The sequence below is a fragment of the Plecotus auritus genome (genome assembly GCF_963455305.1).
Source record: "Plecotus auritus genome assembly, chromosome: 5".
Classification (NCBI taxonomy): domain Eukaryota; kingdom Metazoa; phylum Chordata; class Mammalia; order Chiroptera; family Vespertilionidae; genus Plecotus; species Plecotus auritus.
In genome coordinates this window covers 88,271,783-88,411,771 of record NC_137776.1, presented here as the reverse complement: position 1 = coordinate 88,411,771, position 139,989 = coordinate 88,271,783, and the positions used below count along the sequence as shown (strand labels likewise).

The 139,989-nt window shown below is 44.0% G+C and overlaps 1 protein-coding gene across 2 annotated transcripts; it reads left to right on the top strand.

Annotated features, from left to right (window-relative positions):
- Positions 1-29,757: 29,757 nt before the first annotated feature.
- Positions 29,758-128,993, top strand: CCDC93 (CCC complex scaffolding subunit CCDC93). 2 transcript variants are annotated; one of them, XM_080669242.1, is made up of 25 exons: positions 29,758-29,946; positions 35,580-35,693; positions 37,161-37,255; positions 41,900-42,011; positions 50,693-50,791; positions 51,562-51,618; positions 55,546-55,646; positions 56,273-56,290; positions 63,274-63,310; positions 65,770-65,862; positions 66,093-66,143; positions 67,010-67,096; positions 92,333-92,449; positions 99,749-99,811; positions 104,275-104,348; positions 105,479-105,560; positions 106,448-106,519; positions 107,791-107,844; positions 109,366-109,428; positions 112,454-112,562; positions 116,052-116,134; positions 118,203-118,240; positions 121,016-121,100; positions 122,853-122,966; positions 128,583-128,983. In XM_080669242.1, exons 1-25 carry the CDS (start codon positions 29,905-29,907, stop codon positions 128,634-128,636), a joined length of 1,914 nt encoding a protein of 637 aa, XP_080525368.1. In that variant the 5' UTR covers positions 29,758-29,904; the 3' UTR covers positions 128,637-128,983. The 2 variants fall into 2 exon arrangements, with proteins under 2 accessions (XP_080525368.1, XP_080525369.1); XM_080669243.1 differs by lacking the exon at positions 56,273-56,290 and having other exon boundaries at positions 128,583-128,993.
- The last annotated feature ends 10,996 nt before the right edge of the window (positions 128,994-139,989 follow it).

Genomic DNA, 139,989 nt, shown 5'->3' with positions numbered 1-139,989 from the left:
TGAGCTATTAAATATAATGTGTGCTCATATTTTTTCAATGGATACTTGGGTTACTGCTCATAAAGTATACACGCTAATCCTTTCCCCCGCCCCTTCAAACCATTTCCCTTTCTTTATTTTACTTAACCCCATCAAAAGCTAAACAGAATCACTTTGTGCCCTTAACAATCATAAGGTTTAATATTTGTTAGCCAATTAGAATTGTGATATATTCTATAGCTTTTTTCCTAAGCCAGGAACTGAATAATAGCATCATGCTTCACTGGCAGTGAAGTGAGCTGAGCCTTTACATTAGGAGAGAATCAGAATGGTATGACTGCAGTTCATTACCGAAATAGGTAACTGATGAACTGAAAAGACAAAGGGCATTGTTAAATGAAATGTCATTATTAGAGGTGCTCATGTTTAACAAATGTACTGTAAGTTAATTCAGTAGTGTTTTCTATAAAGTTCTTCACTGAATGTTCCCTGCTCGTTTTTACTGTCTCTGCATACCTAACATCCGCTTTAAAATGTTGTAGAGGAAGCCGTGTCAACTCCCAATCACAGGAGTAATTAAGCCTCGGCCAGAAGCATCTTCTCTGGCATCTCTTTCACTGGAGACGCTGACCAGATGCAACCGTGTGTCTGCTCCGAGATTTACATGGATGTAAATAATACCAGGAAAACAAACCCATAATCATTTTGCAGAGGACTTGAGAGAAATGTTTTCAGCTTAAGGAGGAAAAAAAAGCAATGAAACCCCTTTGGCATCTGTGCAAAACTGTTTGCTTGGCTCTGGAGGTGATAAAAATAATTTATGAAGCTCTGCATTTTCAGCAAGAGGAAATGACCTCAGCTTTTGGCAATTGGATGCAGTGGGTGAAGCCTCTCTCTACTACTTTATGGATTTCCTTGAGCTGCATATTCTGTGACCTGTGTTTCAGATTTATTGGCAGATACATAAGCCACATTAAGTAATATAAAATGCAGTGAATGCATCAAACAACTCAGCAGGGACCGACTGACAGCGGGCGAGAGGCTGCCTTTTGGAAGAAGTCACTCGGAATCGGATACCTGTTTATTCATTTGTTTAACCGGGCTCTGAATTTTTGTTTTAGATAAAGACATTATTTCAAAACAAAGAGTCTGCAGCTGAACACATAATATATTGGGTGGCAGGAAGAGGGTGTGTGGCCAACTTCAAAATCTAATCAAACCCTCAGGATTTTGAGAGTGAACACTCTGCTCCAGGTTGGGGAGGGGGGAGGGGGGACGCATGACTTTCAGTAGGAGAAAGGGGGCCTGAGCATACTGTATCTGTTTGTGAGCAAGACAACAGAGTATCATTTGATGAGGGAGATGCAGACTGGCCAATGATGTCTTTTGGTAACTACTTACTGCCCTGGGAGGAAATGTGTATTAAATGAGGCCATGCACTAAGCACCTGAAGTGGAGCTGGAAGAATTTCTCTATAAAACCTGTACCTCCATCCCTGACGCCATAAAAGGCAGGGGCCCAATGTGCCACCGTGAAAGAGACAGTGTGGCTGTCGGGGGGCTGATTTCTAGCTGGGCCATCTGTGTCGTCTTGAGCAACTCACACCCTCTCTCTGGAGCTTGCAAGGGGACTCATGGCAACCCTTTCAGCACACACACACACACAAAAATGCCTTGATTCTTTAAACAATGAGATCCAAATGACTGATGTAAGAGAAATGAGATTACAGGATGCAGGGGACACCTTGACTAGCAGTGAATTACTTAGGAAGATTCAGTCCCTAGCATAAACCCAAGCAGAAAAATGATGAACATGTGATTTCATATAGAACTTTTAATCACCTTTTTATGACTGTTACATTTTACCATTAACTATTACCATTTGAAGATAATTTTGGGTGGTGTTGGTGAGGATGTGGAAAAAAGGGAAGCCTTGTGCACTGTTGTTGGGAATGTAAGTGGTGCAGACACTATGGACAAAAGTATAGAGGTACCTCAAAAAATAAAAATAAAACTACCATATAATCCAGAAATTCTGGGTATCTATCTGAATAAAATAAAAGCACAAACTTGAAAAGACACATGCACGCATGTTCATTACAGCATTATACAATAGCCAAAATATGAAAACAACCTAAGTGTCCCTTAACAGATAAATGGATAAAGAACACACACACACATAATGGACTACTACTTAGATATAAAAAATAATAATTTCACTTACATGTGGAATCTAAAAACAAAACAGACAAATAAAACTAAACATAGCCTGATTTATAGGTACAGAGAATAGATTGGTGGTTGCCAGAGGGGGTGGGGAGTAGGATGGGATACAAAATTCAATATAGAAGATAAAGTCATGGGGATGTGATGTACAATAACTGTACATTAACTTAGTATGGTGACAGATGATAATTAGATGTATTGTGGTGATCATTCTGTAATGTATACATATATAAAATCACTATGTTGTACATCTGAAGCTAATGTAATATTACATGTCAATTATACTTCAATAATAAAATAAAATAAAGTGAAGATAGCCTTGTAAGACTCAGATAAAGGTACTCTCCTCCAAAAAACCTTGGAGTTGAATTGCACCCCACAGGATCTCTCCATTGTCCTAAAGTAGACTGCTGTTTGTTTGGACCACTTAATACTAACCACATGCACATGGAGACAGAACGGTTAAAGGCTCAGGTTCTAGGCCCGAGTCTAACTCCTTGTTCTACCACTCTTAGCTGTGTGACCTTGACCTTGGGCAAGTCTCCTAACCTCTCTGAGCCCCACTTTCCTTGCTTGTATAAGGAAGACAATAAGACTGTTTATTTAGTGGATTGTTATGATGATGCAATGAGATCCAGCATTTAGCACAAAGCTTGACACAGAGTAAAATTCTCAGTCTATATTAGGTATTATTATTACTCTTTTTCATGCCTTTTCTTAACAAGGGAACACGTCATTGAAGGCAGAGTCACAGTAGCACATGCCATCTGTATTCCCTACAGTGTTGGGCTCACATCTTTTCAGAAAATAAGAACTGATGGATAAAGTCCTGTGAAGGTGGAGAAAGGAGAATGAAGCATAATAGTAATATAATAAAAATACCTGCACCTGTTGCCCAGAGAGCAGTTCTAATAATGGTCACCTTTAAATACCCACCTCATGCCAGATACTTTACATGAGTTATTTCCAATCACTACTCTGCAAGATCTGTGTTATTATCTCTGTTTCACAGAAACAAAAATTGAAGTTCAGGGAAGTAAGGTATATTCACAAGGAACACATCATTGAAGAAAAAGAATGAGATTCAAATCCAGGTCCATCCAATGTCCGTATCTGTCATTCAGCCCTTTGGCCCACAAAAAAATACTGTCCAATCAGAGAGATACCCAATCTCTGAACATGCCATAGAGCTACCTCCTGCTGGTGAGGGTAGGAAGAAATTAGAGATGGGGTAACCACAGGAGCCTTCAATGCTGAGTCACAGAGCAAAACAGTGGCAAAAACCAAGTCAGTCTTCAAACATAGACAGTATGAAAAGAATTGAAAATCATAGTCATTTTGGGCTCGTGCCATACAATCACCATCACCAGGGTTCTCTTTGAGTCTTAACAATAACAGTGGCTTTCAGACAAAAGGTGCTAAATAATTAAAACACTGAATATGGATACTAAGTAACAATAATATGATGCTTTGTTACCTGGAGATAGCAGTCATGCCTTGTCTTACAAAGCTCTTCTACTTCCCGGAATGCCCATCAGCATTAAGTTCAAGGTAATAAAATGGGGGAATTCACATTGACTAAGTTGGGATATGGCCTGAGAAGAAGGATTAGGAGAGGCAGCCAAGACCAGCCATTAAATCCCTACTGGAAGTTCCAGTACAGGTTGTAGCTGGGACAGGAGCCAGTGGAAAAACACGTGGACATGTTGGAGGCCATATTGTTTGGAAGAACATGGTATTATGAATGTCTTTGTCTGATTGAAAATATATGGTCTCTCTAAGCAACCATTTCCAGATCTGAATGTTGTCTACCCTTCAGAAATATTTCATCCTAGACTTGCGTTATTCTCATTCTTTACTCAAGTGCTGGGTAGAAAGGCTTGAGATGATAAAACAGAGAGCACAGGAATACATTTGCCTTAGGCACATACTCTTAAAATGCTTCACAGCAAAGAAGCCTTAGAGGTCTGCCAGCAAATTTAATGAGAGAGTTGAGGCAAGCGCTACCTCTAATAATTCAATACTAAAATTAGACATTCAACTGAAAAATTCAGGTAACCCAAACAAAAACAAAGGGGACTTTATTTAAATTATGAGGTTAATTGAGTCAATTCTCCAATTCCCCTCACTCGGATAGACTTGGCTTGAGTGCATCAGTATCCATGATGACTCATCTAATAAGTAAACTGCATTAGCTCTGCCACTAGCAGAGAGGAAAGAAAAAGGTCTTGAAATCTATCTTCCGTGGCTTCCTTCCAGAGCAAGGGATTTCATTATATCCTGAAGACATGAGGCAGTTCAAAAAGATTTGAAATATGGAATGAGAAGGAGGAGGAGGAGAAGTTTGGGCTTATACACTTGCTTTTTTAGTTTTGTTTTTATATATGAGAATCAGACATGAGAAACTGAGACTCGAGGGGGAGGCTTTATTCCTCTGGTCCAGGATTTTGTTTGGGTTTGTTCTATGGTTGAGAGCATTCCAAAGAGTTTTCCCACATGAGGAAGCGTTCATGTTTATCCGTATGTCCATAATTTCAAATAAGTAAGCCGAGAGATCTTTTAAAAATACACATATATGATTTTATATTTCATGGCTGGAATGCAAGTAGATGGAACAAATGCATAATGATACCTGTTTAATAAATTCAGACAGTGTGGAATGATAATAGAAATCTTCCTAAAAGAGGCGCCACAATGTCCTTGCAACAGCAGAACAGTAACTTGCTTTGCATTTGCATCCATCCACTTTTGAAAACCATTTTATGATTACAAGCATGTAAGCTATTCTAATTATTACTGTAAATAATTAATCATTCCTTTTGCAATCATTTATTAATTAGCTGTCATAACACTGTTGTGAGTTAGGTGGAAGACAATGATTCAATATTCCGTTATTACCACCTAATTAAAATATCCATTGTTTTCCATATGTTGTTTACCAGTATAGCTTTGCTTCCTCACACTTGATCACAGAATTTCTCTAACAAGGAACAATGTTTCCATTTGCTTAGCGACATCGCCATCTGTTGTTAGCAAGTGGGAAAAAACCTTTTCTGGGTTCTTTATTCACAGGAACAATAGCTTAATCCTTACCTCTCAGCTTTTATTTGAATTTGGAAAAGTTTGATCCACAAAGTTCTCTTCTTAAAATCTTTTTCTTGACTTTACTTGTCCTGCCTAAACTCTTCTGCTGATATCATCTAAGTGGTCAACTAAGTGAGTCCATTAACAAATTACAGTGGAATATTCATATTAAACCTCCATAAGAAAGTACAAGATAGGAAACTAGCTAACTAATTTGGTTTACAATAAGTCATAATTGAGGGAAATTTAAGTTTGATTACCAGATCACCTATTGATTTACTTTATATGAACTCATCTTTATGATAAAAGCTCATGTTTGTTGAGTGATTGCTGAGTGCCGAGCACTGTTCATTCTTAAGACCATCCAATGATGCAGACACTTTTTGTGCCCATTTACAACTAAGAAAACCATGGCTCCTAGAGGTAAAGTAATTTGCTGATGCAGAGTTGTCTATTTAATTTACAGGGTCCAGTGAAAAATGGAAATATAGGGTCTCCTCTTCCAAACGCAGAAAAAAGTGCCATTAAAGGTACTACATCTATCTCTGAACTTGTTATGATTTTCGTATTTCCTATTTAATGTCAGTCTAAGCAAAAAATAATGATTTTAAGTTATTAATATGACATTTACCATTCATTTTTATATTGTACAATGTCAGTTTTAAATGCAAATATAAGAGCATTTAATTCTTTTACAAAAGAGCCAAAATAACACAGTTTGTTCTTTTGCAGCTTATAGAAATGTATTTTGCTCTTACCAGAACAGTGGAAAAACTAACTCATCTGTTTTTATTTCACTTGATATATGTACATTCTAGACACACTCTCTACCTTTGGCTTGCTGATGAGTCAAGAACTGAAAGAAAAAGGAATTATAAAATTATTTTCTTCTATGTCACTGTTTGCAGTGTAAGTGGGTGGCTAATATGGAGAAATGATATGAGAGAGGATTTGTGGAGCTCCCTGTCATTCGTGTTTCTTAGTATGCCCCTGCCTTCTTTCTGTGTTCAAAGCAAATTCTGGTTCATATGGAAAGTCAATCACAGACATAACATGCTTACCTTGTACGCACCTTGAGTCTCACTGACTCCACGTGTCATGGGCTCACCAGAACTCTGTGCTCAGGAGGCATTGCGAATGCTAAGGGAATGAGGTGACAGGCACAGTGGGCACCCATACTGAGCTCATCTTCTCTATTGACATGCTCTAACATCTTGTCAGACAGCACTTATAAAACATAAATTCAAAGATAAAACCATCAAGAATTTCAAGACAGAGACAGCAGAGCATTAAATCACGTGTGCAGCTCTCTGTGCATGGGATCCCTCGAGACTGCACAGGCCACACACCATGAAGCAGTTCTGAGAAGATGGACGTGCACCATACACAGGCGATCTGAATCCAGAGCTCATGCGCTTAAGCAGCAGGTTCTCCTGACCCTCTGATTGTGCCCAGAGACACTTTCAAAAGTTCTACTTTATCTGTCCATTATCTACAGAATTAAAATAAAGACTGTGGCAGCCTGAAGGCCTTATGAGTCCAGCCTCCTCTTTTTGCAGGCAAGGGAGAAGCAGCCTAAAGAGCCAGGATGAGAGCCCTGGTGCCCTGGATCCAGACCTCCTCAATCAAACTATTAACAGGAACGCAATATTTCCTTCCCTTCACCACCCCTTCCCAGCCCACCGAGCCTTTAGCTGTTCATTCTTCCTTTCCTGTGCCATTGCAATCCTGCTCACTCCCTGTGGTTCAGGTGAGGTGGACTCCCACCCTCCCCACCAGGGGCCAGAGAGGAGCCTTAGGCAGGCCTAGCAGAGCTGCAGGCTCTGCAAGGACCTCATCACAGCTGTGGGGACCTCACCTCCTCTGGAATCTTGAGGCTCTGGGGAGCGTGGAATCATGGAGCAACCCATGGCCAACTTGTTACCATGTAGAGAGGGACTGTCTGAGAACAAGGTCAATGTGGAGGAAAGTAGAGTTGAAAGATGTAGAGAGAACCCCTAAGAAAATACAGCTTTTCAGCACCTTGGTTGAATCACCAGTTACACAAATGAGCTAATAATTCCTCCTTTTAGTTTTAATCAAACTTAAATCAGGTTTTTGTTACTTGAAACAAGTAAGCCTGACCTAACACAAATGAAGATAGAGATTTATGAACTGTCATAGAAACATGGTAATTGAAGCCATAGTGAGAGTGTTGTGAAGAGAGGTCCAAAAGATGAGTTGAAAAGAGTGTACTGACCTGGCAGTTAGGAAGTCAGTGGAGGCTCAAAGCAGGAGTTCCTTGGGTGATGTTTCAGGTCTTGATTCTAATAAAAAGGATTAACACCAACAACAGTAACACACAAAAGTCAATTTTTCAACACAAAGTATGGTTCCTTCTCTTTGCCAGTCTCCTTACAAGGCCCAAGGACATTCCAGTCAATAACACAGACATATTCTTTGCAGCTTCATTGAAGTTTATAGTATAGACAGGAAGAGAGTCAAAAATATTCACAATAAATAAATTGTAGTACAGTCATACAGTGAAATGCTACAACAATCAAAATAAAATACTGCTACATACAATAATCTGGGTCCATCCCATAGTCAAAATGAGAGCATCTGTAAGAAGGCCAAAAACAGGAAAACTAGCTTATGGTGCCCAGCCGGCGTGTATCAGTGGTTGAGCATTGACCTATGAACCAAGAGGTCACAGTTTGATTCCTGGTCAGGGCACATGCCCAGTTCTGGGCTCAGTACCAGGTGTGGGTAGTGCAGGAGGCAGCCAATCAATGATTCTCTCTCATCATTGATGTTTCTTTCTCTCCCTCTCCCTCCCTCTCTGATATCAATAATATATATATATATATTTTAAACTAGCTTATGATGATAAAAGTTAGAAAAGGGAATCATTTACATGGGAAGGGTCACAGCCTTCTAGGATGTTAAAAACATCCTGTAGCTTGATCTGGGTAGTGGTTCCTTGGATTTACAAACATGTAAACATTCTTCAGGATCAGGTACTTTACTGGGTGTATTCTATATCCCAATAAATGTTAACAAATATCCCCACATATAATTAATAATTTGTAATAAATGCTACCAAGGAAAACTACAGTGTCCCACAAGAGGACCTGATCTGATCTGTGAACTACAGGACAACATCCCCAAAAATGTCAGAAGTGGCAATGAAGGGGTCACAGAGAAGAGCCTGTAGGAGGTGCTGAGGTGAGGAAAGCTTGACCCCTGGAATATCTGAAAGAATGTTAAAAGGTTGGGTCACAAAAAGTAACAGAGGGAACAGTGTGAGACAAGCATGAGGAGGTGGGCTTGGGCTGGGACCTACGAGGGGCCTTCAAGAAGGAAACACATTATAGATTACTTAGAAAAGAGTGGTTGTTCAGTTTTTCTGCTGGATGAGTTGACAACTGAGGGTCTCTCTGTGGCAATACTTTATTTTCCAATTTGCATTTAGGGGATCCTCACTTTTCTTGCCAATTCTGCCCCAAACAGCATTGCTACTGTGTCAGTTTCTAACATACACACAGGATCATGCATGTACTCCTCTCCCAGATATAACCCAGGGGATGGACTATGTCTAAGTGTACAGATCAAGACACATTTGCATAACCAGCCAGCATAGTCATCTAGTACACCACTGTTCAGACAGGCTTCCTTGGGAACAACAGTACTCCACAAAGTATCAAATGGTATTTATAATCAAATACCTTCTTGAAATACTTAGTCAAAGTTACACTTTTTCTACAGCAGGACTTCTCAAGGTGTTTCTTATGTTAATGTGCATTATAGTTTTCTAGGAGGTAGAAACATGTGCAGCATTTAATTGATATTTTTAGAACATTTCACCTCAAAGCAGCAAAATATACATCATTTTCAATCACACATGGAACATTTCCCAGGAGAAGCCACATGTTAGGCCACAAAACAAGACTCAATAAATTTAAGAAGGTTGAAATCATATCAAGCATCTTCTTTGATCCAATGGTATGAAACTAGAAATCAACTACAAGAAAAAAAGCTGAAAAATAGACAAACACGTGGAGGCTAAATAACATGCTATTATACAATAAATGGGTTAACAATGAGATTAAGGAAGAAATAAAAAGATAGCTGCAGACAAATGAAAATAGAAATCTATTACCCAAAATCTATGGGACACAGCCAAAGCAGTTCTAAAAGAGAAATTTAGGAAAGGGGTACAGAGGAGAAACCAAGATGGTGGCATAGGTAAACACCTAAACTGCTGCATCGCACAGCAATTTCAAAACTACAACTATAAGACAAAACAGACACCATCCAGAACCACAGGAAAGCTGGCTGAGTGAAAATTCTACAACTAGAAGGAAAGAGAAAAGCACATTGAGACTCAGAGGAGCTGCAAAGGGCTGAGGTACGAAGACGCACGCGCGGAAAGGACTGGCGGCTGAGTGTGTGGCTGGCTTTCTCAAGCAGGAGGGAGATGAAAGCTCCCAACTTCGCTGAACTCCAGTTCTGGGCGAGACCTTGGGGACCCAGACTCATACGGGGGAAACCTAGACTGTCAGGAAAAGAGAAAAGCGCACGGATACTCAGGGGAGCCGTGGAAGGCAGAGGTCTGGAGGCGCGCAAGCACAGAGAGGACTGACTGCTGAGTACGCGGCTGGCTTTCTCAAGTGGGAGGGAGAAGGAAGCTCCCAACTGTGCTGAACTCCAGTTCTGGGCGAGATTCTGGGAACCCAGACTCATTCGGGGAGAATCTGGACTGTCAGAAAAAGAGAAAAGCACACTGAGAATCAGGGGAGCTGCGGAAGGCAGAGGTCCGGAGGCATGCGTGTGCAGAGAGGACTGACTGCTGAGTGCGTGGCTGGCTTTCTCAAGTGGGAGGGAGACGGAAGCGCCCAACTGCGCTGAACACCAGTTCCAGGCAAGACTCTGGGAACCCAGACTCATTCGGGGAGAAACTGGACTGTCTGGCAGCGGGCAAAACTCGAGGGCGGCTTTCTCTCAGAGGTGCTTGCAGCGATTACTGAGGGACACTGAGACCCAGGGGCCTCATAGGGCAGGGCTGACAGGAAGCCAAGGCTGTCTGTTCCGCCCTGAGACACCGCCCCATCCAAGCTGAGCACAGAGGCTTTTGCAATTTTGCAAGTCTTGTCTCATAAGGCTGTCTCCAGCACAGAAGTTCTCCCAGCGTAGAAACAGCTGATCCTCATAGCCAGTTGGCCTGGAGGTCAATTCCTCCCAGTGATACCAACAACAATCAAGACTTAACTACAACAAGGCTGTGCACACAGTCCACAAAGGTGTGCACCAAGAGTGTCCACCTCAGGTAACTGGGGAGGCTGAGCCACTGGGCCCTATAGGACACCTAGCACACAAAGCTACTCTAACAACTCAGGGAAGCAGTGAAAATGTGGAGAGAAAGAAACAGATTACAAATGAACGAAATGGAGGAAAGCAAACAACTGGATATAGAGTTCAAAACCACGGTTATAAGGTTTTTCAAGAATTTTCTAGAAAAGGCCAATAAATTTAGCGAGAACCTCGAGGATATGTAAAAGGACCAACTAGAAATTAAACATACACTGACTGAAATAAAAAATATTGTACAGAGACCTAACAGCAGACTAGAGGACTGCAAGAATCAAGTCAAAGATTTGAAATACAAAGAAGCAAAAAACACTCAATTGGAAAAGCAAAAAGAAAAAGGAATTCAAAAATTTGAAGATAGTGTAAGGAGCCTCTGGGACAACCTCAAGCATAACAACATCCAAATTATGGGGGTGCCAGAAGAAGAGAGAGAGCAAGATACTGAAAACCTATTTGAAGAAATAATGACTGAAAATTTCCCCCACCTGGTGAAAGAAATCGACTTACAAGTCCAGGAAGCGCACCGAACCCCAAACAAAAGGAATCCAAAGAAGACCACACCAAGACACATCATAATTAAAATGCCAAGAGCAAAAGACAAAGAGAGAATATTAAAAGCAGCAAGAGAAAAACAGTTAATTACCTACAAGGGAGCACCCATACGATTGTCAGCTGATTTCTCAACAGAAACTATGCAGGCCAGACGGGAATGGCAAGAAATATTCAAAGTGATGAATAGCAAGAACCTACAACCAAGATTACTCTACCCAGCAAAGCTATCATTCAGAATTGAAGGGCAGATAAAGAGCTTCACAGATAAGAAAAAGCTAAAGGAGTTCATCAACACCAAACCAGTATTATATGAAATGCGGAAAGGTATTCTTTAAGAAGAGAAAGAAGGAAAAGGTAAAGATAAAAATTATGAACAACAAATACATATCTATCAACAAGTGAACCTAAAAATCAAGTGAATTAAAAACCTGAGGAACAGAATAATCTGGTGAATATAATAGAATCAGGTGCATAGAAAGGGAGTGGACTGATAATTCTCAGGGGGAAAGGGGTATGGGGGTGTTCAGGAAGAGACTGGACAAAAATCATACACCTATGGATGAGGACAGTGGGGGGGAGGTAAGGGCAGAAGGTGGGGTGGGAAAGGGGTGGAGGGGAGCTATGGGGGGAATAAGGAGAAACAATTGTAATAATCTGAATAAAGATTTATTTTAAAAAATAAAAAATAAAAATAAAAATAAATAAAAAAATAAATGGTGTTGGTGTTGAGAAAACTGGACAGATACATACAAAAAATGAAAATAGACCATTTTCTTATATCATATACAAGAATAAACTCAAAATGGATTACAGATTTAAATTTAAGGCCAAAACCATAAAACTCCTAAAAGAAAACATAGATAGTAAACTCTTTGACATCGCTCTTAGTAATACTTTTGGGAGTATGTCTCCTTGGGCAAAGGAAAAAAGAAAAAATAAATAAATGGGACTATATCAAACTAAAAATTTTTTCAGGGAGAAGGAAACCATTAACAAAATGAAAAGATAACCCACTGAATGGGAGAACATAGTCACAAATAATACATCTAATAAGGGGTTAATATCCAAAATACATAAAGAACTCATATAACTTAACACCAAAAAAAAACCCCAAATAATCTAATGAAAAATGGGCATAGTGAATAGACATTTCTCCAAAGAGGAAATATAGAAGACCAATACATAAAAGATGCTCAATGTCACTGATCATCAGACAAATGCAAAATGGTTATCATGATTAAATCAACAAACAAGTGTGGCAAAGGTGTGGAGAAAAGGGAAGGAACCCTCATGCACTGTTGGTTGGATTGCAAATTGGGGCAACCACTACAGAAAATAGGATGGAGGTTCCTAAAAATATTAAAAATATAAGTACCATAAATTCCACTTTTGGGTAGTTATCCAAAGAAATCCAAAACACTAATTTGAAAAGACATATGCATCCTTATGTTCATGGCAGCATTATTTACAATAGCCAAGATATGGAAGAAACCTAAGTGTCCACTGATAGACAAATGGAAGTGGTACGTACATAATGGAACATTACTAAGTCATAAAAAAAAATAAGATCTTACCATATGTGACAGCATGGATGGACCCAGAGGGTATTATGCTAAGCGAAATAAGTCAAACAGAGAAAGACAAATAAGCACCATATGATTTCACTTCTATGTGGAATCTAAAAAACAAAATAAATGAAAAAACAAAACAGAAACAGACTCAGAGATACAGAGAACAAACTGATGGTTGCCAGATAGAAAGTAGGTTCAGGGGCTGAGTGAAAAAGGTGAAGGGTTTAAGAAGTATAAGTTGGCATATACAAAATAATCATGAGTATGTAAAGTACAGCATAGGGAATATAGTCAATAATACTGTAATAACTATGTATGATGTCAGGTGGGTACCAGACTTATTGGGGGATCACCTCATAAGTTATATAAATGTCTAACCACTATGCTGAACACATGATATTAATATAAATAATTGACAATTTTTTTAATTTATAAAGAAAATAACTTTATTGAATTCTAACCCCTTTCAGAAATTCCCATAAAAGTAATTGAACCCAGATCCCCATCCTAACTCTGTGTTGACATGTAAAATAGTGTTTTTCATATCTCAAGTCTAAAATCATGTTATCTGTTGTAGACAGTTTTAGTGGAACAAACTGCAAAGAACCCTAGAAATGTTAATTCTGTTACATCTGACATATTGAGAATTTTTGGTATTCAACCCAAGCTTTGCATTTTCTTTGCAATTTTCAAAATGCACAGCCTCATGCTCTTTCAAAAGCTCTGGCATTATTCAGAAGCAATTACGAAGAAAAACGAAATTACCTTTCGTCATTCTATTTATTCAGGGCCTTAGAAATGCAGATTGACAATGAGCTGACAATTATTTTCAATCCACTTTCAGTTAATTTCACTATAAATTGAGCCTGAGGACTGGTGACAAATAAAATATATTATTCATCTGAAAACATTCTCTTTGGGGCTACAGATCTTCAATTTATTTCATTAGTGATCATGATCAAACTAAGTTGAAAATTGATTTATGCAATAGTTATCCCTCTGCAATAATTAATTAGAAAAATAATACTTTGATAGAGCTTTGAAAAGGAGGATTTTCTAAGGCTCTTTGATAAAATAGAAAACTTTAAAAATAATTATGAGGCAGTGTTCCTAAGGGAGTAGATATGCATTGCCCTTGCCTATTTCCATATGTCACTAGACTTAAATCACAGTCAGGAAAAGCTCCTTGAATCTCAATTCAGTTCATCTAATAATTTTTAGTATGTATACATGCCAGGCACTGTGTGCTAAGTCTGTGAGTATTACAGAAATGGAGCATCCTCAATGAGTTGAACATGGTCAAGTAACTATTCACTGTCTTAATAAATGCTGCAATAGACATAATAGCAAAATGTTTTTGTAGTCATAGAGGCTCCAGGGATCAACTCTGCTTGAATCACTGGGGAATGCTTCATAGGATAAAGTGGCATTAGAAATGCTTCTAGGACAATGAGCACATTTTCAATTGGCTGAAAGAAAGGGCTGTGGGCTGGACAATTCTAGGCTGCGAGAATAGTATGAACAATTACAAAGAACTAGAAAAAAATCCAGGTGGGTTTCAGCAGAAGTGAGAAATCTAGAATGGCTGTGAGAGGTTAGGAGAGGAAGATGTGTTGAGACTAGATTGTGAGGGAGAAACTTAAAGTCCACAGACTATTTTTAATAAGCTGTTTTTTAAGTCAGAAGCTGTGTTGTTCAGATGGAATAAATCTGGTGCTAGTGCATGGGACTGAAATTTTTCTGGTGAGAGGCAATAAAACATTGTAGGAGAAGAAAATAAGGATGCAAAAATGAACAGAAGTTGTGAATCATTTAGTCATCCCATGGGAAGTCAAGGCACATTGGGGTTAGAGGTTGGAAGGATCTATGGGTGTTGATGGTATGGAAGTTGCGAGCAAGAAATGGTAATGAAAATAAAGTATGATTTAAGTGCTAAAGTTTTAAAGAAGAGTGAGAGTGTCTTGGAAGGAGATAGAGGGGGAGGATAGTTTCTTCACTCTTTGTCAAATTTACTAGTACTTATTCAAAACCTACTCCACTGGGTACTGGGAAAACAGACACCAACAAGACACATTAAATCAACAGCTTTGATCAAAGGGGGAACATATTGTCTTCACTTAGGGGAAAGTTTCAAAGTTAGATAACACAACTAGAAGGTGGGAAGTCATGGAATTCAGAATAATGTATACAGGTAACAAGACCTTGTAAAGAAATGTGGGGAAATGCTGCTCCAGCTCCAGCTTCATGTCACTTTTCCAGGCAGGAACACAACAGAAAAGGGCAAACAATGTGTATGCTGTGTCTTACCAATTTTGAAGGATTTTTCCTAGAAAACATCCACTTACATTTTATTTCCAGAATTGGGTCACATGTCTATGGTAATCTGCATGGCAGGCTGAAAAATGGAGCATTTAACTGAGCACATTTTTAAGCCAAACAAGTTCTGCTAGAAAGAAAACAAGGAAGAATGAATGTTGTATAGACAACTAGAAAGTACATTTTACATGTTTAAATATATTTTTATTCTATCTCCTGGTTGATATAATTCTGGGTTAAAAATACTTTTTCTTTAGAATTTTGAATGCATTGATACACTGTGTTCTAGGTTCTGATATTACTCTTGAGAAATGCCATTCTGATTCTCATTTCTTTGTTATGTGACCTCATCTTTCTCTGTAAAATCTTATCCTCTCCCCTTCATCTCTAGTGTTCTAAAATGCCATTATAATGTGCTTTGGTGTGGCTCATTTTCCCATTCATTATGCTTGGTATTTAGAGGGTCCTTTCAGTTTGGACACCCCTTTATTAGTTCTTTGAAAAATCCTTCCCCTGTTGTATTCTATTGGATGCCTGACCTCCTGGATATTTCTTTGGCTCTATCTTCCAATTCTGCTATTGAATTTTTAATTTCAGTTATCATTTTTTAATTCCCAATAACTTTATTTTTTAATTCTAATTATTATCCTATATAATAAAAACCTAATATGCAAATTGACCAAACAGCAGAACGACCCTTCGCTATGATGCACACTGACCACCAGGAGGCAGACGCTAAATGCAGGAGCTTCCCCCTGGTGGTCAGTGCGCTCCCACAGGGGGAGTGCCACTCAGCCAGAAGCCGGGCTCACGGCTGGCACAGTGGCAGTGGCGGGAGCTCTCCCGCCTCCCCTGCAGGTGGACACTAAGGAGCAAGGGGTCCCAGACTGCAAGAGAGTGCAGGCCGGGCTGAGGGACCCCCCAACCCAGTGCACGAAATTTCATGCACCAGGCCTCTAGTTAATTATAATTAGTAATTATTTATAATTATATAATTAGAGTATACAAGGCTGTTAAGTGAGGTTTTAAAAATAAATTTGGAGTTTTGGCTGGGGCTCAAAGCCCAGAATGAAATGTAATCCCATATTTCAAAGGAAGAGACCATTCACACAGGACTCATTAAGAGACAATAAGACAAGTCCTGAGCCTTAGCCCACCTCCCATCTCTAGCCCATACATAAAGATAAATAAATACACAAACAAAGAAATAAACAGGCAAGAGACTCTTCAGAGTCTGTGGGGGGTTTTTAAGAGTTACACATAAGAGTGTGAATATTTAAAATAGATGTTACTTGCCTGGTCGGCATGGCTCAGTGGTTGACCTATGAATCAGGAGGTCAGGGCACATGCCTGGGTTGCAGGCTCGATCCCCAATGTGGGTTGTGCAGGGGGCAGTCTGTCAATGATTCTCTTTCATCATTGATGTTTCTATCTCTCTCCCTTCCTCTCTGAAATCAATAAAAATATATTTTTAAAAAATGAATAAATAAAGTGGATGCTAATCCCCACCACTTGGGCCAAACAAGGAGAGATTTCAAGACACAGTTAAAAACCCAGATTCACTGCTATGAGTGGAGACCAACATCTCAGCCCCAGGCTGCTTCTGCTAAGCTGCAGAAGCCTGTGGGCCTGATCTATGCTGCAACCTGGACAAAGTGTGGAGGGGCAGAGAGATTAGTGCCAGAAGCCAATTCCAGCATGTCAGCAGGGCTGAACCATCCGGGAATGGCTGAAGGCATTTCCTTAAACCTGAAAAGGATGCATAAAATGATTGCTTGCTGCCAGACAGCTAAGGGAATTTCAATCTACATGTTATTGCCTCCTCCTGGCCAAACACCTGAACAGCCAGAGGTAATTCTTCTAATCTGACAATGGATTCTGTATACTAAAACCCTGTCTTTGAAGTGTATATCTACCTTGCCTTAGGACAATTTGTGTTAATAATAGGCAAGGGGTCCTGAGACAAGGGAGAATTTAGTTCCTTTAGCTAAGTCTTCTCTGACTCCCCATGATGCCTTTCAAAATTATGTTTCGTCTCTGGACTCTTATTTGATTTACACACAGCACCTTCTCCATGTTCCTGAACCCCTCTAGACACCGGATCAAGATCACCGGCATTAGATTAGTGTCTTCTAATCACCTGGGGCTGTCTGGAGATGCCTGTGTAGAACAAAGAAGGGACTAGAGCGGAAATGGTCTGAACTTCCATCATTAGATTGCACAGAGATTCATGAGTCTTTTCAACAACTCTGGGAAACCAGCAAAGTGTAAGTGAGTTTGAAATGACTCCACCCAAGAGTTTTGCATTAGCAGAATGAGCTTGTATCAGGAGTAGTTGGAAGGAAAATTAAGGGAACATCATGAGACATCAGCTGCATGGTGCTCCCTGCAGTTAGTGTGGGGAGAAGAGTGCAGGCCCAGGAGTCCCACAAGACAGTGCACAAAAAAATATCCTCTAAAAGCACCTCCACTAGAAAGGGACAGCTTTGGCACATGGGCCACACAGAGGCCTCGGCGCTACACCCCAAAGCCGCTCAAATACAATTTTCCTCTTCTCTACTAATTCCAGTTTCCCTTGGCATGACACTGGGGGTGGGGCAAAAGCTTTAATCAGTAAATTAGGAAGAAGTGGGGTGATAGAAAAAAAAAATAGACATGAACCCTTATTTCCATTTTGCAAAATTCAAGGTCAGACCAAAGCAAGGAAGAGGAGAAGTTATGAATTGGATAAAATATTAAAGACTAGATTAGATTGAACTTCTTAATATATAAAAAGAAGGTTATTCTAATATGCAAAAGTGCCCAGAAAAGACTTAGAATTTGCACAAGATATAATCCAGGTGGGAAAGAAAGAAAATCTTTCAAAAGCAACTTTAAAGAAGATAGATAGGAAGAAAACTAGGTGGCTTCCTGCTTGTACCTTAGGGTTATAATTGGTTATAATGGCACTTTTGTGTTTTTTCTTCCATTCTCTTTGTCCTTGTAGAATCACAGTTTTCCATTATTTTATTTGGATTTCAGGATGGACATACATGTTCAGTCAACGAAACTTTTTTTTTTTTTTTTTGCACCAAGAGCTCCTTTTCCAGGAAAGACTAAGCTGAGCTAGTGATATTCAAAATGCAAAATTAGTAGATGACAGGATAGTCACAGTTTCCACTTAATACTGAGCATATTCCCCTCACATAAGCCTACTTAGGAGAGAACATAGAACTTGTAGCTACCATTTGAACTTCTCTGAAGATAATCATTGACTGTCACATCTGCCACCTTGTGGCCACTCTGATGCACACAGTGTTTGAATACTACCACCTTTTACACTTTTCACCCCTTTACCCATCCAGCCATCTATGCACCCATCCATCCATGGTGCACTTGTGCAAGGCAGGTTCCGAGCATGTAGATAAAACACACACAGTCCTTGTCCTTCCTTTTTTTTTTTAATATATATTTTATTGATTTTTTTTTTTTTTTTTACAGAGAGGAAGGGGAAGGGATAGAGAGTTAGAAACATTGATGAAAGAGAAACATTGATCAGCTGCCTCCTGCACACCCCCTACTGGGGATGTGCCTGCAACCAAGGTACATGCCTTTGACTGGAATCGAACCTGGGACCATTCAATCTGCAGGATGATGCTCTATCCACTGAGCCAAACCGGTTAGGGCCCTTGTCCTTTCTTGAGGAGCTATAGGGAAAAAACATATTTTGTTGTATATCCTATCTAATAAAAGGGTAATATGCAAATTAGCCATCACTCCATCACAAAGATGGCGGTGCCCAGTCCTCTCACCCCGCCAGAGTCCCCTAGTCCTGGGGGGGAAATGGGGCGGCTGCTGAGAGTAGGCAGCATGAGCAGCCTGGCAGAATGCTTGCTTCATCACCGTGCCCGGCTCGGGCCAGCCCCCCAGAGCTGGAGCGGACATGGACAGGGTCAGGGAGGGCCAGCCCACAGTCTCCATGGCTGAGTGCAGATCTGGAGAGGAGACAGCGGGCCCGCCTCCCACGGAAGCAGTGCGGGTCCCTCCCACCTCCCGCAGAATTGGCGGGGGTCCCTCCCGGCTCCTGTGGAAGCAGCACAGCTCCCAGCAGTGTGCTGTGGTTCCTGCCAGCTCATGCAGAAGCAGCGGGCAGCCTACTGCACATGATATGGCACGATGGGCTCTCTGTGGGGGCCCCTCTTCGCCACGGCCTGGGGCAAGCAGGGTCCTGCTGTCTACTCCCTGCAGGAGCCCTGTTCTCTGCTCTCTGTGGGGCCTGCTTGCCCTCACCGTGGCAAGGGCTAAAAGGACGACTCCAGCAGGGCTGAGGGGCTATGGGTGCCACCATTTTTGTGACGAAATGACAGTCGATTTGCATATTCCCTCTTTATTAGATAGGATATATATTTTTTATTGGTTTCAGAGAGAAAGGGAGAGATAGAAACGCCAATGTTGTGAGAGAATCATTGATCAGCTGCCTCCTGCATGCCCCCTACTGGGGATTGGGCCTGCAATCCTGGCATGTGCCCTGACTGGGAATCAAATGTGACTTCGTGGTTCATAGGTCCATGCTCAACCACTGAGCCACATTGGTAGGGCATGTTTTGTTTTCTTTTGTTTTTTGAGGGAGATTTGTAAGAACCACACTCTAAGGTTCAAGTCTGTATTTTCAATCTTTTTTTTTTTGTCCCTCAACTGGCTTCTATACAATAAATTAACTTTTAAAAAAATATTTAAGTCTTTGCCATCTTCAAAAAACACCAAAGGAAAAAGTTCTCCATCAATCATGCTGTTCCCAACCATCTTCTTTCTTTGATTCATAGTCAAACTCCTCTGTTCCTTCTTTCTTGCCTCTAATTCATTTTAGTAGTTGATTAATCTCATTTTCAACATACCTTTATTATAAACCAATTAAAATATGCAGAAAATAAAAATATAAATACTCATCTATGAATAATCCACCTTTACCAAATATGGCATAATAGCATAATTGCCTTAGATCGTCTTTCCCCAAGAAATGAAACATTACAGATAGAGTTACTACTATTGGTTCCTCCTTCCTGCTTCATCCCCAGAGAAAACCAGAATCTTGAGCATAATTCCCAGGCACACTTTCACACTACACATTTATGCATTCACTAGAGGCCCAATGCATGAAGATTCGTGCAAGAATAGGCCTTCCTTCCCCTGGCTGCCGGCACCCAGGACCCTTCCACCTTCACTCCTTCCTGGAACCGCCTTCCACCTCCGCAGGCTGCCCAGAGGCCCAGAGCGGTTGGGGCAGGGCGAATGCCTGCATCGTCACCATGGCAATGACACAAGAGTCCCGGCCCAGCTGCTACCATCTTTGTTGTGTCAATTTGCATATTCCCTCCTTATTGGCTGTGGGCACTTCCATCTTTGTCACAAAGTGATGGTCAATTTGCATATTCTGTCCTTATTAGATAGGATAAGCATTGAATGAAATTTTAGCAAATCATTATGAAAGTTGCTTTTCTTAAAAACTCAACTTTACATCCTATCTAATAAAGAGGGAATATGCTAATTGATGCTCACGCCACCCCAAAGATGGCAGTGCCCACAGTCAATAAGGAGGGAATACACTAATTGACTGCCCCGCCCTCAAAGATGGTGGCATCCACAGCCAATAAGGAGGGAATATGCTAATTGACTGTCCCACCCTCAAAGATGGCGGTACCCACAGTCAATAAGGAGGGAATATGCTAATTGACTGCCATGCCCTCAAAGATGGAGGTGCCCACAGCCACAAGATGGCAACGCCCAGTCTCCTCAGCCCCACCGGGGGGGCAGGCAGGTCTGGCTGCTCTGTGTGCCTGCCTCCAAAGTCCCCCAGTGCCCTCAGCCCCCCAGGAATGGCTCTAGGCTCAGGCAAGCCTCGGATGGCAGCTGCCCAGCTGCCCAGGGCCAGCCCGAGGTGCAGGCAAGCCTCGGATGGTGGCTGCCCAGCTTCCCAGGGCTGCCCGAGGCTCAGGTAACCAGGGCCGGCCGAGGCTTGCGCTGCCGGCAGTGGCAGCAGCAGAGGTGTGATGGGGCGTTGCTTTCCCCTTATCACTGGGTCACCTCCCACCCCTGAGGACTCCCAGACTGTGAGAGGGGACAGGCCAGGCTGAGGGACCTCCTCCCCCGTCCAGTGCATGAATTTTCATGCACCGGGCCTCTAGTTTTTTCATATTTATCCATTTTCAAACAAACATGTAACTCTAGTTCACTTTCACCACTGCATATTAATTCACTGTATAGCAATATCACAAATTATATGTCTATTCTTTTGATGACTATTTAGGTTATACTTATTATTTTTCTAACAATGCTTGCCATGAACAATTTCATGCATACCTCCTTGTCCACATGTGTAGTTCTTGAGAAGAGGACCCTCTGCCCTTCCTCCCATTCTGGAAAGTGAGGAAGAACCTCCCTACAAGTTCTCTCCACTTAGGATTTTTGCTGGCCCATCACATCTTCCACTGGCAACAAGAAGTGTGGCTACATCAAGTACTGGATTCACACAACCTTGGTCCACACAACCTGAAAACAGAGGGGATTCACCTTCCAAGTTGATTGCACCTTGCATTAAGTCCACTTCTGAAGATCCAGAACTACAACAAGATCATTTTCTCTTTCTCTATTAATGTAATTATGATTTATTTTTCTCTTACTTTTTACTGCTCTTAAAAGATGACACAATGATTCAACTAGATACTTTTAAGATAATAATTTTTAGGGTGATTTTTATAATTTTAGATTATTTAAATGCCAATCTCATAAATTAATGACTTCCATGTTATTATACTTGTTGGTAGAGTAATTGGAGTATTTTTGTTGATGTTAACATGTCTGATAAAATAATCCAGAAACATGGCAGTAATTTTTGTCTTTACTAAGAAATGGGAAGATAAAAAAATCTACAAATGTATGATTCTTATTAGTAAATTAATTTCATCATTTGATTTTGAACTGAAAGTATAATGTGTCTTCATTGCTATTTAAGAAGTCTCTCCTATGGATCATTTTGCAGTCCAAAGTAATTTTGGATTTTTTCTCATTCAGTTTCACATGGACACTTGATAAAACTGTAATTCCTAGGCTAATCTATACTAATAAAAGGATAATATGCTAATTGGACCGGATAGACCGGACGTCCTTCCGGACAAAGCCATGATGGTGGGGGCCAAGGCAGAGGTGGTTAGAGGACATCAGGCCGGCAGGGGAGAGCGGTTGGGGGTGATCAGGCTGGCAGGGGAGAGCAGTTACGGGCATCAGGCAGGCAGGCAGAGGTGGTTAGGGGCGATCAGGCAGGCAGGCAGGTGAGCAGTTAGGAGCCAGCAGTCCCGGATTGGAGAGGGTGCAGACTGGGCTGAGAGACCCTCCCCACCCCCAGTGCATGAATTTCATGCACCAGGCCTCTAGTCTTATCTAATAAAGAGGGAATATGCAAATTGACTGTCACGCCATCACAAAGATGCCGGCGCCCACAGTAGAGGCGGGGTTTCCATAACACAAGATGGCTGCACCCACAGCAGAGGCTGAGTTCTCATAACGAGCCTTAAGAAACAATCAGCAGGGACCTGATGCTGCCTGGCACTGGGCCAGGGCAGGGGACCTCAGGCCACGTCCCCTGCCCCAGTGCCAGGCCGGGGGACCTCAGGCAACGCCCCCCGCCCCAGCACCAGGCCAGGGGGCCTCAGGCCATGCCCCCAGCCTGGCGGGGCTTGACAGGGGACCTCAAGGTGTGCCCCCTGTTCCAGTGCTGGGCCAGGAGACCTGAGGCTTCACCCTCCCCCCAACCCAGTGGGGCTTGACAGGGGACCTGAGGCTGCGCCCCCCACCAGGCAGGGCTTGACGTGGGCCCTGAGGCTGTGCCCCCCCACCTGGCGAGGCTTGACAGGGGCCCTGAGGCTGTGTCCCCACCCGGCGCCAGGCCAGGGGACCTGAGGTGTGCCCCCCGCCAGGTGGGGCTTGACGGGGATGGGGCCTGCCATGTCTGTGTCTCACGCAATTTCAAGGCACGTGTGGGTGGGCAGAGACTTGGCTCTGGGTCCCACAGCGCACCCCAGACTCTGACAGGAGGAAGATTTTCATATACATTTTACTAATTTTCTTTCATCTCTGACACTTATATTATAGAGAAAGGGCAAATGGCAGTATTAAAATATTTCCTCTAATTAATTCCCTTTTAATGTAAATGAATTTCGTGCACCAGGCCACTAGACTATATATATATATATAAAGAAATAATATGCAAATTAGGCCCAGACGCCTTAACAGTCACGACCAGCTCAGGAGGAGGGGCCAGGTGCAGCCCCAAGCCTGAGAGAACAACATGCAGGAGTGGCCAGGACCCTGAGAGAACGGCACACAGGGGGGCGGCCCAGCCCGCAGCAGCCCCGTGGCCACGGCTCGGGTCTTCTGGGGGCCAGAGCGGAGACAGACACAAACACACAGGGGGGCCAGGCCCCAGCAGCCCTGGAGTGAAGGCAGGGGGTTGTGCCCAAGCCGCTGCCACTGCCTGGCCCCAGCAGTCCCAGATCAGCCTGCAGAGGGAGGCCAGACTGTGGCTTAGTCTGTCAGTAGGACATCCCCTGAGGGCTCCCAGATTGTGAGAGGGGGCAGGTTGGGCTATGGGGACCCCTCCCCCAGTGAATGAATTTCATGTACTGGGCCTCTAGTGTTATATAAATGGGGATTATTTCAAAGTGCATTTCCTGAGTCATTGCTTCCTTTCCCTCTATTTTCAGACAGTGGAAGGGTTGGATTCCAATTGTTGCTATTGACCAAGCCCTGTAATATGTACGGCAGTAGGAGTTGCACATGAGCAATCTTGTCACTGCAGACATTTGGAACTCAAATCCATTTCTACAGACCAAGGGCTGACTTGACTCCAGTTATAGCACAGCATGTTTGCCAAATAATGTTTCTTTAAGCCTTCTGATTGCTCTCACTGTGCCTAGGTGAAATCCAAGCCCCTCCCTATGGTCCCCAGGGTCCTGCCTGGACCCGGCCCCTCCACCTCTGCTCTCTGCACTCCAGCCCCCAGGCCCACCCACTCCTCCTGCTCTTCCCACACCGGTCCTTCAGCCTGAAATGCTTCCCCCACTCAGAGCCTCACTCTTCCTCGACCCCAGGTCTTATGTCCTTGTAGAAGCTGTCACTGACTTCCCATTCAAATTATTGCTCCTGCTCCTCTCTCATCCAGGTTTCAACTTGTCATTAATGGCATTTATTTCAACATAGAGTCATACAATTTTTGGTGTCGACTGTGCACATTCATCCACAGCTCCATTTTGTCCCTTTTCAGGCAGACGATTAAAGCATTTGGAGGAACAATTATTTCTTGTTCTGTGTATTAGTTAGGTTGTGCTGTAATGACAGTGCTTAGCAAACACTCTCCAAATCTCAGTGATCACAATAAACACTGATATCCCACTCATGAGTCTGACTTGGCTGGGTTTGGGCCTTTTCTCTCACATATGGTTCTCATTCAAGGGCCTCGGCAAGGTTGTAGTGGTTGCTTGGGTATGTTCTTGTGATGGATGGAAAGAACATAAGAGAGTGAAGGAAACACATAATAAAAGGCTCTTAACATCTCTGCCCCAAACTGGTATGATATCATATCTTCCCACATTCCTTTTGCCAGAGCAATTCTTATGACTCAAAGTCAATGTAGGACACTTGATATCCATAACAAATGTTGGGTGCTAGATGTTGGTAATACCTCCCAGTCATTCTGAAAACTCCAAATGCCCCTTGGGTGCTGCATCACTCCCCCTCCCCCAATGAGAACCCTTCTCAGTGCCTGGCACACAGTGGGGCCTCAATGAATATTTGCTGAAAAATTAACTTTGCCACTTTGCCTTCCAGAACCCTTGCAAAAATTTAATGACTAGGAGTGCTATGGTACTAATTCAATGTTCTTAAAACATTACTTCTTCCATGTAAAAAGGTACCTAATTTTAACTTTTTAACGTAAGGCTGAGAATCTGCGTTTTAAAAATATTTAGTGACAATTTCTTTTAGGTATTCTCTGTTCAAGTCTTTTATTCATTTTTCTATTAATTTTTTCCTCATTTGTAATAACTCTTGTCACAAATAATGAATATTTTTCCAGTTTGCCTATTAAATGTTTTAAATGACTTTTTGACAGGCAAACATTGCTAATATTTAGATAGCCTCATCTCTCATCCTTTTCTTTCACGGCCTGCTGCAGTGAATATTTTTACTGGTAACATACTATAATGTATTTAACTATTTCATTTTTATGGGCTATTTACATAGTTTCCAGGTTTTTCTCTCTTAGATAACATTGTGATGAAGATCTTTGTACATAAATACTAAAAGTGGAATTATCATACCCAGGGATAGCATTTAGGTTCTTGATACATTTAACCAAATCATGATTGAGATTCTTCTCTCCAGGCCCCATGGCCTAGATCTCTCTACCCCAGGAACCACACCTGGATCTTCACATCCTAGATGCCCACACTCCACACCCTGCTGACGAGGTCCTTCCTGGCCAGCCTTATATAGCAGCAGGCAGGGTGAGAGGGATGAGAGTGGATTTAGAGGGGCTGAGGGAAGACATCCGGACATCCTTCTGCCTGGAGTGCTTTTCTCTGAGACACTCCTGTGGCACCTTCTCGGGATTTAGGTCTCCCCTCAATCCTGAGAGTCTTTCATCTAAAGGAGCCTCTGATTTCAGCTATGCCCTATCACATTACACTGGTTTGTTTTTTTTCCTACAGAGCACTTATTTCTACCCAACATTATCTTATTAATTTTCATGTTTAATTTGTGTCAGTAATTATCTTGTCTGGTTCAGTGACTGCAGTATCTCCAGCACACAGAGGTGTGGTTCTCAAACTGGCTGCTCAGGGGAATCACCTGTGAAGTTTTAATATTCACTCCCTCTCAATAAAAGTGTGTCATAAACTTTTACTGTTTGAGAATGGATTGGCATACAATTAAGCATTTCCAGGAAGAATTCTTTTAACTTAAGGACTCTTAGTTTGTTTATGAATTTTAAATTTTGTGTGCCACTGTACTCTATAAGGAAACATTATAGTAATGAGGTTACTGTTCACTACTATGTTGTCCAGGGTATATGTCCCCCGTATTGGTTTACACACTGAGTGGCCAGATTATTACGATCTCTGAACGCATAATAATCTGGCCACTCAGTGTATATCCTATATAATAAAAGGCTAATATGCAAATTGTCCCCTCGACCAGGAGTTCTACCAGCAGGCAGGCTGGCCAATTGCCCACGTCCCCTCCCCATGGCCAGGCTGGCTGGACCCCACCCATGCACAAATTCATGCATTGGGCCTCTAATATATATATATATATATATATATATATATATATGTGTGTGTGTGTGTGTGTGTGTGTGTGTGTGTGTGTGTGTGTATACACACACACACACACACACACACACACTGAGTGGCCAGATTATTATGCGTTCAGAGATCATAATAATCTGGCCACTCAGTGTATATAAACAATACATATTGTCTTATGTATAAAACAATATATTTCAAAGAAAAAATAAATGTTATGTTCCTCCCCAGATCAATTAAATCAGAATCTCTTGGGGGTGGAACTCAGGCAATGGTAGCTTTTAAAGCTCCCCAGGTGATTCTAACATACAGCCAAGCTTGAGAGCCAATGATATAGAAGGATCTCAGAATACCTGTTGGATGAATGGATGGGTGGATGATAGATGAATAAAAGGACATTGTAAATCAGAAATGTGGGGCTCTAGTCCCAGCACTGCCACTAACATATGTAACCTAAACTATGTCACTCCGCTTTTCCAAACACCCATAATTGTACTACATGCCTCCTAAAGTCCTTTCCTGCTTCAAGACCTCATGATTCCCCTTCTTAGTCACAGCAAGAGCCCAGAATGAAAGGACCAAGAGTAACATGAGGAGAGAATGATTGAGACTATAGTAAACTTCCTCCAAGATAAAGGTGATCCTAACAGGAAGCTATGGCACCCTTTTACCCAGGAAGAAAAGTATCTGTGAGGTTCCTGAGAATCTTGCACTTAGAAGAACAACACATACCTCTGTGCTGGATGTGCAGAGGAGGGACAGGGGATCCCTCATCCCCAAATATCTCACCAGGGAGACGACATGTGTGTATGGATACCCAGAGCCAGGAGAGAAGGAGAGACATGCATTTATCTAAGAGAGTCCTCACAAACCTACATTGTCTCCAAGGTTGTGCGGGGTTTCTCTCTCAAAAGTGGGCTGCCCAAGCATTCTTAAGTTGTTTTGCTGGGATCTTAGGAAAAAAACAAAACATGCTGTCAACTCAAGTCTGCTACTGTGACCTTACACAGAAAGTTAACGTGGACAGTTTCTTATTGGGAAAGATAGCTGCTCATGTTTTTTTTTTAAACATTGCAGAGGCATTTACAATATGGAACTCCTGTGTAGCCTACCGAGTCCTATTATTCTTTAAGCTCTATTCCCTGAGCTGCTTTATATACAGCTATTTAGGCTTGCTTGCTATGTGAGATTTTGCTACCTGTCCCTAGGCATCAATACCTGTCTGGTCATCCAACAATGGCTACAAATTATCACCCTCCATTCTCCCTCATTCAATACCATCTCAAGTAAGGACAATTTTTTTAATGCATTTTATTGATTTTTTACAGAGAGGAAGGGAGAGGGATAGAGAGTTAGAAACATCAATGAGAGAAACATCAATCAGCTGCCTCCTGCACAGTCCCCACTGGGGATGTGCCCGCAACCAAGGTACATGCCCTTGACCGGAATCGAACCTGGGACCCTTCAGTCCGCAGGCCGATGCTCTATCCACTGAGCCAAATCGGTCAGGGCAGGACAATTTTAATATTACAAAAATAACACATTTGGGGAGTTATGAAAGTAGATGCCTTAGAAATTGAGTTTCATTGGCTTCACAATGGGTGAGAGCAAGAGGTCATTTCTATTTCATCATTTTGTTGTTGTTGTTAACCCTCACCTGAGGATATTTTTCCATTGACTCTTTTTTTAGAGAGTATGCAAGGGAGGGGGAGAGACAGAGAGAAACATCAATTGGTTGCCTCCCGCACATGCCCCAACCAGGGCTGGAGATCAAGCCTGCAGCTGAGGTATGGGCCCTGCACCGAATCAAACCCGGGCCAACGCTCCAACCACTGAGCAAAACTGGCTAGGGCTCATCATTTTTTAACACACAAAAACTAGCACAACAGAGTTCCCATTTCAACAGCTTAATCTGCATATTCAATTTTTATTTAATCCTTGGTGTCTGGTGGAGGTGGCACACAGTTTGGAGGGGGCGAGTATTGATTTGAGAGAGCGAGCAAGATATTGATCTGTTGTTCCACTTATTTATGCATTCATTGGATGATTCTTGTATGTGCCCTGACTGGGGATCCAACCTGAAACCTGTTATCAGGAGGACATTCTAACCCACTGAGCCACCCGGCCAGGGCTGGTGGCACAAAGTTTTGTCAGCAATATTTGCTAACTACATTTAAGAAGGAAATGGCCGTGCATAAGGTTCCAGAGACATCTCTGTTCTGTCAGGATAAACTCTAGGAGCACAAAAGGCATGAATTTCTTCAAGTACAAACATTTACCGAATAACCACTTGGAAAGCAGACAGGAAGCACACACACACACAAACCTTTTTGATCTCAAGAATCTCAGAGTCTCACACTCCTGCCCTTCCCCAAAGGCTCACAGGGAAGCATCCAAAGTTTTCACATGCAGCCGTGACCGGGTTGCTTGGAGCTCCTCCTGTACAACAAAAGGCCACGGGTTCAATTCCGGTCGGGTGGCATAAGGGAGGCAGCCAGTCGATGTTTCTCTCTCATCGATGTTTTTCCCCTCTCTTCCTAAAATCAATTTTTAAAAACGTTTTCAGATGCCATCGCTTTCTTCATCACTAAGAAGAAGAGGAAGAGGAGAAGGAAGAGAAGGAGGAGGAGGAGGAAGAGGAGTAAACGCTGGAGAAGCCATTATGGAGCAGGTGCAGTGGCTTGTGGCCAGGAAGACAACTCATTTACAAAGCTGCCATCCTCTGGGATACACAAGGGGTGCATCATATAAGTGATGTGGCAGCTAAAATGACCTCAACACTGGAGTCGCATTTTCGAGAAGACCTTCCCTTAAGGAAGACCAGAGCTGCGGTAGTGGGGAGTGGGATGGGGCACATTATCCCCGACGAGTTTTCTTAGGAAGCACGATGCACTGGCTCAGGCGTTAGGGAAGCAGCAGGCGTGAGGAAAGCGTTTTCGGGGGCTCGGTTCCTGGTCCGCATGTGAGAAGTTTGTCCAAGTGCGCGATTATGACGGGCAGCCGGTGCTGAGCTAGAGCCGGACTCTTCATGCTCAGACTCTGACCCCCAGCCAGGCGGCTCCCCAAGTCCGGTTGACGGAGTGAACCGAACCCGCTTGATTCATGCCCCTGAGAAGCAGAGAGGAGACCCAGGATGAAAAATGTCCCCAAGATGGGGGAATAGGCCCTTTTATAAAGCTTCTCGGAGGGCGGGCAGAACCCCGTTGAGATGTCAGCCTCAGGCTCTCGGGACTCAACTCCGCTGCCCCCAGTCCCGCCTCCACCAGGGCTGCATCGCGCAGGCGCAGTCGCAGCGCGCCGCGTTCGCGCCCCAGCGCGCATGCTCACCGGGCAAGGCGCTCCAGACCCGCGGCGGCGGAGGCGGCGGCGGCGGCGACGGCGGCGGAGGAAGTGGCCGCGTTGCACTCCACTCCGGTAGCGGCTTCGCGGCGGTCGACAGCCTCCTCCAGCCACTCCGCGGACTTTGGTGCCTCCACACATCAGTCCAGTCGGATTATGGGGCTGCCCAGGGGGCCGGAGGGCCAGGGTCTTCCAGAGGTAAGGAGTCCCTCTTCCTGACACGTCGGGTGCCCGAGAGAGGGCCAGGCCGCGCTAGGCGCCCCGCCCCCTCCCTCAGGTGCGCACCGCGGGGAGCGCCAGCCCGTCTGCGCGGCGCTGTCAGGTCCTCCCTCGGGGGCAGGCCCCGCCTCTCCCGCTCGGGGTAGTTACCGGACCCTCGACGCCGCAGGGCTCGCCCGGAGGCCGGGGCTGCTGCGCCATGAGTCACGAGATGTGCTTTGGGACGGTCCGGGCTCGGGTTGTGCAAAGGGCGGTGACCTTCTGGGGCCTGCCGCCGCCTTTCGGGAGCCGGGAGGCCAGCCCACCCGCCTGTGTCTGGGGGGATTCCCCCCCGCGGTAACCCCGCCCGGAGACATTTTGGGAGCTGTTCCCCCAGTAGGTCGTGTCCGTCGGGGTCTGCTGTGTGGCGGGGACCCGGCACCGCGGCAACGGTGCCGCTTCTCTGGAAGGTAACGGGTACCTTTCCTTCCAGAGGCGTTTGTTACTAAGCACTGACTGAGTCTGGGGGCAGGATAACCAGTGGTTTCCGGATTTCCACGTTGGCTGGGAATAAAGGGGAAGTGCATTTCCTTCGGGGTGCAAATATCACTTAGCTAGGTGGTTTACATCTGCCTTCTCTTCCAGTTGATTTATTCGAAAGCTAAGTTTATCACATTCTTGAGAGAAATGGAGTCTACGCCGCCCCCCTGTCCCCTCCTAAGGTTCTGAAGCAGGCCTTTGGCAGGAGACTGATTTCTGGACACAGGAGCGGTTCCTTCGCTCTTAGCTGCCCCCATTCTTGCTTCTCTGTTCCCCTGCCCCTAGCAGGGGTGGGCAAACTTTTTGACTCGAGGGCCACAGTGGGTTCTTAAACTGGACTGGAGGGCCGGAACAAAAGCATGGATGCAGTGTTTGTGTGAACTAATATAAATTCAAAGTAAAGGAGCGGAGGGGAGAGCAAGAGAACCCTCCGTTCTTTCGGCTCCACGGGCCAGATAGAACAGCCGAACAGGCCAGATCCGGCTGCTAGGCCCTTTCATATCACAAGTACCCACTAATTGCGCATAAAAGCTGGGGATATAGTGATGAAAGGATGGACTTAGCTGTCAGTGTGAGTTCCCAGAGTGCAAGTCCGTTTTGTTATCTTAGGAAATCCTAACAAGTGTAATATCAGAGCCCTTGTATCAGGTAAAACCTTCCATATAAGTTGCTTTGATGGAGCCAGGAATTTGTGAATATCGGGTTCTGTACTGTGATATTTTATTTGACATTTCTTTTTTGCCACTTCTTTATTCCAGGATGTCATCAAGTTTTTGCCTGGCCTTTGGCTACAGACTCCTGTCTTATCTCCCTGGTTCTATCTTAAATTCTTCAGATTCAGTGTCCCACTACCAGTGGGGATTTTTCTAAAATAAACTTCGTTTAACCCTGCCCTAACTGCAGGGTCTTATTTGTCACTTTTCCTAGAGACTAGGACAGTTCTTGGCAATTAGGAGGCAGACAGGGTGACTATATCAAGTTACCATTTAGTTCAAAGACTAGTGCATATACTCTGTGTGATTAAGCTGTTACTAGTCCTATTAATTCATTAACATCAGCTTTTTAAACCGTTTATGGTATGGAGCCGTGGTCGGCAAACTGCGGCTCGCGAGCCACATGCGGCTCTTTGGCCCCTTGAGTGGGGCTCTTTCACAAAATACCACGGCCTGGGCGAGTCTATTTTGAAGAAGTGGCATTAGAAGTTGTTTAAGTTTAAAAAATTTGGCTCTCAAAAGAAATTTCAATCGTTGTACTGTTGATATTTGGCTCTGTTGACTAATGAGTTTGCCGACCACTGGTATGGAGGCTATGCAGATAGGTGGACTTGGCCCTGCCCTCCAGCTTCCATGAACTGCAATACAAGGCAATTGGAAATTTAATGTGCCTGGTTGAGGAGCTCACAGTCATTCATCTTTACCAGAATTTTAAGTGTTTGTTTTTTTTAACAATTGGATGTATTAACCAATCTGGTGGCTTTTTATGGCTTCAGAGGGCATTCTTTCATGATCTTTTCTATTTTGTGTCAGTGTTAATCTCTGAAATGAATTTGAAGTCTTATTGGCATTATCCATTCAGTGTCTTGTGCCAAAAAGTTATTTCACAGGTTATATTGCAAAAGTACACTTCTCTGTTCTGGGGGTGAGTGGTTGGGAAGCATGGGCCATGCATCTTCTATTGGGTGCTCCTTAGGTAGCAGTTGAAGCAGGGATGATCATCCCATGATGTTCTGTCCTCTTCTTAGAAGTGTTTTTATTATAAATGATGACTGAACAAATGAAGGCTACCTGTCTTACATCCCAGGAGTTTGAAGAAAATACTTGTATGTATCATCCCATTTCCCCCCTACTCTACCTTTGTGAACCATAACTGCTCTTTACCTTCTCTTCTATTTGAGTTTCACCCATCACAGATCTGTTGCCAAGGAAGAGAAGGTGTGAATAATTAATATTACCTTATTTATATATGTCCACTAATAGCTGGTGAATTCTAATCTTCAAAATATTGGATAGGCTGGTTCAGGGTCATCTGAGAGTTAAGCTAAATGAGTACTAGTGTGTGGTTGTCACCTTCACCCCCATTTCAAGGGATTAACAGCCACTTTAATAATTCCTTGTTCAACTATATGCGTATGTTAATAAGTATACTCCCTTTCTTAGCAGTTTGTACTTCAAAATAAACTTGACTTTCCGTCATCAGTGTCATGACTATTAAAACATTTTGCTCATACATGAATGGCTTAGGTCAGTGGTTGGCAAACTCATTAGTCAACAGAGGGGCAAACTGCGGCTCGCGAGCCGCAGTTTGCTGACCACGGGCTTAGGTCATGCACTTTATGTAATGACTAGAGGCCCGGTGCACGAAATTCATGCACAGGGGGTGTGTCCCTCAGCCCAGCCTGCACCCTCTCTAATCTGGGACCCCTCGAGGGATGTCCGACTACCCATTTAGTCTGGTAGGATCGGGCCTAAACGGGCAGTTGGACATCCCTCTCACAATCCAGGACTGCTGGCTCCCAACTGCTTGCCTTCCTGCCTTCCTGATTGCCCCTAACTGCTTCTGCATGCCAGCCTGATCACCCCCTAACCACGCCCCTGCCAGCCTGATTGATGCCTAACTGCCCTCCCCTGCAGGCCTGGTCACCCCTAACTGCCCTCCCCTGCAGGCCTGGGTCCCCCCAACTGCCCTTTCCTGCAGGCCTGGTCGTCCCCAACTTCCCTCCTCTGCTGGCCTGGTCACCCCTAACTGCCCTCCCCTGCAGGCTTGATCACCCCCAACTGCCCTCCCTTGCAGGCCAGGTCCCTCCCAACTGCCCTCCCCTGCTGGCCATCTTGTGGCATCCATCTTTGACCACATGGGGGCAGCCATCTTGTGTGTTGGAGTGATGGTCAATTTGCATATTACTCTTTTATTAGATAGGATTGAGCATGTCATTCTATAATAAGTGTGTTTTTGAAGCCGAAATGCTGTTTCATAACAGGAGTAAACATGGGTGAATATTATATGGGTCCTTTTCTGAAATAGCTAATATAATAGTCTATTTGGAAAGATAGGCATGTTCATTAACACCAGGCATGTCACTCAAAAGAGGCTGTTACTTAATTGTATGAATGACAGATTATAAATAAAATATAAATGCAGAGAAATGGGTATTTCAGGCTGTATTTGCTGGGTTTGGCATCAAATAGGAGCTAGAATTTGCTGATGATTTGTCCGTGATCAGAGGATATTAAGAGAAGGAGGTTGGCCATAGCCATGTCAGGATTGTCGTGGGGGGCTGTGAAGGATGAAACTGAAAAGATAGGTTGTAGCCAAAAATCTGGATGCCAAACTAAGACATTTGGAGTTTATCTTATAGACAGTGTATGATGCATTAATGATGAGGGCTGGGGGATGAGCTAAAGAGGTAATGATGTAAAAGCTGTGATTTAGGAATGAATGAACAAGACAGATTACCAAAGAAGAAAGATTGAGAGGCAGTTGCAATAGTCCTGGCATGAAGTATAAATAAAAAGGAAGGGAGGATTAATGTGAGATGCTTAGTAAAGAAGATTTAACAGGCATTGTTGAGTAAGAGAGTAGTCCCAAGTGGTGGGTACAAAGATTTGAACCAGAATACTTTGGTGGTGTTTTATAGAGATGGTTGACTTTTTATTTTCGGCAGTGATGCAAGAGAGGAAAGGGACAGAGTTCATTAAAGTAAATGGAGGCAAAAGTATTAAAATATTTTGATAAATTTAACTTGTAAATAAACACCTGGTAGTGAAGATAGGATTTACCGGGTGGGGCAAAAGTAAGTTTACAGCTGTGAGTACAAGAAACACAGAGTTTATTCTTGTATTATTATTTATTGTATTCTTTTCCATACCAACAACTGTAAACCTACTTTTGCCCCACCCTGTAAATTTAACTATTTTTTATTATATCACGTACTAGAGGCCTGGCGCACGAAAGTCGTGCATGGGTACGGTCCCTAGGCCTAGCCCGCAATTAGGGCCATCTTCCCCGACTGCTGGCAGCCAGCCCTGCCCCCGCTGCCACCCACCCAGGTTCCCAGTTTGCCATTGGGCGATTGAAACCTGACTGCCAGGGGGCGAGGGACCAAGAGGTCGGCCAGTCCCGCCCATTCATGACCCCCTTCTGTGTGTGGGGTGACCGGTGGGGTAGGGGCTTTGGCCTGGCGCTGCCCGCATCCCCCACCACCCACCCCAGGGTCCCTGTTCGCCATCAGGCGATCAGAGCCTGCCAGCCAGGGGAAAGGACCAAGAGGTTGGCCGTTCCCACCTGCCTGCCGGCCCCACCCCAGCCACAGGTCGCCCTCTGTGTGTAGGGCGACCGGCGGAGTGGGGGTCTTGGTCTGGCGCCACCCACATCCCCCACCACCCATCCCTGAGTCCCCATTCGCCATCGGGCAATCAGAGCCTGTGGACCGGGGGGGGGGATGGACCAAGAGGTGGTCAGTGCATCTCTTAGTGACTGGTCAAGTGGTCACTCTGGTCATTCTGCTGTTATGGTCGCTGGGCTTTTATTATATAGGATATTAGGTGAATTTATTATTTTTAAGGCAATCCTGTTATATGGCAATAATCACCCTTTAGTATTTCTGAGTTGAAAGCCTTCTTTATGTTTGTCTTAGAGAACAAAAAGAGAAGTGTGGAGAGGCATACATATTTGAATTCTTTGTTCTTGACCCTCTTTAAAATAATATGGACCAAAATGAGTATGAAGTAAAAAAAATAAAATAAAAACCACCTTGTTCCTCTGTAAGGAATTTATAATCTAGTTGAGAAACCTGTCAAGTACACCATGTCTTAGAGAATAGGGTGGTGACGTGCCTTAACCTTCCTTTCTCTGGATTCCTTCAGCACCTGGTAAATAGGCTATGCTACCTGTGTCTTCTACCCTCACCTATGATGATTAGGAGAGTCACCTGGGAAGTCTCTTCTGTGAAACTCTGGTGGCAGCACTGTGGGCCATGCTCCTCCATGACTGCAATGGTATAGCCCAAGTCACCTGACAGTGTTGTGGCATCAGGAGATATATCTGGTGTTTCTGTATTCAAGGTATCTTTTACAGCTTTTCACCTTTTGTTTTAGGTAGAAACAAGAGAAGATGAAGAACAAAATGTCAAGTTAACTGAAATTCTGGAGCTCTTGGTTGCAGCTGGGTATTTCAGGGCAAGAATTAAAGGCTTGTCACCTTTTGATAAGGTAAGAGGACATCTTTCTAACTATTAGTCCATTTTTTTGTCAGGATGGCATGGTTAACTATGGAAAGGAAGAAGAGATTGTATTTTTCCTTTCTCTATGTCTATGTTTCCATTTCTTCCTTATTCAGATTTATTATGGCAGTGTTTCTTATTAAAAGAAAATAATAATGTATCAGTAGACACACTTTGAATTCCTTTTCTATGCATGAAACTTTGGGAAATGCAAATAAGCTAATGAAACAGTTCTTCATTTCAAGGAACTTACAGTTTGGGTGGGAAGATAAAACTTATGTAAAATAAAATAATCTGAGTTAATAAGGAGCCATTCCAAATCAGTGTGTTCATAGACAATTGTCAGATTTCCTGTGGGTGGATGGTAAATGCTTAGTTTGGAGGAGGGAGAAGTCACTATGGGGTGAAGTTTAATTCAGCAGAATCTTGAACAATTATGCTCAAGGCATAGTAATAGGTGTTGAGGGCACAGAGGTAAGACAAACACCCTATATTCAAAGGCCTCGACTTCTATAGCATAGGGAAAAGAGACAAGTATACCAACATGCATAGAATAAGTGGCATAATGCAGTAAGTACCACTGCAGTGAACTGTATTCTAGTATAGAAATGAAGCATCCAGATCAGACAGGACAGGCCAGGAAAGCTTCCTGGTGGAAAAAAGTGTTGAGTGCTCCAGTGGGCCACAGTTCTGGCTTCACAGAACAGAATCACTGCATTGTTTCAGCATAGAGTTGTCTAGGCCTCACCCATTGAAATTCTGGTCATGTAGGTCTGGGCTGGGGCCTGGAATCTGTATGTTATTAGGCATCTCACATGGGTCTAAGCACAGCCAGAAGTAAGATTCATTATTTTTTTTTTTTATTTCAAAATGGATTTTTAGCCTTAGTCTCATTTGCATCTCAAAGAAATCCTGTGGGAAAAGTAGATCAAGAATTCACATCTCCTTTAGGTAGATGAAAAAAATTAGAGGTATGAAAATAAAGTAATGAGCCACAAAATGTCAGTTTTGCTACTCATGTGTCTGGTCTATTAAATAGATAATCTCTCTGGAATCTAGCACTACTCAAAACTGGTTTAAGACTTCTCTCACCTAAGAATTAATGTCTGTCTCCTTCAGTATAAAGTAAGTCTATGTTCATTTAGTAATAAAAGTCACTTTCTCAGTCACACTAGCCACATTTCAAGTGCTCAGTAACCACATGTGGCTAGCTAGCAGCTGCTGTATTGGACTGTGCAGGTTTAGAACGTTGCCATCATTGCAGAAAGTTTTATCCAGCAGTGCTATCTTAGATGAATTGTAGTTGATGAAGTCAGGACATACATACTCTCTCAAACAATACATAATTTTGTATGTTTATTGAGTCTGTAAAATATATTTATATTTTGACTACCTTTGACTTCTTCCCCTCTCCCCAAGCTAGAAAGAGAAAACACATATTTTCTTTTTCTTGCAGGTGGTAGGAGGAATGACTTGGTGCATTACCACTTGCAACTTTGATGTAGATGTTGATTTGCTCTTTCAAGAAAACTCTACAATAGGTCAAAAAATGTAAGTTGTTAGGGTTTACCATGGAAGAGCCAAAAAAAGGAGAAGAGAGTAACTTTTGAGTGCCTACTATGTGCCAGAAGTTGTGCTAGACACTGTACTTATTTTAATTTTCATTACAACGGGTAATATCGCAGTTATAGATTACAAAATGGACTGAAATAAACCAAGGTCACACAGGTAGCATATACTAGGTATACCGGTTAATAATGGCGGATTTTTTAATCCAAGAAAACACTATAATTTCAAGAGAAACATCAAAAGTGCTTTATTGAAAGTAACGTCCATCGCTAGCTACGCATTTCCCCCATCTTTCAGGTAATTTGTGGATACCATCCCAATAGAACTTTTCTTGTTTTGAAGCAAACGATTCAGAGACCCAATTTCCCACTTCTTTGTACATTTTGAAGTGCTGCTCAGAAAGTGCATGTGCCATCGATCAGAACAAGTGGTAATCTGAAGGAGCAAAGTCTGGTGAATATAGCGGGTGGGGTAATACTTCCCAGGCAAAAATCTTTTAACGTGTCTTTAACTGGTTTTGAAGTGTGTGATGGTGCGTTATCATGAAGCAAAATTACTTCGCCATGTCTTCTGGCACATTCTGGTCATTTCACAATCAAAGTGTGGTTCAAATTGATTATTTGTTGTCAGTAGCGATCAGTATTAATGGTTTCACCTGGTTTTAGAAGCTCATAATACACCACACCTTCCTGATCCCACCAAATGCAGAGCATTGTCTTCTTTCTGAAGCGATTTGGCTTTGCAGTCGATGTTGATGGTTGACCTGGATCAACCTATGATTTTGTGCGTTTGAAATTCTCAAAATAAATCCACTTTTCATTGCCAGTCACAATTCGATGCAAAAAAGACTTTCTTTTGTGCCGTTGAAGCAACATTTTACTGATGACTTTTTGGTTTTCCATTTGTCTTTCATTCGGTTGATGTGGCATTCATTTTCCTTCCTTTAAAATCTTTCCCATTGCTTGTAAACACTCAGAAATTGTTTGCTGAGCAACGTTTAATCTTTCTGCAAGTTGTTTTTGAGTTTGACATGCATCTTCATCCAATAATGCTTGTAATTGTTGGTCTTCAAACGTTTTCGGTTGACCTGGACGTTCTTTGTCTTTCACATTGAAATCATTATTTTTAAAGCATTTAAAACGATGTTCACAAGTATCTTGAGATGGAGCATGTTCACCATAAGCTTCTCGAAGTATATGATAACTTTTTCTTCAAAATAAAGTAATTAATTAAAACTTCCCACAAATGCTCTTTTTTTTAGCACGAAATTTTACATTTTTAAGTGTAAAAATATCTATGATGTTAGACACCTTCAGCAAATTTGACATGAAGTTTTGAAGCTGGCTGTCAATACAACAAAATAGCATACATTTCAAATCACATGTATATCAACATATGTGTAACTCCATCTATTGAAAAAAAATCCGCATTAACTGGTACACCTAGTAAGAGTCATTTCAGTGTTCAGGCTATTTCTAACTCTTTTTTAAAAACTTTTTTCCAGTTTTATTGAGATATAATTGACACATTACATTGTGTTAGCTTAAGGTATACAACATAATGCGTTGAGTTTATATACACTGTAAAATAATTACCACGACAAGCTAACATCCATCATCTCACATAGATATAAATTTTTTCTCCTTATGGTAAGAACTTTTAAGATCTACTCTCTCAGCAACTTTCAGATATACAGTGTAGTGTTGATAAAATAGCATGCTATACATTACATCCCCAGAACTTATTTATCTTATAATGGAACTTTGTATCTTTTGACCACCTTTACCGATTTCATCCACCTCCACCTCTGCTAAGCACCAATCTGTTCTCTCTTTCTATGAGATCAATTAAGAAAGACCACATAGTATTTGCCTTTCTTTGACTTAATTTCACTTAGCACAGTGCCCTCAAGGCTATCCATGGTGTTGCAAATAGCAGGATTTCCGTTTTTTTTATGACTTAGTAACATTCCATTGTATGTATATACTACATTTTCTTTATCCATTCATCTATTGATGATTACTTAGGTTATTTCTATGTCTTGGCTATTGTAAATAATGCTGCAATGAATATGGGGGTTCACATAATTCTTCGAGATAGTGATTTTATTTCTAATATATACCCAGAAATTGAGTTGCTGGATCATATGATAGATCTAGTTTTAATTTTTTGAAGAACCTCCATATTGTTTTCCATAGTGGCTAGTCACACCAACAGTACACAAAATTTCCTTTTTCCCCACATCCTGCCAGTACTTGTTATGTCTTTTCTTTTTTTAATATATTTTTATTGATTTCAGAGAGGAAGGGAGAGAGAGAAATAGATAGAAACATCAATGATGTGAGAGAATCATTGATCAGCTGCCTTCTGCATGCCCCACACTGGTTATAGTTGGGGGTCCCAGCCACATTTTGACTGGCTATAGGGCAATCAGTAACCTTATGCAAACGCATAAATCTGTACCACTAGAGGGAGCTTTCCTCCCACTGAACCAAAAGATAAGGAAACCAAAAGATAAGAGGAAAGATGGCCCCCACATGTATAAATAGTTAAAACCTGCTTGGACAAGGAGACAGAGCCAGGGTTGGTAATCATTTTCATTTGCTAAGCTTGGAGTTTGGGGAGCAGGGCCAATTAAGTACCCATTTCGTCCCCTTAAGTTTCAAGGTATAGGAGTCTTATGGAGATAAAAATAAAATTTATCAGAGAGAGAGCCTTAGATGTTGCCAAATGGGCTTGTTAATATTTCCCTACTAAATTATTCAGTTTGAGCCCCAGGAACAGCTGGACCATGGGCTGCCCCACTGGGGCAGGGTACATATCTCATGGCAGAAGGAAGCACGACCCATAAGCTGCTCAGAAAGGAGGGGCTACAGGAATGGCTGGGCCATGTGACAATTTTCTTTCATATCTCAGACCTTTTGGATAAATCACACGTCCTGTATGATTCCATTCTGTGAGGTGAATATTCCTTACCTTCTGTGCATGTGTCAGTGGAGTATCAGTCTTAATATTTTTCTCTTAACATTGCACTTGACATTATTACAGATCAGTGGAGCTGGGATGTGGCTATTTCCCTCTGCAGTTTTAACCTTGATCACACCTTGTATAGCTACTTTCTGTGTATAAATGTTTTTGTAGTGTGTTCTCCAGGGACCATTCCCTGGGGAGCCATTTAGCTTTTGTCCCTAGATCACTTAGTTCCTACCAAGACTGAGGAGATGAAACATACTAATAGAACATAGGTAAGACAATAATTGCTCTCACCCAGGCCTGAGTTAGATTTTGGTCTTAAGAATGTCTGTCTCCTGGAAAGGATTATGAAACTGCAGGAAGATAAAGTTGTACAAGATTTATTTGAACCGGGAACACTTCTGGTAGACCCAAAACTTACTGAATTTGAAGCAACTGTTAAGACCTGGTGACCTCATTGTCCATTAGCAAATAGTCCTATACTTGTAGACATGGCCACAATATTTGCTATAACTGGCTAAGATTTTTTTAAGGTTCTTAAATGGGGATATAACCTAAACTATCCATGTAGGCTGAGCCAAAAGCCCCATTTCTCCATATGGTCTCTTCTGGCCCATGCCTTGTAACTGTTTCTCAAACTTCCTGATCTGTGTGCCATGGCTTTGGGGTTTAGCAGAACCACTAAATAACCTTTATTCACTCCTCTGATTCAGTTATGATAGACAAAGATTGTTGGAGATCAAATATCATCTGATTAGAGAAGGAGGCTTAAATCTGTGGTAAAATGGACTTGTACACAAGTCCCTCTATCACTCCTGCCAGAAAACTGTCCCAACCAGGCCCTGTTTGAATGGAAAAACCTCTCCAGCAGGTGGAGGTTTACCTCCTGACTGAGACAAGAATGCTTCTAGACCTTGGAGCCTGATTCCTCCCTTCATATACCCAGAGCCTCTTAGGAGGAAGACTGACAGTAAGGTGTTAGAGAGAGATCAGTGTCCCTCAGGAGAAGTCGGAAATTTCTCTCTGGAAAAAAAAAGAGTGAGGATGCATGCTTTTCGCAAATCTACCATGGATTTAGAGTATCAAAAAATTAAAGGCTACTTTTTATTTTAAAAATATTTTTGTACCAGAGTAGAGAACTCCAACTTTTTCTTTAGCTTGTGGCACCATGTTTCATCTTATTCTGGACACCTGGCACAAGTCTAGTAATTATTTCTTGCCTGACATTTACAACAATTTTTTAAATGTGTAGCCCAGTGGTTCCCAGACTTTTGGAAAAAGTAGGTCAGTAAAATGAAATGTAAAAGAATATAGGGTACTGATAACTTTTTATTTTACCATGTAAAGATGTTAAAAAATAATAACTACTATCTCAAACATCACCATGATTTCATAAAGAATCAAAATATTTTAATATAAAAAAGTAGGAAGCACACAGTCTTAGGATAAAGGATGAAGGCAGTTTTGTGACCTTACAAGCACACATCTAAATTGTGCTTATTTTTCCTAATTCTGCAGTCTGCCAGAAGAAACTTGGTCATGGTCTGGCATTGAGAAGCCTCAGATTTTTCTGGGATGCTGCCCAGACTTGAGAGATGTCTTAAAAGCCACTTAGTGTGTTCTCACTCTTTGCTTGTTGTTTTTTCCAAATAGAGCTCTATCAGAAAAAATTGTCTCTGTTCTGCCAAGAATGAAGTGTCCACACCAGCTGGAGCCTCACCAGATCCAGGGGATGGATTTTATTCACATATTTCCCGTTGTTCAGGTGAGAGTCTCCGTGTGGTTTCTTGTCCTCTGAACGTTGAATTCCTGTAATGGGTCTAGCTCCTAGGCTGCCTGGCCTAGATCCTGGATCTAATGGGTGTGGTGTGGATTTGGTGGCAGCAGAACATGATGATGTTTCCTGATTTCATCCTCAGAAGGTCGCTGGTACTCCTCCTTCCCTAGTTTCTCACTGTCACCTGATCTCTGAATGTCCCCATTAGTTGCTTTTCATTGTCCTTTTGGTAAAGATAAGACTCCACAGCCCCCATGCTCTGGTTATTTCCGACCTACCCAGCCTCATTGCTTGCTTTCCTTTGTTCTTTCTTTTTTAGTTCCTCTGACTTTCAGATTTTCTCATAGTTATTATGCTTCCTCCTGTCATGGGCCTTTCCCCCCAAGTTGGAAAGCTCTTCCCTTTTCTTCTTTTCTATTTAATTCATATTTATTCAGACCTCAGTTCCACCAAGCCTCCTTAAGAAAGCTACCCCTGACCCAATAGTCTACAACATTTTCCTGCCATATCCATTCATAAGGCCACATTCCCTTTCTTCAGAGGAATAACCCTTTCTGTAGTTTGTACCGTGTATATTCAAGTGTGTGATTATTTATCTGTCTCTCCATCCAACTGTAAACTTCATGAGGGCAGGCACCATGGCTGTCTTGCTCACTGTTGTGCTTCCAGCACCTCATGGACTGTCTGGCACTTTGTAGGCATTCAGTCTTACTTGATGACTAAATGTCTGTCGGGAGGCTTATGACCACCTCAGTTTTTCCCCAGGACTCTGTGATTAAGTGGTTCGTGCTGTATAGCTCCCTGTATTCTCTGCAGTTCTTATGTGCCTCCCCTCCAGGCACTTGGAAAGAGGAGGAGCAAAGGGACTCACCTTTGTTGCCTGTGCTGTGAACAGTGCTTTGCAACTGATCCTAATAGAGTCTTTGAAGCTTCTGTTATAATCTCAGTCTAACATTTGAGGAAAGTGAAACTCAGAAAGGGTAATTGATTTGCCTACAGGCAGAGTAGCAAAGCAAAGGTTCCAGTCTAAAGGCTCTGTCTCCCAGCCTTGTACTTTCCCACTCCTCCATTCGTGCAGCCAGCAAGGAGAAGGCCATGCAGCTTTGGCTAGAAACATCATCTAAGTCTGTGTCAAGGTTATATAGTGTAGGTGCATGGACTCTGGAGATTTCCTGGGTTCAAATCTTGGCTCTGATGTCAAGTAGAAATAATAATATACCTACCTGATAGGATGAGAATTATGTTACTTTGTGTAAAGCACTTGGCTGAAGGGCTGGCCCATTTAGTAAGTGCTTTAAATAAGTATTATAAAGTTGTTTCTGTTGTTATTACTGTTACTGGGAATCTTCCCTGCATTAGACTTCAAATCACATACCATGAAATTTATAAATTTGAGCCTAAGACTTTTACTCAAAATTTGATTTGTATCTTTGGTAGACTTGTCTCTCTGATTCAATGAAAAGATACCTAATTCTTTTTGTGAAAACAAAGTAAGGACCCTGTGTTGATTATTACTAAAACACTATTACACTGTGAAGTTGTTACTTTTCCCACCCCCAGAAGCCTGGATCTCTAGTGATTAGACCTGCTCAACCCTCTGCTGGAACTTTGAGGGCAAAAAATCTAGTCCATATGTGAGAAGGGATGAAAGGGAAGTGCTCTTCTCTAGTTTGGGCATTTGAGTGTCTGAATGAACAGTTCCGTTTTGTGAGTAGAATGCTGGAGAGCTTTCTGTCTTTTTTTTTTTTTTTTTTTTAATAAATCTTTATTCAGATTATTACAATTATTTCTCCTTTTTCCCCCCATAGCTCCCCTCCACCCCTTTCCCACCCCACCTTCTGCCCTTACCTCCCCGCCACTGTCCTCATCCAAAGGTGTATGATTTTTGTCCATTCTCTTCATGAACCCCCCATACCCCTTTCCCCCTGAGAATTATCAGTCCACTCCCTTTCTATGCCCCTGATTCTATTATATTCACCAGATTATTCTGCTCCTCAGGTTTTTAATTCACTTGATTTTTAGGTTCACTTGTTGATAGATATGTATTTGTTGTTCATAATTTTTCTCTTTACTTTTTTCTTCTTCCTCTTCTTTAAGAATACCTTTCAGCATTTCATATAATACTGGTTTGGTGGTGATGAACTCCTTCAGCTTTTTCTTATCTGTGAAGCTCTTTGTCTGCCCCTCAATTCTGAATGATAGCTTTTCTGGGTAGAGTAATCTTGGTTGTAGGTTCTTGCTATTCATCACATTGAAAATTTCTTGCCACTCCCGTCTGGCCTGCATAGTTTCTGTTGAGAAGTCAGCTGACAGTCGTATGGGTGCTCCCTTGTAGGTAATTAACTGTTTTTCTCTTGCTGCTTTTAATATTCTCTCTTTGTCTTTTGCTCTTGGCATTTTAATTATGATGTGTCTTGGTGTGGTCCTCTTTGGATTCCTTTTGTTTGGGGTTCTGTGGGCTTCCTGGACTTGTAAGTCTATTTCTTTCACCAGGTGGGGGAAGTTTTCGGTCATTATTTCTTCAAATAGGTTTTCAGTATCTTGCTCTCTCTCTTCTTCTGGAACCCCCATAATTCTGATGTTGGTACGCTTGACGTTGTCCCAGAGTCTTCTTACATTATCTTCAACTTTTTGGATTTTTTTTTTTGCTTTTTGCTTTTTCGGTTGAGTGTTTTTTGCTTCTTTGTATTTCACTTCTTTGACTTGATTCTTGTGTTCCTCTATTCTGTTTCTGGGTCTCTGTATAATATTTTTTATTTCAGTCAGTGTATGTTTAATTTCTAGTTGGTCCTTTTTCATATCTTCGAGGGTCTCGTTATATTTATCGGCCTTTTCTAGGATATTCTTAGAAAGTCTTATAACGGTGGTTTTGAATTCTATATCCAGTCGTTTGTTTTCCTCCATTTCTTTCGTTTGTGATCTGATTCTTTGACCCCGCATTTTCACTGATTCCCTGAGTTGGTAAGGTAGATATTTGTGCTAGGTTTCCAATATGGCCCAGTGGGTCTGCTTCCCCAGTTAACCTGAGGTGGACACTCTTGGTGCACCCCTTTGTGGACTGTGTGTACAGCCTTGTTGTAATTAAGTCTTTATTGTTGTTGGTATCACTGGGAAGAATTGACCTCTGGGTCAGTTGGCTGTAAGGATCAGCTGTGTCTATGCTGGGAGAAGCCCGGTGCTGGAGACAGCCCTATAGGATTAGACTTGCCAAACTGCAATAGCCTCTGTGCTCAGCTTGGATGGGGTGGAGCCTCAGTCTTGGCTTCCTGTCAGCCCCGCCCCTGCGCACACGTGCGCTTTCAGTCCTCCGCCTTCCCCAGCTCGAGTCTCTGCCTGAGAGTCCAGACTCCCCCCACAAGAGCGTGGGTCCCCAGGGGCTCGCCTGGAACCGGGGTTCACTGCAGTCAGAACTGGGGCACAGTGCCGTCAGGAGCCTCTGACTCTCCTCCACCAGGGAAAGCCCGCGGCAACCTCCGCAGCCCTTGTGCGCACCGGCGCGGGCGCGCGTGCGCACTTTCAGTCCTCCGCCTTCCCCGGCTCCCGAGTCTCCGCCCGAGAGTCCAGACTCCCCCCACAAGAGCGTGGGTCCCCAGGGGCTCGCCTGGTACCGGGGTTCACTGCAGTCAGAACTGGGGCTCAGTGCAGTCAGGATCCTCTGACTCCCTTCCACTAGGGAAAGCCTATGGCAACCTCCACAGCCTTTGTGCGCACTGGCCCGCGTGCGCCTTCAGACTTCTGCCTTTCCCAGCTCGAGACTCCGCCCGAGAGTCCAGACTCCCCCCGTAAGAGCGTGGGTCCCCAGGGGTTCGCCCGGAACTGGGGTTCAGTGCAGTCAGAACTGGGATTCAGTGCGGTCGGAGGCTTCCTTCCCCCTTCCGCCAGAGGAAGTCAGCCAGGCTCTCAGCCGCCCTTCCTCTCTGCGCGCACAAAGCCCCTTTGCCGTACCTCCAATTCTCTGTGAGCTTTTCTCCTTCCTTCTAGTTGTAGAATTTTCACTCAGCCAGCTTTCCTGTGGTTCTGGATGGTGTCCGTTCTGTCTTTTAGTTGTAGTTTTGAAATTGTTGTGCTAGGCAGCAGTTTAGGTGTTTACCTATGCCGCCATCTTGGTTTCTCCGAGAACTTTCTGTCTTGATATGAGAGCATAGGCTAGTGATTACTAAATTTCTTCATTTCATGAACCTGTAAAATTTAAAAGCAAAAATGGAGGTTGACTGACAGTTGCATGTGTATTTTTCCAGGTAAGTATCCTTTTTTCTTTTTTTTAATCCTCACCTGAGGATATTTTTTTTCACTGATTTCTAGCGAGAGGGAAAGGCAGAGAGAAACATCGATGTGAGAGGAACACGTGATTGGTTATCTCCTGCACAGGCCCGACCAGGGCCTGGGGCCAGGCCGGTGTGGAGCCTGCAACTGAAGTACATGCCCTTAACTGGAATCGAACCTGGGACCCTTCAGTCCGCAGACCAACACTCTATCCACTGAGCCAAACCAACTAGGGTAGGCAAGGATGCTTTTTAAACTAATAACCGCCTTACTTTGATTATCATTTCCTAAAAGAAATATCATTTAGCCCCAATCTCAGACTAAGGACAAGTCTTCAAATTTAATACCTTTAGCAGTAGGAAAAACTCACCACATGCCTATACTTTTTTCCTGTTTTGCTGGTGACCAATGAAAGAACAGTCATAGACCATTGATTGGGAACCATTGAATTCATTGTCTGTGATTGTAGAGGCTCACTACCCACATTCACGTAGCGAAGCTATAGTAGTAATGCATTCTGAATGCTAGCCAAGAGGAAAACCATCTAACTTCCAGCCACTGTTAGTTCTAGGTCACATCTTTTATCCCATAAGGACATGTGAATCCTGTGAGGGTAGGTATTTTTTTCAAATGGTTGGGCTGTGGCAGAGCTTGGTCGTCTAAGGTTCCCTCCATAACCCTTCATACTGGGAACTCCAAAACAGAGCATTCAATTCTCTCAGGAAATCCTACGACTCAACAGGCTTTACTTTCCTTATCTGATCACATTCTCCAGGATCCAGCCACATAATAACTCCAGTATAGATCTGATCAATAGAGGCAAATCTGAATAAGAAACAAGTATGAAAGGCCGGAAACTGGCTCTCCCCATCTGAAGGAAAGCAGAGCAAAATTGAGTTGAGGAAGAGTCAGCCTCCTTAGTTATCCTGGGCCATGGTGTTGCATGAGATTCGGGTAAGAGGCTAGAGTAATTCTGAATGCTGTCTGACCTTCTGCCCTCCTTCTGGATTTTAGTCAGTACCTGAGGTCATTGTTTGGAGTAGTGGAAATAAATGGAAGATTTTAACAAAAGAATATTCCTCATATAGTTACTTGCAGCTACCCCTATCCTGGGCAACTTCCTAAACATTTACTTCCTAAATGTGACCTTTACTTGAGCTGCCCCCCTCAGTGAGCAAGCATTCTTTCTAGCCCTGTGGGAACAGCATGTTATATGCCATGTCTCTGCTTTCTTAGGTAGCTAAATTTTGCCAAGTTTGGCTGCGCTCTTGGGGAAACTCAACTATTATCCAAAAACTGATTTTGAGATGTAATAGCTTTCTCTGGAGAGAGAATGACAACACTGACAGATGGGATCCCCTTCCATAATATTCTTCAGTAATAAAGAGAATGAATGAAGAGCCAGAGCAGGAGAAGCGAAGGCCCTTTTTTGCTCTTTGACTTCTTACCTAAGAGCACCTGGATCTTCTGAAGATTATGGGGTGTGGGTGTGTGCATGTGTGTGTGTTAATTAACTGGAGTTTTAAGTAGGGAAAAATGAAGAGCAGCTACTTCTGCATATCAGCTCATTAGAATTGGGAAACATCCTATCTAATAAAAGAGTAATATGCAAATTAACCATCACTCTGCTATACCCACAAGCCACACCCACAAGCCAGTCAGGATCAAGTATGCAAATTAACCCAACCAAGATGGCTGCGGCCACGGAGCGAGCAGGAGGCTTGGGTTTTTCTGGCAATGGAGGAAGCCAAGCTTTCCGCATACCCTGGCGGGCCCAGCCTCCACTCAAGGCTACAAAGTTTCAATTATAGAATATAAATAAATCCCAACAAAAATGGCAAATGGCGGCAGCCACGGAGCTGGAGAGAGCAGGAGGCTTGGGTTGCCCCCGGTGATGGAAGAAGCCAAGCTCCCGCAGACCTGGCCTGCCTTGGCCTCTGCTACAAAGTTTCAATTATAGAAGATAAATAAATCCCAACAAAAATGGCTGCGGCCAAGGAGCAAGCAGGAGGCTTGGCTCCGCTCCAGGCTACAAAGTTTCAATTATAGAAGATAAATAAATCCCAGATACCAGGGCTTCCACTTTGGTCGCCAGGGGGCGTGGCCAGCCTGCAAACTACCACAGGCCCCTCGCCCAGGCCTCCCCACACCCCAACGGAACCCCCACCTTGATCCAGGACACCCTTCAGAGCAAACCAGCTGGCCCCCACCCCCACCTGTGCACCAGGCCTCTATCCTATCTAATAAAAGAGTAATACTCAAATTGACCATCACTCCAACACACAAGATGGCTGCCCCCATGTGGACACAAGATGGCCACCACAAGATGGCCAGCAGGGGACAGCAGTTGGGAGGGACCAGGCCTGTAAGGGAGGGCAGTTGGGGGCGATCAAGCCTGCAGAGGAGGGAAGTTGGGGGTGACCAGGCCTACAGGGAAGGGCAGTTGGGGGAGACCCAGGCCTGCAGGGGACAGTAGTTGGGGGGAAGCAGGCCTGCAGGGGAGTGCAGTTAGGGGTGACCAGGCCTGCAGGGGAGGGCATTTAGGGGTGACCAGGCTGGCAGGGGAGGGCAGTTAGGGGCAAACAGGCTGGCAGGGGAGCAGTTAGGCATCAATCAGGCTGTCAGGGAAGTGGTTAGGGCATGATCAGGATGGCAGGCAGAAGCGGTTAGGGGCAATCAGGAAGGCAGGCAGGTGAGCAGTTGGGAGCCAGCAGTCCTGGATTGTGAGAGGGATGTCTGACTGCCAGGACCAGGCCTAAACGGGCAGTCAGAAATCCATCGAGGGGTCCCAGATTGGAGAGGGTGCAGCCTGGGCTGAGGGACATACACCCCCCGTGCACGAATTTTGTGCACCGGGCCTCTAGTCCTATAAAATAAAGAGATAATATGCAAATTGACCATCACTCCAACACACAAAATGGCCACCCCCATGTGGACACAAGATGGCCAGCAGGGGAGGGCAGTTGGGAGGGACCAGGCCTGCAAGGGAGGGCAGTTGGAGGCAGTCAGGCCTGCAGGGGAGGGCAGTTGGGGGGGGGTGACCAGGCCTGCAGTGGAGGGCAGTTGGGGGGCCAGGCCTGCAGGGGAGGGCAATTGGAGGGGACCAGGCCTGCAGGGGAGGGCAGTTGGGGAGGACCAGGCCTGCAGGGGAGGGCAGTTGGGGGTGACTGGGCCAGCAGAGGAGGGCAGTTGGGGGCGACCGGGCCTGCAGGGGAGGGCATTTAGGGGCGACCAGGTTGGCAGGGGAGGGCAGTTAGGGTTGACCAGGCCTGCAGGGGAGGGCAGTTGGGGGCAACCAGGCTGGCAAGGGAGGGCAGTTAGGGGCAATCGAGCTGGCAGGGGAGCAGTTAGGCGTCGATTAGGCTGGCAGGGGAGTGGTTACGGGGTGATCAGGCTGGCAGGCAGAAGCAGTTAGGGGCAATCAGGCAAGCAGTCCGGCAGGTGAGTGGTTGGGAGCCAGCAGTCCTGGATTGTGAGAGGGATGTCCGACTGCCCGTTTAGGCCCAGTCCCGGGCCTAAATGGACAGTCGGACATCACTCGAGGGGTCCCAGATTGGAGAGGTTGCAGGCTGGGCTGAGGGACACCCTCCCACCCACCCCCACGACCACCCCCGCTCCATGCATGAATTTTGTGCACTGGGCCTCTAGTTTATAATAAAATCCATATGTCCAGTCTTCCGATGTGGAAGACTCTCCCAGTTGTGACTCACAGCATTGTGGCTTGCTAGCTATGGATCAGTGGGCAAATTACATGGCCTCAGAACTTCAGGTTTTGTAAAACGCAGCCAGTACCAACTGCTTTATCATGTGTGGATTAAGAGAAAATGTGAGTACCAAACTAACCCAAAGCCTAGGGCTATTACTCAGTAAACCCTCTTCTCAAATCTGAATATTTGGGGGATTTTTTTTATCTGTCGAGGAGTTACACTAGGTGTTCTCTGTGGTTCTTCCCTATTCTCTGGTCTGTGGTGCAAGCAACCCAGGAGAAAGTTACATTAAGATCTGCTAGAACCAGTTGGCTGTAGGAAATAGCTCTATTGTGTTGTGCTTCAGGTACTTACAGAGCACTCTAGTACTTGTGATTTCATGTGTTCCCACAGCTTCACCTCTGCTTTATGCAGAGAGGGAAACTGAGGATCTGAGGTGAGGCTTTAAAGCTCTTGCACAGCTACTCTGCTCTAGGTCCCACTGGGTCTTAGTATCCAGACGCCCAGTTGGTGGCTTTGTTTCCATTTATTTCCATCATCACTCATTTGGGTTTTTTAGGACAGTACACGTTGATAGTTTCTCATCACCTGGTCCATTAAAATATGGTGATTTGGATTACCGAGTTGTGCCATCTCTGAGTTGACCTTCACCATGGTGGTATTTCATCCTTACTCACATTTCTAACTTTCTTCCCCCAGTGGCTGGTGAAGCGAGCTATAGAAACAAAAGAAGAGATGGGTGACTACATACGCTCCTACTCTATATCCCAGTTCCAGAAAAGCTACAGTCTCCCTGAGGTTAGTTTTTTACTTTTCTTGTCTGCTAAGACCATGAGTGCATACTTAGAGCTTCCCTGGGAAGAAGCTCAGTAAGCTCAGGCTGCCCTGCCTGCCCTGCCTGCCCTGCCTGCCCATCCCCTGTGTGGCATCTCTGCCTCTATTGGGTCCGCATTGAAATGGGGCCTTCTGATTCATTTGAGCTGTCTCTTTTTGGGGCGCTGAGTATAAAGCCCTATAATTTTGTCCTTTTGTTTACATTTTGGTACTTGATCCAGAACTTTTCTTAAATTACAAGAACACAAGTATATTTTTGTATAGTTGAGAGACCACCTGCCTAGGACATTTATATATTAACAGTTTAATAATAATCTCAACAACAACAATAGCTGATAGCCATCATATCCTTACTATATTCTAGTCTAAGCATATCACATACCTTCTACTCCTTAATCCTCTCAACTGCTCCCTGAGATGGGCGATGATGTCCCATTTTACAGATGGAGAAACTGAGGCTTAGAGATTAGGTAATTTGCATAAGGATTTGAAATGAGAACGCTTGTCTGCACCTACAGTTCCCCTTTTTCTTACCGGTTATAGGAATCCGTTTTAAGACCTGCAGAGGCTCTAACTTTTTCCTATACACAATATATTTCAATTTGTTAGAAAGTTGAGACTTCTTCAGGTGAAGTTACGATGTGAAGTCAGTTTATAAGACAGATTTCTGAGCAGTCCAGTTGAGTTTCAGTCTTCACACAAGACTTGTTTAATCCCTGTTTTTTGTTGTACAGGATGATGACTTCATAAAGAGGAAAGAAAAGGCCATCAAGACCGTTGTTGACCTCTCAGTAAGTTCCACTGCCCTGATCCATCTGTAAAAGAAGCATTTAGGCTCACAGCCACCAAATAGGGCTTTGATTTAAATCACAAAGCCCTGCTGCCTAAGGTTTCTGTCTGCTGGGGTTGCCCAGGAGCTGATTAACCTCTGGTGGGTGTGAGGGAAGCCCTGCCTGTCTATGTGCTCCATATTTGGATACCACCATTCATGGGTAGACCTTGCCACAACCACTACCCTCTGTTTTTCTTAGCTCCCATTTTAATGGAGAAATTTTCGAAACCCGAAGCCCTTCCTCATTTGTGCCAGTAGCAGATGTAAACTTTGCATAACTCAAAAAAAAGCAGATGATGAACTGGAGATGGTAAACTGAGATTATCACCCCTTTGGTGGCTTTGGAGAGGCACAATAGCTTATGAGCTTTGCATAGGAAACTCTGGAATGTCCTTTGTCACCATACAGTGTTTCTTGACATGGAGGACTGCATACATGTGTCCGTGCAGGGGGCAGAGGAGAGCTGTGGGCCTTTTCAAAACACTCTGGGCCAGAGTCCAGCAGAATCTTGTCAGCCCACCCCCAACCTCACCTCCAGCTTTCCTACCTGAGCTGATGGGAATGAAGCCTCAATGCCTGGGTGTAAATTCTCTTCTGAAAATAATGTATAGTGTTATTTTGCACATTTTTCACTTTAAAAATAAGTATGGGGAAAAAATAAATAAGTGTGTGGTCTCCCAAGAATAATCATTTGATGATGAAAGATATGAAGTACTTGTTTAAAATGAACAAAAAAAGTCTTTCTCACTTTATAGTTGTAATTTGTATCTTTAATCAATTCCATTTTGGAAATGGAGGGAATGAAAAACCTTTAATGTAGTTATACTCTGAAGCCAGACACTGTTTTCAAAATTGGTAGCAGTATTAAGTAATAATAAGAAAAAGAGCACTTGATATGACATAGAGTAAATTTTTCCTGGTTATGAAATAAGTGTTCAATTTAGAAATTCTTTAAAGTTTGTTTTTTTTAAAGTTGATAGATGCAGGGGAAGAAAATCAACCTTGATTTCACAGCACAGAAGCAGCCACTTTTGATGGTCAGATTTCTTTCATGTTTTTAATATGCATTTTTATACTGAATTAGAATTATACTTTAAATGTAATTTTGTAGGGTTTTTCTTTTCACTTATCAACACAGTCTTTAAGCTATTAAAAATTTTTCCTAACAGCATTTGTCATGACAAATAATAACCAGTTGGTTGGATATGCTGTGTTGCTTTCCCTAATTTTAAATGATGCTTCATTTTATTAATAATAATATCCATTTGTATGTAAAAATATGTATATTAGCCCTTACTGTGTGTCATGTATTGTTAAATAATTAATTAATCCTCACAACCACTCTGCTTATACTTATTTTACAGATGGGAAGCCACAGAGGTTAAAGTAACTTGCCCCAAATCAGACAGGTAGTAAATTATGGAGTCAGGACTAAGCCCCATCTGCCTGACTCCATGTCTTCATTTAGTAAGATTAATTGAGGATTCACTATGAACCAACCACACTGTACTCTAGGAGCTGAGGTGAAAGTGACATTACAGTTGTCAGGGATCCACAGATCAGGGGCTCATCAAGTAAAAAGATAGGAGCATGAGGTGGCCATAGCACACGCTAGTATTAAATGCCTGGCACATACCTAGCATTCAATAAATGATAGCCATTACTGTTGCTACTCCTATTAATGGCAAAAGAGAAGTTGATTTTGCATGCCTTTGTAAGAGCACAACTGTGTAAAGCATGGGTGTGTTTTTTTTTTAATTAATCTCACTTTATATTATTGATGGGATTATGTTACCAAGTCAGTATCTTTTTTGTTTGTTTGTTAATCCTCACCCAAGAATATTTTCCCATTGATTTTTAGAGAGAGTGGAAGGGAGGGTTAGAGACAGAGAGAAACATTGATGTGAGAGAGACAGACACATCGATTGGTTGCCTCCCACATGTGCCCCGACCAGGGCCAGGGTTGGCACCTGCAACCAAGGTTCGTGCTCTTGACCGGAATCGAACCCGGGACCCTCAGTTCTTGAGCCAGCACTCTATCCACTGAGCCAAACAAGCTAGGGCCCAAGTCAATATCTTTACAGGATTAAAATAACATAAAGATTGAGAGACTGGGAGTCTCCTTCAAGACCTAGTAATCCAGTCCTCATTTTATAGATGAGGAAACAGACCCACTGAGGGAACTGCCAAGGTCATGCAGCTAGTTAGTGTGAGACAGGACTAGACATCAGTGTTCCTGACTCCTGTTGCTTTAAAGGGTGACTTGGCAATAGTTTTTGGTTGGCCTGGAACCTCTGCTTTTAGGTCAGTTTTACTATTATTATTAGGTCCAAGTCATTGTAATGATTCATGTGCAGTCTCAGATTTTATATGGAATCCATGAGAGGGCTCAGCTGAAATGGCAGATATGTGACTAGAATGCCCATCAGAACCAAATTATTATATTGGGAAAACCTTGGGGCCAGCAGAGTACCTAGAACCAGGCACAATATTCTCCTAGCAATCCTGAACATTATTTAATCTCTGCTTCAGAAGTAAAGTGGAGGTACTAGCATCTGCCTTGCCTCTATCTCAGGGTAATTATAATTTGCAAAATGTTTATGAGATGCTTTAAAGTAAAAGGAATAATTAAACAGAAGCTAACATTTTCATTGTTTGGAAGAATAAAAGGTCCTAGTAGCTGTTGGTTCAGTATATTGTTTTGGAGTCAATCTTTTTTTTTTTCCAAAGGAATTCAATTTCCTGTCTTGGGTCATTGACTCTATCAATGGTAACTAAGGAAGATAGCAGTTAAGTCCAATTATATAGTACTGCTATAATAGTAGAGCTATAATAGGGCTCAGTGGAAATTTAAAGCATACGCAGTAACTGACGTCATATTGGTTCATTATATTTTTCATTTCCCCATAAATCTGTTTTATGTTATTTATAGCGTCCTGTTCGTGTAGACACCAGTAGCAAACTAGGAAATATTTGTGGTCGCAAGCTATAAGAACAACCCTCTAGCATCATCTCAGACCCTATTCCATTCCTTTTCCACAAAACTGTTGAAATTATATAGTATATGTTACAGAAAGAATTTTTTTCTGTTTGAAATATTTCATAATAAAAAAATAATATCAAGGAGGAAACAATTCTAATTAGAATAAAAATGTCACTATCTGGAGAAACCTGATAGTACTGCTTGTCCTGATGATGTCCAGGTAGAAATTAGATGTGGTGAACTCTCACAGTGGAGAAGCAAGATCCAGGGACACACAACTAGAATACCTTGCTTGTATAAACAACTACCTACCTGGACCCAGAGGCCTGAGCTAATATTGCTAAGGTATTATTTGACTGCCAGCTTGTCAGTCAAGAACATTCATTTAGGGTAGAATGACAACCCAGGTCATCTGGGGGTGAAGACCCACATTAATGGAGTACATACTACTACATGCCATATACTTGTTTAGAAGGTAGGGGTGTGTGTGTGTGTGTGTACAAATAGATCCCTACCTTTCACTATGCCTACTCCCACTCAAAATATGAATAGATGAAAAGGCTAAATATAACCTACAAAAATAACAGACAACTTTTTTTCACAAGCCCTGGATAGTAAGTAAGATATAAAGTGATTGATGATTTTGATTACATAAAAGATTAAAATGTCTTAGGACAAAAAACACCAAGTTATAACAAAGTTGACAAGCAATAGATTGGGTGGAAATATTTGCTACCTATATAAAAGTTGAAGGAGCAGACTCCTTGAAGGCAGCTCCCCTGAGTGCCTGCTGTTATGATGGGGACAATACCTATTCCCTGACTGGATGTTCACATTCAGCATCCAGTTCAGTGTGAGAGACTTCTCACACTCGGTAATTCCTTTGTCTTATACACTTCTTAGGATGTTTACAAGCCCCGTCGAAAATACAAACGGCAACAAGGGGCAGAGGAGCTGCTCGATGAAGAATCTCGAATCCATGCTACACTTTTGGAATATGGCAGGTATGAATGGGACCCAGTCTAAAGTGCCTATTTTATAAAACCATTGAAAAGAAAAGCTATTTTGAATTTCTTCATTGGAATTAGCTTGGTTGGCTTTTACCTGATTGAATTTACTATTTTGGGCCTAAGTTTTCCAGCATCTGGAACTTTTATCTCTGGTATTGAATTACCCAAGTTTCTGGGGGTTGCTTCCCTGATATTGGTAGAGGCCTAATCTTTGAAACTCCTCTCTAGGAGTGTGTGTAACTGTGGGCCCTAACTCTGCTCTCCTTGGGGGTTGGGAGTTTGGGGCATTTGTGGAGGCTGAGGGTGGTCTGCCCTTCAGATCTCTGCCATTTGATAAAATCTTCAGGTAAACTAAAGAGTTTTGAACAGTTTTACTTTAAGTGTTAGAATAATAATTTTGGTTTTCTTTGAAGAATTGTCCTGATTAGGAAAATAAAGAATTTAGAAGTAGTTTTGTCACTTTTTAAAAACATTCTAGTTATTTAAAAAAAGCACTATTATTATTTTATGTCTTCAGTTTTTACTAATACACATGTACATAAGGAAGTACTTCTCCACATTGAATATTTTGGTTGACACTGGATATTAACCTTCATTTATGTCCTGCATTTTCTACTTAGGGTAACAGATTCCTTGATGTGAGTATGTCTCCTTGGTTTCTTTCCTTTATGCTGGGAGTGTTTGCTGTGTGCTGCTCTGTTGAGTAACCCAACCCTCACTGGGTAGCTGGAACTAACAGCACTGCCACTAGCATCTCCCTGAGTGAGCATCTGATAGCTTCCTCTTCTAGGTCCTGGAGAGAACCAGAAGGATACTAGGCTTAATTGGCTTAAGTATTCCATCTTTCAAATGGAATTGCTATGCTTTTGTTTTTTTGAGGGGATTGTGTGGGGTCAGGTCCTTCCTTCCTGAGAATGAAGCTAGTCTGTTTCATTCAAAGGAAGCTGTTAGTTCTGGCCCTAAGCCAGTGTGATGGCTGCCTGCACAGCTCACCAGTTGCTGCTGTGAATTGAACTCTTCTGAGTGAGCATCATCAGACCAGCTACATAATTTGCATGGCCCAGTATAAAATGAAAATGCAGGGCCCCTTGTTAAGAATTATTAATAACTAGAGGCCTGGTGCACGGATTCGTGCACTGGTGGGGTCCCTCACCTGGCCTGCAGGGATCAGTGGACCTCCGCGCTGTCGCAGCCCAGCCTTACCTGCCAGTTGGTCTGGCTCCAGCCTGCTGTCTGCATCGATCCCGCACAGCACGAAGTAGTGTGAGAAGCGGCAGGCGGCTGGGGAGGAGCCCAAGCCCTGGCTGGGCACTGTGCTGCTCCCACTCATCCTGGCCCCACTGTGCCTGCTGCTGCCACTGCTTGGGTGCACAGGGGGAGTGTCAGCAGAAGAGGCTCACAACATCACAGCTGCACTTTCCAGCCGCCAGCCATGAGCCCAGCGTCTGGCGCCCACCTGTCAGCTGAGCACTGCTCCTGCTGTGGGAGCGCACTGACCACCAGGGGGCAGCTCCTGCTTTGAGCGTCTGCCCCCTGGTGGTCAGTGCGTGTCATAGCTACCAGCTGGTTGTTCGGTCATCTGGTCGTCTGGTCACTTAGGCTTTTATATATATAGAAGATGATTAATATTAAGAATTTTGAGATAGCAAAAATACAAATGTGGGGCACTTCTGAGTGTTGTGCCCTTTGCGATTGGGCAGGTTGCATGCCCTAGGCACTATGATTGGTCTTTCCAGCCACGCCCCAGCTGCAGGTGGGCAGGTGAGGCTGCGCTGCTCAGGGAAAAAGCCAGAGCTGGAGAGGCACCTGCTTGTAGCAGCATGTTCAGAGCCAAGGAGTACTTAGGGGAATGTTGTGGCTTTTGTTAGTTTGTATTGTTCTTACTTCCAGTTTGCCCATTATCATGGAAACACCCAACGTTCTTGGGGCTGAAAAGGAGTCAGAGATTTAGTGAATTGTCCACCTCATGGAGACCATGCTGACAACTTTTAATATTCTATTTTGTTTTGAAAATCTCGGTTTCACATTGGATCTTTTGCATATATCATAGATGATAGTTGTTATCCTGGGTAAATTTAGGACATTCCTGCTCATCCTCAGAAGTGTTTGGGCCAATGTGAGGCAGAGTCTAGCTTTTCTTTCTTTAGGGAAGGGAGCAAGGTTTTGTTTGTGACTCCTCACAAATTTGGAGTGTAAGAAAGAGCAAAGTGTCTCAATACCAATCTTAGTTCCTGTTGGTGGGGTCATGCCTTCTAAGCATAGGTAGGTAGGATGGAGGGTTTGTTGGTTTTGTTTTTTAGGAGAGGGATTATTTTGCTTTCTTTATAGACTCAACAGTCTTCCTTCCCTTTCCCATTCAAGCAGGCTGGCCCTTTGCTGGTTCTGGGATTCATGCTCCATCCTGCCTCACCCCTCACTGTTGTGCACCCCTAATTGCTCATCCCCACCTAGAAATACAAATTCCTCATCTTTCATTAGTATTCTTGTCATTCATCAGCCTAGGCCCACAGTGCACCTGGCTTTGAGGTCAGCATTCCAGCTTCTTCCTCCCCCTTTTTGACTTTCATTGCTCAAATAAGGCTGGACTTTGAGCCTGGTCAGTCATACTGAAGGCTTTAAGGATTGTGTGTATTAAAAAGATGTTTGGCTGTATTTGTTTAAATGTTATGGTGTTGGAAAAACAAGACTCGTTTTTATTTTAGACGTAAACGGAATTGCCGCTGTATATTTTTATTTTATTATGGTCCCAATCAACTTTTAGACGCTAGCTTAAATACTTAACCATAATACAAAAACTGCCACTGTGGGGAAATGCATTTTATATGCAGTATATTTGACTTGCAAGTGGAAATTTGAAGCCCAATCACTAGGATGCTGGAGTTAGCCTCTTCCACACTATTTGAGGCTTAATTTTGAGTTGCCTTGAAGTCATTTTGTACTTAGTGCATCCCATATGATAGTGAGGCCTATGTATGCTCATAGAAGGTATATAGTAAATGCTTGTTGAATGAACAAAGAACAGAGTTCATAGTCCTTAGTATTTAAGGCTCTCATTTGCCCCTGATTTGTTCAAATTCCAGATAGATTGATATGTCTTAATTTGTCCTGGGGCAATTGTTCTTGAAGGTTAGTTTGTTTTCTAGAACTATGACATTCAGTTAAGGTAGCCACTAGCCACATGTGGGTATTGAGCAATTGAAATGTGATTAGTGTGCCTTAAGAACAGAATTTTCATTTTAAATTTATAATTCATGCTTGACTTAGTTATTAGAATATGTTTCATTATTATCAGAGTATATGAATCTACTTATTTAAAGTTACATATGTGGCTCTCGTTATACTTTTGGAGTATGCTGTTCTAGAAGATATACATCCTTGATGTTAAAGACAACTACCAGGTTTAGGTAAGAGGGCTGGAGCTCTGTTGATGCTGACATTGTAGGACATCAGCAAAGTTGGTAAGTCAGAGCTAACCAGGGAAGGCAGGAGCAGATTGAGCATATGGCACTGCAACTCAGGTTGGCTCTAGAGAGGAAAGGGTAGGCCTGACTGGGCAAGAGGAAAGAGGGGTTGTAGGATAGAGCAGCATACCTAGGGAAAGGATAAAGAGAAGTAAATGCTTCTGTAGTAGAAGTAAATTGAAATTCCCCCTGCTCTTTGTGAGGGATGATGGGCCACAAAGGGAATATCATGTTCTGGTGAAGCTTAAACAACATTGGAAGAGTAGTTAGTGTACACAATGAGGCATGCATTAATAGGCAACTGAAGGCAGCTAGCTCTTCTTTGTCATAATGGAAGCATCGCCATAACGTCACATGGAGAAGGAAGCTTTTAGAAAAATCATCTGGCCGAAACCGGTTTGGCTCAGTGGATAGAGCGTCGGCCTGCGGACTGAAAGGTCCCGGGTTCGATTCCGGTCAAGGGCATGTACCTTGGTTGCGGGCACATCCTCAGTGGGAGGTGTGCAGGAGGCAGCTGATCGATGTTTCTCTCTCATCGATGTTTCTCTCTCATCGATGTTTCTGGCTCTCTATCCCTCTCCCTTCCTCTCTGTGAAATATCAATAAAATATATTTAAAAAAAAAAAATCATCTGGACTCTTCATTCAACAAACATTTATTGAGTAACTACTATGTGTCAGGCATTGTAGTAGGTGCTGGGGTTACAAAAGTGAATGAAGCTGTACATGAATATTCATAATAGCACTATTCACAGTTGTCAAAACAACACAGATATCCATCAGCTGATGAATGAGTAAACAAAATGTGGTTTATCCATAATGGGCTATTATCCTATATAATAAAACCCTAATATGCAAATCGACAGAACGATGGAATGACCAGTTGCTATGACGCCCACTGACCACCAGGGGGCAGACACTCAATGCATGGGCCATCCCAAGTCAGGGCCGGTGAGCAGGCGGCGCCAGGCCACCAGCCAAGGCGGGTGCCAGCGGGGGCCCTCTGATCACCCCACAGATCGGCCCTGATTGCCGGCCAGGCCTGGGGACCCTTACCCTATATATTGGGAACAGTCTCTTAGATTTAAAAATTAAAACCTGGCAAGGCTACTCTAACACTGAAAAAAAAAACAGGAAGATGCAGCGATGACATGCATGGACTCTGGCTTGCACATTTTGTGGTCAGCCCTGGTTCTGACGCTTATACTAGTAACTATGTGACAAAGCCAATTACTTAACTTCTCTCTGCTTCAGTTTTTCTACCCAAAAGATGGGGAAAATGGTACTACTGCCTCAGAAGGATCATGTTATGTACTACTTTTTATAATCAGGGCAAAACAAATGTAGCTGCCCATACAACAGCAAGATGCCTTTCACCTGTATGAAAAGTATGGTCACTGGTGCATGCAGCGTCCCAGATTGCGAGAGAGCGCAGGCCGGGCTGAGGGACACACACACACACACACACACACACACCGTGTGCATGAATTTCATGCACCAGGCCTCTAGTTTAGTCATAAAAAGGAATTAAGTACTGATTTGTGCTATGGATGAACCTGAAAACATGCTAAGTGAAAGAAGTTAGGCATAAAAGGCCACATGTTGTATGATTCCATTTATATGAAACATCCAGAATAGGCAAATCCACAGAAACAGAAGGATTACTGGTTGCCAGGGGATGAGAGAGAGAAATGGCACTGACTGCTAATAGGTGTAGATTTCTTTGGGACAGTGAAACTATTCTTGAATTCGTGGTGATAGTTGCACAAAATAGTGAATAGACAAAAAACTGCTGAGGTATATATACTTTACAGTGGTGAATTTTGTGTTACATGAATTATACCTCAATTTAAAAAACGTAAAAAGAAAGTGAATGAAGCAAATGCATTTCCACCCCTCCAGGAGCTCAAAAGGCAGATTCCACATAACATAGTTAATCTGTGCACTGTGGTGGGATAAGTGCACTAGTGGTGTAAACCTAGAAACACATAGCTGGGGACCTAACCTTGTTTTGGATGGTTAGAGAAGTCTTCCCAGAGTCTTCATCTTTAAGGACAGAGTAGGTTAATTCTACCTGGGAATTAAATTGTTCAGATTTATTAGCTGACTGCTTTAATTTGGAAAATCCGCAGAGTTCCTGGGCCTTAAATAAGGGCTGTCTGCCTAAGGGTGTGTCTTCTGTCCTTAGGGTCTCCACAGACTAAAGCCTGGAAAACAAATAAATACTCAAGGTGCAAAGACACCACTAGGAGCAGAGACTTAGTGAAATCCTCAATTGGTCAAGGCTCCCTGGTTGAGAACACAAAACCCTACCCCTAGTTTCAGCTGAAGGATTGATTACTGAGATCCATGGGCTTAAAACACGGAATCTTTACTGAGCCAGGGTCATTTCCCAAGCATCATATTGAAACTGGGCCTCCAAGGATGCTGGTGTGTACTCCACGAATTGTAAACTGTCTAGAGGCCTTAGGAATTGGGAAGCTGGTGCTGCAGCTGCTGACAAAAATATCACACCACTTCTGCCAAAATCAGGAAGCCACTGTGACAGCTGCTGGCCCCCAAACCAAGTTGCTTCTGTGATCCACACTACACAGTGAATCCTTTATGACCTTCCTCTCACCTCATCTAACAGTTGCACATTCAAAACTCCAGCAAATGCACCTGATTGGTAGAGCCTAACCAGTATTCAGCATGCTAAGTATAGGGAGTATGGAACATAGAGTTTTTTGTTTTTTAGCCTCCCCACTATAGAAAGATGCAATAGATATTACTAAGCTAATTCACAGAATCTGCCATGAAGTCCTTTACAGAATATGGTACCTAATCCACCTTTAATCTCGGTCTGCTGCACTTTGGGTCCATAGATTTATGCCTAATGGATGGGAATGTTGTGCCCAGCAGTGACTTTGTGGTTTCTCCAATAGTATGACAATCTTATTACATGGTCAGGTGATACTTTTGGCTTTCAGTGTTTTCTTTCACTTGTTTTAGTTTATTTATTCAACATACATTGGAAATACCAAATGTAAAAGTAGCATCAATGCTTCTAGGAGAAGGATGCAGACATGCAAATATCCGGGAAGTGGGGGAACATGTACAGATCCAAGGCAGAGAGTCTGTGCATGAGGATGCTTTGGAGAAGAAGTGGCTTTAGAGCTGAGGTGTGGGGAGTGAGTAGGAAAGTAGGAGAGAAGAGGACAGCACAGTGTGTGCAAAGTTCTCTGTTCAGGCAATGGATTTGCAAGAGCATGTAAGGTGATCTGCAGGGGATGAAGCGAAATGGTTGTTAGGCAGGGCCATAGAACGGAAAGCCTAATGAGGGTGCCCAGGAGGTCCAGTTTGTCCTGAGGGACAATGGGAAGTTGGATAAGAATGGGGAGGAGGAGTGGGAGTAGAGTGAGGCTAGAGGTCAGAGACCAGGTAAGAGGCCAGCACAGTGATCTATTAAGGAAGGCCTGGCATGAGTGAGAGCAGAGTAGGAGCCCTTAATTTGTTTGTTTGTTTTTAATGGTTGCTTGCCATTTTTATGTCCTTATAAACTATTTACAGGTAAGTGAGGTTGGGTATTTTTCATCATGCTTTTTTATTTTAGGTTGAATGGTTTTGCATTGTTATACTTGCTATAAAAAAACATAGATATTAATTAGAGCCATAAAATAAACTAATTTAAATTAAAGAGCATTTGTGAATGTCTTTGAATTTAAAGTTGAGTGATGGGAACACAATATTACTGGCAAAATGCTTCTGTATGCTTGAAAGGAAAAATTGGGCTGGACTGGAGATTGTGCAAGTCGCCATTGGAGAGTATGTTTAGCTTGAGCAATACATTCACATTTGTTTATACAGATATTTTCAAGACATTTAGCTTAAATTGTGAATCTGAAATATAGTTCCTTCTTCAAAAAGTAAAGAGAATGCACTTAAAGGGAATGTTGTACTCTGTACTGAGTTCCCGTTGAAGCATTTATATGGTGAATAGGGTAGCTGGCTCTTTATTCAAAAACAGTGGAATATATTTGTGGTTTGGGCACTTAAAATATTTTCTCCAGTCACCAAATAGCCTAAAGTGGCTTTTTATATGAAAATTCAACTAAACTGCATTTGACGAACTTAATGTGATTTTTGAATAGTAATTGAACTCCCCTTTTTTGTGGCCTGCAGGAGATATGGATTTAGCCGCCAGAGCAAAACAGAGAAGGTAAGAAAAGCATAGATAATGGGAGAGAAAATTTGAGAGATGGAAGTGACCCACCCTTTTGCCTCTGTCTGATACTGACAGACTGCCCAGCATGGGTGAGAAGACAAGGCTGCTGCCAACCAGGCTCTGTTCCTTGGGCAAACCCCAGGGCTGCAAGGATATGCCTCCCAGGCCAGGGAGTTGAAGCAACAGCCTCATCTGAGGCTAGAAATGGAGGGTAATTGAAAGTCATGGCCCCTAAGTCAATCCTGTGGACCCTAATAATTCTAAAAGTGTGAAGGTGAACTCTATTACCAGTGATCTTAGCACTCCTCATCCGGTGAGAGTGACCCTAGACAGGTGGAAGCAGGATGCTGGCAGTGAGATAGAACATGACCATAAATTACAGGCCTGCCTGTATTAAGGTAACTAGGTGGGAAAATCAGGTAAGTCAAGATGGGTTTTTCTAACTTCACAAAGCAGTCGCAAAGATTTTTCGTCATTTATGTATTTATTAATGATCCTTAATGCCAGCAGCAGGGCATGCATATAAATCTTACAGTGCCAAACCTTTTCTGTGCTCCAGGCCCTTTGTTCAGAGCTACATATGTATTTTTTCACTTACTCCTCTGAACAACTCTATGAGGAATATACTTATTCCTTTTTTTGTGTGTCAGAAAGCTGAGGCCCGGAGAGGCTCAGTGATTTGTCCAAGATCACACAGCTCCTTAAGTACCATAATAATAATCTGAATCCAGGTCTGTGTGACATCAAAGCCTGTGCTTTTAACCACTGCCTATTAAAAGAATAAAGTGCTAACTAAAGAAGTCAGTGGCCTCTTAAAAAGTAGAGTCCTGCTGCTTGAGGTCTATTAATAACCTTTTTCTCATTCCTCACCTAATCCCCAGGTTTTCTTTAATGAAACACCTATTGTTATTCTCTATCTAGCTTTCACAGATAGATCTCTCGGTTTTTCTTTTGGGAGGCCCTTCCTGACCTTAGCCTCCCTCTTATTCCTGTGGTAATTGCTGTCTCTGTCATGAAGAGCCCTGACAATGACTAGGAGCATATGTTCTAAAGCCGGATTTGCTGCTAACTTCATCCCTTCTCTGTGTGACTTTGGACAATATGCTTAATTGTTGTGCCTTAATTCATAGCATCTATAAAATGGGGGCAGCACTGTTGTAAAGATTAAAATGTAAAGGACATGGAATGATCCAATACAGAGTAAACATCTAGTTATTATTTCATTAGTAGTCAGTCATGCACTGATTTTATCTTTTTTTGGTTTTCTTGTTATTTTTTTTCCACATTTGTGTTTTTCACTCAACTAAACAGTTATTTCCTCCAAAACAAGGTATTTTCTAGATTTAAGTATGTCATGTGGCATCTGGTATATAAGAATTTGATGCATACATTTAATTTGATATGTAATTTAAGTCTGAAAAGAATGTTTATGCATATGACTATATTCTGAAATAAGACCATTTGATTATGATTGAAAGAATCATAAAATGCCCATAAATGAGCATTCCCATCTGGCTTGTCTTGTCATTCTTAGTCAGATGGCACATTTGAACTGGAAGTCTTGTCCCCTGTAGATATACCCAGTAGTAGGGAGCTCAAGGTGTTCCCCAGGGTCAGTTGTAGACTTGTTATAGAAAAGCATCCTAGAATTGGGATGATCTGAGAAGGGTATTTGAGACTAGTCCTCCCTTTCAACCTTAGAAGACCCTGGTATCCAGAGAAGGTAAGCCTGAGGTCACCCAGCTGGTGGATGACAGACATGGAATTAAAACCAAGAACTCAAGACTTGCAGCCCATGTTTGAGGAACAGTAGTTAATCCAGGTATCTTGAGTGTGGTGTGGTCCATTTAAAGCCTGAGACCAGATACAGAACATGGAGCATGATCACCAGGTAAAGCAGGTTAGAATTTTATCATTTAGGCCAGTGTTTTTCAAACTTTGTTGACTTTCAGTTTCACAAAGCAGTACTTAACCTTTGACTATCTGCAAAGCACTCTGATCTCTTATTTTCTGTAAATTTTATTCAATCTGTTTAGATGCTTTGTCGTACCTAAATTATTTTCATGTCCCACTAATAGGTCTCAACTGACAGTTTGAAAAAAAAAACCACTCCTTTAGGCAGTGATCTGCTCTTGAAGGCATTAAAATAGGGGAAAGACCCCCCATCAAAATGTAAGGATAAGTCAGGCAAATGTGTACAATCTGATGGGGATTAATCAGCAAGCAGTTCAGTAATGGGAAAAGGCATTGGCCAGGGCCTGAAGCTGGACCTGCTTGCTCTGCAGTTGGAATGGAAGCCCAGGTGTCTGGATTTTCCATTCTTCTCAGGGACTGGTTCAGCTCTCCAGATCTGTGTGTTTTCTTTCATACACTCATGCCTTTTTGCAATGTTTTCTTTCCTCTACTGAGTCTCCAACTCCGATGCTCAGCTGCTTTTGCATCTTCCTTTCCAGGCTGAGGACAAGAAAACGGCACTTCCCACAGGGCTCTCGGCTGCAGAAAAAGCTGATGCCCATGAGGAGGATGAGCTTCAAGCTGCTGAAGAGGTATGTGGCCCATGTAGGTCCCCTGAGGTTTCTGTTTAAATCATTTGGGGAGAAACTTCACTTTCCTCCTCAGCTTTCCAGAATGGCCAGGTGTTTCTCACAGCCAGCTGCTGTTAGTTGATCAATAAAATAACCCTTAGATTCCACCACAAAGACCTGTTTAGACATAATTGTGTAAGTCTTACATAAACAAATCTGCTCACTGCTACTTCTCTCCATTTCTCTCTTAGCAGCGTATTCAATCACTGATGACCAAGATGACCGCCATGGCAAATGAGGAGGTAAGGTGGGAGTGATCCTTGGGGAGGATATGGTATGGAGATGGGAACTTGGAACCAACCTGCTTGGCTCTTTGGGGCCTCTTCCCTGAGGGACTACCTTCAGAGCCTTGTCTTTTCAGCACCCAAGTGTTTCCTGTTTCCTAGGAATCTTTCTTTTGAGAAGCTTTTATAGTGTTCCCGTCCATGGGACCTCTAGGAGGAAGACTTGAGGGACCCTTGTGAAGCAGGGTGTCCCTGCTGGGACAGTACCATATGGTCCTCAGCAGAAGAGCCATGGTTCAGCCTCTCCATAACCATGAGTTAATCCCATGCCAAAGGAACCATTGTCTTCTGTTTCCTTCCTGTACCATCTAGGTAGAAAATGGAATACCAGATTTAGAGTTGGTCTTCTCAGAAGCCTCTCCAGAAGGTTTAACCAAGAGTTTTGAAAGGATCATTTATTTGGAAGCAGGAAAGGCCTGTGATAGAACATTTTAGGAGTTCTGAGAGTCCTCTTTTTCTCCCATTTGCACTTCTGTTTTACCTGGGTCCTAAGTCTGCTAGTTCCCTGCAAGTTCTGTGTAGTGACCTTTAGGAAGAGAGACCTTGGGATGGGGTATATAGGGTGAAGAATGACTTCCCAGAGGGACCCAGGGTCCGAAGAGAATCTGGCCCAGTAAGCCGAGTGACTCAGGAAGTGGAGAGGTGGATTCACATTTGTCCCAAGGCTTGTTTTCTCTCTTGTTGATGAATCCATAAACAAAAGCCCAACTGTTTTCTCCCCTGGGAATATTACCTATTTTACTGTAATACTCAGAGCGTTAGGTTTTCCAATTCTGTGAAAGATAAGGTATGGTCTTGAGAACACACCCTCCCTGTGATTGTAGAGCCGTCTCACCGCAAGCTCTGTGGGCCAGATCGTGGGACTCTGCTCGGCTGAGATCAAGCAGATTGTGTCTGAGTACGCAGAGAAGGTACGTGGGGGCTCAGCTGGAGTCTTTGCCTCAGGTAATGCCCCAAGAATTTGTCCTTTTTTTTTCTACACTCTCCCCCAGCAGTGATGGAGGCAGGTTATAATTCATTAGTTACATTTGTCAGAAACATATATGTCACACAAAAGCCATCAGCATTTGCCCATTAGCTAAATTAATTCTCTTTGCAGTGCCTATTTTTCTACAAATATAAAGAGAAAACCTGTCTCTCGGAGCAATTATTGTATCTGATAAATCGATGCCCGAGGTACAGCACAGGCATTTTTCCTTCTCTACCAGGCTTCTTATGACTTGGGCTCGGTTTGGTGATTGGGCTGAGGAATGAAGCTTTGCCACAGAGGAGATAAACCCCATAACTCAGCCAAGCCCAAGGCAAAATTTTTTTGTTCCACTTTATTAAAAGGGTATAGAACGAACAGAAGCCTGAAAGCCATTATTTCAGTGTTAGATTTTTTTCATGCTGAGAATAGGCAGCAGGACCTTGAATATCTCAGGGAGACAGTGATTAATCATTTTGCACATACTGAATCTGGTCTGGCTGAGATGTAGTATCAGTAAAATCAGATTTACAGGGCATTGTTTCACATCCTTCCTTCCCCACCATACTCATTCTGCCCCCCTAAAATGTTCATGTCTGTTACAGCTTCCAGCTTTGCTTTCCTGTCTTAGAAGGCTTGACAAAAAATTAGCTCTGCTTCAACCCCTGTGCAATATTCTTCTGAAGTGATTACACAGGTGATGTAATTGGGAAGAGATGCTACCTGTAATCTGGAGGATATAATCTATAAACACAGCACATGGTCATCTCCCACCAAATAAACTCAAAAGACTTAAAGATGTACTTGTGTACTTTCAGGAGAACCTAAGTCCTTTTCTGGGCAAACTATAGATGGCATTCTGACCACTGTCACCTTCCCTATGTTGTAAACTGAAATAGAGGTCACTTTGGATTCTATGAAAATTGGATTAGAAAACCAATGTTAAGAAGTATTGGCTGGGGCGGGGGGGGGGGGGGGGGGGGAGGGGCAAGAGAACCCCGCCCCCAGATAGTCGAAACCTGCTTACTAGCTGTCTTACTCAAAATGCCAGAAAAGAGTGAAATTAGAAGTCGTTTTAGACAGGTCTCTTTCCAAAAACATAAAATTAACTTCTCAGAATTGTAGGACAAGAGTTCATTGCTTGATTATCTGTGTTGTTTGCATTGAATAGATCATATAGCATTAAAGATGATGATTTTTAAAATGAAATTGCTTTTAATCCTAATTCCATATCACATTTATTTTACACTAGAGGCCCGGTGCACGAAATTCGTGCACGGGGGTGGGGGGTGTCCTTCAGCCCAGCCTGCACCCTCTCCAGTCTGGGACCCCTCAAGGGATGTCCAACTGCCCTCTCACAATCCAGGACTGCTGGCTCCCAACTGCTCGCCTGCCTGCCTTCCTGATTACCCCTAACCGCTTCTGCCTGCCAGCCTGATCACCCCCTAACCACTCCTCTGCCAGCCTGATTGATGCCTAACTGCTCCCCTGCCAGCCTCATTGCCCCTAACTGCCCTCCCCTGCAGGCCTGGTCACCCCTAACTGCCCTTCCCTCCAGGCTTGATCGCCCCCAACTGCCCTCCCTTGCAGGCCTGGTTCCTCCCAACTGCCCTCCCCTGCTGGCCTGATCGCCCCCAACTGCCCTCCCTTGCAGGCCTGGTCCCTCCCAGCTGCCCTCCCCTGCTGGCCATCTTGTGGCGGCCATCTTGTGTCCACATGGGGGCAGTCATCTTGTGTGTTGGAATTATGGTCAATTTGCCCTGGTATCGGGTTTATTTATCTTCTATCATTGAAACTTTGTAGCCTTAAGCGGAGGCCAAGGTAGGCCAGGGCAGGTGAAAAGCTTGGCTTCCTCCATCGCCAGGGGCAACTCAAGCCTGCTGCTCTCTCCAGCTCCATGGCTGCCAACATTTTTGTTGGGATTTATTTATCTTCTATAATTGAAACTTTGTAGCCTTGAGCGGAGGCGTGGGCCCGCCAGGGCAGGCAGAAAGCTTGGCTTCCTCCATTGCCGGGGAAACCCAAGCCTCCTGCTCTTTCTGTGGCTGCAGCCATCTTGGTTGGGTTAATTTGCATACTCACTCCTGATTGGCTGGTGGGTGTGGCTTGTGGGTATAGCAGAGGTACGGCAAATTTGCATATTACTCTTTTATTAGATAGGATTTGCATATTAACTTCAAGTGTTTGTCCCTGATACCATAGTTGTACTTAGTTGCAATTATCATGTAAGTCAAAGAAATAGAACACTGTAGCTAAAACATGCATATAGAGCAGGGGTGGGCAAACTTTTTGACTCGAGGGCCACAATGGGTTCTTAAACTGGACCGGAGGACCGGAACAAAATCATGGATGGAGTGTTTGTGTGAACTAATAAATTCAAAGTAAAGGAGCAGAGGGGAGAGCAAGAGAACCGGATAGAACAGCCGGATCCGGCCCGCGGGCCGTAGTTTGCCCACGACTGATATAGAGTCATGTCTTGGTTTATATCTGTCTCCTCTACTCCCAGTTATGTGATAATGGCTAATTTATTTAACCTCTCCTTGCCCTAGTATCTTCATCTGCAAAATGGGAATATTATTACTTTCCTGGCAGAGTGTTTTGAAGACTTTATGAAATGTGACCAAAATGCCTAGAATAGTGCCTTGCATATTCAAAGTATTTAGCTAATGGTAACCTTTATTTGCATTTTTATAGTCTGTATTTTTTTGTCACATCAAATCCTAAACATTTTCTCTTTTAGTCTTCATGATTATTTCAATACTAGATAATCCATGTGTTGATACAACACAATTCATCAAATATTTCCTGATTGTCAGACTTTTAAGTTGTTTCTGTTGCCATTGTAGATAATCCTAATATATAAAAAGCCAGGGGCCATCACAACAAAACAACTGGACAGACGACCGAACACAGGCTGCATGGGGCAACCAGGCCAGCAGGGGGGTTAGTGAAGGACGACCAAATGACTGAACAGCAGGCTATGTGGGGCAACCAGGCCAGCAGGTGGGTTAGTGAGGGACAACCAAACGACTGAACAGCAGGCTGTGTTGGGCGACCAGGCTGGCAGGAGAGTTAGTGGGGGACAACCAAACGAGGCAGGCAGGGGGGGCAGTTGGGGGCGACCAGGCCAGCAGAGGGGGGCAGTTGGGGGCAACCAGGCTGCCAGGGGGGAGGCAGTTGGGGGCGAACAGGCCGGCAGGGGAGGCAGCTGGGGGCGAACAGGCCGGCAGGGGGGGCAGTTAGGAGAGATCAGGCAGGCAGGCAGGTGAGCAGTTAGGAGCCAGCTGTCCCGGATTGTGAGAGGGATCTTGGATAGGAGAGGGTACAGGCTGGGCTGAGGGGACTCCAACCCCCCCACATCACGAATTTCATGCACCATGGCAGGAGCACCTGCTCAGAGGGCAAGTCTACAGCTGCTCAGCTGACCAGGATGAGCGGTGTGGAGTGCCAATTCCCGCAGGCCACGCCCCCCCCACCAGTGCATGAATCTGTGCATTAGACCTCTAGTAGTGTTATAAAATCTGAGCAGATAGTTTCTGCTAAAAGGTTTCCTAGGAGTTGATGATTGGGTTATGACTCTGTTGCCTTACAAATAAGTTGTAACAGTATAAAAATACTATCAGTAATGAAGGACCGAAGACCACTAGGAACACACCTGTAGTTGAACAAATTGAGCAAGTTTATTGCTGGTTATAGTGGGGGGAACCATACAGTAGTGGGAATCATACAGCTTCTCAGTAAGAAGGCATTAGAAAAGACTTATTATGGATTTAGACTTGATTTGGGGGAAAGTTTAAGAAAGTAGGGCTTTGCTCTGTGTTGAATGTTTTAAGGATGGGCAAGTCAATGAATGGCAGCTAAATAAATCTAATATATAAGATGGGGATTGAATGAAGGTTAAAGCTGTGTACTTATATTAGCCAATATAGGGGGATGTTTGGTCTTTGGGGGGATTTGAACAGTATTAAGGTTTTTTACCGTGTTCAGACATGATTACAAAATGGTCATGTTTTGCCTCTATCTTCATGAACTTGTCTGATGTTGATGTTTTTGGGGATTGTTTATGTTTAACACCAATGCCTAGTATAAGTACAGGCCAGCTCCAGCAACATCAAGGCCTTACTAAGGTTAGCTCTCAGACAACAGGGGCTGCTTTTCTCTTTCTCTATTTTTTGTCTATTTAGTTACCTATTTTTATAAAGCAATATTATCAGAAATGTAGTGGCTTACAACAACACAAATTTATTATAGTTTGTGTGGGTCAGCAGTTGGGTACAGCTTAGCAGGGTTCTTTGTTTTGGACTCTCGCCAGGTTTCAGTGGAGGTGCTGCCTAGGGCTGCAGTCTCATCTGAAGTTCAGCTGGGAAGGATTCACTTCTGAGTTGGTATGGTTTTTGGCAGCATCAATTCTTACAGGCTATCAGCTGGAGGTTGCCTTCAGTTCCTTGCCATGAGGGCCTCCCCATCATTGTCACTTGTCTCATCAAAGCCAGCAAGGGACAGCCTTCCTCACAAGACACATTACAATTTCATTAAACACAGTTACATACATGCAATCACATACATACATGCAATCACATACATCCATCACCTTTGCTGTATTTTGTTGGTTAGAAACAAGTCATAGGTCCCACCCACATTCAGGGGGAGGTATTACACAAAGACCTGAATACTAGGAGGCAGAGATTATGGAGCCTTTTTAGGATTGTTTATCACAATGTATTAGTTTTTCTCTTTAGTTTAACTGCCATAAACTGGGCTAAAACCAGGTCCTGGTAGTTTATCTAAAACCCATGCCCCTGCCTTCAGGGTCTAAATCATGAAACCCTTGGCAGTAGAGATGAGATTGAGGAATGCCCAGGAGGGAAGCTACCAGTGGTACTTGAAAGAAATATAAATTAGGCTGAAATCAGGGTAGACATTTGTTCAGTGAAGAAAAGGGACAAGGTAGTTTTGGGAGGATGAAAGTATGAAAATTATTTTGTGACCAAGGAATGAATCAAACAGCTTGCCTGGTACAAGTGTATTGAAAGTCAACAGGCATTAGGATATAAACATGAGGTAAAAAGTTCTATATATTAAAGAGGTAATATGCAAATTGACTGTCACTCCCACACACAAGATGGCTGCCCCCATGTGGTCAAAGATGGCCACCCCCATGTGGACACAAGATGGCCACTACAAGATGGCCAGCAGGGGAGGGCAGTTGTGGGTGATCAGGCCAGCAGGGGAGGGCAGTTGGGGGGAACAGGCCTGCAGGGGAGGGTAGTTGGGGGGACCCAGGCCTGCAGGGGAGGGCAGTTGGGGGGGACCAGGCCTGCAGGAGAGGGCAGTTGGGGGTGACCAGGTACAGGGAAGGACAGTTGGGGGCGACCAGGCCTGCAGGGAAGGACAGTTAGGGGTGACCAGGCCAGCAGGGGAGGGCAGTTAGGGGGCAGTTGGGCCGGCAGGGGAGCAGTTAGGCATCAATCAGGCTGGCAGGGGAGTGGTTAGGTGGTGATCAGGCTGGCAGGCAGAAGTGGTAGGGGCAGTTAGGTAGACAGGCAGGCGAGTGGTTGGGAGCCAGCAGTCCTGGATTTTGAGAGGGGTCCCAGATTGGAGAGGGTGCAGGCTGGGCCGAGGGACACATACACCCCCGTACACGAATTTTGTGCACCGGGCCACTAGTGTATATATACTCTGAGTGGCCAGATTATTATGATCTCTGAACACATAATAATATGGCCACTCAGTATATATATATGGAGGCCCAGTGCATGAATTCGTGCATGGGTGGGGTCTGGCCAGCCTGGCCAGGGGGAGGGGACATGGGTGGTTGGCTGGCCTGCCTGCTGGTTGAACTCCTGGTCAAGGGGGCAATTTGCATATTAGCCTTTTATTATATAGGATATACTCTGAGTGGCCAGATTATTATGCGTTCAGAGATCATAATAATCGGCCACTCAGTATATATGTGCAGACTTCTCTTTCATTTGTAAAGTTCAGAGTTTCTTAGAACAGTGTAACATGATAAATAATACACTTTTCACAGAAGTCTCTGAGAAATGTAACTCAATTTAATATGGTTCCTGCAAAGCATCAGGGAAGAGGACTGTGAAGAAGCTTCCAGATAAATAATTCATGAGTGTCAGTAGGCTCTTGGCCAGGGAGCACCATCTCCCTTTGTTTCCACAGGGTACCACCCTTCCCAGAACATTCTAGATGAGGCACCACTGCCTTTTGGTGTTGATGTCTAATGTACCGACTGCATCCTACTGTTCGTTTTTATAGGGAAGGTGAGTCTATTACTGTGATTGGCAGAAAACTAAAAAGCCTGACTGGCCCTAGCTGGTTTGGCTCAGTGGATAAAGCATTGGCCTGCAGACTGAAAGGTTCTGGGTTCGATTTTGATGCCCAGGTTGTGGGCTCAGTCCCCAGTAGGGGATGTGCAGGATGCAGCCAATCAGTGATTCTCATCATTTATGTTTCTATCTCTCTCCCTCTCCCTTCCTCTCTGAAATCAATAAAAATATATTTAAAAAAAAAAAAAAGCCTGACCAAAAAACTTCTAGTCTACTATCCCCCACTAACTTGAGCCAGAAGAAAAGGAAAGAAGGTGAGCCAGGGAAGGTTCAAGGTCCCTAGATGAGCAGGAAGGGACTTTCCCTAAGGCCACATACTAACCAACCTTATACCATTTTGATTTTAACCAAATCATTCTTTAGACAACATCTCCCTGAGACAGGATCTTAGAACATTTTGTTGATCCAGAGGCACAGATCTGTCTTGGGGAATCAGGAGAATTTACCCTGAGTGCGTTCTCTGTGCCTGATACTTTATATACCATTATCTCATTTAATTCTCAGAACAGTGTGCGGCCTCCTTGTTTATAATCCTCTGCATTTCTCCATCATTACACTGACTCATATGCAACTGAAACCATCTGTTTATGTGTGTGTGGACCACATTTCTCTGTAACTTCAAGCCTTACCGAGGGCTTGACAGTGTTGGTACTCCGTACATAAGCAGATGAAGATACTGAAGGTCAGAGATATTAGGTTACTTGTTCAGCACCATGTAGCTAATAGTTTCAGGTTTGCAGACAGGACTGTCTGACATAAAAACTATATTTTGGGGAGGTAAGCATCCTTAGGGGGAAGTGGGGAAGGCCTCCTTTGCCATCCTTCAGGGCCTCTTTAGATTCTCCCACCATACAACTGCATACCTTGGGCTAAGTGGAGAGAAGAGGCCAGATCATGTTGGGAACTAACTACAGAAATAAATAAAAATGAAAATGGTGTAGCCCAGGCACTTAAACACAGTCACACTTACAGTGTTGCAAGCTGTGGAAGTTTCTGTGTGGGGTGTGTGAGTGGCTTTTATATCTGGAAAATACCACATTAAAATATTCTCATGCAACTGGAATGTCACATCTTAGCCAAAAGATTGTCAACATCTTGATCATAGTGAGATGAATTTTGGGTCATCAAGAAACTTGAGAGAGGAATTGTTTTTTCTTAGGGATTTTAGAAGTTTTCTTGTCCAGCAATTAAGACATTTTGGCACCATTGTTTTTCACCTTTTTATTCTAAGGACCATTTTCTGGCAATTCATTGGAAGTCCATACTTTGCCTTGAAATAATATCTTTCAGGTGCATCTGGGTCATCTCAGGTAATTAGAGCTGGGTGTGTACCACAAAGAGGTTGTGGTCAGGAATCCTCCTCCTATCTAATAAAGAGGGAATATGCTAATGGACCATCACTCCGTCACAAAGATGGCTGTACCCACAGCTGAGGCCAAGTTCCCATAAGGAGCCTTAATGAGCAATCAGTAGGGACCTGAGGCTATGCCCTCACCCACCTGGTGGGGCTTGACAGGGAAGCTCAGGCCACACCCCCACCCGGCAGGGCTTGACAGAGGACCTCAAGGTGTGCTTTTCCCCTCCTGGTGCTGGGCTAGGGGACCTCAGGCTGCCCCCCAACCCCAGCGCCAGGCCAAGGGACCTCAGGCCGCATCCCCCACCAGGTGGGGCTTGACAGGGGACTTCAGGCCATGCCCCCCGTCCCAGCACCGGGCCAGGAGACCTGAGGCTGCGCCCTCCTGCCTGGCTGGGCTTGACAGGGGACCTCAGGCCGTGTCCCCCACCCGGCAGGTCTTGACAGGGGACCTCAGGCTGTGCCCCCCGCACCTGGCAGGGCTTGACAGGGGACCTCAGGCTGCGCCCCCCCACCCGGCAGGTCTTGACAGGGGACCTCAGGTTGCGTCCCCACCTGGCAGGTCTTGACAGGGGACCTCAGGCTGCGCCCTCCACCTGGCAGGTCTTGACAAAGAATCTCAGGTTGCGTCCCCCACCTGGCAGGTCTTGACAGGGGACCTCAGGCTGTTCCCCCCACCCAGCAGGGCTTGACAGGGGACCTCAGGTTGCGCCCCCCCACCCAGCAGGTCTTGACAGGGGACCTCAGGCTGCGCCCCCCACCTGGCAGGTCTTGACAGGGGACCTCAGGCTGCGCCCTCCACCTGGCAGGTCTTGACAGAGGATCTCAGGTTGCGTCCCCCACCTGGCAGGTCTTGACAGGGGACCTCAGGCTGCACCCCCCACCCGGCAGGGCTTGACAGGGGACCTCAAGGTGTGCTTCCCATCCTGGTGCTGGGCTAGGGGACCTCAGGCTGCTCCCCCGCCCCAGCGCCAGGCTGGGGGATTTCAGGCCACGCCCCCCCACCAGGTGGGGCTTGACAGGAAACTTCAGGCCACACCCTCCCCCACCCTGGCACCAGGCCAGGATACCTCAGACCGCACCCCCAGCCCAGCGGGGCTTGACAGGGGCCCTCAGGCTGCGCCTCTCGCCCCGGCACCAGGCCGGCGGACCTGAGGCTGTGACCCCTGCCTGGCTGGGCTTGACAGGGAACCTCAGGCCGTGCCCCCAACCCAGTGGGGCTTGACAGGGGACCTCAAGGTGCACCCCCAGTGCTGGGTTGGGGGAACTCAGGCCGCGCCCCTGCCCAGCGGGGCTTGATGGGGGACCTGAGGCTGTACCCACCTCCCAGTGCTGGGCCGGGGGAACCTAAGGCTACGCCCCCCCCACACCTGGTGGGGCTTGACGGGGAACCTCAGGCCATGCCCCCCACCCAGCGGGGCTTGACAGGGGATCTCAGGCCATGTCCCCCACCTGGTGGGGTTTGATGGAGGACCTCAAGGCACGCCCCCTGCCCTGGTCTGGGCTGGGGGACCTCAGTCCACGCCCCCTGTCCTGGTGCCGGGCCAGGGGACCTGAGGCTATGCCCCCTGCCCTGCAGGGCTTGACAAGGGTGGGACTGGCCTGGTCTGGATCTAACCCAATAGGGGGGTGCCCGGCCACGTCTGGGTCTCACGCGATTTTGAGGTGCATGTGGGTGGGCGGGGACTTGACTCTGGGTCCCATGGTGAGCCCCCAATTCTGACAGGAGGAAGGTTTTCATATACATTTTACTAATTTTCTTTCATCTCTGACACTTCTATTATAGAGAAAGGGCAAATAGCAATATTAAATTATTTCCTTGAATTAATCCCCTTTTAATGTGCACAAATTTCGTGCACTAGGTCACTAGTGTGCATATAAAAGCAGAAAGGAAAGAAAATCTCTGGAGAATGCAGACAACCACATTTGATTAGAGTAGATTTTGTTGACCATGATAATTTTTATTATACTTTATGATGCAGCCAGCAGAGAAAACAGCCTAAGGTCTGTCATTCACTGACCTGGACAGTATACTTTATAGAAACTCTTCCATGGGTGGCGGTATAAGCAAAAGGGAGCCTGTATCAGCTCTCATTACTGGAAGTAGCATGGATGCTCCAACAGCCTTGTCATATCTCTTTGCCCTTGCTTCAGTTTCTGTTAGCACCTGGGAGGTCTCACCACAGACTGTTTCAGTCTTAAGGCACCCACCTGGCATCCTTGTGTGAAATCCTACGTAATGACTCTTCCTGTGTTTGACATGGCTCAGGTCACATATTTATCCCTGGGGCAGTTGTTGGGACCAGGTGACCAGCCTCCTGATTGGCAGCTTCTCTAAAATGAAAGAGAGTGTAAGATAAGATGATGGTTCCCCAAAGGAAGGGGTTGCTGTTGTGAAACCAAAGTATTCTGGACACTCATGACGGCTAGCACCTCCATAAGCCTTTGTTCATAGTAAGTCCTCAGGATATTTGTCTAACCAAATTGGATGAAACTGACCCAAAAGAATCTATTGTTTTATAAGGTTTCTCTTTCCATAGTTTCAGTTACCTAAAACAGTATTATAACAGTATAGTTATAATTTTTTATTTTGTTATTAGTTATTATTGTTAACCTCTTACTGTGCCTAATTTATACATTTAAAACATACGTATGTATAGGAAAAACATGGAGTATATAGTATTTGGTATTATCCATGGTTTCAGGCATCCACTGGAATCTGGGAACTGTCATCTGCCCTCTTGAGGTAGCTGCCTTATTGTTGTTGTTTTTCTCTATCCTGGTTTTAATTTTTTGAATTAGTATTATGAAGACTTCTCAAACATTTTAAAAGAGAGTTAGTGTAATTTGGGGGTATTTTAAGTCTTCAGCTTGATGTCTTTTTTTTTTAATTTTTCCTCACCTGAGGATATGCTGCTCTTGTTTTTTTGTTTTGTTTTTAGAGAAAGGGCCAGAGAGAGAGAGAGATGAAAGAGGAACATTGATAGGTCAGCTCTTGTACGTGCCCCGATTGGGGATCAAACACAAAACCTAGGTATGTGCCCTGACCAGGAAATGAACCTGCAACCTTTTGGTGTATGGGGCAATGCTCCAACCAACTGAGCCACTCGGTCCAGGCTCCAGCTTGATTTCTTTTCTGCCAAAGAACTGGCAGAATTGGTCCTCTATTGGGATGATTTCTTCTTTCACCAAACATCTATTGAGCATGTGCTTTGTGCCAGGCAGTGTCAGGTGTAGGGGCGGGGATAGAGTTGTAAGACATGCATACTGTCCTGAGGAGCTCCCAGTTAGGAGTCAGTCAGCCTGTAAGGAGATAAATTACAGGATAATATCATTTGTGTGATCTAAGTAGACATCACTTGCTACTTGGTGTGTGTTGTCAATTGAAATGTTAGTATGTGCCCAAAGAAAGTGTTTGGTAGTTGATATTGAACTTTTTTCCTATTAATAATTAGGTAGAATAGATGACTTTTTAAAATTGTACCCACTTGAAGTGAAATGGGAGAGAATAGTTTAAAAGGGTCTAGGAACTGAGTAAAGATAACCATCCCCCAGGGACCTTGCCTGGACCAGAAGGTCATGGGAAGCTTGGCTACTTAATTAGAGAATCAGGCCTGAGCTGAAACCAGGATGGTTTCTAATAAGCTTAATGTGAATATTTCTAATCCCATCATCTGACTACAAAGATCATTTTATCATTTTCTAGCAGGACTGGCATATGGAGTGGGGGAAGTAAAATGGGGAAAAGGAGGAGTTGGCCTTTTGGGAACCTCCTACTCTGGCCCCGGAGGGAAAAACCCAGGTTGGGATCAGAAGGGTGAGAGCAAGAGTGGATTTTTGCCCCTTCCTTCTAGACTGTGTTTCTTTATATAAGGCCACAGGGTTACACAAGTCATATCCTAAGTCCATATACCTCTGGAGGGCCAGAAGTTCATCTTTCATCTCTGTTGCCTAACATATAAGCGGTGTTCTGTAGAGGCTAATAGATGACTAGAAGACTATGTAGACTCACCCAATATCCATAAAAGGTGACTTCCCTTCTTAAGATAGGCTCCTCTGTGATGATGTGTGGATCAGCTCCTTGTTGTCTCCTTCACAGCACTGCTAACAATGCACCATTTTATTTGTCTTTGCCTGTCTCCCAGGACTAGAATGTTTGTTGTCATCGAGGACTGGGATCATTGTAGATCATAAACATTTGTTGAAGGAAGGGAGAAGAAAGAAAAAGAAGAGCTTTCAAAATGCTCTCTCTGTGGCACAATTTAGGCTTGGAGAGAAAGAAGGTAGAGGATACAGCCCCTTTATTTATGAACTAGAGGCCCAGTGCACGAAATTCAGGCACTAGGCGGGGCACGGGGTGTCCCTCAGCCCAGCCTGTGCCCTCTTGCAGTCCGGGAGCTCTCGAGGGATGTCCGCCTGCCTGCTGGCTGCTCGTTAGTGCTGCCGTGGAGGCAGGAGAGGCTCCTGCCACTGCCGCTGCACTTGTCAGCCGTGAGCCCGGCTTCTGGCTGAGCGCACTGACCACCAGGGGGCAGTTCCTAGGTTGAGCGTCTGCACCCTGGTGGTCAGTACACATCATAGCGACTGGTTGTTCCATGTTTGGTCGATGTGCATATTAGCCTTTTATTATATAGGATGAATCAGTTTTTCTTGACTAGAAGGTCCAGGGGTAAGGTCTGTGTCTCTTTCCACATTCACACTCCCTACCACTCTGCCCCACACATAATAGGTTCTGAGTAAAAGTTAGTTGAACTAAACCAAGGAAGCTAGGGAGAGATATTTAAAACTATAATCAGAATTTAAAGATTAAGGAACCCAGTAAATCTGGAGAGAATCATGCTAAATGTGTTTGCATTAACAAACAGGTTAAAAATTTCCTAAATTCTGAGTGACCAATGAGATACTCTATAACTAACAGCAAGGAGAATGGTATTTCTAATGAATTGTCAACCGGATGGAATTGTCTCAAGCTTTATAGCACAGCCTATACCTTTCAGGGTCTTATCAATTTGGATAAAGACATAGGGTTTAGTTTTATCAGACTTGATCATCATTTAAAGCTGGAAAAGAGAAGGTGGCTAGTACACTGGAGAATAGAATCAATATTCAAAAATATCTTAGGCCCTAGATGGTTTGGCTCAGTGGATAGAATGTTGGCCTGTGGACTTGAAGGGCCCCAGGTTCAATTCCGGTCAAGGGCACATGTGTGGGTTGCGGGCTCGATCCCCAGTAGGGGGTGCACAAGAGGCAGCCAATCAGTGATTCTCATCACTGATGTTTCTCTCTTCCTCTCTGAAATCAATAAAAATATATTATTTAAAAAATTGCTATGAAAAATATATATATCTTAAATTGAAATTATGAGCCCAAATCAATAAATTCATTGTTTAAAGAAGGTAAATGTGAACTATTTCATGTAGTTTCAGAAAAACTAGCCATATAAATTCAGGATTTAATGAGGATACCATCTAACCTGACAGCAGCTTCTGGACATAAAAGTGAGAGGTTTTGAGGAGCACCCAAATACATAAAAAAAAAAACTCCTGGATGATATCAAAGGAGAGATTGACAGCAACACAATAATACTAGGAGACTTTAATACCCCACTGTCACCATTGGACAAATCCTCTAAACAAAAAATCAGCAAAGAAACATCAATCCTAAATGACTCACTAGACCACATGGAATTAATTGACATCTTCAGAACATTTCACCCCAAAGCCACAGAATATACATTCTTCTCAAGTTCACATGGGTCATTTTCAAAGATAGACCATATGTTGGGTCATAGGCAAGGTCTCTTCAAATTCAAGAAGATAGAAATCATATCAAGCATCTTCTCAGATCACAGTGGCATAAAACTGGAAATCAACTACAATAAAAACAATCCAAAAAAATCAAACACATGGAGACTAAACGGCATGCTATAAAACAATGACTGGGTTACCAGAGAGATCAAGGAAAGAAATAAAAAACATCATGGCAACAAATGACAATGAAAACACAACAATCCAAAATCTATGGGACACAGCGAAAGCAGTCTTGAGAGGGAAGTTCATAGCTCTACAAGCCTAATGCAAAAAACAAGAAACAATGCTAATAAATTACCTAACCCTACAACTCAAAAAGTCAGAAAGAGAGCAACAAGAAAAGCCCAGTGTAAGCAGAAGGAAGGAAATAATAAAGATCAGAGCGGAGATAAACAACATTGAAACAAACAAACAAAAAAAAAACAATACAAAAGATTAACAAAACCAAGAGCTGGTTCTTTGAAAGGATAAACAAGATTGATGAACCTCTAGCCAGGCTCAGCAAGAAGCAAAGAGAGAAGACCCAAATAAACAAAATTAGAAATGAAAGAGGTGAAATAACAACAGACCCCCACCGAAATGCAAAGGATTGTTAAAAAATACCATGAACAACTCTATTCCAACAAACTGGACAACCTGGAGGAAATGGACATATTTCTAGACAAATATAACCTTCCAAAACTCAATCAGGAAGAATCTAAACATCTCAATAGGCCACTAATTCTGGAAGAATTTGAAGCAGTCATTAAAAAGCTTCCAGCAAACAAAAACCCAGGGCCAGATGGCTTCACAGGGGAGTTTTACCAAACAGTCAAGGAAGAACTAAAATCTATCCTCCTCAGACTATTCCAAAAAATTCAAGAGGAAGGAACACTTCCAAGCTCCTTCTATGAAGCCAGCATCACCCTAATACCAAAACCAGATAAAGACAACACAGTGAAAGAGAATTACAGGCCAATATCCCTCATGAACATAGATGCCAAAATCCTCAACAAAATTCTAGCAAAGCGGATCCAGCATTACATCAGAAAGATCATACACCATGACCAAGTAGGATTTATCTCAGGAATGCAAGGATGGTACAATATCTGCAAATCAATCAACATGGTACATCACATAAATTGAGAGATAAAAATCACATAGTCATATCAATTGACAAAGAAAAAGCATTTGACAAAATCCAACACCCTTTCTTGATAAATACTCTCAACAAGGTGAGAATAGAAGGATCATACCTCAACATAATAAAAGCTATCCTATCTAATAAAGAGGGAATATGCTAATTAACCATCACTCCATCACAAAGGTGGCTGCACCCACAGCTGAGGCCAAGTTCCCATAAGGAGCCTTAACAAGCAATCAGCAGGGACCTAAGGCTACGCCCTCTCCTGCCCCCATGGGGCTTGACAGGGGACCTCAGGCTATGTCCCCCACCTGGCAGGGCTTGACAGGGTATCTCAGGCCACACCCCCCACCCGGTGGGGCTTGACAGGGGACCTCAAGGTGCACTTCCCGTCCTGGTGCTGGGCTAGGGGACCTCAGGCTGCTCCCCTGCCCCAGCACCAGGACAGGGGGCCTTAGGCCACCCCCTCCACCTGGCAGGGCTTGACAGGGGACCTGAGGCTGCTCCCCGCCCCCCCCCCCCACCTGGCGGAACTTGACGGGGGACCTCAGGCCATGCCCCCCACCCAGTGGGGATTGACAGGGGATCCAGGCCATGTCCCACACCTGGTGGGGCTTGACGGGGGACCTCAAAGCATGCCCCCCGACCCCGGTCTGGGCTGGGGGACCTCAGGCCACACCCCTTGTCTGGGCGCCAGGCCAGGGGACCTGAGGCTACGTTCCCTGCCCGGCGGGGCTTGACAAGGGTGGGACTAGCCAGGTCTGGATCTATCCCAATGAGGGGGGGTGCTGGCTGGGTCTGGGTCTCACGCGATTTTGAGGCTCATGTGGGTGGGCGGGGACTTGACTCTGGGTCCCATGGTGTGCCCCAGACTCTGACAGGAGGAAGGTTTTCATATACATTTTACTAATTTTCTTTCATCTCTGACACTTCTATTATAGAGAAAGGGCAAATAGCAATATTAAATTATTTCCTCTAATTAATCCTCTTATAATGTGCATGAATTTCGTGCACCGGGCCACTAGTACATGATAAACCCACAGCTAACATCATACTCAATGGTCAAAAACTAAAACCATTTCCCCTAAGAACAGGAACAAGACAGGGATGCCCACTCTCACCACTCCTGTTCGACATAGTACTGGAAGTATTAGCCATTGCAATTAGACAAGAAGAAATAAAACGCATCCAAATTGGAAAAGAACAAGTAAAGCTGTCCTTATTTGCAGATGACATGATATTGTATATAAAAAACCCAAAAGACTCCCTCAAAAAACTAATAGACTTAATAAATGATTCGGCAATGTAGTAGGATACAAAATTAATGCCAAGAAATCTATGGCATTTCTATATACCAATAGTGAACTTACAGAAAGAGAGATTAAAAAAGCAATCCCATTTACCATCGCACCAAAAAAATTAAGATACCTAGGAATAAATTTAACTAAGGAAGTAAAAGACCTATACATGGAAAACAACAGGACACTGAAAAAAGAGATAGAGGAAGATGTAAACAGATGGAAGAACATACCATGTTCATGGATTGGTAGAATCAACATCATTTAAATGTCCATACTACCCAAAGCAATCTATTGATTCAATGCACTCCCCATTAAAATACCAACGGCATATTTCACAGACCTAGAAAGAACTCCAAAAATTCATCTGGAATAAAAAACGACCCTGAATAGCCACAGCAATTCTGAGAAAAAAGAACAAAGTAGGTGGGATCTTAATACCAGATTTCTAGCTGTATTACAAAGCCACTGTTCTCAAAACTGCCTGGTACTGGCACAAGAACAGACATATAGATCAATGGAATAGAATGGAGAACCCAGAAATCGACCGAAATCCTTACACTCAATTAATATTTGACAAAGGAGGCATGAACATACAATGGAGTCAAGACAGTCTGTTCAATAAATGGTGTTGGGAAGATTGGACAGATACATGCAAAAAAATGAAACTAGATCACCAACTTACACCATACACAAAAATAAACTCAAAATGGATCAAGGACTTAAACATACAATGAGAAACCATAAAAATACTAGAGGAATGTACAGCCAGAAAAATCTCTGACATATGCCGAAGCAATTTCTTCACTGATACTGCTCTTAGGGCAATGGAAAGAAACTAAAGAGAAAATAAACAAATGGGACTACATCAGAATAAAAAGCTTTTGCATAGCAAAGGAGACCATCAAAACAACAAGAAAGCCCACTGCATGGGAGAACATATTTGCCAATGATATCAACGATAAGGGTTTAATCTCCATCATTTACAGGGAACTCATGCAGCTTAACAAAAAGAAGATAAACAACCCAATCAAAAAATGGGCAACTGATCTAAATAGACACTTTTTGAAGGAAGGCCAAGAGACATATGAAAACCTGCTCAAAGTGACTAATCATCAGAGAGATGCAAATCAAAACAACAATGCAGTACCATCTCACACCTGTCAGAATGGCTATTAACAAATCAACAAATGACAAGTGCTGGTGAGGATGCGGAGAAAAACGAACCCTCGTGCACTGCTGGTGGGATTGCAGACTGGTGCAGCCACTGTGGAGAACAGTAAGGAGTTTTCTCAAAAAACTAAAAATGGAACTCCCATTTGACCCAATGATCCCACTTCTAGGAATATATCCCAAGAAACTAGAAACATGAATCAGAAAGGATATATGCACCCCTATGTTCATAGCAGCACCATTCACCATAGCTAAGATTTGGAAACAGCCTAAGTGCCCATCAGCAGATGAGTGGGTTAAAAAACTGTGGTACATCTACACAATGGAATACTACACTGTGGTAAAAAAGAAGGAGTTCTTACCATTTGCAACAACATGGATGGAGATGGAGAGCATTATGCTAAGTGAAATAAGCCAGGCAGAGAAAGATAAATATCACATGATCTCACTCATTTGTGGAATATAATGAACATAAACTGATGAACAAAAATAGATCCAGAGACAGAGAAACATCAATCAGAACGTCAAACCTCAGGGAAGGTAGGGGACTGTGGGAGTAAGTGGGAGAGATCAACCAAAGGACTTATATGCATGCATATAAGCCTAATCAATGGACACAGACAACAGGGGGGTGGGGGTATGAATGGGAGGTGGGGAGTAATGGGAGAATAAGGACACATATGTAATACCTTAATCAGTAAAGAAATTAAAAGAAAAAAATGTGAGAGGTTTTAGAACTTTTCACATTTCCTAAATGTTAAGTGCATTCTGGCAGGGATGCTCTATTCTTACCTGGGGATCCAGAGCTGTGCCTTAGATTCAGCAGTGTTACATGAATGTGGCTTTGAAATGTATTGGTTTGCATTAGGGGGAGTCAAGAATCTTAAAAAAAATGTTTATGTATCTGGTTTTATTAATGGAAGCAGAATGTAGATCAGGGAAAGTGGATGGATGATCCCATTCTGTCTGTAGTTCTGATTCCATCCGGAGTACTTGGAAAGGTCACTTATGAGCTAGGGTATTTGCAGAGGATAACAGCCAAGATGGCAAAGGATACTGACATCTATGATAATAAAAGTGTAATATGCTAATTAACCAGACAGCCAAACAGTCTTCCGGATGTCCTTCCGGACAAAGCCACAGCTGCGGGAGCTGAGGCAGAAGCGGGTAGGGGCGATCAAGCATGCAGGTGAGCAGTTAGGGGCGATCAGGCAAGCAGGCAGAGTGGTTTGGGGTGATCAGGCAGGAAGGCAAGCAGTTAGGGGCATCAGGCAGGCAGGCGAGTGGTTAGGGGTGATCAGGTAGGTGAGCGGTTAGGAGCCAGAGGTCCCAGATTGCAAGAGGGATGTCCGACTGATAGGCCTACTAGGTAACCTGCAGTCGGACATACCCCAAGGGGTCCCGGATTGCAAGAGGGTGCAGGCCGGGCTGAGGCACCCCCTCCCCATGCATGAATTTCGTGCATTGGGACTCTAGTCCATATAATAAAAGCCTAAGCAACCGTTGTGGCAGAATGACCGGAACGACCGGTCACTATGATGCGCACTGACCACCATGGGGCAGACACTCAACACAGGAGCTACCCCCTGGTCGCCAGTGCGCTCCCACAGAGGGAGTACCACTCAGCTAGAAGTTGGGCTCATGGCTGGTGAGCGCAGCAGTGGTGGTGGGAGCCTCTGCCGTGGTAAGAAGCGAGCGGTCCTGGACTGCGAGAGCCCCAGACTGCAAGAGCCCCTGATTGCAAAAGGGATGTCTGACTGCTGGCTTAGGCCCGATCCCCGGGGCCTCTAGTCTTGTTATAAAAAGGAGAAAGGAAAGAGCTGTGGATGCTTCCAGATGAGATAAATTGAACTGTGAAAGAGTGATTACATTTAATCTCCATTGCTTCAGGGAGGAATGGGTGGGTACTTGTTTGAGTCTTTACACATCTGATTTTATTGCCTTTCTGCTAGCTCTTACTCATGATACTTTGACTTTGTGTGTGCTTTTGATTTTTGACTATGAATCCATATTCCTTTGGAAATTTATCTGTAGAAATTCTTTGAGGCTTAGAGTTGAAGCTTTGTTCTTCTATAGCAGATTTGCTTTTGTTTTTGACAGACACCTAGGGACACCCAGCCCAAGCTTGTACTTACAGTATTGACTTGTGGGTTTTTGGACCATCCCGTTAGTGTGTAAATTTAGATTGCAGATCCAAATGTGGGCCAATCTGTTGTTATAAAATCTCAGTGCAGATATTTTCCTTTTTATACCTGTGTCAAGGTTTATGCATAGCTGGTGTTGAATTGTAAAAATCAAATGTTGAGATCACCTGGTTTTGGCAAATACGCTCAAGAAAAAAGCCAATTTCAGTGGGTATACATACCTTCCTGTATTTCCACTTTCACTAGTTTTTTGGCCATCCAGGATTTCATACATTCTAGCTAGCTTTAGATTTTTTTAAAGATTAAAAATAAATATTTTATATTAACTTGTTTTTAATAGGAGGATTCATCAAGGTGTCAGAAACTGAATTTCATCTGTTCAGTAGAGAACTTTGGGCACCCTCCTGCGATAGGGATCTTTATTATTGACAGCTTACTAACCATATTTTTAAGAGGGAGGCGGGTGACATAGGAGAGATTCCTGTATTAGCAAGAAGTTTGTTATATAAATAACCTTTTAGGTCTCTTTCATTATTAAAGTATGTAGTTTTAGCTAACGTAATCATTTTTGTTTCTCTGAGGAATTTACTATTTTGAACTGGGTTAATATTATTGAATGACATTTATATCTGATTCCACTCGAAAGTTGTGAATATATGTCAGTTATTAGAAAACATTGAATCTGCACTACAAGTCATCTAATCCATGTTGTAGTTTTGAAAGCACGTTCTTAATCTGAAATTGTTGAACAAAATTAGATTGGTTCTATAGCCCTCACTCCAGTGTAAACACAAATGGAATATTTGTACATGGCTGGTATTTTTTGAGAGATGTTATACTTTTTTTTTTTAATATATTTTATTGATTTTTTTACAGAGAGGAAGGGAGAGGGACAGAGAGCTAGAAACATCGATTAGAGAGAAACATCGATCAGCTGCCTCTTGCACACCCCCTACTGGGGATGTGCCCGCAACCAGGGTACATGCCCTTGACCGGAATCGAACCTGGGACCTCGAGTCCGCAGGCCGACGCTCCATCCACTAAGCCAAACCGGCTAGGGCGAGATGTTATACTTTTCAAGTAGAAATCAGTTAAAATGCCCCAGGACTTAATTTTTTTTGTTGTTGTTGTCAAGGGATTATTGAAAAGACCCCTTTCCTATTCTCCACTTGGACAATTTTATGTCATCTTTCAAGATCCAAGTTGGTCATCTTCAGTGTTCTTCCCAGTGTGACTCTCAGTGAACAGAATGTCAGATGAGACATACTGTTTTAAAAACATGCTTCTGCCTTCATCAGTCTGATGCGTTTGGTTGCATAGAGGTTATTGAAAGAAATGAAAAACTTAGATTGCTTAATTAAAGGTATGTTTGAAAAATTGAGCAATCAGCTTTTCCCTGACTAGGTTAATAACTCTTTGCAGTTTAGCTATGGAATAAATGACTTTTCTGTGCAAAAATAATTTCCCATTAAACAAAGCAGTTTGCATAGCACCATCTCTAATTTTTTTATTTTTATTTTTTATCCTCACCTGAGGATATTTTTCCATTGCTTTTTGGGGAAGAGTGGAAGAGAGAGGGAAAGACAGAGAGAAACATCAATCTGAGAGAGAGACATCCATTGGTTACCTCTTGCACACCCCCTGACCAAGGTCCAGGCTGGGGAGGAGCCTACAACTGCAGTACATGCCCTTGGCCGGAATCAAACCTGGCAGGCCATTGCTCTATCCACTGAGCCAAACCAGCTAGGGCTACATAGCACCATCTCTAGACTCAAAAGCAAATGAAGGAACTCACAAATTTATATGTACTATGGACCTGTTCCTTGCACATTATTCATTTTAATTGGGCTTGAGAAATGTCAAATATGGAAATGGCACTTACTTTCCTGATATTAGTGTACATTAAAGCTTTGCAGATGCAAATTTAAGGGACTCCACAGAGCAATGAGAATTACTACCTAGCAATAAGAGAAAGGATTTTGAAACCCTGTGTTTGCTGAGAACATACTGTATAATAAAGAAGGAATATGCAAATTGACCATCACTCCACCACAAAAGATGGCAGTGCCCACAGCGGAGGTGGGGGGGTGTTCCGTAACACAAGATGGCTGTGTCCACAGCGGAGGCGGGGTTTTCATAACACAAGATGGCTGCACCCACAGCAGAGGCTGAGTTCCTGTAACGAGCCTTAACAAGCAATCAGCAGGGACCTGAGGCTGCGCCCCCCCCTCGCCCCGTGGGGCTTGACAGGGGACCTCAGGCTGTGCCCCCCGCCCAGCATGGCTTGACAGGGGACCTCAGGCCGCGCCCCCTGCCCTGGCGCCAGGTCGGGGGACCTCAGGCCACACCCCCGCCCAATGGGGCTTGACGAGGGACCTGAGGCTGCACCTCCCGCCCAGCGGGGCTTGACGAGGGACCTCAGGCCATGACACCCACCTGGCGGGGCTTGACAGGGGATCTCAGGCTGCATCCCCCACCCGGCAGGGCTTGACGGGGCACCTCAAGGCACGCGCCCCACCCCGGCCCAGGCTGGGGGCCCTCAGGCCGTGCCCCCCTCCCCAGCACCGGGCCAGGGAACCTGAGGCTGTGCCCTTCGCCCGGCGGTGCTTGACAAGGGTGGGACTGGCTGGGTTTGGATCTAGCCCAATGGGGGCGGGGGGCAGCTGGGTCTGGGTCTTGCGCAATTTTGAGGCACATGTCAGTGGGCAGGGACTTGACTCTGGGTCCCATGGTGCACCCCAGACTCTGACAGGAGGAAGATTTTCATATCCATTTTACTAATTTTCTTTCATCTCTGACACTTCTATTATAGGGAAAGGACAAATAGCAATATTAAAATATTTCCTCTAATTAATCCCCTTTTTCTCTGGGCCACTAGTATATTATCATTCCAGAGATATAATAGTACATTTGTACAGAGACTTCAAGTCTTTCTGTGCACTGCAAGTATTTTCCCTCTATATGGTTCTTTGAATCACCTGTCTAGTAAAAAAAGGAGAATCAGAAATAACTTTCTCTTCTGAATGTTGTATAAATGATGGTGGGCCCACTCCAATGATTGGGACCAATACATAACTCCTGAGTGCGTCAGGCCCCTTAGATTAAAGTAGTGATTCTCAAAATTTTGTTTCAGGACCCTTTAGAACTCTTAAAAATTACTGAGATCCCAATAGCTTATGTATTAATTCATTTACAAATGACAATAAAAAATACATTACATATTAACATCAAAGCAATGATATCACATGTCATGAAAATTTCACTGTAAAATCATGAGAGAGAGAGACAGAAACAGAGAGACAGAGAGAGAAGGAAGGAAGGGATGGAGGGATGGAGGGATGGAGGGATGGAGGGAGGAGGGAAGGGAAGAAGGGAGGAAGGAAAGAAAATAGCCAGCCAGAGAGAGAAAAAGAAAGATAGGCCAGCCTGGAAATCTTTCCAGGTATAAAGATAGCCACTGGTTTTCCTCCGTGAAGAGTTCTTGGAAGTGAAGGCAAAGGTCATAGTTTTAACACTTTGTACACCATAAGCGTCTATAGCCGCAAACCTCGCATATCAACTCTGGTCACCCATTTTTAAAATCAGACTTGTCAGTGACATCTCTGGGTTTGTAAAGAAAATTATGGTAACTTAAAATTCATAAATATTCCAGTGCACCTGGAAGAAGTAGGGATGGTTTCCGTTTTGGACACATGGCAGTTAACGGGTTAAAACAAAGCTGTGTGTGTACCAGGTATACTTGATAAGATGGGGTGGAACCTGGTGGGAAATGCAGTTTTCATTCTCTTGGAACATAGGCTATAAAACCAGTTAATGGGCAGATAAACCTGCTAAGAGTTGAAGATATCATCCAGCCCAAGCCCAAGTGCAGAATAGTGCTGAATGAATGTGTGCTCACCCCTGCAGACAGGAGCTGTCTCTTACATGAACTGATCCCCCAGAGCCTGTCTGCCCACAGCTTGGTCTGCTCCAAAGCCAGGCAGGCAGCTGGAGGAGATCAGGGTACTCAAGAGGATCCGAAAAGCAAACATAGAGACATAACATATGGGATAGTTCCTGTGAATGGGGAATTAATTCTATTTCAAATGTCAGTAAATCATAAGATAGAAGGCTTATGTAATTCTGCTAGTAAGGTAAAATGCCTTGAGGATATTCCAGTGACACTTTAGAAATCAAGGTCAAGGAATCTAATTGGGTGTTAAAACCCAAATCTGAAATTAACTATAAGAGAAAAGCAACAAAATATATAACACACAGTTTAGGGTGATGCAGTCAAAGTAGAGCAGATGCAGATATAATTAGTTAATTATAATTCTGTTTCTGACAAGTGATTTGAAAATTGAGAAGGGTTGGTCTTTCCTCTTCCCCCTCCCCCTTTTTTGTACTCAGATGATTTTCAGAAACAATTCTTCTTCCCCAGACTCCAGATTGTGGATATCTTGTTGTGCCCAATTGCATCTTTAAAAGGTAACTCCAATTCCAATAAATCCAGATAAGCTGGAATATGTTACTTGACATTTTCCAAAACCCCAGGTTTCAAGGCTAAATATATTGCAAAACCAACTGCTTTTTTTATGGCCTGCCCACAAAATAGAAAATGATGTTTCTTACTATTTTATGCAACCATATCCTGCTGATTGTTTCCTACCTCCAGAGTTGTTAAGAAGCAAAAAAACAAAAACAAAAACAAAAAAAAAACCCTCATCATGTGTTAATAATGCTGCTGACTAATTCAGGGAAGTCCTTAGCCAAAATAAATGATGACTATGACATCTAATTTCTCCTTCTCCTCACTTTCCCATCTCTTTTCCCCATGGGTAAGTCTTCCAGACTTTCAAGCTCATGATCACTGTTAAAAATCAAATACCCAAATTGTTTTGTTGTGCTTAGGTTTAAAGTCAGTGATTCGCTTGGAATTGGGATGCTTCCATTAAAAAAGGAAATGTGGTTTAAATGTGCAATTACTGTTTAATAAAGTTATCTATGATCATCCAACAAGTATTCTAAGTATACCTGTTGCAACAAGGTCAGCTTTTTTGTTTCTTTTTGGGGGGCTTCTCTTTGGTATCTTGAGGCATGTATTTGTATTCAGAATCTACACCAGGCTGCTTTCTTGTTTGTGAGATTTCTCAGTAATGTTGCTACATTTACCTCACCTGATCCAGAAATCTCTCCCTTATGATAGTCTCTGTGTCTGTCCAACCTTTCTTCTTCATCCCTTTCATATATAATTTCTGGAATTTCCTACTGACGTCTATCACCAACTTTTATCCCTCTCAAATCTATGCTCTGTGAACACCAGACAAAGAGAAATAAGAAATGGTTAAAAGTGCCCATGGGTGGGGGAGAAATAAGTTGGGAGAATGTTGCTTTTCATTACAAGTGTTTCTGACTGGTTATACTTTTTTAACCATCCTCTATAATAAAAGTGTAGTATGCAAATTGTCCCCTCAACCCGGAGGTCGTCCAAGAGTTCGACCAGGGGGCAAGGCTGGCCGGGGGAAGGGAGGGAGTACCCAGCTGGCAGCCGGCAGCCACTAGGAAACCTACCAGTGCACGAATTTTGTGCACTGGGCCTCTAGTATGCTTATAATACTTTATGAAATTGAATCCATTCATCATTCTTGACAATTCCAGAATTGTATTCTAAAGATGTTAATGTGATGATGTTATTCCTCTAAGACCCTTTAATGATGCCCCATTGCCTATATGCTATCAACAAACCACTATTACATATTCCTGTGCTTCTGCACATGCCATTCCCTCTGACAGGAATGCAGATCCCATTGATAGGGATGGATCATTGTGCCAGTCTTCTTCTCTGGACCTGGGGTTTGCACGGGTGCTCTGCCCAGACTGAGCAGGGATGGACCTGTCTTACATGAACTCAGGTGGACTAATTAAATCTTCTGGATTTGCCCTCCCTGTTTTCCACAGCAGTCTGAGCTATCAGCTGAAGGAAGTCCAGAAAAAATAGGAACCTCCCAACTTCATCATCGGAAAGTCATTTCCTTGAACAAGCAGATTCTGCAGAAGACCAAACATCTGGAAGAGGTTGGTGTTTTCCTTTTATAATTTTATTTATGTAAAATGAAACTATTTTTCATGAAGGTAGAAATTGGGGAAGGAGTTAAGATTGTTGTGGTAGAATGGTTGAAGGAGGTTCCAGGACAGGGGTCAGCATACTATAGTCCTTATGCCAATCCAGCCTCCACTTCTTTTTGTAAGTAAAGTTTTATTGGAATACATGTACACCCATACGTTTGTATGTTTTCTGTGGCTACTTTCAAGCTCCAGTGGCAGAGTTGACTAGGTGCAGCAGAGACCACATGGCCTACAAAGCCTAAAATATTATCTGGCCCCTTACCGAAAAAGTTTGCCAACCTCTATTCTAGAAGATCACAGGGCAAGAGTAGCATTTATTCACAAATACTTACTCAGTACCTCTGTGTGCTCGGAACTAAACTAGGCTATGTGGATGAATGAAGAACAAGTTATGATCCTGCTTTCAAGGATCTTCAAGTAATAATGAGAGACATACACTACTTCATTCACACACCTCATTTAGTTACATCTGTGGTAAGTGCTTGAAGGAGGCGTCTAGAGAGCCGAGAGAGCACCTGAGGTGAGACCTATTGAGTAGGTGCTGGCTGGGCAGGAAGTCTGCATGGGAGGTGTGGGGCTTGGGTGAGGACTTATGCAATAACATGAACTAAGACCTGAAAAAGGATAGGTCTTGACCAATATCTCTTTTGTGGCTGGAGAATCATGAGTGAGGCAGCTGGTTGGCAGAACATGATCAGATAAGATCTCTGAGGTGAAGTTAAGGACAGTGGAAGCCATTGGAGGTTTTAAGTAGGAGAGTAGCAGGATCAGTTTGCATGTTTCAAAGACCATTCTGTTTGCTGTAGGAGCATGAGTTCATTGGATTTGGGTGAGAAGTGGTTTAGGAAGAACCATTAGGAGGCTGATCCAGTGGTCCAGACATGAGCTTTTGGTGGCTTTGACTAGTGGTAATAGGGGAAATGGAGGAAACCAGATCATTTTTAAGAGAGCTTTAGGAGATGGCGTTCTGTAATACTTGATGATAGATGGAACTGTTTTAGAAAGACCTTCACATATTCTTGAAAAGAAGGCATAAGAGGAAGCCGGGGAGTTTGACTCAGGAACAGTCATTAGAAGACAAAATGTTATATGCTTCAGTTACATTGGCAGTAATATTTAATTAGGAAAATACATGTAGCAGAAGATGGGAATGAATATGGCTTTCTAAAGAACAGTTCACCAGTAGTTTCTGTAACAATTGATTTTCCAAAAATGGGTGCCAGTTTGCATTATGAACTTGTATATTTTTCATCTTTTCAAATCCCACATAGTATATCAAATGGTCCTACCCAGTCATTTCTTTGATTGAATTTGTTCGACCACAGCTGAAAAAACAGTAGGCTGGATTTACCAAATGCTCTGTATCATAAGCAAACAAGGATTCCAAGGTGGACTGTGATTTGGTTTTCATTTGATAATTTGTTTAGGCATTTTAATTCATAGCACAGAAAGTATTATCTTTACCCCTGACTCTTGCCAGTGAAAAGAACCTGAAAGTGATTGGTTCAAAAAGGACTCAGCACAGAATTGAAAGAGCATGAATCAAGGATGAGGCTTTATCCATCCCAATGTCTTTGTCCTCCGAGGAAGGACAGTTTGGGGGATATTGCAGACCCCATGAACCAGATTATCTCAGCATGAGTAGATATTTTCTTTCAACTCCTGTCTAAACTTGGAGAGAAGGAATGCTGTGCGCCCTTCCAGTGGCAGTCCTGGCACTTTCTTAGTCCAGGTGAAAGGGCAGTGTCTCTGAACCTGTTTACCAAGAGCCTGGCATTTTTTTGAATACTGCCTAACATGTAGTTAGTAAAGGACAGTGATCATTATTGCAGTGGCTAGTGTTACTAAAGATACCCAGCATGTGCAATAACCCCTGCCTGTGTATCTAGGCCAGTGGTCGGCAAACTGCAGCTCACGAGCCACATGCGGCTCGCGAGCCGCAGTTTGCCGCTCTGTTGACTAATGAGTTTGCCGACCACTGACCTAGACTCTCGATTCCAATAATTACAGACAGGCCGTTGTTGTTCCTTGTGATTAAGCCCCTATCTCAGTGGTCGGCACTGAGCCACATGCGGCTCGCGAGCCGCAGTTTGCCGACCACTGGTCTAGGCCAACTGGATGAGGAAAATGAGGCAGGGACATAGACATTTAATCGGGGTCACATAGCACATATGAGGTTAGGGGGTCTCAAATGATAATAAACATGTGCCTAGAGAGGTTGCTTTAAGAACAAAATGAAAAATATAAACAGGCATGCACTTTTCAATGAACCAAAGCTTTATGCAAATGTAAGGCGCCAAAGATGAGAAGGTTTCAAAATAAGCCTAGATGTGAATATTTTATAAAGATTCAAAATCAACATCAAAATTTTCATAAACATTTTTTCAAAAAAAATTATTTGAGCTATAAGAATATACATTTTTTCTAGGTTACTTGCTAAATAAACCCATTTTAATTTGGATTGTTCTATCAAAAAAAATCTGAAGCTTCAAAACTTTGTTACTGTCCCTAAATTTGCCCTGCTACAAAAGATTGCTCACCTCTAGGCTAGCTGGTCTACAGAATTGTTTAATCTTCTAATAGTGTCTGATTGTATCTGTCAGAAGTCACAGGGCAACAAACAACAATCCTAACAGCAAGTCTTTTGTGTAAAATCCAAGTCTTTAGAGCTTCAACCCTAGTTCCTTCCACTCTCTCCTCAACTGCCTCTCTGGCCACCTCATCTGGCCTTGTATGTCCATCTTACACTTATTTCTTGGTTCACACTGAATAGAGAGCCACAGTGAGGAAGTATATACTGTGTGTGCATGTACGTATGTGTGTGTGTGCACGCGTGCGCGTGCGCACATGCATAGATGTGCTAAACACACATATTTTTCTGTCTCATCAATTTGTAAATGCTTTGTGTTTTTTTTTAATTATAGGGATCATACAAGCTTACTGTAAATAAATCAAATAGTATACAACTATCTATACTAATAAAAGGGTAATATGCAAATTGGTCACGATGCCCTCACAGTAACAACCAACAGCAGGCTGCGTGGGGTGACAAGGCCGGCAGGGGAGGATAGCGAGGGATGACCAAACTACTGACCAGCAGGCTGCGTGGGGTGACCAGGCCAGCAGAGGTGTTAGCAAGGGACGACCAAAGGACTGAGCAGCAGGCTGCGTGGGGCGACCAGGCAGGCAGGGGGGGTTAGCGAGGGACGACCAAAGGATTGAGCAGCAGGCTGCGTGGGGCAACCAGGCTGGCAGGGGGTTAGCGAGGGACGACCAAATGACTGACCAACAGGCTGCATGGGGCGACCAAGCCGGCAGAGGGGAGCAGTGAGGGGCAACCAGGCCAGCGGGGGGGCGGGGGAGGCAGTTGGGAGCGACCAGGCCGGTGGGGGGGCAATTAGGGGCAATCAGGCTGGCAGGCAGACGCAGTTAGGGGTGATCAGGCTGGCAGGGGGGGCCAGTTAGGGGTGATCAGACAGGCAGGCAGGTGTGCAGTTAGGATCCAGCGGTCCCGGATTGTGAGAGGGATGTCCGATCCTTGGGATTGGGCCAAAACCGGCAGTCGGACATCCCCCAAGGGGTCCCGGATTGGAGAGGGTGCAGGCTGGGCTGAGGGGACCCCCTTCCCCTGTGCATGAATTTCTTGCACCGGCCTCTAGTATAAAAATCAAAATGTTGCCTGGCTGGTGTGGTTTAGTAGTTGAATGTCAACCTATGAACCAGTAGGTCACGATTAAATTCCCACTCAGGGCACATGCCCAGATTGTGGGCTCGATCCCCAGTAGAGGCATGCAGGAGGCTGACGATCGATGTTTCTCTCTCATCAATGTTTCTATCTCTCTATCCCTCTACCTTCCTCTCTGTAAAATCAGTTTTTAAAAATGTTTTTAAAAAATGATAAAAATGCTTCACTTCTTAGCCCAGCCTTTATTTTCTAGGCCTTTGCAAGCACTTATATATGCCCATTTACCTGGGGACAGTGGGTTGTCTGGTTACAAGATTGAATTTTTTTTTAACCTCTTCTATCACAAATATCTCTTTTTCAGTAATAATAATGGCTAATAACTTTTTTACTGAGTAATTACAAGCTGTGTTTTTTTAAATTAACTCCTTCAGTTCATACAACATCCTTATGAAGAAGTTACTGCTACTGTCCTCTCCCATCCAAGTATTAACCTTGCTTAGCTGCCGAGATCAGACAAAATCAGACATATTCAGGGTGGTATGACTTTAGATTATCCTCAATTTACAAATAAGGAAACGGACACACAGAAGTGAGGTAATTTTGCCGTGGTCTCACAGCTTGTTAGCAGTGCAACTAAGATTTGAACATACAGATCTACCTCATTCTTTATAATGTCTGTTTAATGTGACATAGGATATATGTACCATAATTTATTTAACTTGTTCCCCATTTATGGGTATGTAGGTTTTTCCAAGATTTTTTTCCCAATTGCAAATTTATGCTACCATGAATACTTTCATGCCATCATCTTTGTACAAATCCTATATAATAAAAGGGTAATATGCAAATTGACCGAATGGTGGAATATCCGGAATGCCCCCAGCTTCTCGCCCCAGCTGGCTCTGCCCCTGAGCAGGGCCCCCCACCCCAAGCGGGGTTGGGGCCAGCTGGCAAACAGCCCACGGCCCCTCGCCCCAGCCGGCCTGCCCCCATGGCCCCTATCAGGAGGGCTGGCTGGACCCCACCAGTGCACAAATTCGTGCACCAGACCTCTAGTATGTAAATATTTCTTTAAGATAAATATTAGGAAGTGGAATTACTGGATCAAAAAATATATGCCTTTTCAATTTTGCTAAAAACTGTCAAATTATTCATAAATTAGTTTACCAATTTACAGTTCTAACAATAGTATGTGAGAGAATCAAAACTTGACATCTAAGAACCTCTCCTACGCGGTAATATAGGGGGAAAGCAACCAAGATGCACCCATGGAGAAGGTCTTAGCCCAACAGAGAGATGGAGAAGGGTAAAAGCAGAAGGATTTAGAGGACATCACATGGTCCAACAAGAGAATATTTTGCAGTGGCATAGAACTGCAGTGCAGCTGGTAGATAACTCAGAAGACACCAGAGATTGAGGAAAAAAAGAGGAATCAAGAAAGAAAATATTGCGCTAGCCGGTTTGACTCAGTGGATAAAGTGTAGGCCTGCGGACTGAAGGGTCCCCGGTTTGATTCCAGTCAGGGGCACATGCTGGGGTTACGGGCTTGATCCGCAGTTGCGGGTATGCAGGAGGCAGCCGATTAATGATACCTTCTCATCATTGATGTTTCTATGTCTCTCTCTCTCTCCCTTCCTCTCTGAAATCAATAAAAATACTTTTTTTAAAGAAAAAAAGAAAGAAAATATTGGCCCTGGCTGGTGTTGCTCAGTTGGTTGAGCATCACCCCATGCACTGAGAAGTTGCCAGTTTGATTCCCGGTCAGGGCATATGCCTGGGTTGCTGGCTTGATCCCCAGTTGGAGCCGTGCAGGAGGCAGCTGATCAATGATTCTCTTTCATTGATGTTTCTATCTCTCTCTCCCTCTCCCTTCTTCTCTCTATAAAATCAATAAACACATATTTTAAAAAGAAACATTTTTAAAAACGAAATGAAAGTATTAACCAGCAGCTGAATTTGGGGGGTAATGAAGGTTAATGAAGAAGAAAATGGAGATAGGAGAGTCATGGAGGATTAGAGCAAGGTGGAAAACTAAGCCTAGCTACGGAGACATTTCCTTTTTAAATAAATATGGTCAGATGAGACGGGGAAAACTCTTGGTAGTTAAATTAATTGGAGAAGAGGTGAGTCTTCCATTCTTAGCACACATCTACTTCCCTGCCAAGATCCAGCCTGTGTGAGTCCGTCTTTGTACTCCCAGATGAGTAAAGTGACTGTTTCCTTGGGCATCCATCCCCTGGGCCTGTCTGCTGCTGCTCTTCTCATACTTTACTCCCCAGTTTACTAGTCCAGCTCCTTGAGGGCAAGGGCTGTGTCATGTTCGAAGTATCCTCCCACTCACCTCATTTGAGCAGAGCTTTGGGTAAATGTCAGGTGTATGGGTGCAGGGATGAGAGGAGGGCAGGATAGTTGGGTGAAGGAGGTGAGGAAAATGCCAGGATCCCTTCCTGGAGCCTCAAAGAATATCAAGAGTTAAATCATTAGGATTTCAAGAGAAAAAACAAAAACAAAACACTTTCTCCAGAAATATACTCATCTGCCAATTACACAAACAGGTTAATAAAAGCTCTCATTACACAGGTGGCTCCCTTTGAAAAGGAAGAAGCCAGAGCCCACCTGCTTCCCTCCTTCATCACTTCTGCTCTCTGCTTGAGTTGGCTTCCTGGTAGGCTTTGTTGTAGTGTAACCATTCATCAGTCTGAAGACTGGTAATTAGAAGTATGATTGAGGAGTCATGATTTCTGAAGATGATACTGTTTTCAATAAGTTGCTTACAGGTTCAAGGATGGGCAAGTTATTTTGTCATAATTTTTGAGCTATAGGATAAAATTTCTCATTGTTAATTTGTACACAGGTAACAGTCTGCTACTTCCCCTTTTCAAAAGTAGAAACGTACAAACCCTTTGAACTTTTAATGGAACGTTTTCAGATTTCTACAAGTTCATAGACAGCACAAGGCTATACCTTTTCAGTAAGAAAAAGGGAAATGACATTTTTGAGATGCAAGTTTACAATTTATGTAACTTTGAACGTAAAGGTAATTCATTTTCTTTCTGTTAGTGTTGAAGTCCTAAATCCTTTCTTCTATCTTGTGTTATTTGCCAGCCAGTCATATTCTGTGCTAGAATCATGAGTGCTGAAATGCAGTGTGTATTCTGTGATGGGCAAGTTGGTTAACTGAATCATTTGTAGCCAGATAGAAAAATTAGACCTGAATGTAAAACCAGGCTTTATCAGTTATCAGCTCTAAAGCAAGTCACTTCACCCTTCTGAGTCTTTATTTCCTTATCTGTAAGATAAGGATAATGTCTTCTCCCATTGAATATAAGGTTCAGTGATAGGATTTATGCAGAATATCTAGCATAGCTTATGACCTGTACTTGATACTAGTTATATATGAGTTTTCTCTTCATTTGTTCTTGGCAATCTTTCTAAAATTCCCATGTTTGCTCAGTTTAAATCTTTCTAAGCTTCCATTTTCTCATCTGTGAAATGGGGATTTCATCCATATCTGTATTGTAAAGATCAAATGAGAGCCAATGTCTTCTATCTTTCATTTACAGCTGCAGGCAAATCATACCACTCTACAAGCCAGATACGATGAAACAAAGAAAACACTGAAAGAGGTGAGTAGATTTTCCTTCCTCCGTGGGCCATCTTAAGAATCATATTGACCTGCACTATTATTGGAATGCCGTGTGTCATCTGTCTGTGTGGAGGAGTCATGATTCTCTTCTCAGGGCTCAGGTCCATTTGGGGGCATAGGACAATCATATGGCAGTGCCTGACCCATGCCACTAGTTTATCCATGCTTCCATGTTCCAGCCCATCCGCGATTTAAGTGGGAGAGATCACTGAGTTGGCTTGCTGAGGAAGGCAGGCCACATAGGTGGGGGCAGGCCACATAGAAAAACATGCGGGGTCATTCACAGTAAGTGGCCCCTGCTCCTCAAGCTGCAAGTTGCAGAATAGTTCCAAATACTGAATTCCATGAGAGTGAGGCGGTTTCTGTTTGTAATATCACAGTGACATAATTTGCTGTTCAAAATTACTGAGTAAGCCTAGGTGGGGTGGTTTGGGTGGGGGAGGTGTCTCAGGAGGAAGAGAGAGTTTATTGGTATATTTTGAAGCATGTGATTCATTTTCTAATCCAGGTTACAACTGTACCACCTCACATCATCACTAGAGTGTTGCTTCCTCCATGTCTGATATCCTAGGAAACAAATACCTCTGACACCAGCTCTGTTGTGAGGAGAGTGAGATATTTATGCCCTTGCATAGCCATAGAACTACCCTCATCTGGATCAGAAAAGCTCTTGTTGGGACTAGGGAGCTCAGGCTGTGGCTGTACTCTACAGGCCCTCACTGCAAGTGCCCCAGGAGTACTTTTTGGACTTTGTGGAAACTGGACTGATGTTCAAAGACATTTCTGAAACCAAACCAGTCCCTATTTTTTAAAATTTTACATGAAATTTACCCATTTAAATTCTTATATATAGCAATATGCAGCACTTGTAAGCCTGAAAACCTGACAAAGCTTTTTAATTCTGACCTGGACTAAACTCTTTGATTATTGTCAGAATGCTTAAAAAGGGCAGTTAGAGTAAATTGTTTAAAATTCTTTCTAAAGATGCCTGCGTTGCATTAGGATCAGCTTTCTTTCCACTCTTCTGTGACTACATTCCTTAGGGATTAGATAGCAAACTCCTGGGGTGGAATTTCTACTGCTGTCCTTTAATGCTGCAAAGTCCCTAACGTGAAGTTTGCCAAGTCATGGATCAAGTCATGGATGTAAAAATCTGGGAAAGATTAAAGACAAAACATCTTGATATCAATTTCCTAAAATGCATATATGCCTTAGGATATAAATCCTAAGTGGCTATAAAGTGGCTTTTTGTACAAAACATTAAATCAAGTATTTGTTGAGCCCCTTTCAGAAAGGTAGACGTGTGATTTAAGTCAATAATAAGAGATAATTTTCCTACCCTCAAATAATGCAGCCAGCATTAGTGTGTGCTGGGTGTACTCTGGGCACGTCACTTTTATTAGTCCATTTTATCTTTCCAACAGCCCTAACAACACACTGCTATCATCCTTGTTTTGCAGATAGGGAAACTAAGGCAGAAAGGTCATGCACAGGGCCAGGCTGGCAGTCTGGCACCAAAAACCTCTTGGAGACGAGTGGGACAGTCATACTAATTCCCATCCACAAAAATGGGAAGCTCTACAAAACCTAGTTCTGAACTACTTAGGAAGGAGCCTGATTTGGTCAGAGTACTAAAGACCAGGCCCCTGGATTAATAACAAGCTTCGTGTTTGGTCCTCAGTCTCCTTATCTATTCTAGGCACTAGGCAAAGATTGGCAAAGTGAATACTCTGTGCCCTTTTAACCAGTATTCCCAGGTATTACCTTTTCAGCAAAAGCTATCCTTCCGGGATAACCTAGTGGCACTAAAAAAAATGGGGAGACCCGTCTTTCCAGTAAATCAGAGTAAGTAAAGCAGTGCATGATGGATAGAGAACAGGTGACTATATAAAATCTGTGGGGGCCCTAGCTGGTTTGGCTCAGTGGATACAGTCTGAGCCTGCGGACTGAAGGGTCCCGGTTTTGATTCTGGTTAAGGGTACATACCCAGGTTGCATGCGCGATCCCCAGTAGAGGGTGTGCAGGAAGCAACCAATCAGTGATTCTCTCTCATCATTTATGTTTCTATCTCTCTCCCTCCTTCCTCTCTGAAAGCAATAAAAATATTTTTTTAAAAAATGAAATAAAATTTGTGGGGAAGGCTGCACACCGCTGTAAGAAGACCCGAGACTGGCTGGCCCCTGCATTGGCTGCCAGATTCTAGCCTGTCCACTTTTTAATTTCAGTAATCACAACTTTAATTTCCTGTGTGTGAGCTTGAGCCTTTCTAATATAAGCAGTATCCTGTCCTCTCTCTCTAAGGACATTAATTGTCTGAAGTTTTTCTTATAAACTATTTCTTCAGAGCAAAATTCATGTTGAGTTGATACATCTTTTTTTATGGCATTATCTTTCTTCAGATGTTTGATAATTTTTTATGGTATGCCTATCTTTGATTCTCAAATTTCCTTTTACGAATCGTGTTGATTCTGTATCTATTTTATGCAGCTTGCTTCATGTAATTATTTTGGAAGGGTGGGTCCTACTCTTCAATGGGATCAGCCGGTGGTAACTAATATTCGGGGTTGAAGAATCTCGCCCTTTCTCCTGGGTATTGTCGACTCTGGGGCCTTGCCCTGCCTCTGTGACTCAAGCACCAGCTCTTGAATTAGCTCGTGGGTTGAGTGCCATGATGCTTGACCCAGCTGCTGATCCTGATGCATATCAGTCCTTCTGCGTCTGCTAATTCCACACAGTAGGCCTCCTCAGTCCATCTCTGTCTGTTGGCTATTTTTCTTGTTCCTTGTTCCAACATAATAGTCTGGATTTTTAGGACCTGAGGCAAGAAGGGGTTGCTGCAACTTGTACATGGTCCTTCATTTTCAACTAGAATCCTTGGGACTTTTTTTAAGTTCTTTTGAGTAAGTAACACATTTACATAGTTCAAACTTCAAAAAGTACAAAGGGTACACTCCAGGAACTCAGCTACACAGTTACCTTCTCCAGAGGTGACTATAGTGTGACCAGCTTCTTACGAATTTTTCTGAAAGTAATGTATGCATATATAAGTAACCTGCACATTCTTTTATACATGTATACATTTAATGTATATACATTCTTTATACTAATTGGAAGCATATTATACTTATGGTTTTGTACCTTGTTTTCTTCACATCACAGTAGATACTAGAGTTCATCATAAAAACTGCATTATTTTTAATAGCATGTTAGTATTCTATTATATAATACTAGAGGTCCAGTGCATGAAATTCGTGCATGGGGGGGGGGGGTGTCCCTCAGCCTGGCCTGCACCCTCTCCAATCTGGGATCCCTCTCACAATCCAGAACCACTGGCTCCTAACCTCTCACCTGCCTGCCTGCCTGATGCTCCTAACTGCTCCCCTGCTGGCCTGATGGCCCTAACTGTTCTTTCCTGCTGGCTTGCTTCCCCTAACTGCCTATCTGCGCTCCCCTCCTGGCCTGAGCCCCCTAACTGCCTATCTGCTCTCCCCTCCTGGCGTGATCCCCCTAACTGCCTATCTGCTCTCCCCTCCTGGCCTGATCCCCCTAACTGCCTATCTGCTCTCCCTTCCTCTCCGCGCCCTTCAAACACCCAGCGCAGGCGTGCTGAGAGCTCTCTGTCATGGCCCCACCCCATCCTGATTGGTCGTTACATGACAGAGTCCCAGCCAATTTGCATATTCCTCTATTATTAGTATAGATAGTTCTACACTTTAGTTTATTTTTCAAATTTTCTTTTTTAAAAACCTCACAATCTGACTCAAAATGGAGGTGAAATTATTCAAGAAGATAGGAGATTTAACCCTGTTCCCTGTTAATTAACATTCTGAAATTTAAACCCAGGTCTGTCTTTCACAGCCACTCCTTTTATTCCCCCCTTCCTACTGAAAGCCACCTGCTTCAACATTACTTTTTTTTTTTTTTTTTTTTAATATATTTTATTGTGATTTTTTACAGAGAGGAAGGGAGAGGGATAGAGAGTTAGAAACATTGATGAGAGAGAAACATCAATCAGCTGCCTCCTGCACGCCCCTACTGGGGATGTGCCCGCAACCAAGGTACATGCCCTTGACGGAATCGAAACTGGGACCCTTGAGTCCGCAGGCCGACGCTCTATCCACTGAGCCAAACCGGTCAGGGCTTCAACATTACTTTTGACGTTTTACAACCATTTGCTTCTTGATTGAAAGTTGTTGCCAAGGTTTTGTTAACCAGCAAGCAATATGTGTCAGGAAGGGTTTGGTTTTGACCTGCCCATGTTTTCCCTCCACCCCCATCCTATTTTTCTTGTTCACCTGTTTTCTCAATGTACAGCTAAATCCTGTGGGCTTGGCCACCTGTCAGAAGTGGAGTTCAGGTGGAACCACGGGGAAGGAGAATGGCAGCGCTCCCTCTTCTGTGTTACCAAATCTCTAGCAACAAGGCCTCCATTCTCTCTTGCAGTTGAAGAGTCATAGTGAGAAACTGGACAAGGAACAGGCAGCCCTTGAGAAGATAGAATCCAAAGCTGATCCAAGGTAAGAGGTTTCAGCATGTGTTTATTTTCTCTTTGAAGAAAGGGACTTCGCCAGTACCTGATGGCTTAATTGGTTGGCTCACAGGACTAAGGAGCCAGGGGTCATGCTTTTGTCCTTGTACAGGTCAGTTAATTTCATGTGCTACCCAGAATGTGCCTGTCGCTCAGGCACATGCTGAGATGTGCTTGGGCTGCCTGTTCCTCCCAATTGCCCTTGGGATCAGAAGCAATATGCTTAGAGTTTTAATTATTTTTTCATTTTTCTGTTTTTAAAAACTAAGTAATACATTCACAGTACACAAAGGCATATGGTGAAAAGTCTCTCTCCCACCTCCTCCCCCAGACACCCAGTTCTCCCAGGAGTCAACCATTGTTACCAGTCTTTAATAGCACTTACTTCAGCCCTGTCTCCTTGGGAGTAAAGATGCAATTTTTTCTGCCAAAAATCAGCCTCTGGTTTTTTGTGGCGTTTTTTTCCCCATTTTAAATTAATTGTCTTTAGATTATTTAAATTATACAGATAAAGCACTTACATTTGATGTTTTGTCAGCAAGCTGTTTGGGTGGTGAAATCTCCAAAGTGTCTGTCACTCATTTGAATGAGATAGTTAAATCATTAAGCTTCAGGCCCAGATTGAGCAGTTCTGGATTCGATGGACATTTTAGCTAGGAAGTGCCCACAGCTTACTTGGCTTTATAATTAGAAAGCCCTCTCATGATATGGAGAAAAACTATTAGATACTTGACATTCTTATATTCAAATTAGTGTGTTTAATGACCTTAAGCAACATGTTTCCTTTTCAGAATGGATATTAAAAATGGTTTTCCATATGCTTTGAATACGATTGAGTAATTGGTATTGTTAAGTATATCCAGTATTTTGAAATTCATTGATGTTTCTGCAGTTGACATTTTAATTCTGGTTTCTGTAATGTTTGTTTGGATGTAGCTAATGGACTCTGGCATATAAATGAATAATAATGTCAGTCTTAATCACTTGTGGAGAACCCATTAGACACTTGGGAGAGACAAAGGAAATTAAAAGGGAGTCCTTTTTTAGTTGGGGACTTGGTTTTAGCTGTGATTCATAAAATCATAATAGCTTGCCATATGTCATTTTTTATCTTTTCAGTATTCTGCAGAACTTGAGAGCACTTGTAGCCATGAATGAAAACCTAAAGAGCCAGGAACAGGAGTTTAAAGCACATTGTCGAGTAAGTGTTGCTTGGTGTCAGCAGACATTAAACCAGGAATCTTGTAAAATCTCTTGCTTTCCCTCCCCTTGTCCTGATGTGGCATCCTATCCAGGTGCAGTCAGAAAAGGAGATTCCTGTCCTAGCCAGTTTGGGGTTTGGCTCCTCAGTTAGAGCTTCGGCCCTCAGACTAAAGGGTCATGGGTTCGATTCCGGTCAAGGGCACGTACCTTGGTTGCAGGCTCGATCCCCGGCCCCAGACAGGGCATGTGCAGGAGGCAACCAATGAATGTGTCTCTCTCACATTGATGATGTTGCTCTCTTTCTTGTCTCTCCCCCTCTCTTCCACTCTATAAAAATCAGTGGAAAAAATATCCTTGGGTAAGGATTTACAAAAAAAAAAAAAGAAAGAAATTCCTCAAACAGTTGTGTAAGATGAATAGAGTACTGTGGTAGGTACCCTCTGAAGACACCGGGTGTGCCAAACAGTCTTACAAATAATGTTTTCTAATTTATAAATGTATTTAAAAGAAAAGTCTTACCAAATATAAAGGAATAATATTATATAAAAGCAGGGATGTCCTGAAAACCTGGGATATCTGTTCATCCTGTGTATAAGTCCTTGTTTCTGCCGTCTGAGGACTTGATGTCTAGTAGTGGGGGTGATGGGTGCACAAGTGCCCATGACCACAGCAGGAGGCAGGAGATGCAGCCCTGCAAGCTCTGTGTAGCCTCCTGAAAAAACTGTCCCAGACTGAAAGTTGGAGATCAGGGCAGCTAATTCCTAATAGACTTTTTGTCTTAGCATAAACACACGAAATATGAAAATAAGACTCTGGGTCAAGTTAAAAAGTGCATCCAGTTTCTAGCTTGTCCAAGTTTCATAAACATTTGTATCACTTTTGCAGGAGGAAATGACACGGCTACAGCAGGATATTGAAAACCTGAAAGCGGAGAGAGCTCCAGGTGGAGAAGTAAAGGTAAAGGCCCTGCAGGAGTGCTCGAACTATGAGACGCTGTTATGACTCAGACTGAAAAGTTTCCTGGAGGACTAATCAGCGAATGGACTGGCTGGAAAGACGAGTTACCTTAACCTGGTCCCCTGAGCACACATTTCTCAGCTGTTTTCATCACATGATTTATTTAGATTTCTATCCCTCTCCTTTCTCTTCCTTCTCGTGGGTGAAAGACAGCAGTGGGTGTGGACAGCACCTACTCCAAATGAGAATGGCTAGATTATAAGTCGTCGTCTTCCTCCTTCAGAGAAGGGGTGTTTTCAGGAGCTGCCTGAGCTCTGCTTCCCACTCAACCTATTCTTCTCTAAATTTGGGACCACTTTACTCCTTTCACCCTCCATTCCTGCTAGGGATATGCCCCACCCTTAGAAGGCAGCACTGAGCGGAAGCAGGGGAACAGTGCTAGGTTACTATCAGGCTTCCTGCACTGAGGGGCCTGCCTGGCTCTCTGAACAAAGACTAGGTCTCCTAAGGAGCTAGTATGGGTTTCTATCAAGCCTAGCACAAGGATAGAAAAAAGTCTCACCAGTATAAGCACTGCTTTGTTTGTTTTCTCTTCTCACGCTTGATTCAAGGCTTATTTCGTAGCACCCCTGTGCTTGGGTGTGAGAGTTGGACATGATCTCAGACTCATCAATTGCACCATCTCCCTCATAAAAATAAGGAACTTGAGGCTCAGGGAGGGGAAGAAACTTGTGCAAGCCAATTGGCAGGAGCGCTCTCCAGCCCGTTTGCTTAGGGACTGAGAGGGACACTGCCATATCAGCAGGGAGATGCCGCCTGCCTGCCATGTCATTTCAGCCAGACCATACTACTCTCCCCACCTGTGAGAAGGGGGAATACCAGAGTGTGGCCGTGCTGGGCAGTGGTGTCCTGGGACCATCATCACACAGTTGCCTCTCCAGTTGTTAATAAAATTTTGAACCTTTGAGGCTCAAATCATCAGCTCAGTCAGCTTCTGAATTTGCATACATCACAGACTTTTAGGATCCCGTTTTTCTTCTCATCAATCACATCTCCTTAGAAGGATTATTACATTCAAAGATAAGGTTAGCTTATTTGTAACTGACAGACATTTAAGAACAATTTAAAATCTGGGGCTAATGTAGGACTGTTCCCTTTCTGTTCCCTGACCAGACATGGTCGGTGAACTGTCCCCCACACCACTCATTCCTACCTCAGCTTCTATCGCATTTGCCTTCCTCAGAGTTGTTTCTTACTGTTTACTGTTTCAGACCCTCTCCAGTGGAGAGCCGAATGATGCCCTCACCCCTGTGATGACTCATAATGTAAGTACCTTCCCGTTATCAGGACTGCCAGTGTTCTCTGCAGGTGTGGTGGCCAGCTTTATACTCTCCTGTGGCACTTTCTCATGCCTGCCTTCATTTTCTCTACGGCCATCTCCTCATCTGGAATGTTGGGAGCATTGCCCCATTTTGCACACCTGGTCCCTCAGATGGAGGCAGGATCTCACCAGGGCTGGCCTTGAAGGCCACCATTCTAGGGAGGGTTTCTCCTAGCACCTTGTGCAGGAGTGCTGTCTTTACTCTGGCATCTCTGCTGAGAAAGGGGAAGCCTGCATTGGCCGTACATGCTGGTCACAACCCCAAGGCTCTGGGGGGTGGGTTGGTGAGAGCGAAGAACATCTCTCTTCATTGTACTACATTCCAGGGTCAGCAAACCATAAAGGGCCAGTAAATATTTTTAGCTTTGTGGGCCACTCCACTGTAGTGGTCATAGTCAGTAGGTAAATCAAAGGCTGAGACTGTGTTCCAGTAGAGCTTTACTTACAGAAATAGGCAGAGGCAGATTTGGTCCAAGTGCTGTCAGATTTGGTTTTTGGGCTACAGTTTGCTGACCTCTGTGCTGAGTTAAACTAATGCTTCCAGGACTCCAGCACTCCAGGAAACCTTCAGGAGAAAGAGAAAAGGGAGAGGAGGAGGAAGAGAGAAGCAGGAAAGCCTCTAATCATTTTCCTTCTTTAGGGATTCTTTTCCCTTTGTGCCCTTAGAGCATGAGCTTCAGGACTCCTATGAAGTCTGTAGGGTTTGCCTGCAGCTGAGCCCTTTGGAGGAGACAGTGTTGTTTCTCTCTCTCTCTCTCTCTCTCTCTCTCTCTCTCTCCCCCCCCCCCTCGATGTGTGTGCCTGTGTATGCATTAGGTAGGGGACACTCCTGGCCCCCTTGTAGCTTTCTCTAACTCATCAAACCACCTAGCAATGTCTCTTACCTCATTGGGTTCAGTGAACTGGCTAGTTTCTCTCTTAATTCATTGTTATCCAAAAGGACTGTCTGCAGTGGTGGGAATATTCTGTATCTACACTGTCCAGTACAGTAGCCACTAGCTACATGTGGCTACTGAGCACTTGAAATGTGCTAGTGCAATTGAAAACCTGACTTTTTATTTCAGTTAATTTAAATAACCACATGTGGCTAGTGGCTATTATATTGAACAGTGCAGCTCCAAATAGCAAACCTCCAGACACAAGAGGTTCTTCAAGTCATAATCGTCTCCTCCTCATAGTTTGGTTTTGGTATTGGGGAGGGAAGGGCACATGGATATGGGGGATATTTCTCTTAAGAACACTGGATTCAGCCTGGATCCAAGAAGAAGGAAGAATTGTTATAAAAAGATGTTAAAGGGTGTCAAAGGCCTCACATGACATAGGATACAGACACTTGGCCATTTGAGAAAAGAAATTTGGGGCCTCAGGATTGAAGAGAAAAGGTTAAAAGCATTCAACTTCAAAAGATTTCATCAAGGAATGAAAGTTCTCTATTCCCAGATAACTGTCCTCTTTCAATTTTTAGGAAGACCTAGACAGACGATATAATATGGAGAAAGAGAAACTTTATAAAATCCGTTTACTACAGGTGAGTAAAAACAAGAGCACAGAATTACATAAATGCATCTAGCTAGGTACAAATGTCCCGTAGCAGAACTCTAAAGTTTCAGTCTCTGAGAACCAGAGAGACTCAGTACTAAGGCTGCTGTTGCTACCCTTCCCTCTGGAGAGTAACTCAATGGTTTAAGGTGTTGATAATAAGGCCTTATGTGGGTATGTTACTTTCACCATCATCTTGTTTGATTTGACCCTCACCCTGGGTGGAGAAGAGGTATTACCCTCATTTTCTATGTGAAGAAATTGACTCAAATCCATTAAGTAGTTGACCATGACCAAGCATCTAGTAAGTGCCAGAGCCAGCATTCAAATTCCCATATTCTTGTCTAATAGTTTCCTCTAAAACTAAGTGCCCACTTATCTGTCTTAGTTGGTAACCTTGGAAGTTTGTGAGGACATCAGATATGGGGGATATAGGTTTTAAAGTTGACTCTGAAGCCGAATTCACAGAGTCAAAATCACATTGTACAATCCCTTACATTGCCAAGACCTGGCTTACGGTAGCTCAGAATCCAAGGATCAAGTTGTGTTGCACTGGCCCAGGCCTTCTTTCTCTTCTCTGGGAAGGGAAGGCAGGTTCTGGCAGGAATGGCCAAAGGGCTATGGGGGCCAGTGGGACTTCGTTTTTCCTATCTCTGGCTCTTGCTTATTTGCTGAACTGTTTGGTTAAATTCAGGTGAGTCAAATTTGTCCTTGATATAAGGGCATTATACTAATCTTTAAAGAGACACAGAATTAAATAAAATTAGGGCAGTACAGCTGTGTATTTGGAATCTTTTTTACTGTGTGATTACTGTATATTTAGTGTTACATTAGGTCCCAGGAATAGAAAATGGGATGGCCCATTTTCTGGGAGCTGGCTGGTTGTTTGAGGACCAACATCTGGACCAAGATATGTCCATATATCAAAGTACAAGGGAGCTTATATGCAAATTGCAAACTGTACAGCTTCAGACTGGCTAGAAGGAAGCTGTAGTAAAATCGTAAGGGCCTGAACCAGGGCAGGATTGGTGGGATGGACAGAAATGAACCACAGGGGAGAGATTGTATCCGATGGAACTGATTGATGGGTGAGAGAAAAAGAGGAGTCAAGGATGGTGTTCTGGTTTCTGACTTGGGCAGTAGGGTGGATACCTGTGTTATTCACTGAGAAAAAGCATTGAAGGAGAAAGAATAGGGCTAAAGGGAGTGGGAGTCTGACTAAGTGTTAAGCGAGATCTGTTTGAGGCTTTTTAAAGGTTGGGGTACTCAACTATATAGAAATCTCAAAGAAGTGATGGGTATTGGGTCTGATGCTTAGCCTAGTCTGGACTGGAGATCAGGTGTCAGCACTGTGTAGGTGATTATCGAGGCTGTGAAACGTAGGCCAAGAAGAGACCAAGAGAAAGCAGGAGTCATAAAGCAAGAGCCCACTTAGTCCTGAGACTAGAAATGTTGGGGGAAGGAGGGGCTGAGCGACTTCCTCCAGGCAGTTGTTAAGACCAGGTGGGCAGCCCAAGGCAAGGAAAACATGAGTACAAGGTCTCATGGGAGCTGAGCAGAGAGCTCAGTAGAAAGAATGGTAAATGTTGCTAGAAGTCAAGAAAGCTAGAAGCTGAGAATTACCCACTGGCTGTATTGCAAAAAAGATGACATTGGCAAGAACAGTTTCAGGGGGGTCTTTGAAGAAGCCAGCTGGAGTGTGGGGTGAAGGATGACTAGAGGGAAGTGGGAAGTTAGAGGAACAGAGGGTATGTGGCTCTCAAGAAGTTTGGCTGTTCAAAGGAGAAAGGGCAGCTGAAACATGATTAGGGTTTAAGGAAGGGCTTTTTAAATTTTATTTAATATATTTGTATTGATTTTCAGAGAGGAAAGAGAGAACTAGAGAGAAACATCAATGATGAGAGAGAATCATTGATTGGCCGCTTCCTGCACGCCCCACACTGGGAAACAAGCCCACACCCGGACATGTGCCCTGACCAGGAATCAAACCGTGACCTCCTGGTTCATAGGTTGACGCTTAACCACTGCTCAACCACTGAGTCACGCCAGTCGGGCAGGAAGGGCTTTTTTTATTTTTAAGAGTGAGATACTTGAACATATTTAAGTACTGATGAGAGGGAGGCAGTAGAAAGGGAGAGGTTAGATATATGAAAAAGAATGAAGAGTATCTTTAGATTCCTAAAATAAAAACAGGAGTCAGAGCCTGAGCACCCATGGGGGATGTAGCCTTGGTCAGAAGGAGAAATACTTCTTCCCCTCGTACCAGAATGGATGAAGGGCTTCTCATTTGGAGGCTCGTATTTCCCTAGTGATACAGAGCTCCACCTCTGCTGTTGTGAGTGAAGCAGGCCTAGGGAGTGGAGGACAAGTTGGCACAGAGGAAAGGCAGCCCCGAGGGCCCACTTAGTCCTGAGACTGGAAATGTGGAGGGGGAGCTGAGCGACTTCCTCCAGGCAGCTGCCCTGCTGGGGAAGGTGGTGCTCAGAGCTGCCTGCCTCGGGAGCCTGTGAGCTCCCCTGCACCACACCACACTGCTGTGTCTCACCAGATGCAGAGAGGCACTTTGGCCAATATACCCCCAGTCCATGGTAGAGAGAAAATACTGAAGAGGTATTTTAGGTTTTAATTGTGGGAGATGAAAGTATTTGGAATTTATATGGAGGCAGCAAGGTGGCATCAGTTCCTTGTCACCTGGCGGAATTGGCTACTCTAGAGTCCTTTAGGGCCTAGTAGGCTGGCTGGGTGCTCTGGCCACACAGCCCATCCGATTCCTTATCCTCCTTCCTTGTCCATTAATTTGATGCCTCTGGGGTTCCAATCGCAATCACACCTTCTCCATGTATTGCAAAATCAGAATCTGAGACGGGGACCTCAAGCCAACAGCAGAATTTGGGGCCTGCATTCCAGGCCATGTGGTTGTGCTCTGGGTGGGTGGTGGGCAATGTTTTGGCTTCCTAGAGAACACATAGGCCTTTTATCAAATAGTGTTGTCTCACCCTCCCTTTTGCATTTAGGCTCGAAGAAATCGAGAAATAGCAATTCTGCATCGCAAGATTGATGAAGTGCCCAGCCGAGCCGAGCTAATACAGTATCAGAAGAGATTTATTGAACTCTACCGCCAGAGTAGGTGCATGAACCACTGATGAGCTTGGGAGGCTGATCCTGGGAGGGCCAGGAGGCAAGGGTCTGTGTCCCATTTTAGGATAGTGGAGCATGCATCATAGCACAGTCTATGAAAGCAGTCTGCAAAGGGCTCCATTTCATTGTCAGGCCCACTCAGCACTCGTTCCATGGAGCCCCGGTGGGTAACTGACAGTCCCGAAGCAGCACTGAGGTGTTCTTACTGCCCTCTGCACGAACAGTTACTCTAGTTGAGTTCTTAGAATCTTTTGAACCAGCCCTCATCTCAATCAGCCATTTGGCTCCACTGAGCTCCCCATCCACTTTCCAGCATTGCACAGAATATTGTGACCTCATTATCTCTAGATCAGCTCTCACTCCTTGTCCTTCTTCTCTCCAGAATTTCTGGCTTAATGTGGTCCTTGCCTTTTACAGCATCGTATTCACCCAGTAATCCAGGACTGGATCTACTTGGCCTGAATCAGTGACCTCATCTCAGCCTCAGAGTGACCCTCAAAGCTGTCATTGCCTTTCTGTGCTACTGCCATATCTGTTCTTATTTGCATCACAGCTCAGCTGAATGACCGTTGGCTGGTCTGCAGCCCCTTCTGCAAGTCTTTCATCCACATATCTGACTATGTCACTTCTCCCTCTGCTGGAAAATCTTCAGGAGCTCCCCAGAGCCTTCTAAATAAAGCCTCTCCTTATTATTTTCGGGGTCCTCCCCAGTCTAAGTGGCTGCTGGAGGCCCCTTTCTTGCTCTAAGTCCACAGTTGGCCTCACCAGTCCACACACTGCCTCTGAACACACCATGCGTTTGGACACCTAAGGCCTCAACTCCTCCTGTACCTGACTCGGACCCTTCCTCCTCTGTCTGACAAAATCCTTTAAAACTCCTGGACCATTGCCCCTTCCTCTAGGCTTCCACTGGACATCTCATGCTCTATAGCCTCTTGGTCCTGTTTTTCCTCTTGGTCACTGGGGTCACTGTTCAGCCAAACTGGGCCCCCTTAGTCCACTCTGACTCATGCTGCTCTGTCTGCTCCATTTCTGAGTCATGGTCAAGTCCATTCCTTTAGGACTTGTGCTATAGCCACCTTCTCATCACTGCTTAGAGCAGTGGTTTTCAACCTTTCTAATGCCGCGAACCTTTAATACAGTTCTCATGGTCTTAGGCTCTACAGCAGCGGTTCTCAAGCTATGGGTCGCGACCATCGAAAAACACGATATTTACATTACGATTCATTAACAGTAGCAAAATTACAGTTATGAAGTAGCAACGAAAATAATTTTATGGTTGGGGGTCACCACAACACGAGGAACTGTATTAAAGTGTCGTGGCATTAGAAAGGTTGAGAACCACTGGCTTAAGAGTCTGACCCCTTCTCTGCACTCCTGCCTGGGAGACCTTTCTCAAACATAAATTTGATCATTTACATTCTTGCTTTAATCGCTCTAGCATTTAGTAATTCGCCATAATTTGTTGGATAATCTTCAAAATCCTAAATGCCCTGTTAAAGTCCTCCATCGTCCCAGCTAGAGTCACTGATTGGCTGCCCCTACAGTCCCTCAGTGCCTCTCCCCTCTCAGGAGGATATCTGAGTCTTGGCCAGTGAGCTGATCCCCAGATCCAGTTGCCACTGTCCTGCAGGTCCTGGCAAACTTCAACTCTTCTTTAAAATCCATCTCAGATTTTGCCTTGAGAACTTGGCCTCTGAAGAGTCTTCCTGGTTCGGTCTAGAGCATTGTACCTGCTGGAGTCCAGACTTGTGCTTCCTTTCCCATTTCTACCCCACCATCCTGAAGGTCACAGTCTTCATCTTTGATCCAGGTCCTCTGCTGCAGGTAGCTGCAATGGCAGTTTCTCGGCAGAAAATAGCTTCTGCCTTTAAGTTAAATCTTTTCCCTTAATTTTCTACCCTGCCTACTTTAAAGCTTTTAAAAATATTAAGTAACTAGAGGCCCGGTACACAAAATTTGTGCACAGGTAGGGTCCCTAGGCCTGGCTGGCGATCATGGCCGATCGGGGCCTTCCGGCTGCTGACTGGGGCCTTCCTTCCAGCTGCTGGCTGGGGCCTTTTTTCTTTCCACATTGCCCCCTGGTGGTCTGCGCACGTCATAGCGAGCGATAGAAGTCCCGATTGAACTCCCGCGGGGACACTTTGCATATTAGCCTTTTATATATATATATAGATAATACCTTGTATCTGTATAGCTCACAGAGTAAATTTCACATGTTAAGGTCATTTTGATAGGACATTTTTACACCAAAGACTTTTTAATCAGTTGTGCCAGAATATTTACATCATTTTTTTAAAAAATTATCATCAAATACTTGCATCCCCCAACCAGTCCTTGAGCTGGATGGAATAATGGTGACAGCTACATTCCTGAACAATTGAGCTAAAAGTTGACTGGTGTGTTTACAGCAGTGACTGTCAACTTTGGCCACCCATTGTAATCACCTGGGTCCCATCCCCAGACTATCTTATTTAATTGGTCATGGACTTTAAAAGCTCCTCAGGTGATTCCCCTTTTCAAGCAGGATTGAGTACCACTGTTCTAAAACTTTTAGCAAGAATAATAATACTCTATATTGACTAGTTCATAGTGTGATTTTTATACAAATTATACATTTTTATGTTGGAAACATTTTTTCCTGTTCCATCAAAGCACTTATATCAGATTATTAACTTCTGTTACCAGATATATTCAGCAAATTTCCCTGACCTTCCCTGTCTTGGAGCTGCACTGCTGGAGGAAAACACAGCTCTTACTGGATATAAAAGTTAAAAGTTGACTGGCTTAAAGAATTGGATATTAATGTTAATGGTAGTTGCCCAAGGAAACCAGAATTGCCCAGGCCTGCTCTGCTTCTCTTCTCTCCTCTCCCAGTGTGCTGCTCCAGAGGCAACCTGCTTTCAGGGACCCAGAGCCCATGGCATAGACCCCACATAGTCTTGCCTGTGCCTGATAACCATGTGGCATCAGATCTTTAGCTGTAGCTACACTGGTGTGCTCAGCTTGGGCTCAAAGCCTGGCTGTGAACCCAGGTCTTGGGGTTTTATCTCTCTCTGGGTGGCTGTGTATTATGGGAATTTAGACCCCTGAGGAGGTCACCTAGGCTCTGAGCTATGTCAGTGTGGGAAGAGAGGAAGCCACACAACCAGAAAGAGTTTGCTTGGCGTTTCATCATCCTTGTCACCTTCCTCCCAGGGCTTCTCACCTGAGGAATTTCTGAGAAACCCACATCTGACAAGGAGATTTCTCCAGCCCCTACTCTTGGCCGGAGCAGTTTCGACTGGCTGTGTGCCATCTGCCTGTAGCAGCTGTGCACAGGCTTGTGTGCCCTGTGGGCTTCTGCCCAGCCTGCAGGTCCAGAGTGCCAGCCTGACAGGTCCCACTCTTGAGGGGGTGCCTTAAGGGGAGCTGGTGCTTAGGGTTATTTTGATACATTTTCTTATTCATGTGCTGATTTCTTTGCATTTGCAGTTTCAGCAGTGCATAAAGAAACCAAGCAGTTCTTCACTTTATATAATACCCTGGATGATAAAAAGGTTTATTTGGAAAAAGAGGTAAGAACCTTTATAAAATCAGATGAGCAACCACCAGTGCTGTTGACCCCAGGAAGTTCAAATCAACTTGGTGTCTGGGATGCATTCAGTTTCAGCCAAAGATGTACCTGGTGTATGCCCAGTGCTGGGATGCAGAGTCAGAAAGTGCAAGATTCCATGGAGCTCACCTTGTCTGGGGTGAAGTGAGGCAGGTGGACAACTGTCTTATAGTGCATGGGAGACATGCCTCATTAAGAGAAACACAGCGGGAGCTCAGGAGGTGCATATGGAGGGATCCTGGAGTTGGTGAAACTTTAGGGTTTTAAAAGAAGGAACTAGCTAAATGGGGATGGTGGGATTGTCATCGTTTACATGGGGAAATGTCTGTTTAATTATTAGTAGCAGACAGAGGCATGAACTAAAAGGATTATCAATGTGTGAAAGGGGCTTCACATGGCACTGACAGCCTCTCAGTATTACGGTCAGGTAAATCCATTCGTAATTCAGGGCTCCCCAAAGTTGGATGACAAATGAGTGGGGTGGGGTGTGCAACTACGTATATAAAAGAACAGTATGTACTGGTCTTCACAGTAGCAGCACAGTGTGGTGGAGAGAGCATGAGCTTTGGAGTCAGACAGATTTGGGTTGTAGCCTGGCCTTATTTTCCTTACCAGGAAAATGGGAGCACAACTCTTCGTATGATTATGATGGGAACAGATTGGGGAGAATGTGATGTTCCTTGCACATGGTGGTTTTCAATACATATAGTTCCTGCTTACCCCCTCACTTTGACAGAATTTGTTTTCATGTTATCACCGTGCAGTCTGCACTGATTGCCACTTTAATAAGAACAATATTACAGATGTATCTTTTACCTGAGCCCACATGGAGGCATCTATAAGTATTGTCACCTTTATTGCCTGTTGCTAATCAAATGCGATAAATCTCTCTTCTAGAGGGGCTCTCTTTGAGGAGGACTGAGTTCTCATTTTCCCTGTATCCAGGGCCTTACACATAATGGGCATTTGGTAAATGTTTGGATAGATGAGTAGATTGCCTTGGGTGGGATAGCTGTGCTGCACATCCTGGTCTTGGAGTCTTCCTACATGACATGGGAAAGACTTGCCAGTCCTAACATAGGGACGGGCCAGCTCCTCCTGAAAAAAACGTTGAACCCATTGACCTTCCTTCATTAGCAGTATCTGAAGTTGTTGCTTTCTTTTAAAAACTAGGAGTATATAGGGGAGTGAGGACTTTTTAATTTTAATCCATATTATTACAGAACTTTGCATTTGAATAAATTATGCATTTTATTCCAAATCTGTTTATGCCTGTGATATTTTAGCTTTCAAACATCTCAGTAGAATCATAAGGACAAGAATATAATTTCCATGTTACAGACTGAACCTGAGGTCCAAGTATAGTAAGGGCTAAGTCCTGAACTTACAAGTTAAGTTAATGACATGGCAAAAAGGAGGAACTAGGTTTCTAGTTTCTCTGGACTCATAGCTCTGCCTTGGACTGTGTCATTGGGGTAGATAAAGAGGCATACTGTGTGGCTGAAGGTGCAGTTCCCATGGGAATGGAGGCCTTGAATGATGCACTCTCTGTGGAGCCTCTCAGAGCCCCCCAGCAGCTGGCCACATTGGCAAAAAGATTTTGTGGGAAGGAATAGGATGGACAGTGTTCTCACTCCCCACCCTGATTAACCCTGTGCTCCACTGATAGCCTTCAAAATAAATCGCAAAGTTTGCAAGACAGAAAGGGCAGTGGTGGCAGTTTGCCCAAAGAGCCCTAATGTTAGCTCAGCATCTTCTCTGTGGGGATTTAAGTTCCTTCAAGGAGCCCTCTTCCTACATTCCTGTGGCCATAGGGTGTCCAGGTAGATTTTCTGGGGGAAAACTATAGGGCTAAGAACATGTTGCTATTTGTGGGTTTTTTTTCATGTGACTTTCATCTCCATGAACAAGGTGTGCTCTTTCAGAAGCGCTGTCCAGAGTAGGACAGGCTTTCAGTGGTTGAGGCAGCACAAGGATCTTTCAGTCTTTTGCTTATAGTTTTTTCTTTTCTTTTTTTCTTTCTTCCTCAGATTAGCCTGCTGAACTCAATTCATGAGAACTTCTCACAGTGAGTACCGTCAGACTTGGTGTGCCCTCCACTTTGCTCGGCTCACCTTAATGCTGCAGTAGTGTGACTGAGCAAGACTTAGTGCTCATGTGCAATGCTGATACTTCTCCTCTGCTGCTAAGTGCAAATGTGCACAGCTCTTGAGTGAATGATATTACACAATGATATTAGAGTGAATTTTAAAAATAAGGAATAGCTTAGGAAAAAGTTAACTTTCAAATTAGTTGACTGTGCCCAGCTACTATAATCTCTGTACATTACTTTTGTCTTGCTATGATTAGATTAATACCAATTGTTCTTGAAGACATAGAGATGTTTTAAAATTTAGGTAATGAAATCTATACTAATAAAAGGGTAATATGCTAATAAGACCAGGACATCCTTCCGGACAAAGTCATGGTGGCGGGGCTGAGGCAGAGGCGGATAGGGGCGATCAGGCCAGAAGGAGAGGGCAGTTAGGGGTGATCAGGCCAGCAGGGGGGACGGGCAGTTGGGGGCAAGCAGGCCGGCGAGGGGGCAGTTGGGGGCAAGCAGGCTGGCAGGGGGGCAGTTGGGGGCGAGCAGGCCAGCATGCAGAGTGGTTAGGAGCGATCAGGCAGGCAGGCAGGTGAGCAGTTAGGAGCCAGCAGTCTGGGATTGCGAGAGGGACCACAGGGATTGGGCCTAAACTGGACATCCCCCGAGGGATCCCAGATTGGAGAGGGTGCCGGCAGGGCTGAGGGACACCTCCTCCGTGCACGAATTTCGTGCACCAGGCCACTAGTTACATAATATTTTTTAATCCTTATCCAAGGGTATGTTTTTATTGATTTTAGAGGAAAAAGAAGGGAAAGAGAAAGAGAGGCATCGCTGTGAGAGAAACATCAATTGGTTGCCTCCTGTACACATCCCGACTGGGGATTTAACCAGCAACCTTTTGATGTACAGGATGATGCTCCAACCAGCTGAGCCACCTGGATGGAGTATAATCTATATAATTTTTAAACGATTTTTAGAAATCTTGTGGTTGACTTTGTTTTAAGTTAATGTGCATCCTCTAAAGTACTTTATTCAGATATGATTTTTTTCTCCAAAAACTGGATGTACCAGACCTGATACATTGAAATCATACCAGCCTTGAGGCATGCATGCCCATTGGCCCACCCACCCTCCAGGCAGCTCCAGGGCCTACTCTCTGTATAGCAGGCTTCCTTTCCTTCCAGCACAAATCTCTATTGTCCCTTGACAGGTGACTAGTAACTTAAGATCTTAATAGATTACAAGCTCTAGATTTTAAGCTTAATTTCTAATTGAAAACACCCATAGCTCCCTGATAAAAACTCAGTGACTTACAACTGTGTGACATTTATAAAAATGATGCCTTCGTCTTTCCTTTCTGGCCATTGAGAGAGCCTGCAGTTTGGGTGTTTTTGTGACTGTTGACATTTTTTGGAAGAATTTCTAATCCTGGTATGCATGTGCTCTGACCTCTCTGACGTGACTTCCTCTCTGGAACTGGAGGCGAAGGGGAATGTTTTAGGACATCAGGGAATCTACTCATTTAGCTGCTGCTTCTAGAAATACCAGGTTTCCCAGCCTGGTTTTAGGAAAATCTCAGAATATGTCTACTAATCTTTTTTTTTTTTTTTTTTTTTTTTTTAAATATATTTTATTGATTTTTTACAGAGAGGAAGGGAGAGGGATAGAGAGTTAGAAACATCGATGAGAGAGAGACATCGATCAGCTGCCTCCTGCACACCCCCTACTGGGGATGTGCCCGCAACCAAGGTACATGCCCTTGACCGGAATCGAACCCGGGACCCCCCAGTCCGCAGGCCGACGCTCTATCCACTGAGCCAAACCGGTTTCGGCATGTCTACTAATCTTGAGCAGTGTCTCAAATCCTCAGATTTTTAAGAACTAATAAATGAAATTCATTTCTTTTTTTTTAAATACGTTTTTATTAATTTCAGAGAGAGGAAGGGAGAGGGGGAGAAAGCTAGAATCATCTATGCGATCAAGCCTACAACCCAGGCATATGCCCTGATAGTGACCTCCTGTGCATGGGGTGAAGCTCAACCATTGAACCACACTGGCCAGGCGAAATTCATTTCTTTTTTTTTTTTTTTTTTTTTGCACTTATTTTATTTTATTTTTAATTCTTTGTTGTTGAAAGTATTACATATGTCTCCTTCTTCCCCCAAGACCTCTCCCTGGTCATTCCCATCCCTGAGGACATGCCCTCACCCCTTACTATCTGTGTCCATGGGTTATACTTATATACATGCATACAAGTCCTTTGGTTGATCTCTCACACACACAAACCACCCCCCCCCCCCATTCCCCTCCTGCCTTCCTTCTGAGGTTGGATGGTCTGTTCAATGCTTCTATGTCTCTGGACCTATTTTATTTTAGTTCATCAGTTTATGTTGTTCATTATATTTCACAAATGAGTGAGATCATACGATATTTATCTTACAAATTTATTTCTTAAGCAGTGCCTACTATCATTCAAAGTAAAAAAAGTTTTTGTTAATTTTAGTGGAATTTTAATTAAAGAAAATACATGTTACTAAAGGAAATTGTAGGAAAAATGAAAAAAGATTAATATTCAATTATAAAATCAGGTTCATTTTTATGCCTTCAGAATTTAGAATTCTTAACTTTCTGGGCTTACCACAGGTCCACCTGCAAAAACCTAGTTGCCTCTTGGGGCATCGTCTGGGTACCAGGCTGACTCTGTGGTACCTCCCCCTTATTCAAAGCTAGTCATACCTATGCTTGTTTTCCTTACAGAGCCATGGCTTCCCCTGCTGCTCGGGACCAGTTTTTACGTCAGATGGAACAGATCGTCGAAGGAATTAAGCAAAGTAGAATGAAGGTTAGAAGGCGGGTTTTACACTGGCGATGGAGAAGAGAAGGCCCTGGGAAGAATAGGCTTCTTCTGGCTGTTCTTGGTCATGTGCCCTCAGTCCTGAAGACATATTTTCATGCCTCTGCTGGGGCAGGGCCGGCTCTTAGGGCCTCCTGCACTGCTGGTCCAAAGGCAGCTCTTAGGAATATCTCCCACGATTGACCACCTGCTTTGTGCCGAGGACTGTGCTAATCCTCTTAAAGCCCTCCTAAGTGAGTGGTGTTATACCCATTTACAGATGAGAAACCAACTTCATCAGCATCCCTTCCTCACTGCATCTTTGGTTCCTGACATTCTGCCACTTAAAATTGATTCCTTAGGATCTCAGGCACATTGTAGTTTTCAGGAACCTCCTATTTAAAAAAATGCTAATAATTGCTGAACTGAATTCTACTAAAGTGAGAGGATACTGTGAATGTCTCAGAAGTCAGAATAGAAAGTAGAGGAACTGAAATGGGTGGGAGCTCCAGAGGTTGCTTTTCAGATAATCACCCAGTAGCACGGAGTTTTCCTCCTTGTGGCTCTGCATATGGGCCCTTTTGTCAGTAGCTAAGCAGATTTGCTGACTGTCTAAAAGCCAGACACAGCTGCAGTTTCCTGTTTTTAAAAAAAAAATGTATCACACCAGAATGATCCTCAGGCAAGGCTGTAGAACCTCCTGGGGACTTAGTGTATCTCCTCTAATGATCTTGGGGCAGAGTGGTCCAGTGAGTGATGCCAGAACGTAAACAAATGGGAGAAAGGGTTGTCTGTGGGACCTGTCATCATAAAAACCCACTCACAGAAGATTGACATCCAGGCTGCCTATGCTCTCATCTCACAAGTGATGAAGTATCTGAGGGCAAAATCCCTCCGTATCATTTTCCCTGTAGAAAAATATTAATCTCAAAGGAGAAAAAAAGGTGTCACTAGTGACAAGACTTTTTATCCACAAAAATGAGAGCTGATGTGAGGCAGCGCTTGCCTGTACACAGATACTTAACCAAGGTGGGTGGGCTCTCTTGCAGAGAATGAATGGAGTCCCTTTTTGATGGCCTGGGGTATGAGGTAGGTGGAGAGCAGAGAACCTGGCTAACCATGAGCCTGTCTCAACCCACATCTCAGTGTGGTGGTCCTTCCCACCCCGCCATGCTCCTCCTTAGCTGCTCTTGCTAAGAGTAAAGAACAACAGAAACTTACTAGAATTTTTACCTTTGGTTTCTCCTTCCTGTTTACTAGGCAATGCCTTCCTGGGGAAGGTATATCCTGACCTCTCATTCTCTCCATACTCCCCCAGGCTTCATGCTGTTGGCCAGTCAGTGCTGGATAATTTCTTGGTGTATAGGGGCTGTCTATATATTGCAGGATGTTTAGCAGCATCCCTGGCTTCTACCAGTAGCACTGCTTCCTCAAGATGTGGCAATCTAAACTGTCTCCAGACATTGCCAACTATCCTCTGGGGGCAAAACAACCTTTGGTTGATTGTGAATTGTTTTTAGTCACACACACAAAAAATTAAAAAGAGCAGTTAATGCCAGTGATAGGAAAAGTGATAGGAATAAATAGAACCTCTATGCAATATCATGTAAAGAAACAAACCAACCTCAAAAATGATATAAAGAAGGAAAATACTGGAAGAAAATCTATAAAAATATTAGTAATAGTTGTCTTTTGGATGTTACCAACAGCCCTTGGTCAGAACATGTCTTTTCATTACCATTTCCCAAAATGTTTCAACAGATGGAAAAGAAGAAGCAAGAGAACAAAATGAGAAGAGACCAGTTGAATGACCAGTACTTGGAACTGTTGGAAAAACAGAGGCTATATTTTAAGACTGTGAAAGAGTTCAAGGAGGTAAGAGGGAGATTGGCCGGACTTGTATAGCTGGAGGGAGATTTATGTTCACTTCCACATGAGCCGTTAGAAACCAGAGCACTTCCTTGGTTTTCTATTAGTCTGTGATGAGAAAGAGAAGGTGGTGGTGAGATCTGACCATGAAGGGTGGCATCTGGGTAGGTCGGGATTGCCTTGTTCTGAAGCCATCCTGAGGCTCTAATTGAATGTTCCAGGAGACTTAACATCTTTTTTCATTTTCCTAACACTTAACAAGTACATCCATCCATCCATATATATAAAAAGCCAGGGGCTGTCACAACCAAAACAACCGGATAGACAACCGAACAGGCTGCGTGGGGCGACCAGGCCAGCAGGGCGGTTAGTGAGGGATGACCAAACGACTGAACAGGAGGCTGCATGGGGCGACCAGGCCAGCAGGGAGGTTAGTGAGGAACGATCAAACAACTGAACAGCAGGCTGTGTGGGGTGACCAGGCTGGCAGGGGGGTTAGTGAGGGACGACAAAACGACTGAACAAGCAGGCTGCATGGGGCAACCAGGCCAGCAGGGGAGGCAGTGAGGGGCAACTAGGCCTGCAGAGGGGTCAGTGAGGGGTGACCAGGCTGGCAGAGGGGGGCAGTTGGCAGCAACCAGGGGGGCAGTGAGGGGCAACCAGGCTGGCGGGGTCGGGGGGCAGTTAGGGGCAATCAGGCAGGCAGGCAGGTGAGCAGTTAGGAGCCAGCGTTTCCAAATTATGAGAGGGATGTCCGGGGATTAGGCCTAAACCAGCAGTCAGACATGCCCCAAGGGGTCCCAGATTGGAGAGGGTGCAGGCTGCGCTGAGGGCACCCCCCCCCCCCGCCCCGTTCATGAATTTCATGTACCGGGCCTCTAGTTAAATTTATAAAATGGCAGCATCAGCCCACCTCATGGGCCACCTAGAAACTATGTTTGTTATGGATTTAGACCTAGAGCTTTTCTCCCCTCAACCTTAGGATGTGGGGGGAACCTTGAGAAGCCGTGTAGGATGAGTTAACTTTGAAGTGTGCCAGGCTTGGCTTGGAATCCTACCTTTACCACTACCAGCTGTGCCCTTGGGCAGTTACTTAGCCTTATTTTCATCATTGCTGGGTTCTGTTGGGTCAGATGAGATGATTGCATCTAGCACTGTGTCTAGCACCTGTGACACCTACCAGTCGCTGAATTTCATTTGTCCCGGTCTTTTCCTCCCTTGCATTTGGGCAGGGTTACTCTCCATTGTTCCAGAAAGAAAAGTGTATGCCCTTTACTTAGGAGATCTTCCCTCTTAAGAGATCTTCCAGAAAGGAGACTACTTTGTCACTTGCCAGATCTCAGCAGCTTTATTTCCAGGAATATCTACCCCCATTCTAACCTAAATCCATGCGATTTGAATGAGTTTAAAGGTTGCTAAAAATACAGAGGCACTAGTGGTAATTTGTATCCTGGTGTTTGGTCTACAGAATAAAAAAATATAATCTTTCCATAGTGATAATTTTGTTCTTGTACAGTTTTAAGACCTTCCTTCCTTCCCTCCTTCCTCATTTTTTCTTTCCCTACTTCTCCTTCCCCTTTTTGTAGTTTAGCTTTCAGGAGCTATGGGCATTTCAGAATCTTTCATCTTTTTTTTTTTAAATATATTTTATTGATATTTTACAGAGAGGAAGGGAGAGGGATAGAGAGCTAGAAACATCGATGAGAGAGAAACATTGATCAGCTGCCTCCTGCACACCTCCCACTGGGGATGTGCCCGCAACCAAGGTACATGCCCTTGACCGGAATCGAACCCGGGACCCTTCAGTCCGCAGGCCGACGCTCTATCCACTGAGCCAAACCGGTTTCGGCAGAATCTTTCATCTTTTCACTAAATGTTCTTCCAGCTCCTACCATGCATGCCCCGGGGGATATATTAGGTTATAAAACAGATTCAGGCAAGAAGCTTATGTCGTGATCTCAGGGAGACATGACAAGCAAGGAAACAAGCCGTAATAAACTAGTAATAATAAATAGTTTCAGTCTTTGCCGAAGGGGAACTAACATACATGTTGTGGTCAGGAAAGGTCTCTCTCAGTTTGGAAGGACTTGGCCATGGGCAGAGCAAGAGTCCTTCAGCCAGGGAGCAGCCCTGCGAAGGCCTAAGGCTGGGCAGCGTCAGACATGACCCGGCAAGGTGTTCCAGGTCAGGCTGGAGCTGCGGTTGCGGAAGGGCCAGTGAGTGAATAAACAGGGACTGGCAGGGAATAAACAGGGACTCTTTTTCCTTTAATTCAAGTAACTCACAAAGAGAGAAGGCCCGGGATAAGAATTACATTTCAAATGTTGCTCGCACATGCCAGCACTGCCCTGCAGAAACAAAAAACAAGTAAGTTGGGGAGGATAAATATGTGTTGTCAAAGTCAAAGCAAATAAAAGTGAAATGGAAAAGTTCATTTTTGTACCATAGGCTCTCAGGGCTGAAGACTTAGGGTGACCTCCAAAGATATATGTTCCTTCCTACCAAAGGTTCCTTCAGGTGTATTAAACATCAAGGCTTCTGTGTTCCTGCCTCCTGAGACAGTTTTCTCCCAGCAGAGACACGGGTGGGACCTTCAGAGCCAGGGAAGGCCCCTAGACCAGGTGCTTACCATGCTTAAATGTCCTTCTGTCCAAAGCAAGTTAGAAACAGAGGGAGGAGAAATGTAGTATGTTCTTCAGACAGCTAAATGTTTTTTATTTAATGACCTCACCTCTTTAAAAAATAGCATGGCCTGTTTTTTTTTATGTTTAAATTTTCTTCCTCTTATAAAATAATGATAGTGCATTGCTCTTTTGTTGTTGTTGTTACAAAATTTTTAATTTAGCAACCATATGTCAGTGTTCCCAAACCTTAAACTTTCTTCCACAAGCTCCTCTGAGGTGACTTGGGGCCACCATAGGAGTTGAGGAAGTGGCGATGGTGGCTTGCTTACTGCTCCTCAGACCTTCAGCCAGAGTAATTCTGATATTTTACATGCTGCAGTTACAAATAAGATCTCATTTGGGGTAGAAAACTAGTTTGAAAGTTGGACTTTCATCCCAGGGTGGAGTCTTCTCCCAGAACCTTTTCTGTCCTGCTTTCTTTACCTGCCTCTTGCCCACATGCTTGGTCTTCTACTCCTGAATTCTGAATTCCCACCACATCCTGGTCCCAGCACCAATAATGACTTGTCATGCAGAGCACAGTATTATTGTCCAGAACCTTGCTTCTCTTTATTACATGTGGTTCGCTCCACATTATTTGAGCACATTAATTCATACCCTCATCCTGGGAAAGTTTGTTAATAACAGGTCTGCCAGGAAACAGCACATACTCTGAAATCACAAATCACCTTAATCACAATATTACATAAATGTGTTGTGTTAAACCACATCTCTCACAGGGTCACCAAACCAAGATTTAAATTGTAGCCCAGCATCGAAGCCTGAAGCTGGCTTTGCACACATAATCTTGGGTGAGCGGATGTGCTGTGTCTGGCACATAGCAGGCCCCTATGGTTTTAATTAGGAAAAAAACAGAGGCAAGGAGACATTTTCCCTTTTATTCTAGAAAAAAAATGCCTAAAGGACCCTTTCTGTGTTCAAACAGTATCATTCTGTAGTCTCCCACAAGGCTCTTAGTAGATTGTATGGGACTTCCTCAGTACACACACCCACAGGGTGACAGCCTGGATGGCCCTCCTGACAGCTCAGGCTTCACTCCATGTGGTATGACGCACAGAATTGCCCCTGCTGGTACTCTGCCACAGCAGTGGGTTCAGGCTTCTGTGTTGTTTGTGCCTCATTTTTAGAAGGTGAGGTGGGTGAAAATTAAAGCTAATTTCTTTATTCATTATTTCTTTATTATTTTGTGAGAATTTTTAAAAAGACGCAGAAATAGAGAAAAGTACTATAAAAATACGACTACCTGTTCTTGTTCCATCTCTATTCCTCCCTACTTTGGGAGGTGGGGAGATTGGAAGGTTTTTCTCCCAAGCAAGCTTCAGTAACTAATTTTTGAAAGGAAAACTTTCTTCTTAAAACTTCACCATTTTTCTCTTCCCACCCCCAAGAAAAATTAACTGCCTTCCTCTCCAAAAGTATGTACTCAAAAAGTGTCAGAGCAGCTTGCTTCTGACAGAGTAGTTCAGCCTTACCCCAGTCCAAGAGCCTGGCTAGGCCTCGGTGCTGCGTGCAAGATGAGTATACACCTTACAGTGAGCTGGCATTTGTTTGAATAAAACCAGCGTTGTTGCGGCCATGAGCCATGATGCTGCCAGAAAGAGCAAAGGACCTCCAGAGAGCTGGGAGCACTTAGGCCCAAGGAGGAGATGGAAACACTGACATTGGGGTCTTTCTGGCAGAGGGGTTCGAGGGTGAAATGAAGTTTTTCTTCCACATTGATGGGTCTCCAGGGAAGCATGGCTGCTAGAGGCCTGGTCCTCAAGCTCAACCTCTCCAGGCTCTTTCCACTACTACGTTCACCTCTCAGTTTAAAGCAGAATTCCTTGTGACTTGGCCCAGGGAAGGGGTGGAGATTTTGTTGCTGTTGCTGTTAAACATCTCCTGAGGGTATTTTTCCCATTGCTTTTCAGAGAGAGTGGAGGGGAGGCAGAGGTGCCGGGGGGGGGGGGGGGGTGGGTGCTGGGAGGAGACATCGATGTGAGAGAGAAGCATGGACGATTGCCTCCCAGAAGGGCCCCACTGGGGGCAGGAGCGAACCACAGATAGAACATGTAGATAGTCGTATTTTTACAGTATTTTTCTCTATTTCTGTGTCAAGGGAGCATACGTGCCCTTGACTGGGAGTCGAACCCAAGACCCTTCTCTGCGCATCTGGTGCTCTAACCACTGAGAAACACTGGCCAGGGAAAGGGGTGGAGATTTTTGCTAGCCAATGGATGTGTCCTGGGCTATGAAAGCCAGTGGGAACAAGAGGGCAGGAGACACAGTGAGAATTTGAAGATGTCTGAAAAATGGAATATAAAATAATGCAGAGGTGACCTTATACCACTATATGTCAGTTACACAGGCAGGGGATGGGGCCAATGACCTCCCTCAGTAATGTCCCTCAGCACATACAGTAATAGATCTCACACAGCTCATTCTTAAGGGGGAAAGTGTCCCCTGATGCGTATTTCTCATCTTCTGTGAGTTTCTGTCTTTCTTAAAGTTAAGGATATTCTGAACCTTCACTATTGTCAGAGTAAGAACAACTCTACTGCTTCACTTGCTGTGCTCCTTAGTCTGTCTCCAAGCACCTCCCCTCCTCTCCTTGCTGCCTATAGTATCCAGGATTGGTAGCTTTCAGCTTCTGTCCCCTTGAAGGTTTTAGAGGCTTCATTCAGGAAGTCTTTTGGAGTGACAGTGCCTAGTCTTGTCATCCTGTTTTCAGTCTGACAGTGCAGACAGTGGTTGTCATCATAGCTATTTTGGTATTGAAGGTCAGCATGTCGCTGGGAAATTTCACCACACTGGTGGCAATGTGGTAAGAGGCTGGTTTAATTGGTCAGCAATTATGTCCCGTGGGACTGGGGGAAGGACAGCAAGACCATCTGGGCCTCACATGGGTACTAATGTAGCCACCGCCTCTCTGTACACACTCTCTCTGCTTCCCCTCCAGGAGGGCCGCAGGAATGAGGTGCTGCTGTCCAAGATGAAAGCCAAGGCCTCCTGAAAACTCCCAGCCATCATCGGACGTCATTGATTTATTGTGAACACCATGTATCAGCTACAGGATCATGAGATGGTTCTGAACGCTATGGTAGAGAGATGCAGGTGTAATGATTTCCACACCCTGGATATTTTCTCTCTCCTGTTGGCTTCCATACCAACACTATGATGGTCGTTGATGGAATCAAACAGTGTAAACATTGTGACTTAGGTAACACTCATCCTCTGCAGAAGTGTGGATTCAACTTGTATTTCTCTATGTCAATTCAACTTGTATTTCTCCAATAACTTAGCACATATGAAGGTACCTGTATGGACTCTCTGAATAAAGAGAAATTCATTTGTTCAGCAAATATTAATTGAACAACCACTGACAATTAAGCATTGAGGGAGATAGAAGTATCAAACCACAGTCCCTGCAGTCGGGTACCTGGCAAGTGGACCAGAGAGCACATACAGCTACATGACCCCAGAGCTTGGCCACCTTGGATTTTCTTTAGTAAACAAAGGCTTTTACAGCTTAGTGAGCAACCCATGTGAGTGTTGGTCACTTGAGCCCTTCACTTGCCCGTGGTGCCTTTTGTTCCTGGGTCCTCAAATTGCCAGCCAGCAGGCTTCATGGTTTGTTAACGAGAAAGAAAACTCGGTGTCTGCTATTGGTTTAATCCTTACATACTACTCAAGTTCATTTCACCAAGCATTGAAAACTGGCCTCACATTGAGGGCTTAAATAAGAATGACACCTTGTCATGCTCTAGTTCTCATTTCAGTCATAGCAGCATGTGGATGGCCTTGTGCATCCCCTCATTCCTCGTGCCTTACACTGTGGAAGGGCCATGGTCTGAGCCCTGAGAGGAGACACACAGTTCGCTGCAGTCCAGGGCAGGACGTGATAAATCGCAGAGTGACAGGCGATGAGCAGATGTCAGGAGAAAGAGCAGTGAGGTGTGCAGAGATCCAGGAGACTCGTGGCGGAGCCAGGCTTTGGGCTACATATGAATGGGTCACAGCATTTTAATAGGCACAAATAGGTGGGAAGGCCATTTTGGATAAAGATACGATTCTGACTAAACATTCCAGAGGGTGTGAGAGAGTAGAAGGCATGCTGGAAGAGCATTGGATGGGCTGGTGTCTGTGCAAGAGGCTTTAGAGACCAGTCCAGAAGTATGGGCTAGGACAGTGGTAGGCAAACTGCGGTTCGCGAGCCACATGCGGCTCGTGAGCCGCGGTTTGCTGCTCTGTTGACTAATGAGTTTGCCGACCACTGGGCCAGGATCAGACTTCGGAGGGCCTTGGAAGGAAGGCTGAAGAGTTGTTTGAACCTCTGGAAATGAGCAGTCCAAACCAGACACTGCTCCTGCCCTGGCCCCAGCGATTGGCAGCTCAGTCAAGTTCAGGAAGCCCCAGTGTGAGGTTTGCACTTCATTCTGCGTAAACCTTGCACACATACCAGTCAGTAGGTTTGGACCATAAAACATAAGAGCTTAAAGGTGGTGGGCAAATGGATGGGTCACAGAGCAGTCACAAGAAGGTCATGTTCATTTTTAGTTCCCGCATGTATGTGATGAAGCAGGGCTGATGTGTCTAAACTGTAAAGGAAATCTCATGCTGGATTAACAGCAGCCATTGGTTTCTATGCCAGGGCCAGCGAGGCCTGCATGGCAGGGATGGCTGCTCCCAGAGCTGAGTGGAAAACAGTATTTGAAATGGTATTCCATGTGTTGAACTGTGGACATCTCCACTTAGGCTGGTCCCTGGACATGGTCATTGTGGACTTTAATATCTGTGAAGTTAAAGAAAGAAATTGCTGAAGAGCAGGTGGCACTTGGAGGGCAGAGGAAGGAAACAGCTGTTAGTTTGAAAATTATTTTAGGTTCAGGAGAACATCATTATTCTTGTTGAGAAGCTTGTAGACCTCCCTAATTGACAACTTTTTGAGGAGTTAGGAGATTATTTGGATATTTGTCCAAAGGTGGTAGGGAAGAATAGTGGGTGACATTCTGGGGTTACTGTAGGCCAACTCTCTGTGTTATTGGGAAAAGTATGGCATGACTTATCCAAAGTGGGGCATTTATGTTGGTCTATGTTTCTAAAGAGTTTTATTTGATTTGGTTTGGTTTTGGTGCAGGGAGGTCTCAGTAGAATTTTTTCCCTTTTTTGTCACCTACAAGGCCTAATACAAATAATAAATTAGTTTCCAGTCCTTGAACACATTTTGAATCGGCAGAAGCCAGTCTAGAAAATTCCATGTTTGCTACAGTTGACCTACAGAATAGATGATACCTTTGTGAGTAACGGGACATTACGTGTGCTTTACACTCAGGCCTTACAGGCTGAGGAGGTGCCCCAGGCCCATGATTTCAGAAGCCAGCAGGGGTTTCCTTCAGGACCACATCCTTCCCTGTGTGGCTAGGGGTTCTGCCAAGCCCACAGGCATCCCAGAGATAAGAAAGAAGAGGAGAAGCATCCTTAAGTGGCTTTTATGAAACACTAGCAGCCCGTTGAATGAAGAGATTCGTGCAATAGGCCTTCCTTCCCTTGGCTTCCAGCACCGGTTTTCCTCCAGCACCCAGGACCCAGGCCTTCGCTCCGGCCAGAGTCTGCCTTCTTCATCTTCGCTCCAGACTCTGGCCGGAGTCTGCCATCTTTGTCTTCGTCTGCAGTCTTGTCTTCGCTCTGGCACTCAGCTTCTGTAGATCCCTTTGCCCCCTGCCCTCCCTCTCATAGCAGGCGTCCTGCCCCGCCTGGCCACTCCACGCCTGGAGCAGCTGGGCAGCCGCCATCTTTGGCCTTCTAATTTGCATACTCACTCTGATTGGCTGTGGGCGTAGCAGAGGTACGGTCAATTTACATGTTTGTCTATTCTTAGGTAAGATGTACATTGGAGGAATGAGATTTCCTCAGCAAGCATGCACTGTCCAGAGCAGACTTCCCATGGCTGGCCACCCATGCCCTAGGGTTCTCAGCCAGTCTGGGCTGGGAGCTCCCCTACTCCCACATGTGTCTCGTGCAATACAGGTAGCTGCTTTGGTTTAAACCAGAATTGAAGCTGCTATGAGCAGGACAAACTAGAAGAGGCATCTGGGGAGACACTTGGGACATACTGTTCTTGGCCTGGGTTCAGTCTCCCATGGGTCACTGGGTTCAGCTACTAGCACTCTCAAGGAAGGTTCCCAGCGTTAGAGAGCAGCTGCTACAGTTACACATGAGGGGTCTTCTTCCTTTTTTACAGGGAGCATAGATTCCAAGATTGTCGGGACTAAGCTCTTGTTAGAGTCGGGAGCATGTGGTTTTAACTGGGTTCTGGTTTGTAGACCCTGTTCTCTGGGTAGCTGGGTCCTGCCAGCAGAACCAGGAGGCAGAGGGACTGGCCCAGGCTGAGGAAGTTATCTCTAGCAAACACCTTAGCTCTTGGGACCTCCTGAAACCAGGAGCAGCCTGGGAAAAGGCCTCAGGCAGCCCTCTTACTACCTCACAAAGTGGCCTTTGGCTGTAACATCGATGGGCCCTCACTTATTTAGTGACCAAGGCAAACTTGCTTGAAAGGCCACTTTGGACAGTAAGGAATGGTCTGTAAACCTGTTCCTCCTTGATTTCTGTCACCTCAGTTGGCCATCTTGTCCTCTCTGTAGGTGACTAATGATCAGTGTAAGAGGTAACTAGATATCCTAGAAACAAATCTTCATAATATTACTAGAGTCAGGGGGTCCCTCAGCCCGGCCTGCGCCCTCTCGCAGTCCGGGAGCCTTCAGGGGATGTCCAACTGCCGCGGAGGTGGGTGAAGCTCCCACCACCACCCCTGTGCTCACCAACTGTGAGCCTGGCTTCTGGCTGAGCGGCGCTCCCCCTATGGGAGCACACTGACCACCAGGGGACAGCTCCTGCATTGAGTGTCTGCCCCCTGGTGGACAGTGTGCATTGTAGCAACCGATCATTCCACCATTCAGTCTATTTGCATATTAGCCTTTTATTATATAGGATTTTTAAATTACAGTTTGCATTCTATGTTATCTTGTATTAGTTTCATGTATACAGCATGGTGGTTAAACAACCATATACTTAAAAGTATTTTCCCTGATATTTCCAGTACCCAGTTGGCACCATACACAATTATAACAGTAGTATTGACTGTACTTTACATCCCTGTGACTACTTTGTAACTACCAATTTGTACTTCTTAATTCCCCTTCACCTTTTTCACCCAGTTTCCCTCTCTGACAACTGTCAATCTGTTCTCTGTATCTATGAGTCTGTTTCAATTTTGTTTATTTTGTTTTAGATTCCACACATAAGTGAAATCATGTGGTATTTGTCTTTCTCTGATACACATTTCACTTAACACAATACCTTCTAGGTCCATCCAAGAAATCTTACCATGCTGTTGAAAATGGTAAGATTTTATTTTATTTTTTATGGCTGAGTAATATCCCATGTGTAAATATACCACAACTTTTTTATCTATTCATTTAATGATGGGCACTGAGGTTGCTTCCATATCTTGGCTATTTTAAATAGCGTTACAGTGAATATAGAGGTGCATATATTTCGAATTAATGTTTTGGATATTTTTGGATATATACCCAGAAGTGGTATTGTAATGTCATAAGGCAGCTTTGTTTTTAATTTTTTGAAGAAACTCCATACTGTTTTCCACAGTGGCTGCACCAATCTGCATTCCAACAACAGTATTCCCTTTTCTCCAGATCCTTGCCAACACTTGTTTATTGATTTATTGATGATAGCCCTTCAGACAAATGAGGTGATATCTCATTGTGGTTTTAATTTGCATTCCCCTGATGATTAGAAACATAGAGCATTTTTTTCATGTCTGTTAGTTATCTGTATGTCCTCCGTGGAGAAGTGTCTGTTCAAATCCTCTGCCCATTCTTCAATTAGATTTTTTTGTGTGTGTATTGAGTGGTATGAATTCTTTATAAATTTCGGATATTAACTCATTTTCAGATGTATCATTAGCAAATATCTTCTTCCATTCAGTAGGTTGCCTTTCTATTTTTGCGGGGGGACTCTCTGTGCTTCTGGACTTGTGTTTCTTTTTCTTTCACCAGATGAGGGAAGTTTTCAATGATTATTTCTTCAAATAGGTTCTCAATCCCTTGCTCTCTTCCTTCTTTTTCTGGTACTTTTGTGATGTGGATGTTGTTGCACTTGTTTTCCCAGAGGTCCCTTAAACTACCCTCACTTTTAAAAATACTGTTTTTTTCTTTGCTGCTCTGATTGGGTATTTTCTACTACCTTGACTTCTAAATTGCTGATTCAGTCCTCTGCTTCATCTAACCTGGTGTTGGATTCCTTCTAGTGTGTTCTTCATTTCAGATATTGTATTGTTCATTCTGACTTTTTTTTATGGTTTCTATGTCCTTTTTTAATGCTTACTTCTCTTTAAATTCTTAATGAGATCATCCACTCTTCCCCTAAGTTCCTTGCACATGTTTATAACCATTGTTTTAAACTCTATTTCTGATGGATTTCTTGCCTCTATTTCATTTAGTTCTTTTAATGGAGATTTCCCCTGTTGTTTCATTTGGGGCATGTTTCTTTGTTTTCAGGTGATGATATTTTTCAAGAGAATCAATGGGGGGATTTCTTTTATCCTCTAGTTTAGCCATCTTAAAGTTTCTTGATGCACTCATGCAAGAAGGTACAGTTAAACCTTGGTTCTCGAATATCTCCTATCTCAGACAGTTCACTTCTCAACCTGACCACCCTTTCATGCTGATACCTATATGATCAGTTACATGTCTCTCAGGTGACAAAGGGAAGAATGAACGAATATGAGTCAGTTTACACTTAAACCTCACATTAACATCTCAGAAACTGCTGTGAATATTTTTGTGGTGTTTTTTGTTTTTTGCTTTTATTTTTACTACATTTTTATTTTACTATACATTTTATTTACTTTTTGTTAAATTTTTATTTACATTTCATGTTCTTTTTGTTTTCAAAGTGTTTATAGATTAAACAGTACATTAGATAGGTAGTATACATAAGAAAGGTTAAAACAGGGAATCTATGGGGGTTTGGAACATATTAATTCAATTTACATTATTTCTAATGGGGAAAAATTGATTTGATTTTCAAATAGCCTTCTGGAACGAATTAAGTTCAAGAACTGAGGTTCTGTATATAAAACACATCTTCTACTTGTACATTTAGTATATATTTTTCTCTTTTATCTGCAGCTTTAGATAAATGCTGAACATACTACTGTGGAAGCCTTGCAGCAAACTGTCAGAATCCCAAGGTGATTCTATGTCTTTCTCTAATCTTAATGCTGACATTTTACAACTTATTTTATTTTTGTGTGCTCCATCAACATAAGTCAAATTGTCATTATTTATTTGCTCTTATGGGGCACTTTATTTTTTTTAATATATTTTATTGATTTTTTTACAGAGAGGAGGGAGAGGGATAGAGAGTTAGAAACATCAATAAGAGAGAAACATCGATCAGCTATCTCCTGCACACCTCCTACTGGGGATGTGCCTGCAACCAAGGTACATGCCGTTAACTGGAATCGAACCTGGGACCCTTCAGTCCGCAGGCCAACGCTCTATCCACTGAGCCAAACCGATTAGGGCTTGGAGCACTTTCAATAGTACCAATACCATCTTGTTTTCCAGTTGCTGGCTTTGTTGCCCCTTCCTTCCTTTTTTAAATATTTATTCTTGAGAGTATTACAGATGTCTCTCTTTTTTCTAAGGTCCCTCTCCACCCAGTCCCTGCCCCACCCCATGCCTTCACCACCCTATTGTCTGTGTCCATAGGTAATGCATATCTATACTAATAATAGAGGAATATGCAAATTGTCACAGTAACGACCGATCAGGCTGTGCGCACAGCAGGCATGGGTGGGCAGGGACTTTCAGCATTGGGGTTGGGGCCCCCCACCACCTGCGCCAGGGGTCCTGAGGCATGCGGAGGTCCACAGGTTTCCACCGTGGCTCGGCCGGGTCGGGGCCTTGGCGGGGGCCTCCATGTGCCTGCGCTGGGGGAGGGCCTGATCAGCCACTGCGGCTGCTGCGAGGGCCAGAGAGATAGGGCCTGATCAGCAGCCGGGGGGCTGCTACGAGGCCTGGAGAGAGAGGCAGGGTCTGATCAGCAGCCCCCATGGCTGCTGCGAGGGCCGGATCGAGAGGCAGGGCCTGATCAGCAGCCACAGGGGCTGCTGCGGGGCCCAGAGAGAGAGGCAGGGCCTGATCAGCAGCTCCCATGGCTGCTGTACCGTGGGCCCAGGTCAGGGCTCATGCAGGAGGCAACCAATCAATGTGTTCCTCTCATATTGATCTTTCTCTTTGTCTTTCCCTCTCTCTTCCATCCTCTCTAAAAATCAATGGGAAAATATCCTCAGGGAGGATTAAAAAAAAGAAGAAAGAAATGTCATATCCTATGAAAGAGACATCTTGAAAATGCCTAAAGAAAGTTGTCATTTTTTTTGTGGTGAAGGGACTGGTGTCCATGTTGATGAAAACACCTTGGCGGCTGCGAGGTCCGAGGGCCAGCAGCTGCAGCGGCTGGCAGTGGCAGTGGCAGCAGCAGTGGGGTGATGGGGGCAGTGCCTTCCCCTGATCAACCTGGTGGCCTCCCGCAGAGGGAGGCGAGACTGCGGCTTAGATGGCGGGCCTAAGCCATCAGTAGGACATCCCCTGAGGGCTCTTGGACTGTGAGAGGGGGCAGGCTGGGCTGAGGGACCCCGCCCCCAGTGCACGAATTTTCGTGCACCAGGCCTCTAGTCTACACTAATAAAAGAGAAAGATGCAAATTGAATGTACCTTCGCGACGCCCACCAGCCAATCAGGAGTGAGTATGCAAATTGTTGGGTTAATTTGCATATGCAGGCGCTGAGCGGCTGGGGCCTGTGGGAAGGTGGAAAGGCAGCTCCGGGCCAGAGCAAAGGCAGTGCCGGCAGCCAGGGGAAGGAAGGCCCATTCTTGCACAAATCTTTGTGCATTGGGCCTCTAGTCTATATATATATATATATATATATGAAGCCAGCTACCGTAACGGCCATAATGACCTAACGACTGGTCGCTATGATGCCCACTGTGGCCAGCAAACTGGCCCAATCAGGGGGTGGGGCCGGCCAGCCAACCTCACGGCCCCACCTCACTGCCGGCCTGCCCCATGATCAGACTCTCCCACCCCAATCAAGAGCAGGGCCGGCCAAACGCCCCCTCTCTTGCACCCCACAGCCCCGCTATCTATCAGCCCGCCCCAACACAATGGGCCCACAGCCCCTCGCCCCTGATCGTACCCTTCCACTCCAATAGGGGTTGGGGCTGGCTGGCCAACCTCCTGCAGCCCCTCCCCCTGGCTGGCCACACCCCCTATGGGCCCCCACCACCCTAATCGGCCCACAGCCCCTCCTCCCACCTGGCCCCATCCCAGATCGGCACCCCCACACCAATCAGGGGCAGGGCCGGCTGGCCAACCACCCATGGCCCCTTTCCCAGGCCACTGGTTCCCGATCGATCGGCACCCCACAACCCCAATTGGGGGCGTGGCCTGCCGGTCAATCGCCCATGGCCCCTTTCGCCAACCGGCCCACCTCCCGCCGTCTCCTCCTCCTGACAGGCCCAGTCCCGATCCGCCCTGATTGGGCTGAACCAGCCAGTCGGACCCCACCCGTGCACAAATTCGTGCACTGGGCCTCTAGTCCTATATAATAAAGAGGTAATATGCAAATTGACCGTCACTCCAACACACAAGATGGCCACTCCCCTGTGGTCAAAGATGGTTGCCCCCATGTGGACACAAGATGGCCGCCACAAGATGGCCAGCAGGGGAAGGCAGTTGTGGGCAATCACACCAGTCCTGGATTGTGAGAGGGATGTCTGACTGCCCGTTTAGGCCTGATCCTACTGGGATCGTGCCTAAACAGGCAGTCGGACATCCCTTGAGGGGTCCCAGATTAAAAAGGGTGCAGGTCTGGACTGAGGGACACACTCCCCATGCACGAATTTCGTGCACTGGGCCTCTAGTATGTATATAAGTTCTTTGGTTAATCTCTTCCCATCTCCTCTCCGCCCTTCCCTCTGAGATTCGTCAGTCTGTTCCATGTTTCCATGCCTCTGATTTTATTTTATTCATCAGTTTATTTTGTTCATTAGATTTCTTGTTTGTTTATTTTGATTTTTAGATTCAATTGTTGATATGTATGTATTGCCATTTTATTGTTAATATTTATCTTTTTTCTTCTTCCTCTTCTTAAGGAATACTCTTCAACATTTCATGTAATGCTGGTTTGGTGATGATGAACTCCTTTAGCTTTTTCTTGCCTGTGAAGCTCTTTATCTGACCTTCAATTCTAAATGATAGCTTTGCTGGGTAGAGAAATCTTGGTTGTAGGTTCTTGCTATAAATCACTTGGAATATTTCTTGCCACTCCCTTCTGGCCTACAAAGTTTCTGTTGAGAAATCAGCTGATAGTCAAATAGGTACTCCCTTGTAGTTAACTAACTGCTTTTCTCTTGCTGCTTTTAAGATTTCTCTTTGTCTTTAACTTTTGGCATTTTAATTATGATGTGTCTTGGTGTGGGTCTCTTTAGGCTCCTCTTGTTTGGGACTCTCTGTGTTTCCTGGACTTGTAAGTCTATTTCTTTCACCAGATAGGAAAAGTTTCCTGTCATTATTTCTTCAAATAGGTTTTCAATATCTTGCTCTCTCTCTTCTCCTCCTGGCACCCCCATAATGTGAATGTTGGTACGCTTGAAGTTGTCCCAGCGGCTCCTTACACTATCTTCATATTTTTGGATTCTTTTTTCTTTTTGCTCTTCTGATTGGGTGTTTTTTGTGTTTTTTTTTCTTCCTCATATTCCAAATCATTCATTTTATTCTCGGGATCCTCTACTGTACTGTTGAATAACTATAAATTATTCTTTATTTCAGCTAGTGTATGCTTAACTTCTGACTGGCCCTTTTCATGTCTTTGACATTCTCACTAAGAACCTGCCTTGAAAGTCTCACTGAGTCCCTTGAGTAACATTATAACTGTGATTTTGAACTATGTATCCAATAGTTTGCTTGCTTCCATTTCTTTGATTTGTGACATGTTTCTTTGTCTCTGCATTTTGGTTGTTTCCCTGTGTTTGTTTCTATGTATTGGGTAGAGCTGCTATGTCTCCTGGAGTTGCTAGAGTGGCCTTGTGTAGTAGGTGTCCTAAAGGACCCAGGTGCTCAGCCTCCCCAGTCACCTGAGCTGGGCACTCTAGGTACGCCACTGTGTGGGCTTTCTGTAGTTGCGCATTGATTGCTGTTGGTGTCACTGGAAGGAATTGACTTCCAGGCCAATTGGATGTGGGGACCAGTTGTGACTACAGCAGAAGAGCTGCTGTGCAGGAAACACCCCTGTGGAGCAGTACTTGCTTCATTGTGGCCTTGGTGTTTACTGAGTCTGCCCCTTGAGTGTGTCACTTGTGGACATGTAGAGTTGTAAACTGGTATGGTCTGAAGTTGTCCACCAGGTGCACTGGCTCTAGGGCGTCCAGGGAGGTGCAAAGTCAGCCACTGCCTGGGGCCACCCAGCAGGAGCTACAGAGAGATCTGCAGATGGCTGCTACTTGTATTAGGTTTGGAAATACCCAGGCAAGGCCCAGCTGTGAAGCAAGGCAGGCTGGTGCTAGTGCCCAGTCTTGGGCCTTTTATTGATAGGTTTGGGGCACACTGACACCAGCTGCAACTTGTTTGAGAGATTTTAGGAAAGTCTGAAGCCTAAGCCAGGACAGGCCATTCATATGGAAAAGCTGTGCAAACAGCTTGGATGGGGCTGAAATTGGATGGGGTGGGGTCTCAGGGAACATCAGGGCAGAGGGAACAGTGTGGGCCATGCTGTTGGAAACTCAGACACGACTGCCAGTCAGCTCTGCAACAGGGGCAGTCTCAGCACAGGAACAATGACCCCCTGTGAGCACCCCAGTCTTGGGAGAAAGCCACTCCCAAGTTCCTGCCCCAATGCCAGACAATTCTGCTCCTCCCCGTACCGTATGTGTCTGGGTCCCTTAAAGCTGCCCAGTGCTGGGAGTCAAAGTAAGTTCGTGCGCCAGCCCTTTAAGAGGAACACCTGGGTCTCCAGCAGCCTTCATGTCCCTCAGCCAAAATCCCTGCTGATTTTTACAGCCCGAAGTTTCGGGGACCTCTCTTTCCAGCTTTTGATCCCTGGACTGGGGGTCTGGTTTGGGGTTGGAACCCCTTGCTCCTCACGGGTGGCCTCCACAGAGACCATGTTCCTCTCGATTAAAACAGCACATGTGGGTGCTGGACCAGCCCGTTCTGTGCCTCTGCCCCTCCTACCAGTCTCAGTGTGCTTTCTTCTTCTCTAGTTGTAGGACTTCCATTCAGCC

Excerpts from the sequence above, each read along its gene's own strand:
- CCDC93 (XM_080669242.1), top strand. The coding sequence starts at position 29,905 with ATGGGGCTGCCCAGGGGGCCGGAGGGCCAGGGTCTTCCAGAG. Across the intron at positions 65,863-66,092 it reads AGCTTCAAGCTGCTGAAGAG|CAGCGTATTCAATCACTGAT; the intron begins GTATGTGGCCCA and ends TTTCTCTCTTAG. Across the intron at positions 99,812-104,274 it reads CAAAGAAAACACTGAAAGAG|TTGAAGAGTCATAGTGAGAA; the intron begins GTGAGTAGATTT and ends TCTCTCTTGCAG.